We start from the raw sequence: 144179 nt of genomic DNA, 5'->3' as shown, positions 1-144179 counted from the left end.
GGTTTTAACTTCTGTTGTTATTCAAACCATTGTTTCTCATCACTTTTTTGGGGATTTCCATAACATTAGACTTAATATATTGGGAACCATAGGGACCTTCCATAGAGGGACCCTCCATAGAGGGTCCTATGGAGCCTCTTAGAGGCTCATCTTAATGAGAGTCATAGCATAAGAACTTCTAGTCCCATCAACTGTGAGTGCATGAATGTGAATCTAGCATTTCTAATGAGAAATTAGCTTAAAGTATACAGCCTGCCTGTGGTGAGTCAGCCACAGAGAACATAACCAGAGGGACCATTACAGGGGGAATGAAGGCTTTTTGAAGAAGTTACACCAAATCTTTCAGGGTTGCGGTAACTATCTTGCGTTCAGAATGTTGATCCCTGATGGTTTTAACAACCCCTTGGCCACCCCTGTCTCTTCTGGCTTAGCAGGTAGCTGACGCCTCGTGGAATCCTAGAAGTTGGTCCTGGCACAGATCTTAGAGAACATTAGAAAAGTGAAGCCCAGAAATGTTTGATTATAAGGTTTTACTATAGCTAATTGGAGTTAAATGTATATTGAGTCCAAGGGACAGTTTGCTCCACCATGTGTGAGGAATACAATATCAAAGCTATAGCTATATGAGGTTCACTTTGACAAAGCTTGCATTTGTGCAGCAAATCCATGGGGAAATCTAGAAACCCATAAGAAAAAAAACAGCTTCTAAAGAGCCCTTCTGCCTTCTAGGAGTACATTATATTCAGGGGATACCTGGGATCTCTAGTATAAAGGAGATCTGAACCCAGAATCAGACTCGAGAGCAGGTCAGGAAATGCGGCAGCATCACATGGTTCAAACTTTGATACATAGGGCCCAGAAGCCCAAATAGTTATGGACCATCCTGGGCTCTGCTCCAGAAGCCAGGGTCACAGCTGGACCCCTAGATCTTGGGGATCTGCCGGGGCCTGCAGGGTTATGGGTCTCAGTGCCTGGGCAGGGAAGCAGATGGGGCCATGACACTGTGTCACTGGTATGAGCAGTCACACTGACCAAGGTTCAAGACTGTAGTGGAAGGTGGCTTCCCTGCAAGCCTGGGCTCCTGCAGCCACCACTGCCTGGACCAGCCTGGAGCAAACTGGCGGAGTCTCCCAGGAGATCCCAACAGTGGACTGTGAAGAACATGAACAGGAATGTGAAGCAGATGGAGGCAGGCTTTGTGAAGAGTATTTATTAATGAGTTAATACCAGGATTTCTGATACCCGATGTGCTGTGAATTAATTCTGTAAACTGAAAATGTGTCATAATTGATAAGTTTAAGCCGTAGATTCTTTCATCCTAGAGCCAGTGTTTCACTTGGCTTTGGGATGAAAGGAATGGAGAACCACATAGGAGGGGGATGGTCTCTGCAGATACATGGGGAAAGAAACCTAATTTGAAAAGAAATCTGAGACGCAGTGGTTATTATACGTGTAACACCATCGTGACTTCTCTGACGAAGCGGTGACACCACCACTGCTTGTCCAGAGGAAAACTGCTTCTGGGAAACAGGCCCATATGAACTGAGATGCTTGAGAAAGTGTCACAGACTTAAGCATAAAATTTGATTTAAACACCCGTGGCTTTTCTTTTTTTTTTTCCTTTTGGTTTGTTTCATTTTTGTAAAAGCTGTTTTTCCTCAATATTCAGAAGTTTGCTAAAAATGTTTCTGTCATTATTTCCTTTTTTGATTCAAAAGTTTTAAGTCTCTCAAATTCTAGAGTCTGAAATCTATAACTTGAAGGTGTCATGACTTAGAAAGCTTTGCTTTTATCTTCCAAAGAAACATTTAGAAGTGATCTAAATAGCTGATTTAAATGTACCTAAGAAGCAACTGAAGCAATGTTCTCTTATTAGAAAAAAAATTTTTTTTCCACCAAGCTGCTGTGAAAAGAAATTGTGGCTGCAATGATTATCTAACTGTTGGACCTTGCCTTTCTGGATGGTTTCAGATAAATGACTGGTTTTTTTCAAAATATGTCGTATACTCCCAAAATACTTGCAATATTAATTAGCAGTTTTACTTTTGGGTAGAAGTGTGCTTCTTCTATATAAATTTACTGGAGAAAACAAAGGGATCAAAGGGTTACTTCTTGAGATGTAAAAATTGTCTAAAAAAATTAAAATTTTGTCTTTGGCTCAACATCTCTGTGTTACTCCCAATACCTTTACCCTGACTGCTTATCTAGTGCCCTGACACATGTGATCTCTTTATTTACTCTGTGAATTATTTACTTATTTACTCTGTGGATGGGGTATTGTGTCAGTTTGCTAGGGTTGCTGTAACAGAATAGCACAGAATGGGTACCTTAACAAGAAGGATTTATATTCTCCCAGTTCTAAAGGCTGAAAGTCCTAGATCAAGGTGCAGGCAAGGTGGGCTTCCTCTGAGGGCCATGGTGGCAGGGGCGGCTTCAGGCCTCTCTCCTGGGCTTGCAGGCAGCTCCCCTCCGGTGGATTTTTCCTCACAGGAGCATCTGTCTGTGCGTCAATGTCCTCTGTGTCTCTTCTTCTCTAAGGCCACCAGTCAGATTGGATGAGTGTCCTACCCTAAGGGCCCCATTTTAACAACCACTCAAGGTTATCTTCAAATTTGGTAACAGTCTGAGGTGCTGCAAGTTAAGTCCTCAACATCTGAATTTTGGGAAAATGCAATTCAGTCCCTAACAGCTATTATCTCCATTTTATAGAGGAAACTGAGGTCCAGGGAATTCAGTTGCCCAATGGGTCTTTTTTTTTTTTTCTGAACATTTCTTTATTTATTTGACTGTGCCCTGTCTTAGCTGGGGCATGTGGGATCTTTGTTGCAACATTTGAACTTATTTGCGAATCCCAGGGACAGAGGAGCCTGGTGGGCTGCCGTCTATGGGGTCACAGAGAGTCGGACACGACTGAAGTGACTTAGCAGTAGCAGCGCAGCGGCATGTGCAGTCTAGTTTCCCGATCGGGGTCGGAACCCAGGTCCCTTATATTGAGAGCGAGGAGTCAGCCACTGGACCCCCAGGGAAAGTGTGGAAGTGTTTCTCACTCACTTGTGTCTGACTCTATGCTGCCTCATGACTGTAGCCTGCAAGGTTCCTCTGTCCATGAAATTCTCCAGGCAAGAATACTGGAGTGGGTTGCCATTCCCTCCTCCAGAGGATCTTCCAGACCCAGTGATCAAACCCAGGTCTCTCTCATTGCAGACGGACTCTTTACCATTTGAGCCATCTGGGAAGTTAGCAGTTAAGTCTGAAAAAACTGGAAGTTCTGCTGGCATCAGTATCATTCACACTTGTTGAATTATGTCTAACTGGTGAAACAGCATTAATGAAACAAACAAATTTCCACTGAAAACATTTCAGAGCGTACCCTATAGTCAATAAGTAATATTATCAATACTTATACAGAAAGGAAACAGATATTGCATTCCAGAGATCAGACTCTTAAGTTGTATGGTAGTTTAAAATTTACCAGGAGTCCTGCCCAATTCTTTTATTATACCAATTTTACCTAACTATCTAGGAGATGTAAGAATTTGTGTGACTAAGGAAAATGATGTTAGATTTAGTCTCCTACATTAAATTCCACATGGAATCTACTTAAAACCAGTATCAGAACTCAGTTACAATGCTACCTTCCAATATTTATTGAGTTTGTAGGTTTAAAAATTATTTAGGATAAAAGAATCTGAGACTTTAAGTCTTCAAAGAGAACTTACCTTCAAACTACAAAATTAATCCAAAGCACATTTGGTATTAAAAATTCAAAGATCATACATTCTGAAATTCCAATATTCAGTTAACTTACTAATAAAGTTTTTATACAAACCTATATTTGTTTCTGATTGCTATTGTAACAGATTGCCACAACCATAGTCACTTGAAATAGCACACATTTATTATTGTCTTACAGTTCCAGAGGTGAGAGGACCCAAATTAACACCCCTGGGCTAAAAGCAAGATGGCGGCGGGGCTGCGTTCTTTTGCACAGGCACCAGGGAAGAATGGGCTCCCCAAGTGGCTCAGTGATAAAGAATCCACCTGCCAATGTGGGAGACGCAGGTTCTATCCCTGGGTCAGGAAGATCCCCTAGAGTAGGAAATGCCAACCTGCTGTAGTATTCTTGCCTGGGAAATCCCATTGACAGAGGAGCCTGGCAGGCTACAGTCCATGGGGTTGCAAAGAGTCAGACATGACTGAGCACACATACACACACAGAGGGAGAGAATCCTTTCTCTTGCCTTTTCCAGCTTTCAGAGGCTGTTGCCCACATTCCTTCTGGTCCCCTTCCACCTTTAGTCCAGCGATGTTAGGCTGGGTCTCTCCTGAGCTACTAGCTGTCTGGTTTTCTTTCTTCTGCTTCCTCTTCTACCCATGAGGACTCTAATGATTACAATGGGCCCACCTAGCTGGTCGAGTATGCTCTCCTCATCTCAAAGTAAACTGGTTAGCAGACAACTCCATCTGCTACCTTAATTCTCCTTTGCCAGGTTACCTCTTATTGTATTGTCTGAGGATTAATGCAACAGATCAGAACCATATGCCCTTCCCCTTCACTCCTGATCCCAGGCACAACTCAAAGGCCCTTTCCTGTCTTCTGCTTCTTGTTTATAGAAAAGTAGAAAAGCTGAAGTCTTTAAGGCCTGTCTGAGTCACAAAAGAGCAGCCTCAAGCAGCTAATGATTAGGACAATAGAGTCACAGACTCAGTATCTGATGCGCATTCCTGAGTTGTTTTCTAGATACTGTAACTGCCACCAGAGGGACAAAAGCTAACTGCATGATGACCAGACCGCAGCCATGACATAAGCTGCTCCATCTTGAGTGATACTGAATCTGTGGCTGGCACAATTCCAAGAACTGGCCTTAAGAGAATATTAACACTGTTGCTCATAATGATCTATATCTTTGTGGGCATCAAAATAAGTAGATTGTTTTGCCTGTGTATGTAAACAGGCAACTACAATCGTCAGCAAAGAGATGCTTGAGACCCATGTGGTTATCTTCCACTCTAAGAAAATGGCACCCTGTGTCAGCATGAAAAGTTACAGTAGGCCAACTTTTGCCCGTAATCCCATAGAAATGGAATGATGTTCTGACAAGTATGGATTTATAGGCAGCTTTTGGCAGAAAAGCACAGTCTGCAGGAGGCACCCCTTTGTCTCATCACTAACCTTAAACCAGGCACTCCAAGGCTCTATTCATCTTTGGCCCCAGCACACTTTTCCAATCTTTAAAAAATTTTAATTAACTAATTTTTTTGGCCATGCCACATGGCATGTGAGATCTTAGTTCCCTGATCAGGGATCGAATCCATGTCCCATGCAGTGGAAGCCCAGAGTCTTAACCACTGGACTACTGGGGAAGTCTGCCTTTCAAATCTTCTTATCATACCATACCTTTACTAATCTGTTGGTTCTTTTTGTAGATCATAAAAGTAGAAATGAAGGCTAAATAATTAGCAGATGACCAGTTTTCTTCCTTAGCTTCCCCTTTAGTAATCTCATGAGTAAACTGTATTAACATGAGTGTATCAGAAGAAAAACCACAAGTTAACAAGCCTGCAACAGTGCAGGATGGTGATGACTCTCACCCTCCATCTCAGTGATTAATTGAGATTACTTCCCTTTTTCCCCTTAAAAACTTTCATGGCCGAGCAGAATCTTTGGAGACAGTCTTGGGGGGTATTGGGGGAACAACAACACTGAGTCCACCATCTCCCCCAATTGCCCACATTCTGATTAAAAGCAACTTTCCTTTCTGTTAACATTTGTCTCTCTCTGGAGTATTGATTGTTGAGCAGCAAGCGGCCAGACCTGATTTGTAACATTAGGACATGGGCCATTTTGGAGGCCTGCTATTCTGTTACCACAGAGCATTTCCACTTATTTCATCTTCCTCGTTCAGTTCTTTTTTGTGTCTGCATTTCACTTTAGTGATCTCCTTGGAGCTTAGTCTTCAGTTGGCTTCCAATCCTGGCTATGTTAGGGAACCTATGGGAATGTTGCTTTTATGGAAAAGTAATATTTAATTAAGTTTTTAAGTGGACCATGCTGCCATTTTTCTAGAAATTAAGCATATATTAGGATAGAAATGCCAAGTAAAGTTATGTGGGACTTTTTTTTTTTTTTGATGTGAAAAAAGTTCAATATTTATTTGTAAATGGGAAAAACAGATTACAGGGCAGTTAGACACAGTATTGAGAAAAGTGAAATTATTTAGCTCTAGCTTGTAAACAGGGATCTTGCCTCATCATTTCTATGCTGCTGCTGCTGCCAAGTCACTCCAGTCGTGTCCGACTCTGTGTGACCCCATGGACTGCAGCCTACCAGGCTCCTCCGTCCATGGGATTTTCCGGCAACAGTACTGGAGTAGGGTGCCATTGCCTTCTCCCCATCATTTCTATAAGATTGGTTAAATGCCTACCTCCAGTTGAATTTTATTTTATTATTATAATTTATTATTGAAATATTATTATTTTCAATACTATTTTCAATATTATTATTATTGAAATTTCTTTTATTATTGTAACACAAATATTATTCCATTATGGTTATACAGGAGAAGTCACGTGAGCAAGCTGAAATAGCTCGCTTGGGAGAGCATTAGCTGAAGACCTAAAGGTCCCTGGTTCAGTCTTGGTTTCAGCAGTAGCTTTGGATATTCACACTCAATGTAGTTTCCTGGCAGTCTTAACCAAAATATAATAAGCATTAAGGGGAATATTTGGTTATTATGCTTCGGATGGGTCAATGACTTTTCAGGGAAGGGTGGTGTTAGCTGCCCTGGTGGGGCTTTCTATGTAGCCTGCCCCAGCACTTTAGTACTTCCTGACTGTAATAATAATAGATACCTTTGCTTGGAGTGCTGTGCAGTGTTCAGTCACATCTCACTCTTTGCGACCCCATGAACTGTAGTCTGCTGGGTTCTTCTGTCCATGGGATTTTTCAGGCAAGAATACTAGAGTGGGTTGCCATTTCCTCCTCTAGGGGATTTTCTTAACCCAGGGATTGAACCCACATCTCCTGCCTTGCAGGCAGACTCTTTACTATCGAACCACTGGGGAAGCCTAACTTACCTTGATACACTTCAAGCTATCCTCTAAGTTCTCTCTGTGTATTAACTTATGTAAGATGAATACTAAAATTCTCGATTACTAACTGTTAAATTCATGAACAGCTTGGTGCCAGAGACCTGACATGTGGTAGGTACACAACAATCTTTGACTATCATTATTATTTCTGTAGGCTAAGAACTTGGCCAGCTACAGCTATGAGATGTGAGTCATTCCTCAGAACCCTTTGCTCCTCCATCTACTAAGGCAGTACTGTATTAAAGGTCATGGTTCCCCTGTACCCCCTGCACCATCTGTATTAACATTTCTTTGTTTTATACAGTACAGGTGAAAGGATATTCTCCTACCAAGCTTTAAATTTCTGTGAAGGGGAAATTCTTTGGAATAGCTTCTATTCCAAAGGGTCTTACCTGGCATCCACAGGCCACAAGAGGTCTTTGAAGTCTCTGAAACTGAACATGAATTTGAGTGTTCATGTGAACATTTCCCTGGGGAGAATGTCAAGAGGCATCATCAAATTCTAGGTTTGTGACCTAGAAAAGGTTTAGAAGAGTTAAGTGCGAAAGATCTCCTTATCACAAATACTTGCTGGTACTTGTGGCCCAACCTTTGTATTTTTCCAGAATGTTGACTGATGGTGATTTTTCTTGACTATGTGTCTTTCCCTTTGCCCAATGCTGTATCTTCTGTTGGCAGACTTCAGGAGGGAGCCCAAGTTGTTAACAAACTTTCTTTCTGTCTGAATGGTGGCCCTTGTGGACAGATTTCCCATAGTAAAGAAAATTTGACCTATTTTTGGAGGTCCTCTCCTACTTAGGGCTTCCTTGGTGGCTCTCCTACTTTGGGGCACCCTCTCCATGACCTGTCCCCCATCATTTTGTTTAACCTGAAGAGGTAGGTCCTACTTATCTGATGGTCTCTTTTTGGTAAGATTAATGATGAAATCCCATATTATCTTTTATTCTATTCTTTTCCTTTAGTTTTCATTCTTGTGGATGGGATTTGTAGACAATCTGGATGTCCAAAAGCAATACCAGGCAGTGGCTAACTGTTTTTCCATCTTTTTATTATTTAATATATATCACCTAAAAGATGTTTCCATGCTTTCTGCTTTTCAATTTTCAATTCATTCATTTTCAATTCATGCCAGGCATTCACCAGGCTTTATGTATAAAACTCTGGGACCAATTCCACCTTGGGGGTAATTTTTCTACAGCACCCAGAAATTTCATGACACCAGCTGGGTGTCCTACAATTCAGCTCAATTTGGACACTATCTGCCTGGAGAAAGTGTCAGATTCCACAGGTTAAGGGCTCAGTCCTGCAAAATTGCTCGCTTTCCCTCTTCAGCTGCCAATCACAAGATGGGGTTGTCAGTTGTAGTTCTGACTCACTAGCTGTAGATTGGAGGTTCCAATGACTCCTCCTTAGGGTTCAGTTAATTGGCTAGTGTGACTCACAGAACTCAGGGAAACTTTCTACTTATTAGATCATCAGCTTATTATTAAAAAAAAATATAACTCAGAAACAGTCAGATGGAAGAGATGCATAGAGCAAGGTATAGGGAGGGCTCAGAGATTCTATGCCTTTTCTGAGTGTACCACTTTCCCTGAATTTCCATATTTCATCAACCTAGACACTCTCTGAATACTGTCCTTTTGGGGTTTTATGAAGGCTTCATTACACAGGCAAGATTAGGTAAACCTTGGCCATCAGTGATTGATTTAACCTCTAGCCTCTCCCTGTGCCACTTCCCAGAGGTCAGGAGGTTGGACTGAAAGTTCCAACCCTCTAATCATGTGGTTGGTTCTCTTGGCACCGAGCCCACATCCTTAGGTTCAGCTTGAAAGTTACCACCCTCTCATCACCTAGGAAATTCCAAGGGTTTCAGCAGCTCTGTGTCAGAAATGGGGACAAGGATCGAGTATAAACTTTTTATTATAAATCACATTATCACAAGGCAACATAAGGCACAAATGTAGCATGTTATCCTCTTTGGATTCCTCTCTTTCCCCTGAGAATTTACTCACAATTCCAGGTAAGACATTCCCTGCAAAATGGATGGTTCAGATATCAGCTTCCCACTATGAAGCTGGCACTAGGAAAGAGAGTTCCCATAGAAGTCTGAGAGCTAAAGAGAACCTCATGGTTGGCACACAGGGTCCCACCCAGTCTGACCTCACCCCTTCCACTCTCACTGCACTCCCTCTGGGGCAGGCACACTGACTGAAGTTCTAGGACATCATTCTTTCACCTCATTCAAATCTTTGCTTAAACCACCTTCTCGATGATGCCCACTCCATCCTCCCCATCTGAAATTTTAACTGTCGCTCGCCCTCATTCCAGGAGCTCTAGATCACTTTTACTATATTTTTTCCCTACTTGCCAAGAGCTATAAACTCCTATGATACTGCATCAATTCTTGATATAGTTGTGGAACTTAAGATGAATCACATTTCTACACTATTATTCATAATTCTGATTCTTTGGTTCAGTTTGAAGCCTGGCACTGGTATAGATGTTGGGCTGGGGCTGAGTGCTTTCATAGGAACATGGGCAAAGAGGTAGATGAAGCTCTGAAGATGAAGCAGGAAGCAACTGGGGAAAGATCAGGAGAAATTTCGGAAGAAGTAATCTCTCAGTTCTGGCAGAAGGATAGCAAAAGTTTGCAAATCAGATAAGGAGAGGGTATTGTTTCACATCGATGAGAATAAAGTGGAAAAGACACAGAGCTCTGGAAGCACACAGACTAGACCATGGAAATGAAGTATTGTTTGAGAAATGAGTGTAGGTGGGAGTGGCATCACAGTGGCAGGAGACAGGTTTGGCCTGGTGAGCCTGGCCAGATCATACAAGGCCTATATATATATTTTAAATTTATTTTTAATTAAAGTATAGTCGCTTTACCATGTTGTGTTGGTTTCTGCTGTACAACAATGTGAATCAGTTATATGTACATATACCTTCCTTCTCTTTGAGCCTCTTTCCCACCATTGCCCCTATCCCACCCCTCTAGGTTATCACAGAGCACTGAGCTGAGCTTCCTGTGCTACCCAGCAGGTCCCCCCAGCCACCTACTTTACACATGGTGGTGTGTGTATGTCAGAGCTACTCTCGCAATGCATCCTACCCTCTCCTTTCCCCGCTGTGTCCACAAGTGTGTTCTCTATGTTTGCATCTCTCTTCCTGCCCTGCAAATAGGCTCATCAGTACCACCGTTTTAAATTCCATATATAAGCATTCATATATGATATTTGTTTTTCTCTTTCTGACGTCTCATTCTGTGTAACAGGCTCTAGGTTCATCCACATCTCTATAGCTGACTCAAATTCATTCTTAAAAGGCCTTCAGACCTTTCTAGGGTGTCTGTACTTGGTCATACAAAGTCACTAACACAACTTAATTTAGAAGGTCTGCTAACTTGTTCAGTATTAGGGATTTAGCTTAACAATGACTTCTTTGATTAAGAAATGTTTAATTTTCTCTACCTGGGCTAAATCTAGCATCTCATGCACATGGGAAATTGAGGGTCTAGAGAACAGGGCTGCAGTGCTTGCTTTCAGCCAAGTAGGAAAGAATATTATGTATGTAAACATTCTTGAGTAAATCTGAAACAGAGCGGGACTCTATGATCCTTGCCCTCATCCCCCACCCCCCATGTCTTCTCCCTGCCTTTTGCCTGTGGAAAATTTTAGTCGAAGAATAAGTTTAATCAGAGAACTGACAAATGCTGAAACAAAGGGAAACAGTCAAAGGAGACTAAAGAATAATAATGTGGTCATAAGCATAGTCAAGGACTTTAGCTCTTTCTCAAGGGCTATCGATACTATTCTGAGCCATATCCTATGAGCTGTCTTATAGATACCAAAACACCAGGTGAAGAAGTTAAGTACATGACGATCAGACTGTATCCAGGACATGAGAGGCCACAATTCTGAGAACGGACTGCAAAGAAATGGGAACAAAGGGACCCTGGAACTGAAGATTAACCGCACCTAAAATGATCGAGATCATGCGGGTCAGACCACTGATGACCACTTTGGAGATGACTGTTAGAGATGGCTGTGCTGTTTCTGCATGTAGTCCCCCCACTGCCCCCCCTCTGTTTATAAAAGTTCTCGCCCCCTGCTTTGTCAGGGTGGGAGAGTAGGCCTTTGGACAGAAGTCCGCCACCACCTTCCCTCCTCCAGTTGCTGGAGTCTGAAATAAAGCAAACTTTCCTTTCCACCAACCTGGCCTGTTTCTGGCTTTTGAGCACAGAAACAGCCAGACCCCCCGCTCCCCACCCTGCCCCCAACACACACACACTTTCAGTAACAAATCTACACGCAGGTCAAATGGAAAGCCATTTTACTATATCACACTATTTTTAGATGTGTGCAAGGAACTTATAATTTAGCATATTCAGGAGATTTCTCCATGAGAATATTGACATACTTAGGTTTTCAATAACCCCTTTCTTAAATTACAGACATTCCTTTAGCCATTTTAATAAATCAAGATTCTCAAGAGAAAACAAAGCAAAAAAAAAATCAGTTTCTATAATCTTTCTTTATATCTCCTCATTTCTGCTCCCCAGGATCTAAAATTTAATCTGCCCCCTCTTCCTTTTGTGTAGCTTTTTTCTTCGCAATCTTCAGATATCTCTAGCCCTGACTCCAGTGTGTTTCAGTGGCTCATTTAGGCCACAAATGAATTCTCTGGTGGCCTGATTATGACAGAAAGCAAAATTATCCTTCCCAATGATTCTATTGATCCCTGGAATACCCTGGGAGTCATAAAAGATGTCAGCGCAGATTTGCCTGCTGTTTTCATCGAAGGTAATGCAGTCATAAATATTCAAAGAGATACAAAATAAACCATTTTGTTAACTATTGGGTTTAAAAGTTTTTCCTGTAAGTGCAGTAATCAAATGACATGAGGTCATTTTTTTTTTTTTTTTTTTTCAGGAATCTCATTACTTAGTAAAATAAGCTGTTTTGTCTAGACAGGTTTGACTGCAAGGCAAATGATGTGCCCCGTGATCACTGATCAATGATGTGTCCACTTAGTTCTTAGTGTAATAATTTCATGGGGGATGTTAGGATCCATTGACTGAAAATTCACTTTTGCTCCTGGGAAATTGCTGAAGTGTGTTTTAAAATAAATAATCCATTTTTAGTACTTGACAAGATATTCAAGTTTTACCCCCTTGCAAAATCAAAATCTGCTGCTTATTATGTTAATGTGGTATTTGCAAAGCTAATATCATGATTTCAAGTCCAAAGATTCCCCAAACCCTTGCAGATCAGTCAAAGAAAAGTCAGGTATTCAATGTGCGTGAGGGAGGGGCCCATATATTTATAGGTCACTGTCAAGACAGAGTAGACACAAAGCCTGATGAACTGGTTCTAGTTCTAGCTTCACCAACGATTGTATTTACAAGTCAATTAAACTATCTGTGTCTCTGTTTTTCTTTTCTATAGAAATAAACATATTTTAATTAAAATATAAGATCTTAACATTTTTACCAAACTGTAAATCATCGTTTTGTTCTTATTCTTGGTAGCTGATAATTTTTTGCTTGTAACTTTCAAGGAATAAACTCATAACCTAGGGACTTAAATTGTGTCATACTCTTAAGTCAAAGAATGAGATTAATTAAAAATGTTAATCTCTAAACTGACAAGTTTAGATATTTTACTATAGCTTTCACTTATTTGTACCACTTGATTAATAACAAACAGTAAGTATTTTTAGTAAGCATCAGACAGTTAAATGAGAAATCTGAGGAACTGATCTGGACATAGTATTTTTTAAATCTCCCCAAATACATTAATATGCAGCCACTGCTATGAATACTTACCATATAGGAATTCTCATCTTCCCTTTTCATATTTTAGGTGAAGCTCACTGTGTAAATATGTATCCAGATCAACAGAATGATTGAGTTGAACTAACTTATGCATGAGACAAAAATCTCTGAATATCTGCAAAAGTGGCTAGCTAAAATGTGAGATCTTTGAGAAAGAAAATTCCATTACATGTGCAATCTGTCCTCTATGTTCTCAATAAAACATAAAAGCACTGTAAGAATGAAGGCAGAGTAAATGGAAGAACATGGTTTTAGATTTATATTGTGAGTGTGTGTGTTTATAAAGTGTTTTCATCAGGTTCTTTTTTTGTGATCTTTAGAGGTGTTAACCATCCCAACACATAAGAAATTAATTACGGTGAAGAATCAGGTGCATTATTTAACTATGTATCTCTTGGTTGCCACAGAAATAAAATATAGATTTTGTTTGCTTAGCACAGGTTCCTTTGTGTGGCTCTGACCACAGAGGTAATTTAAGCAAGGTCTTCTACTCTTGGAGATGGACCATCCCTATTCCCATTTCTCTATTTTCCACTTTATTTTCAGGTCAGATAACAAAACTACTTACAAGCTTATCTAATTTGTTATATGCCCATATATACTCTAAGAAAAAATCATGGACAGTGAAAGAGAAGGATGTAACATTTTGTGTGTGCATGCTAAGTCGCTTCAATTGTATTCGACTCTGAACACAATGGACTGTAGCCTGCCAGGCTCCTCTGTCCATGGGATTCTCCAGGCAAGAATACTAGAGTGGTTGCCATGCCCTCCTCCAGGTGATATTCCCCACCCAGGGACTGAACCAGAGTCTCTTACATCTCCTGTGTTGGCAGGCAGGTTCTTTACCACTAGCGCCACCTGGGAAGTTCGGTTCAGTGCAGTCGCTCAGTCGTGTCTGACTCTTTGCGACCCCCATAGACTGCAGCATGCTAGGCCTCCCTATCCATCACCAGCTCCCAGAGTTTACTCAAGCTCATGTCCATTGAGTTGGTAATACTATCCAACCATCTCATCCTCTGTCATCCCCTTCTCTTCCCATCTTAAATCTTTCCCAGCATCAGGGTCTTCTCAAATGAGTCAGTTTTTCACATCAGGTAGCCAAAGTATTGGAGCTTCAGCTTCAGCATCAGTCCTTCCAATGAATACTCAAGACTGATTTCCTTTAGGATGGACTGGTTGAATCTCCTTGCAGTCCAAGGGACTCTAAAGAGTCTTCTCCAACACCACAGTTCAAAAGCATCAATTCTTCAGTGCTCAGCTTTCTTTATAGTCCAACTCTCACATCCATACATGACCACTGGAAAAACCATAGCCTTGACTAGATAGACCTTTGTTGGCAAAGTAATGTCTCTGCTTTTCAATATGCTGTCTAGGTTGGTCATAACTTTCCTTCCAAGGAGTAAGTGTCTTTTAACTTCATGGCTGCAATCACCATCTGCAGTGATTTTGGAGGCCCCCAAAATAAAATCTTTCACTGTTTCCATTGTTTCCCCATCTATTTGCCATGAAGTGATGGGACCAGATGCATGATCTTAGTTTTCTGAATGTTGAGTTTTAAGCCAACTTTTTCACTCTCCTTTTTCACTTTCATCAAGAGGCTCTTTAGTTCTTCTTCACTTTCTGCCATAAGGGTGGTGTCATCTGCATATCTGAGGTTATTGATATTTCTCTGGGAAATCTTGATTTCAACTTGTACTTCATCCAGCCCAGCTTTTCTCATGATGTACTCTGCATAGAAGTTAAATAAGCAGGGTGACAACATACAGCCTTGACATACTCCTTTCCCAATCTGGAACCAGTCTATTGTTCCATATCCAGTTCTAACTGTTGCTTCCTGACCTGCATACAGATTTCTCAAGAGGCAGGTCTGGTAGTCTGGTATTCCCATCTCTTGAAGAATTGTCCACAGTTTGTTGTGATCCACATAGTCAAAGGCTTTGACATAGTCAATAAAGCAAAAGTAGATGTTTTTCTGGAACTCTCTTACTTTTTTGCTGATCCAACGGATGTTGCCAATTTGATCTCTGGTTCCTCTTCCTTTTCTAAAACCAGCTTGAACATCTGGAAGTTTACGGTTCACGTGCTGTTGAAACCTGGCTTGGAGAATTTTGAGCATTTCTTTACTAGTGTGTGAGATGAGTGCAATTGTGCAGTAGTAAGCATTCTTCGGCATTGCCTTTCTTTGGGATTGGAATGAAAACTGACCTTATCCAGTCCTGTGGCCACTGCTGAGTTTTCCAAATTTGTTGGCATATTGAGTGCAGCACTCTCATAGCATCATCTTTCAGGATTTGAAATAGCTCAACTGGAATTCCATCACCTCCACTAGCTTTGTTCTCAGTGATGCTTTCTAAGGCCCATTTGACTTCACATCCCAGGATGTCTGGCTGTACATGAGTGATCACACCATTGTGATTATCTGGGTTGTGAAGATCTTTTTTGTACAGTTCTTCTGTGTGTTCTTGCCATCTCTTCTTAATTCTTTGGAACTCTGCATTCAAATGGGTATATCTTTTCTTTTCTTCTTTGCCTTTAGTGTCTCTTCTTTTCACAGCTATTTGTAAGGCCTCCTCAGACAACCATTTTGCATTTTTGCATTTCTTTTTCTTGGGGATGATCTTGATTCCTGTCTCCTGTACAGTCTCACGAACCTCCGTCCATAGTTCTTCAGGCAATCTGTCAGTTCTAATCCCTTAAATCTATTTGTCACTTCCACTGTATAATCATAAGGGATTTGATTTAGGTCATACCTGAATGGTCTAGTGTTTTCCATACTTTCTTCAATTTAAGTATGAATTTTGCAATAAGGAGTTCATGATCTGAGCCACAGTCAGCTCCTGGTCTTGTTTTTTGCTGACCTGGGAAGCCAGGATGTAATTTATGTAAAATTATGTAAAGCCAATTGACTTTTTGGACCTTAGTTTTATTATTTCTGAAATGTAAGGATGGAATAAATATTCTATAAAATATGTTGAGCTCTAAATCCAAGGGATCTTCAAACATAGTTTAAGAACAAGGTTTTATAAAGGTTATGATTTAGTCACCTTGAGAGTTTTAAATTGCATTGTTTCTGAGAAGTGGAAACTTAAAAAATGTTAAATGTCTCTGCTACTACTAAGTCACTTCAGTTGTGTCCAACTCTGTGCAATCCCATAGACGGCAGCCCACCAGGCTCCCCCATCCCTGGGATTCTCCAGGCAAGAACACTGGAGTGGGTTGCCATGCCAGTTTTTGTCTCACTCTTTTTTCAAATTGATCCATGGAGAAGTTTGGTAAAATAAATGAGCATAGTTGTACTCTAACTTTTAAAAAAGCGTATATAAGCTTCTGAATCTTCCCTGGCAGTCCAGTGGTTAAGAATCCACCTGCCAATGCAAGAGACACAGAGTTGATACCTGTTCCAGGAAGATCCCACATGGTGCGAAGCAACAAATTCCGTGCGTCCCAACTACTGAGCCCATGCACCTAGAGCCTGTGCTCCACAGCAAGAAAAGCCACTGCAGTGAGAAGCTGCTGTATGGCAGCAAAGAGCAACCCCCACTCACCGCAACTAAAAAAAGTCTATGCGCAGCAACAAAGGCTCAGTGCAACCAAAAATAAAATAAATAAATAAATTTTTGAAAAAGAAAAAGAATCTGCTTTGCAATGCCAGGGATGTGGGTTCAGTCCCCAGTCAGGGAACTAAAATCCCTTGTGCCAAAGAGCAACTAAGCCCACATCCTGCCTACTTTGGAGTCCACGTGACACACCTAGAGAGTCCTCTTGGGGCAATGAAAGATTCCACATGGTGCAGTGAGGATCCCGAGTTCTGCAACTAAGACCTGAGGCAGCCAAGTAAATAAATAAATGTTTAAAGATGTAAGTGTAAGAGAAAATTGGTATTTTTTAAAAAAAATTTAGTTGCACTACCCTAGATTTCAAGACCAGAAATTTTTTTTTTTTTCCTAAAAAGCATACATATGCTTCTAAACTAAAGAGGACTTTGGGAAAATGGTACACAAGATTCTGAGTTTTTTAGTATCTATAAGATCTTTTTTTCAGCCTGATATCAACTGGTTCTTTGATATACCCAGATTCTTGGTTCAGCTCGAAGAAAGTGTCAGTCACTCAGTCATGTCTGACTCTTTGGGACCCCATGGACTGTAACCAGCCAGGTGCTCCTCTGTCCATGGAATTCTCCAGGCAAGGATACTGGAGTGGGTAGCCATTCCTTTCTCCAGGGGATCTTTCCAATCTGGGGATTGAACCAGGGTCTCCTGCACTGCAGGCAGATTCTTCACTGGCTGAGCCACCAGGGAAGACCTCAGTTCACAGAACCTCCCTCTATTAAACCTTAGATAAAAAGGATTCTACCCCAGCTAGGCTCCCAAAGCAGACACAGAGGTTGCATCTCTTGAAGTATTCATCAGATTCTCAAGGTTAAGTGCCCTTTGCCCATTGCTAGATTCCCAAGAACATGAAGGTTTTATTCCCTAGTGTTTCTCTTAGAGAGCCTTTGAACATTAAAGAGGTACTTAAGCAAGATTTGTTGAATGAACACATTTATTCTAAATAGTATTTTAGGGAAGGCTGGAGGTAGCAAAGAGGCACTTAATCTCAACTCACGGTAGTAAATAGAGGTCACGGCTAATGTTCAATAGCTCATCCGTGTTCTCCAGTGGACAAAGTGAATGATGATACCATTAGGGTTGGTCAAGCCTATAATTTAGTAGATTAAATGGTTCCCCCTTTAAGGTCAGAGAGAGGTAACCTTTCTTCAGTGAAATATCCCAGAAAATTACTTCTGCACCCACATCACTGTTAAGCCACTGTTAGTTAAGTTTTTTCCCCCGCCTTGAGGTTTTGTTTCTTCTGTTTGGAGTCTTCCTCCTCCAGATCTTTCAGGATGGCTTCAAATCAGACGCCACTTTGCATTCAGATCAAATATCACTTTTTACAGAGATGCTCACGACCCATGTAAAGCAATTCCAGGGTCCAGACTAGTATGGGGCATGTGGTAACTGCTTTTTAATATATTGTTTAATTAATGCCCACAGTCAAGGGTGGGACAAAGAAAAGGCTTCCATACTCTGGATGCCAAAGGCAGGCCAAGAACCTTTTTCATAAGGGTTTGGAGGCTGGAGCTCCATCTGCCTTCCATGTCACGCTATCTCCTCCTGATGCTGCTACACACACACACACACACACACACACACACACACGCTCATACAGAGCTGTGCTTTCTCTTGCTCTCCTATAAGCTCTGTAGAGAGCTGGAAGCGCAATTTGCCTGTCCTGGTGCAAAGTAAAGATGTTGGGCTCCTGGTTCAAAAACCAGGAAAACAGCATTTTTCTTCCTCTGGGGTTCTTTCTCCACCAGTCAGGATGTTTTTATTTGCTATTTAGTGATCTCTTGGCACTGGGGTCCTCACTGTGGGGTCAGTGTGGACATCTGATGAGCTGGTGCTTGAGGCCAGTCCCATCACGTTGGTGTCCAAGCTCGGGTCCCTGCGGAACAAAGGCACAGGGAGAGGGACCCAGCACCCATCCAGAGGGGGAAGGATGCTCCTGAGAGGATGCTCCCCAGCCCTTGTGGATGCTCCCAGAGGACACCACACGAACGTAAGTTTACTAAGTGTTTCAAGACAGCTACTGCGCAGCAGTATTCCACTCTATCCATTTGTTGCTTCCAGGTTTTGCTGTTGCTAATAGAGCTACTGTGAACATCCATGTCACAGTCTTTGTGTATATATAATGCTTTCATGTCTTGGGAAAATGCCTAAGATGTGGGATAGCTGGATCAAATGGTCGATATATGTTTAACTTTTTAAGAAATTGCCAAACTGGGCTTCCCTGGTGGCTCTGTGGTAAAGAATCTGCCTGTCAATGGCAGGAGACATGGGTTCCTGTACCTGATCCAGAAAGACCCCACATTCCACAAGCAACTAACCTCCTGCATCACAACGATTGAGCATGCGCTCTAGAGCTGGGGAGCTGCAACTACTGATCCCACTACAACTGGAGAGTGCCCCTGCTTGTGGTGGCTAGACAAAAGTCCAAGCGGACGTGAAGACCCAGCATAGCCGAAAATAAGTAAATAAAATTATTAAAAAAAAAAAACTGCTAAACTGTTTTCCAACATGGTTGAACCACTTTCTCACCAGCAGTGAATGGGTATTCAAGTTGCTCCATATCTTTGCCAACACTTGATCTGGTCAGTCTATTTTGAAAGGAGTGGTATGTCTAATTTGTATGTAGTAGTGTCTCACTGGAGAAGGCAATGGCACCCCACTCCAGTACTCTTGCTTGGAAAATCCCATGGATGGAGGAGCCTGGTGGGCTGCAGTCCATGGGGTCGCTAAGAGTCAGACACGACTGAGTGACTTCACTTTCACTTTTCACTTTCATGCATTGGAGAAGGAAATGGCAACCCACTCCAGTGTTCTTGCCTGGAGAATCCCAGGGACGGGGGAGCCCGGTGGACTGCCGTCTATGGGGTCGCACAGAGTCGGACACGACTGAAGCGACTTAGCAGCAGCAGCAGCAGCAGTGTCTCACTGAGGTTCTAATTTGCATATCCTTTAATGACTGGAGATGCCAAGCACATTTTAATGTGTCCATTTGCATCCTTACATCTTCTTTCATAAATACCTGTTCAAATCTTATAGCCATTTGTTTTATTGGGTTTGTTCCTTGTTGGAGTTTATTACAGTGTTTGACATATTCTGCATTCAAGTCCTTTTTCAGGTAGGAGAGTTGCAAACATCTTCTTCTGGACTGTGGCTTATGCTCTCATTTTATTAACAATGCCTTTCAAAGAGCAGTTATTTTGATGAAGTCCAATTTTTTTCTTTTATGGACTGTTGTTTAGATCATATCTAAGAAATTTTTACCTAACCTCACATCATAAAGATTTTCTCCTATGTTTCTTCTGGAGGTTTCATAATGTTAGGTTTTGCACTGAAGTTTGTGATCTATTTTTAACTTAAGGCTTCCCAGGTGGCGCTAGTGGTAAAGAACCCACCTGCCAATGCAGGAGATGCAAGAGACTTGGGTTCAATCCAGGGGTTGGGAAGATACCCTGGAGGAGGGCATGGCAACCCACTCTAGTATTCTTGCCTGGAGAATCCCATGGTCAGAGGTATCTGGTGGGCTATGGTCCATAAGATCGCAAAGAGTGGGACACAACTGAAGCGACTTAACACGAACACAGTGTAAGACATGGGTTGATGTTCTACACAGGAACTAAAGAGCTATGGAAATAGTAACTATGTGAGTAAAAAGACTGTTTTCTCACTTAAATGTTTTGTTTAAAGCAAAGACAGTAGCAAAGTAGTATAGTGTTTAAAATATAAGCAGAAAAAAGTTGATAACAATAGCATAAAGACTGGGAGGAGAGAAATGTAAGTATGTTTTCTTAAAGTTCTTATAGGATACGTGAAGGTTACTTGCAGGTAGAGTGTGACAAGTTAAAGAGGACACTCTGAACCCTAGAGAAACCACTAAATAACAATACAGAGAGTTATAGCTAAAAACCCAGCAAGAGATCCAAATGCAGGCAGAAAAAGAGAACAAAGAACAGATGGAACAAATGGAAAACAGATTAATATGTAGCTCTAATTGCAACTAATCAGGAATCACATTAAATATAAGCAACAATGTCTTTTATAACTTGATTTTGAATATCCATCATTAACAGAGGAATGGGGTAGAGATGGTCTGTGAGAGTGGGTAGAGGTTTCCTATCAATTCTTTAAATTTTATCAATAAAGTTGGATGTGGGATTATTAGCTGAGAAACCATTGTTTAGCTCTTTACCCTCAAGCTGAGCGTCATCCTGAATTTATTTTTATTTTCTTAATTTGGTCCTGAACAGGTGAGGCATAGAAAAGAAATTCCAGCTCAACGTTAAACCAATTCTAATTAAACAGAAAAATAGGGTGCAAAAATTTGTTTTCAATTGCCTTAAATCTAAAAGGCAAAAAAAAAAAAAAAATTGTAATAATTAACACAGCCAGGAGTCTGAACCCAATGTGTCTCCCTCATTCATTTAGAATGCTTACTGGGAATTAATATTAATTGGGTGGTTTCTACTGAGACTTTTGCAGCTGCATAGACAATGACATCAGAGCAGAACTTCCCCTGGCAGCTTTTAGGCTTGTGTGTATCTATCCATATTCCAGCGTATCATTCCCAACCACCTCATCAACAAGTACTTCTTGAGCTCCAATCGTGCAAGCTGCACAGAGCTAGACACTGTTAATAATCTTCTATTTTAAGATCAAGCACTGTTCAATTAATTGCTGCAGTTTTTTTCTAACAGAAAATCTCTCATAAGTGAAGAAGAAAGAGATATATATATATATATATTGGAGAATTCTGTTTCAATTGCTCTACATAATATCAGGCCAAAACAACAGAGCTTTAAAAGGGCCTAAGGACACGATGGAAATATCCCCTGACTGCAACAACATGAGTATTTTTCTGTAGACCTGCCTTGACAAGTCCTAACTAACACAACAATCTTACAGAATGCAAAACAGCCTGGAAAGGAAGAGTGTACAATTAGTGATGAAATCACCATCTTGAGTTGATTCTTATCACTCACAATGGGCCAGACTTGGTTTCTAGTTACACCAGAGGAGGCCTCGTGCGTTTGGAGTGAAAGTGATGGAACACATAGTTTCAGTCAGTTCAGTTCAGTCGCTCAGTCATGTCCGACTCTTTTAGACCCCATGAACTGCAGCACATCAGGCCTCCCTGTCCATCACCAACTCCTGGAGTCCACCCAAACCCATGTCCATCGAGTCGGTGATGCCATCCAACCACCTCATCCTCTGTCATCCTCTTCTCCTCCTGCCCTCAATCTTTCCCAGCATCAGGGTCTTTTCCAATGATTCAGCTCTTCCCATCAGGTGGCCAAAATATTGGAGTTTAAGCTTCAACATCAGTCCTTCCAATGAACACCCACGACTGATCTCCTTGAGGAGGGACTGGTTGGATCTCCTTGCAGTCCAAGGGACTCTCAAGAGTCTTCTCCAACACCACAGTTCAAAAGCATCAATTCTTCGGCCCTCAACTTTCTTTATAGTCAGACTCTCACATCCATACATGATTACTGGAAAAACCATAGCCTTGACTAGATGGACCTTTGCTGACAAACTAATGTCTCTGCTTTTTAACATGCTGTCTAGGTTGATCATAACTTTCCTTCAAAGGAGCAAGCATCTTTTAATTTCATGGCTGCAATCACCATCTGCAGTGATTTTGGAGCCCAGAAAAATAAAGTCAGCCTGGGCTGAAGGAAGCACAAGCTGGAATCAAGATTGCCGGGAGAAATATCAATAACCTCAGATATGCAGATGACACATAGTTTAGCTCTATGAATATTTGTAGTTTACACACGGAAAGGAGACACTCCAATGTGGGAGATGGATACTTCTTGAGATAAAATTTCTGTTTTGGACCCATAATTTAGAAAGAAAAAAAATAGAGATGTCTCCTAACTTCTCTATTAATCTTAGAAATGCTCTTTTCACCTTTTGATCTATCACTTTATGCATCTATCACCTTTTGATCTAAATAAGGAGGACACAACTTGGTTATCCTATAAACTGCATAGTCAAGCCCACTGTGCACTAAAATGAAGACCATAAATATCTTAGATTTTAGGCAGTGATTGTGTCTGTGTGTCTCTATCTGTGTTTCTGTGCCTGTGCATGATTTTTCTTATGGAACAAGAAGACATATTTAATAAATGAATGTTGCTTCTCGATTGCCACATGTGATTGGGGTAATAAATTCACTGCTATCCATGGAGACTGTAAAGGGAAGGGAGAGTTATATAAAGCATTAAGAAATATGTGCAGGGACTTCCTTGGCAGTTCAGTGGCTAAGATTCCATGCTTCCACTGCAGAGGGTATGGGTTCATTCCCTGGTTAAGGAACTAAGATTCCCCAAGCCTCAAGCAGCATGCCTCCAGAAAAAGGAAAAAAAAAAAAAAAGAAACCTGTGTACCCTCTCAGTTTCTACCCAGCTGTTAACATGACCCAGCTTCTGCTTAGTTATGGTTATGAGAAGGTCCAGCAAGGTCAGCTGTCTCAGGATGAATGACTGTGAGGCTGGCAGTAGTGCTGTTTGTTTCATTTCTCCCTGATGGGAAAGAGACAATGAGAAGATGCACTGGGTCTCTGGCTTGGCGATTCTCTTTGGTGGAAAGGGGCTGCACAGAGGAAGGAGGGGCGACTGGCCCCATGATCTTTTCTCTGGAAGAACAGTTGTGGACTAAAGAAGCACCTAGCCAGAGCTTCTCTTAAACTGTCGATGACCGCAGTAGCTCTCTCCTGCTCATGCAGAAAGCAGTCAACCAATATACCCTGAAGCTCAGTGGACATGTTGCCTGATATCTTAGACAACTATAGGTGGTTCCTTCAGTTCAGTTCACTTCAGTCACTCAGTCGTGTCTGACTCTTTGCAACCCCGTGAATCACAGCACACCAGGCCTCCCTGTCCATCACCAACTCCTGGAGTTCACACAAATTCATGTCCATTGAGTCGGTGATGCCATCCAGTCATCTCATCCTCTGTCGTCCCCTTCTCCTCCTGCCCCCAATCCCTCCCAGCATCAGGGTCTTTTCCAATGAGTCAGCTCTTCGCATCAGGTGGCCAAAGTATTGCAGTTTCAGCTTCAGCATCAGTCCTTCCAAAGAACACCCAGGACTGATTTCCTTTAGGATGGACTGATTGGATCTCCTTGCAGTCCAAGGGACTCTCAAGAGTCTTCTCCAACACCACAGTTCAAAAGTATCAATTCTTTGGTGCTCAGCTTTCTTTATAGTCCAACTCTCACATCCATACATGACCACAGGAAAAACCATAGCCTTGAGTAGATGGACCTTTGTTAGGCAAAGTAATGTCTCTGCTTTTCAATATACTATCTAGGTTGGTCATAGCTTTCCTTCCAAAGAGTAAGTGTCTTTTAATTTCATGGCTGCAGTCACCATCTGCAGTGATTTTGGAGCCCCAAAAAATGAAGTCTGACACTGTTTCCGCTGTTTCCCCATCTATTTCCCATGAAGTGATGGGACCGGATGCCATGATCTTCATTTTCTGAATGTTGAGCTTTAAGCCAACTTTTTCACTCTCCACTTTCACTTTCATCAAGAGCCTTTTGAGTTCCTCTTCACTTTCTGCCATAAGGGTGGTGTCATCTGCATATCTGAGGTTATTGATATTTCTCCAGGCAATCTTGATTCCAGCTTGTGTTTCTTCCAGCCCAGCATTTCTCATGATGTAACTCTGTATAGAAGTTAAATAAGCAGTGTGACAATATACAGCCTTGACATACTCCTTTTCCTATTTGGAACCAGTCTGTTGTTCCATGTCCAGTTCTAACTGTTGCTTCCTGACCTGCATATAGGTTTCTCAGGAGGCAGTTCAGGTGGTCTGGTATTCCCATCTCTTTCAGAATTTTCCACAGTTTATTGTGATCCACACAGTCAAAGGCTTAGGGGTGTGCAAATTTCCAGTGGTGTGACAGTGATCGCTAAGGCTTATTGTGCTTACTATGTGCTAGGTTGTGTTCTGGGCCTTATATGATTTCATTAGTTTCATCTTCAAAAACAACAACTCTAGGAGGTGGGTATCAATAGCTCCCCTTTTACATACAGATATGAAACTGAGGCCCAGAGAGGTTGAATCCCTTGCCTGAGATCAGGCAGCTGCTAAGGAGCAAAGCCAAGATCTGAACACAGGATTAAAGGACATACAAAACAGACGGCGCTCATGTAAGGAATAGAGCTGATGATAATGTAGGCTGCATTTTACACATTTGGGACTCTGCTTAAGGCATTACAGATTTTTTTTCATTGTATTTTCAATTTTACCAGTGTTTTAACGAGTATTGTTACTTTGACTCAATTATTCATATTAATAAGGCTAATAAAAATGTTTTTTAAATACACTCAAATAGATTTTATTTGATTATTAAATTAAAATATATGGTAATTACAATTTTAAGAATAGTTTAATGTGAGTAATAACATTATTGCAAATATTATTTGCCTTATTTATCTCTCATTTAGCCATTTTTAATTAGAATCCTTCCACATGGAATTCTTGTAGCATAATTTTTTTGTACCCTTAAAATATAGAAGTATATGTACTATCTGTAGTTTGTTCTTATCTTTGGTTTTCTTCCTTGGTGTAAATTTATTCGCGGCGAGGATGATTAGGGGAAAAAAAGCAGATTTAACAACAATAATACATCTTGGTAACAAAGAGACTAGTCTCTCCCTTTAAACATCAGAATGTAGGCTCAGTGAAATGATGTCATAGGGATGACTTTGAACATCACCTGTGCTGTGCTTAGTCACTCAGTCGTGTCTGACTCTTTGCAACCCCATGGACTGTAGACCACCAGGCTCCTCTGTCCATGTAATTTTCTAGGCAAGAATACTAGAGTGGGCTGCCATGCCTTCCTCCAGGGGATCTTCCCAATCCAGGGATCAAACCCAAGTCTCCTGCATTGCAGACAGATTCTTTACCATCTGAGCCATCAGGGAAGCAAACATCATCTAATTAGTAGAAAATATGAATTATTCACAAGGTTCTGTTCTGTGTTACTAATCACAAAGTATAATCCTAGTACAAATTATTTTTTACACTAGATAATATCTTCTGAAATATTTTTAAGTTGTATATTATGGGAACTTAGAATATAATTAATCTTTGTAAACCAACTTTCATATCAGGCTAAATTCTATCAGTATCCTTGTTATCATTTTAGAAACTAAGTCATATCTGACTTTGAGACCCCATGGACTGTAGCCCACCAGGCTCCTCTGTTCACGGGATTTCCCAGGCAAGAAAACTGGACTGGATTGCCATTTCCTTCTTCAGGGGATCTTCCCAACCAGGGATTGAACCGGCATCTCCTACATTGGCAGGCAGATTCTTGATCATTGAGCCACCAGGGAAGCCCCTTCCTATCAATAGCTTTGGGTTTTCTATGCACACAATTGTGTCATCTATTGATCCTGACAGTCTCTCCTTTTCTAACTCCTATGCTCTATGAGTGCAAATAGAGGTTTCTCTTGGTACTTTCTCAGGTTCTGAAGAGGAAGCACTGTTCCTGCATCTGGGGGAGCTTGCATTCCAGCTAGTGAAACAAGAGAGAAACACATGAGAAAGTATCAGATGGGCTGAACAGAAAACTCACCAGAGTGCTGTGGTAGAGAGTAGCTACCTCCAACTGAGCCTCAGGGAAGACTGGCCAGAGGAGATGACTTTGAGGAGCAGTCTATTCTCCATCAACTGTGGACCATGCAGAATTCAGGAGGAAGGGCATTTGTGGCAGAGAGAACAGCCTGTATAAAGGGTCTAAATATTGAGACTCAATTCTGTATGTTCTGTGGACAGAAAGAACTGGCTGGAGTTTAGCTGGCAAGCTGCAGGTGGGATATGGTGAGGTCAGAGAGTTGGCCAGCCAGGACGAGAAGCTGGTTTTTACTCAAGGTCTTGATGGAGGACCAACTGGTTGGTATTTTGCAAAGAAGTGAGACAATCTGATATATAATAAACAGCCAAATAGCTAAATAAAATACTTTCAGACCGTGACACACACTCTTTAATAAATAAAATGAACAAGATATTTACAGAGAATGATACAGATCTTCTAGTGAGTAAAATATGTAAATGAACAAGGTGCTTTTGAAGTATCACCCACAGCCAGTGAGTTAATAGACTACTCCCATAACCATCCTGAGTGAGTCTTTCTCTCCCTCTTTTGTTCCTTAAACTCAGCTTTCTTTCTCAGAGCTCTGCTTTGTTTATAGATGGAACGTCCCAACACAGCATGCTACCCTTCTGCCCTTCCTCTAGGATGACATTCTGTGCAAGGTATACACTTTAAATATAAGGACTCTTGGGTAGGGGGAAGGAAGCTGCAGAGGGAGGGGTACTGGCATACTTATACCTGATTCATGTTGTTGTACAGCAGAAACCAACACAATGCGGTAAAGCAATTATCCTCCAATTAAAATAAATATACTATTGCATATCCAAAAAATATGCCAAGTGACCATCATTCTGTTTGACAAATACAATAAATTTCTTTGATTAGAAACAATAAAAAAGGACTCTAGCCATGACTCTTACTCATCAAATCTTTATTTTACCTGTGAAATTTTGTTTATTTATTATACCATGGAGAAAATTTTGATTTCTCTTGCTTTACTAGCTATATCCTATTCAGTTAATAAAAGTATTCCGGGAGAGCAAAGAGCTTGGTTTGGAAGTTTGGTTTGGTGCCTTTAGAGAAAGGGGAAAGCGGGGAGCTGGATGGGCAAGCAAAGTAGCCTAAAAAGGGATTGGAGAGGCGAGTAGGCACCGGAACCTGAAGGACCTAGCAGGTCATGGAAAGAGTTTGGGTTTTATTCCAAGAGAAAATGGATTTGTTGAGAAGGTAGGTATGGCTGGTGACTGCAGCCATGAAATTAAAAGACGCTTGCTCCTTGGAAGAAAAGTTTTGATAAACCTAGGCACTGTATTAAAAAGCAGAGATATTGCTTTGCCGACAAAGGTCCATCTAGTCAAAGCTTTGGTTTTTCCTGTAGTCATGTATGGATGTGAGAGTTGGACCATAAGGAAGGGTGAGCCCCTCAAAATTGATGCTTTCGAACTGTGGTGCTGGAGAAGATTCTTAAGAGTACTTTGGACAGCAAGGGGATCAAACCAGTCAATCCTAAAGGAAATCAATGCTGAATATTCGTTGGAAGGACTGATGCTGAAGCTGAAGCTCTGATACTTTGGCCACCTAATGGGAAGAGCGGACTTATTGGAAAAGACCCTGATACTGGGAAAGATTGAGAGCAGGAGAAGGGGAGGACAGAGGATGAGATGATTGGAAGTCCATCATCGACTCAATGGACATGAGCCAATTCTGGGAGACAGTGAAGGACAGGGAAGCCTGGAGTGCTGCAGTTTATAGGGGTTGCAGTCAGCTATGACTTAGCGACTGAACAACAATAACAGGTGTAAAAAAGATTACATATTCTTATTTGTGGAGGGGAAAATGAAATAGTATATTTAATCAAAGGAAAAAACATGTAGCCCCAAATTTTCCTCTAGAGAAAAAGGATATTTTTTTTTTCCTATCCTGGTACCTATTCAATTGGTCTCCAATGAATTACTTTACTTTAGAACCATTATTTAAGGGAAAATAGTGTTAAGGCTTGGATTCTGCTGAAGTTTGCTATGCTATTCTCTCAGCCAAAGAACATGCTGAAAGAAAGAAAAAAAAAATGTTGTGAGCAAGCTGAGGAAGAAACTGGAGGACATTAAGACATATACAGAGCTGCAACCCAGAAAGATGCTATGGGGGTAAGGGGCTGGCAACCCCAATCCAAATTTCTAAACAGATGCAGTCAATATCCCATGGGTCTGAGGGAAGAGTCCCTGAAAATTACAACTCAGTGCTTACAGGGTGGGTAGGTCAGCTGAGCCTCAGCCAGGGTGAGAGAGATGAAGCAGGAGCCAGTCCCTTAGGACAGCATTGTCCAATGCAACTATAACACAGGGCATATGTGTAATCAAAATTTTTCTTATAGCATATTAAGCAATTAAAAGGAGAAATAGGAAATTAAATTTACTCACGTATTTAAAATAGCCCACTATATCCAAAATAGGATCATCTCAATATATAATACATACAATGAGACTTTTTAAAAAGTTGTTTATTTATGGGCTGTGCTGGGTCTTTGTTGCTGTCTGTGGACTTTTGCTTGTTGCAGTAAGTTGGGGGCTACTCTGAAGTTGCCAGGCGCGGCTTCTCATTGTGGTGGCTTCTCCTGTGGCGAACCACAGGCTCTAGGGCACTTGAGCTTTAGTAGCTGCGGCTCGAGGGCTCAGTCATTGTGATGCAAAGGTTTAGTTGCTCCTAGGCATGTGGGATTTTCCTGGACCAGGGATAGAACCCTCGTTCCCTATATTGGCGGGCGATTCTTAACTAGACCACCAGGGAAACCCCAATGAGATATTTTATACTCTTTTTTTTCCCCTACAATGTCTTCCAAAGCCAGCACATTTATGGCACTTTTCAATTTGCACTAGCCATATTTCAAGCGCTCAATAACCTGACAGAGCCTGAGGAATTAGAGGCTGTATTTAACCAGCTAGTTGGGGTCTGAGGTCAGACTCCTCTCTGGAGAATGCCAGAGCAGAGACTTTCCCCACCACACTGTGGTTTGCAACAGAAGTAGCTTTCAAGAAACAGTAGCTTGTTAGTTGTGAAAAAAAAGCCACTTCTAGACTATATTCATCAGAAAAAAATCCCCAGATCATGCTTACCGTGGCGCTATAGGCCACTTCAGTCATTAAAACATCCCAGGTGTGATGCCTTTTGCAGATCTCACCTTGTCCTAGAAGCCACAATCTGGTGTCAGCCAAGTCCAGGCAAATATGAAAAGGCTACACCAAACCAAGCATCCCTGAGTCTTCCTTCCTAGACTTCTAATCAAAATTCATTCCACTCATTTGATTACACTGAAAGAAATGTGAGCTTCGGTAAGAAAAGGTTGTCATACAGTTACAAGAATTTATTCCCATCATAATGCACACACTCAATTCATTTTTGTAGTGTCTAACCTTTGCAAATTGCCTTTGAAATGAGTTCATCCATATTATGGGAAAACCACACCATCATGAACTGGGGCAAGGTCATTAGTAACAGCTGCCAAATGCAGAGCATCTCTTGCCTTAGCTCTCTTTTTTCTTCATTTTTCTGTTTTAGTTCCTTTTAAGAATTTGCAAACCTTTAGATGAAGAATTCAAGGACCTTAATTCCCTTCAGGGTCAAACAGTAAGACAAAAAACCTTGAATGATGGGCCAGACATTTAGAGAAAATAGAGTTCATGGTGTATCTGTCCAACCCATGTCTCTCAATAGGCTGCCTCTCATCTGATATCTTCAGGACAAACAGCCGAGCCCTCAAGTTATTATAATAAATCTCATTTTAAAATTTATTGACAAGTGAATATTTCAAGTTTCCATGTGGGATAACACTAGAATTCTATTTTCAGTTTTCTTCTTTCTCCTGAGCAAGTATAACAGAGAAGAACAAACCTAGATCCATATTGGTTCTATTCCTTTAGCTCTAGCCTTTGGGCTCTGTTGCCTGTGCTTAGTCCTGCTGACTCTGTACCTTTTGTAAGAAAACTGTTGCCTATAGCCTGGAACATACATGCTGGCCATTCTAAGGCTCTAGCCTTTAAAGCTATAACACTTTTCCATTCAAATAGAGATAAAAAGTTACAGCACAGACAATAACATTTGTTTTTTTGGAAGTTTATAGGAACATTGCCACCAGACCAAGGTGGACAGCTGCAAGAACAAAGGATTCCAGTACTAAGAAGTTTCCAACAAGCCACACCCCCTCCCCTTTTAGCATAAAAGAAACCTGAATTCTAACTCAGGTAAGATGGTTCTTTGAGACACTAGTCCACCATCGTCTGGCTTTCTAAATAAACTCACCATTCCTGCCCCAGCAACTTGTCTCTCGATTTATTGGCCTGTCATACAGCAAGCCATAAGAACTTGGACTCGGTAAACACAAGGAAACCAAAGAACTCACGGTATCAGTTTTTTGTGGGAGAGGTTTATGCCAAGGCTCAGCTATTCCTTGGAAATGCTCATCAGAAGTCTACATTCCTCATCAACTGGAAGTGAAACAAATGTGCAAATATTCATCACAGGAATAATAAACATCAAATTAATCCTAAAAGTAATATCTTTCTCTGCTGGGAGGGCTTGACATCTGGATATATATTTTAGGAGGTATAGATTCAGTGCCAAGAGAACATGTCTGAACCTTCTAGCATAAGCACTGTTCTTCCATTTAATTGTTAATAAAATAGTAGCTGACACTTACAGAAGGCTTACCATGTGTGCCAAGCACTGTTCTAAACTTCTGTATATATTAAGTCATTTAATTTTCAAACATCTCTATGGGTAGTGTGAAAAAACAAGAAATATATATATTGTCTCTTCCCCAAGTTTCTGGTACAGAGCTCCCCAAATCCTTGAAATTTCCCAAGTGGTAAGGGCACTGGGATTATCCTTTGTTCTAATGAGGCAGGTCTAGGTGAGCTCCTAGATGACTCTTGGATGGGGACCGGACACCAGAAAGGCCAAACCATGAATAGCAGCTTGAATTTATCAACCCTCTTCCCACCCACTTCTCCAGGAAGATAGACAATAACTGATGATGCCTATGAGAGGAAGCCTTCCCAATTGGAAAATGCATCCATGTACCAGGAGGGTGATACACTCCAACTCCAGAGGGACTAAGCTGCTGTGCTCAGCACTCCCCCCACCCCAGGCCTCACCCTATGTATCTCCTCACCTGTTTATCTGTATCCTTTATCATATCCTTTCATAAATCAGTAAATGTAAGTGTTTTGAATCTGAGGTGAAGGAGATCATGGGAAACTGATTTGTAGCCAAATTGGACAGAAGTTGTGGGTAACCTGGGACTTACTACTTGTGACTGACTTTTGAAGTGGGATGGGTGCAATCTCAAGGCACTGAGTGCTTAAACTGTGGGATCTGACACTATCTTCAGGTAGATGGTGTCTGAATTGAGTTAAATTGTAGGTCACCGATGACCAGTCCAAGTCTGATGCATGAAACAGGGCACTCAAAGCCAGTGCACTGGGATGACCCAGAGGGATGGGATGGGGAGGGAGGCGGGGGGTGGGGTTTGGGATGGGGGACACATGTACACCTGTGGCTGATTCATGTCAACGTATGGCAAAAACTACCACAATATTATAAAGTAATTAGCCTCCAATTAAAATAAATTAATTTAAAAAATTAAAAAAAATTGTTGGTCACCAAACTGGAGTCACTGCTTGGTGTGGGGAAAAAAAAAAACAAAAACCTGTGCATTTGGTGACAAGAAGTGTCAGAATTCACAAGAAGTAAATGTGATTGAAGTACGAGACTTAAAGAGAAACATAGAGGAAAGACTAAGTTTTTGCAACATAGGTAGATGTTATTGTTTTCATTTTACTGATGAATAAACCAAGGTCCAAAGAGATCAAATGACTTGGTCAAAGTAATACAGAGATTTAGTTACACAGCAGGTCTTCCCACCCAGGCAAGTCTGGTAGCCAAACCACTGGTGTTAATCAGTTTTGGGCTCTAGGCACTTGAAAAAAGGCTTCCAACTGAGCACTCAAGGCACTACTTTTCACTCTACACCTGTATAGGAATGCTTGTACTATTTAAAACCCTCCAGTTCCACACTGATATTGAACCTGAAGAGTAAATGAGTTAATATAGCCCTCCAAGACAAGAAACTACTCTCTCTCTCCTTCTCTTCTTTCCTGTGTGTTCTTTATTATAAGACATTCCAGAAGCAGAGATCCTCAGTCAGTTCAGTTCAGTCTCTCAGTTGTGTCCGACTCTTTGTGACCCCATGAACTGCAGCATGCCAGGCCTCCCTGTCCATCAGCAACTCCCAGAGCTTGCTCACATTTAAATCCATTGAGTTGGTGATGCCACTCAGCCATCTCATCTTCTCTTGTCCTCCTTTCCTCCTGCCTTCAATCTCTTTCTCTCCAGGAGGCCAGTAGGGTTTAAGGATCTCATAATTTGTCTGTGGTAGGTAGTGACATTGACCAGAGATGATGGTGGTGGTGGTAGTGAAGACTGGGATGAGAGAATAATAGCAACACCAATTTAGCCATGAGAGAAATCAGTTCCAACACTTGAGCTCTTGTACAGAAAGGTAGCACCAACTGGAATCTGGGTTAATAACACCTTCATTTGTGTCCTGTTTTCCTGTGATAGTGGTCTTGGAGTCCAACAAGAAGACCACAGAGGCGAGGAAACAAAGACAAAGGAATTGTTCAGTAGAGGGTGAGAGGGGAGTTTCTCAGCATTCCCCCCATCTAATTTCAGCCTCCCACCCTTGAGGTCTTCTGCCCCAGGGACCACAAGCCCAGTGTCTCCAGCAGAGGCAGTACATGGCACTAACAGACATCTTTCCCCCTTTTAACCCATGGCAACCCACTCCAGTGTCCTTGCCTGGAAAATCTCATGGATAGAAGAGCCTGGTGGGCTGCAGTCCATGGGGTCGCAGAGTCGGGCACAACTGGGCGACTAACACTTACACTTACTTAAATTTTCTACCAGAATGTCCCCATTCTAGTTGGTGGGGGAGGGGTATTGGTGATTAGGTTTCTTGCTAAAAGGTGCCGTCAGGTAGCCCCAGGGACTCTGGGTCAAAGATCCCTGCCTGGGGGGACCTTGCTTCTGGTGAGTCAACTACGCTTGCGCTCTGGTGTGGCTGCTGCTGTCCTTGGTGCTGCTGTTGTATTCTGGGGCCTAGAGCTTCCTCTGTTGACAGATTCAGTTATTATAGTTCTATCACCCTCAGAGAAACACCCTACTTCTGGGTGGTTCCAGCCAGTGCTTGACTATTTTAGAAATAACAGGCATGTCTGGTCACAGGGAAACACATAGGATAGCACAGGGACTATACTCAATATTTTGTAATAACCTATAATTGAAGAAAATGTAAGAAAAGTATATATTTATATATACGTATAACTGAATCACTCTACCAAAAATCTGAAACACATACTGTAAATCAACTATATTTCAATAAATTTTTCTTAAATGGCAAAAAATAGTGACCAGGACAGATGGTGACCGGTGAAGGATGGCATAAACCTGAGATGTTATGGAAGGTGCTGAGGGAGTCTGGGGGATATAGAAGGGATGTGGAATGTTTTCTGAATTCCCAGTTTGTGCCAGACATTTTGTACCATATTGAACTTTTAAAAACTTTGCGTTTTTATTTGATTATGAAATATTTAACACATATTGACATATAGAGACAACCATGTGTGTGCTTCTTGGATTTAACTGTTGGATCCATTTTGTTTTTGCTTCCATCTCTTCTGTGGTCTTTCCAGTATCTGTACCTTAGATTCTTGAGGATACTTCTTGGAGCGTCTGATGAAAGTCCAAATGTTATTGTTTAAAAATCAGATGAGCATAGCCCATTTTATAGCAGCATTATTCACAATAACCAGAGTGAAAGCAACCCAAGGGTGTGTTGACAGATACATGAGTAAATGAAAAATGGAAAAAACAAACACTGGAACATGATTCAGCCTTAAAAAGGAAGGAAATTCTGACACATGCTCCAAGATGCATGAAACTTAGGCCATTATGCTGAATGAAATAAAAGTTGACCACAAAAGGATAAACCTTGCATGATTCCACTTAAAGGAAGTCCCTAGAATAGTCAGATTCATAGAGATAGAAAGTAGATGGTGTTTAATGGGGGCTGGGAAGTAAAAATGGGGAGTTACTGTTCAATGGGCTTAGAGTTTCCATTCTATAAAACGAAATGTTTTGGAGATGGAGTGTGTTTGCACAGTAGTGTGAATGTACTTAATGACACTGAATGGCATATGTAAAAACGGGTAAGGTGGCAAATTTCATGTTATGTGTATTTTGCCACAATTGGAAAAAAACAATCACATGAGCAAGCAAACTGAAACTCAGAGATGGTTGCGACAAAAATTTTGATGTATTTATTGGGTTATTTTTAATTCATATTTCTTGTTTTTATTCATTCTCACATTTGTGTTATTAGTTTAAAAAATTTGTTATTAAATGTAATTTCATCCATAATCCCACAATTATCCATTAAGCTCATGAGTTTTAAATTTTTCTGTGGGTTGTGTTTTGTTTTTTGGTGCATTTTATTGTTTGTTTAACATTGAAACATGATACTTTGCATTCTGTCCCCAAAACAAGTTCTCAATATGTTAATTTAACTTTTAGTTATGCTTTATAACCTTAATTTTAATTTTAAGGGGCCTAAGGACAATTCCAATACTTTGGCCACCTCATGCGAAGAGTTAACTCATTGGAAAAGACTCTGATGCTGGGAGGGATTGGGGGCAGGAGGAGAAGGGGACGACAGAGGATGAGATGGCTGGATGGCATCATCAACTCGATGGACATGAGTTTGGGTGGACTCCGGGAGTTGGTGATGGACAGGGAGGCCTGGTGTGCTGCGATTCATGGGGTCGCAAAGAGTCAGACACGACTGAGTGACTGAACTGAACTGAACTGAACTGAAGGACAATTTATTGAACTAATATGCCATCCTTTGTTGATATATTTATTTTCAGAGGAATATTTTGGTTGTTTCTTGTTTTATTTGCTTTTGTAACTCAAAATCATGACCATTATCATTTTATACATTTCAGTTAAATTTAAAAAATGAAGCGGGCTTTAAAACCTAAAGACTATTCATTTTTTACCTCATTTGAGTAGAATCAAGGTGGTTATGCACCTCCGTTTATGACATATCATCAGTCTGAATATTTAAATTTTTAAAATTTTATTTTTTTTTATCATTTATGATACCCAGTCTAATTTTCTCCTCCCTCTTCTCATGTATTTAATATACACACTTTCATCATTTTATTCAATTGTATACATCAGCCTCAACTGTATACTCTTCCAAGTTTTGAAAAAATCTGCTTAAGTAGCATTGTGCTTTTAACCCCATTTGGTTTTCATTCAACCTTGTATTTTTAAGATCTATCCACATGGCTAAACACAAAGCCAGTTAATCTTCTAACCACTGCATAGAATTCTATTATATTTACAGTTCATATGTAGATGGATGCCGATGTATCTAATTCCTGGCTACTGAAGCTATAATTTCCCTAGCTCACAGGTTTACATCTCCCTTCGCACTTGTGAGGCAGTCTTTGTGTCATTTACTTGCACAAAGTACAATATTGCTGGGAATTCTGAGTCCCAGGGCATCTGCAGCCTCAGTGTCAAGAATATTGGAGGTGTCCTCCAATGGCTCTGCATGCAGGTAGTCCCACGAGCTGTGTCCGAGGGCACTTATTCTCCAACACTGTCTTCAGAGCTTAGCGTTCCCAAGTTTCCTATTATTGACAACCCAAGATGTGGAAAGTCATATCTGGCTTTGTTTTAATTTGCTTTCCCCTGATGATTAGAGAAGAGAGGCATCACTCTGATTAGTTCTTGTGTGAATCACTTATTAATATCCTTCATCCTTTGAAAAAAAATTTAGGCTTCCTATCTCTTGGGCTTCCTAGCTGGGGCTAGTGGTAAAGAATCCACCTGCCGATGCAGGAGATGCAGGTGACACAGATTTGATCCCTAGGTCAGGAAGATGCCCCAGAGGAGGCAATGACAACCCATCCAGTATTCTTGCCTGGAGAATTCCATGGACAGAGAAGCCTGGTGGGCTACAGTCCATAGTATCACAAAAAGTCGTATGTGATTGAAGCAACTTAGCACACACGCATCCTTCATCCTTTCAAAAAAAAAAAAAAAAAAGGTTTCTTATCTCTTACTGACTTACAGGAATTTCTTACACATACCAGAAGTGCTGAATTCGGCTTAATTCCATTCTAGTTTTCTTAGAAATGGGCTAATTAGACCACAGATATGTTGACCCAGAGGTTAGATATAATTTCCTGAATGCCAATTTGCTTTGACAACTCTAGATTGTGCGTAACTCTCAAGGCTTGGTCTGTCTCTGTAGTCACATTTCAAAGGTCCTACTAACAATGCTTGAGACAAGGAAAGCCTCTTAGTAATTCCAGCCAAAATCTAGGGCCAAGCTCTCATTAACTTACACTGCACTTTAAACCTTTTCTGACCCGGGAGTGGAATGTTCTGATTGACCAGGTTGTGAAAGAGACTTCCATTTGGCAAATCACTAAGTGGCAAAAAGACACTTCCTTCTGGTACAGAGTACAATTCTGTAGCAATACGTAAATAAGTACTTATACATCATGAAGATGTATGCATGCTTATTCTAACATTAAGAAATTCCCCATCTATACTCATCCCATTAAATATTATAAATAAATATTGAATTTGATCCAAGGCCTTTTGGCTTCTATAAGGATAACTTGATTTCTATTCCCACCTTGATTTGTTCAAATGTGAAAATATATTCTTTTATTTCCAAAGATGAAACTAACAGGTTTGCTGCTCTGACTTCCACTTGCTTATCAGGCATTGTTATTTTAATGTGATGCTGACATGAATTCCAAAGTTAGTTTCACTGAGCCAATATCAAGGTTTTTGCAGGGCCTGCTCCATCTAGAGATTCTCAGGTAGAATCCACTTCTTTCCTTGCCTTTTCCAGTCTCCTGAGTACATTGCATTCCTTGATTCAGGTCCTACTCCTCCATCTTCAGAGTCAGAAGCATAGCATGTACTTCTCTCCACTTCCATCCTAGGGTGTCTTCTCCTTTGTCTGAATTCAAATCTCCTTCTGCTTCCCTCTTCTAAGGATATTTGTGATTTTACAATAAGGTTTGATTGGATAATCCAGGATAGCCACTGCATCTCAAGATCCTTAATTAAATCACATCTGAAAAGACTCCTTTCTCATACAAAGAAACATTTATGGCTTCCATAGATTAAGGGGCTTCCCTGGTGGCTCAGACAGTAAAGAATCTGCCTGCAGTGCAAGAGACCTGAGTTTGATCCATGGGTCAGGAAGATCCCCTGGAGGAGGGCATGGCAACCCACTCCAGTATTCTTGCCTGGAAGAATTCCAAAGACAGAGGAGCCTGGCGGGCTACGATCCATGTGGTTGCAAAGAGTTGGACATGACTGAATAACTCACATGGCTTCTATGGATTAAGGAGCTTGGTGTCTTTGGGGCCTATGAATCAGCCTGACAGACAGGGTGGTGTTCACATGGGCGTTTGTTATCCTATTGTGCAGTACAGGTTGGCAAAATCTCAAAAAAAAAAAAAAAAAAAATTGTCCAGTGAGTAGGCACAGAGGCTTGTACAATATCTCTGATTTAGATGGGATCTCAGGACCCACAACCCAAATCTTTATTCTGACAAATTGTGCTGCCACTCAACTTATCAGAAACCACAAATAAATTACAGGATTTGGGGAGGTAATGGCCTAAAAGAATGTTTTCTTTATACGGAGCTATTTCATTCATGGTAACTTCTATAAACCTGGAGCCCAGTGTTTCTAGTGATGGAAGAGGAGACAGCTGTTAGTGTAGACTGACGTTATGGATTGTTACCTGGGAGACCGGAGGCCCTCTGCTTACTCCTGGAAAACAGCCAACCAAGGGAGTAAATTTTAGGGTTTCCTTTTTGTGACTGTTCTTGTTGCTGAAATTTTTCTCTTTCTCTCTCTCTCAGTTTAAACTCTGAATACTTGAAAATTCGAACTATAGAAAAGAAAAACCATAGGTAGAGGATGGAGATGGGGTGGTTTTCTTGATAAGAAGTCTCACATGAAGTTTCTTCTGAATAAAATGGACCCTCTGTGTAATATAATCATTTATTGAAATTTTAGATTTTCCTGAATATAGGGCTTCCCAGGTTCCCTGTTGGCTCCAAGAATACTGCAGTGCAGGAGACCCGGCTTTAATCCTTGGTTTGGGAAGATCCCCTGGAGAAGGGAATGGCAATCTACTCTAATAATCTTGCCTAGAACTCCATGGACAGGCCATGGAGTTGCAAAGAGTTCGACATGACTGAGCAACTAACACAACAGGTGGCGTTAGTGGTAAAGAACCAGTCTGCCAACGCACGAGATGTAAGAGACACGGGTTTGATCTCTGGGTTGGGAAGATCCCCTGGCAGAGGGCATGACAACCCACTCCAGTATTCTTGCCTGGAGAATGCCATGGACAGAGGAGCCTGGTGGGCTACAGTCCATAGGGTCGCACAGAGTTGGACACAACAGAAGAGATTTAACATGCATGTAAAAACATTTAAGCAAAATGATACACCTGTTAATTTCTGCTCCACTCCAGTGGAATTTTAAACCATGGAATTTATTATTTGTATGGAAGCAAGACTGACTCTTTTGTTAAAACAGCTTAGTAGACCTGACGACCCACTGAGATTCAGCCTGCAGTGGCAGAGTAAGAAGCCAGAATATGAGGCCTATTTTTACTCTCTGAGTTTTTTATTTTGTCAGTTGAAAGATATATCTTTAGCTTACTTGCTTATAATTACAAATTGTTCATTGCACAAAGTCAAGCAAATAGAATGGAGTTTAAAAAGTGCCTCCGCAGGTAATGAAAAAATCTAATGTAGTGTCAAGGTCTTTTATTCTCCTTTAAATAACAAGTAAGGATTGCTTTTTACTACCCTGAGAATGTGATTAGTGTCAGTGAAGTGATACCTTTATTATATGAGGAATAATTTTGGAGACCATTTATCATGACAGACCAGTAATTACTTAAGGTTCCACCAACCTCTTTCTAGCTGTGACTCAACAAAAGTGATATTGGGATTCTAAGTCATTTATCCTTTGGTGCTGAGGAAACATTCCATGTAGGAGAGGAAAATATTCTTTTTACTTCTACCCTCTTGGGTTCTCCAGCTGGGTCCTGTAATATCAGACTGACAAAAGATAGATTAGTAACAGAACAATAAAAAGTTTATTAATGTATGTTGGAGAAGGAAATGGCAACCCACTTCAGTATTCTTGCCTGGAAAATCCCATGGGCAGAGGATGGGGTCGCAGAAGAGTCAGAAACAACTTGGCAACTAAGCCACCCACCACCATTAGGATGTATACTGTGTGTACATGGGCGTACCCAAAGCAATGATTAGAACCTAGTTTATATAGCCTCTTACCAAAAAACAAGAAATTCCTAGAGGTGTAACAAGACAAGAAAAAAAAAATAAAACCAAGGACTTTGAGTTTCTGGAGTGACACAGTAACACCACAGTTGTCTGGGACCCAGGCCACTTCCAGTTTTCTGATCTGATCAATCAGATGAGGACCTCATTTCATGGTCTGGGATAGAGCTCCGCCATCCATTTTCCAAGCAGCACAATAGGAGAGAGAATAGACTTATATCAACCGCCTTTAAAAACATTTACTTATTTTTGATTGCACCGGGTCTTTGTTGAGGTGTGCAGGCTTCTCGTTGCAGTGGCTTCTTTGGTTGCAGAGCACAGACTCTAGGGTGCCTGGCTCAGTGGCTGTGGCACACTGGCTTAGCTGCCCAGTGGCATGTGGAATGCTCCCGGACCAGCGATTAAACCCATGCATCTTGCACTGGCAAGCTGACTCTTACCCACTGTACCACCAGGGAAGTCCTCAACCGCCTTTTAAAGACATATCTCGGAAGCCTGCACGCAGTATTTCTCTTAGCCTGAACTTAATTAGTAAGTCCATGTTTGGCTACATCGGTCACTAACATATGGAATGTTTATTCTGGACAGCTGTGTCCCCAGCTTACATTTAGGGGTTTTATTACCCAGGATGACAGAGAGAGAATGGATATTAGGGGGAAATTAACAAGTTCTTTGACGACTTCTCAGCAGTGAAATTCCTGAGCCAAGCTATATTTTTTGCCCTTTAAAGCCCTTGTTATATGAGGACAAATTGCTTCCGGAAAGGTTCTACCATTCAGTCCCTCCACAGATGGCACAAGCGAAAGCCTGCCTTGTCATATCCATGCCAACAGTGAGTGGCATCATCCAAAATAAAAACCTTTTCCAACTTGATGGGAGGAAAAAAACCTCATTTTTATTAGCATTGTTCTGATAATAAAAAGAGCTAAATGTTTTCATATACTTGCTGATCATTTATATTTCTTTTTGTGAATACTTCAAGTCTTTGTCTACTTTTAAGTTCTTATTCAATTATATTTTGTTTTGTAAATCATCATGTGGTTTGAATTGAGTATCTCGGGGAGGTACTTTTTCCTCCTAGTAGCTGGGATTAAAAAAAAAAAAAAAAAAAGATCCTAGACTTACGTAAGAAACATCATTGAAAAGGAATCAAGGAACACATTTTTATTTAGTTTTCTTTTGACTGAAGAAACTTGGATTCTAATAGTTTTGTCTGATGAAGCAGGCAAATTGGAAAGAATAAAAAATAGCATCCAGTACCATTAATTTCAAGTTCTTAATTCCTCAGAAAGAGTAAAATCACTGATAATTTAGCCCTTTCAAAAACGGGCTATTCTCTGAGTCAGGGTGGTAATTTGATGGCTATGGTTCAGTTCAGTGTATGAGAAAATGTCACCATATGGTTGAGACAGTCACTTGAAATCCTTCACAACAGTGACAAGAGGAAATGACATAGTGAAAATGAGACTTCAGAAATGATAGTGATTATTGCTAGTTCCTGCATATATGTCTCCTTTTCAAGCAGATTATCCTAATTAAATTTTCAAGTTGGGGCTGGTATCAGCATGCTTTGAAAAATACACATTTTTATTTTAGAATCAAGCTGATGTTAGGCAGATTATTGGTCTGTTTTGTTTTCATAAACAGAGTGTGTTTGTGCTTTATTTGTAGAAATCTGAGCACTTCTAGCCTTTACTGCCTCAGAGGAAGGCAGACGATAGCCAACATTGTCAATATCCGAATGGCAGTAGCAGAGGACGGGAAACTCACCAACAGTACGTGGGTGGGATTTGGCAGTTCTCACCAGGTTCTCTTGCAGTTGAAAAGAGAACATCCCAACCTGTTTGCTGCAGCCTTGGGCAGCAGCACAGGGCTCCAAGCACAAGTTAATTTTTACAGTGGGTGTCCACTTAGTAATAAAGTTTCTGGAAATGAACAAATTACCTTCACAAGTGGGTGGATAACACAGGGTCACCACAACTTGAGCTGGGTTTGTATCCATCCCCACATGATGCTTTCCACAAGAGAATCCTGACCTAGTTGCTATCTGTATTTGCAAATATAATTAGTTATAGCTTCTTGATGGGGGGAAATGGTAAGAAGAGTCTCAGTTGTTGTTTTAATAGTGAAACGATCCAAGATTTAGCTATTTCCAGAAGAAGTAAAGGAAATGCTCTTATTTTTGGAGGAACAAAATGTCCTTTTCCAAAGTTGCCTCTCAACTCTTTCAGCCATCTGACTTGGAGATAATCAGTTTATAATTAATGTCCTTAGGATTCTCCCACGTGGATAAATACTCTTGATTGACGATTTGGGCCTGAGCCTACATGTTCCTGTTAAAATGAGTAAGGTAGAGAAATTCTACTCAATGAAGTTTATCTTGCCAAACAAAACAAAATGGACCAGCAAAGACCAAACACAGAGATATGTTCTAGGTAAAATTTGTTCTAATGTGTGAACTTTTTAAAGGTAAGCATTTAGTCACCATTCCAGCTTAAACTTCTGTGACTCTCATATAATCTTGTCTGGTCCAATAACTCTGAGCGCTGAGACATTCCTCTCCCTGCCTCTTTCAGAGAGTAAAGCTGTGTTCCAGGTTATTAGTAGATCAGGATTTTCAGAAGATGGTCAGTAAGTCTGTTTGCCAGTGATTTCTTGGCATCCTGGCAAAATCATTTAGTTTACAATTTTTTAGGCTTGCCATATTATAAAAAAGAGAAAATTCCAAGCTTAAAAGAATTACATTGTATAAATGAATTAATGAAACCATATTAAAACACTGGTTTATATTATTGTTATTATCATTATTTTACACTTTTAGAGTACATTGAAAAAGTTCAGAGGTCTATGGCCGTGAATACCCAAAAGTAAAGAGACTGTAGATATCACGGTGGAGATGGTGAAATATCTGAAAAACTTTACAAAGCTTATAGTCAATTTCATGTGAGTGGACCAGTTAGTTTGTGAGAGGATCTGTGCTAAAATAGTCTAGTTCTTATTTGAATTTCATACCATTAATGTCCTTTCCTTAAGTCTACTTATCTGGGGAGAAAGGAAGATTTTGAACAGTTTGATTCCTTTGGGATATTATGTGACACATTTTAATATAAGAAAGGGTACTGGCACCACTGTGGATAATTGTAAATCTAGTGGGAGTGGTTATTAGAGGAACAAACAGCGTGCACAACAGATACGGACTCACAAAGGAGAGTGTCTTCACTGGGGTCCTTATGCAGCCCAGGGATACTTCAAAACACTTACCCTAGAGAAGGAGGATCAGCCAAAGAGGATATCACCCTGAGAACAAAGCTGGCCTTTGCTGTGAAGCAAACAATGGTGAGGTTGTCCATAGGATTTGAATAAATAGGACAAGATGTGGTATTGGAGCCGTTCAAGAATGGAATAAAAGTGAATTTTTATTTGGATTCCCCTCATTGAATAAGGAAGTCTTTGTTGGTCTAGATCTAGATTAGAGATTTCCATGGGAGTGGTGGCAATTCTTTTTTGTAAATGGGAGTGGTGGTGGTGGTTTAGTCGCTCAGTTGTGTCTGACTCTTTGAGACCTCATGGACTGTAGCCCTCCAGGCTCCTCTGTCCATGGGATTTCCCAGGCAAGAATACTGGAGTGGGTTGCCATTTCCTTCTCCAGGAGATCTTACCCAACCTGGGATCAAACCTGGATCTCCTGGAAGAATGAAAGAAATGATGTAGTGGGAGGCTGGCATCCAAAGGCATCACATGGCTTTATTCTTACTCTGAGTTCTGTTTTCTCTTTTCACCTACTCTAAGTACAGACTTCCCTTGTGGCTCAGCTGGTAAAGAATCTGCCTGCAATGCAAGAGACCCGGGTTTGATCCCTGGGTTGGGAAGATCCCTGGAGAAGGGAAAGGCTACCCACTCCGGTATTCTGGCCTGGAGAATTCCATGGACTGTATAGTCCATGGGGTTGCAAAGAGTCGGACAAGACTAAGCGACTTTCACTTTCACTTTCAAGCACTCTAACTCTAAGCCTTCTTGGTCCTTGGGTTAGAGAAAACAAAGGGGGTGGTAAGCACCCAAAGACGGACAATTACCCAGGCCATTTATTACAGAAGAGTGAGGTGACGCTCTGCAACTGTCAGAGGACTTGCTGGAAGAGTCGCAATCCTGTGTGAAGTTCTCATTATTAACCATAACCTCATTTACAAGACCCTCTTATATTACCCATTGCTTTGGTTCTCAAATATCAAATTCTAGTGATGATAACATTGACCAGCAGGGGGTGCCATACCCTCAAATTTCCTTTCCTGGACATTAAAGGTCACCTCAAAGGCTTCCCTGCCTCTTCAGAGAAGCGTAGACTAATTCTAAGTTCATCAAATAATTGAATTCTCGTGAGTAGGGCATTGCCTAGATTGGGTATTATCCTCACGAGATGGAGGCACTAACTTTCATCCACCCTTGCTCTGTTTTCCACTGTGAGGATCTACCCCAGGCAACTGCTCTCAAGTGTCCACCTTTGGCCACAAGGGGACGAGATGATCATGCGAATGGGTTAATAGGAACCTTTCATGGAAACCATCTCAACATATGTCATCTGCCAATGGAAAGTCAACATTAGTCTTCCATGGTGGTTCAGACAGTAAAGAATCCACCTGCCATGCAGGAGACCTGGGTTCGATTCCTGGATGGGGAAGATCCCCTGGGGAAGGGCATGGCAACCCACTCCAGTATTCTTGCCTGGAAAATCCTGTGGACAAAGGAGCCTGGTGAGCTACAGTCCAAGGGGTCCCTCAGTCCCATGGCTGAGGGAGTGATGCTTTCACTTTTCTTTTTTCAAATCAAAATCACTTAGATTTTTCTCATGCTTATCGGTTTTAAATGCCATTTAAGGAAAACAGTCTTCAACTTTAACTCATCAACCGCATTTTACCTTCAGACTGCAGAATTAAGGCAAGCAGAATTGTTATCACATTTTCTAATATTCAGTTAACTTATTAGCAGATGAATTTTTCAACCCTTTTCAGTTTACCTTACATTCCTTTTTATGTTCTTTGAATTCCTCAGTCTACTCTTAGGATCTCCTGGGAGACTCGGTGTGTTTGCTCCAGGCTGGTCCAGGCACCGGTGGCTGCATAAGCCCAGCCTTTCAGAGGAGCCACCACGCACTGCAGCCTTGAGCCTTGGTCAGTGTGACTGCACACACCAGCAACACAGTTGCCATGGCCCCATCTGCTTCCCTGCCCAGGCACTGAGACCCACAACCCCACAGGATCAGCAGATCCTCCTGACCTAGTGGTCCAGCTGTGACCTAACTTGGGAGCTTGAGCCCAAGCTCCCAAGTTAGGACCAACTGCCTCTCAATCCCTCCCTCTCCTGACCCCCATAGGAACTGGAATCTGCTTCAAACTTGCTTTATCCTTCAAAGCCCTCAAGGTAAAGACACAGTGGATCAGGGTTCAGCAGAGTTGGGTTCTGGACCTGACAATGCTTGTGCGGCTTAAACAAGGCACCCGCCCTAGTTTCAGGAGGACATGGCAACCCGTTCCAGTATTATTGCCCAGAGAATCCCGTGGACAGAGGAACCTGGTGGGTGCCTGTCGATAGGGTCACACAGAGTCAGACACGACTGAAATGACTTAGCATGCATGCATGCATTGGAAAAGGAAATGGCAACCCGCTCCAGTGTTCTTGCCTGGAGAATCCCAGGGACAGAGGAGCCTGGTGGGCTGCCGTCTGTGGGGTCGCACAGAGTTGGACATGACTGAAGCGACTTAGCAGCAGCAGCATACCTGGTTTCACTCATGCCTAAGCCCCTTATGTATCTGAATCTCTCCAGGGGTTTAAATGAAACCTTATTAGCTCTTCTTCTCCCTGTTTGTTATTTCTCTCCAATGGCATTTCTGCTCTCTCCTTCTACTGCTTTCTATCCTGCCAGCCTTTTCTCCATTTTGGCTACTACATATTCAAGAGACTCTTGGTATAACATAACAGTTCATTCCCAGTCCCAAGTGAAGTTAAACTCTAGGATACTTTAAAGGACACAGAGCTCTACCCTGTTCTCCCAACACAGATCTGCTGGATTAGACATCAGTATTTCTAGAAAGCTCATCAGGCCATTTTTTGGTGCACAGCTGGAGTTGAGAACCACCAAAGGGAGGAAGTAGATTTCTAGAGGAATGTGGTCCTTGGAAAAGGGAGACTTCAATATTAAGTGAACATAATAAGGGTAAGGTTACTCCCCCAAGGAAGGAAAAGCTGGTAACAAGGAGAATTAAACTTCTTCTCCATACTGATAAAAACTGGCAGAGATATATCTTTTTCTTTGATATAGTTCTTTCTTTGATGTTTTACCTTCCCTTCTCCTAGGAAGAGAGGAGGGGCAGAATAAACATCGGGCTGAAGAAGGCGAGCTGGGAGGGCAAGGGAGACTCAGCTGAGATGGGAATCGGAGGATCACACACAAGTCATGAGATCTCAGCTTGGCTCCTGGCAACCAAGCTGGCAACACAGGGGAGATTTTTGGGAGCCCAGCATCTGTTTCAGACCCTGGGAAGTATCACCAAGTCACAGAAGTTCTCAGAAACTCTCACTCCTTCTGGTATTGTAAAGCTCTTTCCCCTAGAATCCTGCCCTTCCCTAAAGTCCCCTTCTTCCAAAATGATCCCTTCCTTCTTCTACTGCCAAAGAAAAATTAGTTCGTGAGACCCAATTACTGCCGTGACGTATGAATCTTGATTTGAGAGTTGGTGATTAGTTTTCTTTGCCGTCTAGGAGGTACCATGGGTGTTGGTATATATAAACTCCCCCAAACTTTAGCATCTTACTGTGTGTGTCAGCTGTGTCCAACTCTTTGCAACCCCATAGACTTGTCAGGCTCCTCTGTCCATGGAATTCTCCAGGGAAGAATACTGGAGTGGGTTGCCATTCCCTTCTCCAGGGGATCTTCCCAACCCATAAATCGAACCCAGATCTCCTGTGTTGCAGGCGGATTCTTTATTGTCTGAGCCACCAGGGAAGCCCTAGCATTTTGCAAGATGTAAATAAATTAAACTATTTTAAAACCTTGATTATATATTTATCATAGGTTAATGTGATAAAAAATAGATGCATATACATACACATATGTTTATTATTAAAGTTAGTGAGCTTCCTTGAAGGCAGGGGAGTTAAACTTCCTTAGGACATGATTTTGAAATGCCCTCTGGAAAATGGGATCTATATAAAGATAAGAACAGGCAGGCAGTAAACATTCCAGAGAAAGCAGCAAGAACAAAAACCATGTAATGAGAGGAAATGGATGAAAGAAGCTGGTGGAGGTGGAGAGCAGAGAGCAAGGGGCAGGAATACATGTAATGAGGCCAGAAGGTTGGCCTGGGCTGAATACAGGGCAGGAAGACATTGGCTGGTTTTAAGCAATGAGGTTGAGGTATCATAATTAATACTTTCACACTGAGAAGAAAACTGACTGCAAAGCAGAGACAGATTGGAGAGAATTTGGAATGGAAGAGGCAGAGCAATGGTAGCTTGGACTAGAGTCTGCTCTAGAGATGATGAGATGAAAATAGATTTTCGAAAGATTTAGGAGTAAATATTCTTCCTGACCCTCGTGGCTCAGACAGTAAAGAATCTGCCTGCAACGCAGGAGAATTGGGTTCGATTCCTGGGTTGGAAGATCCTCTGGAGAAGGGAATTACCCACTCCAGTATTCTTGCCTGGAGAATCCCATGGACAGAGGAGCCTAGTGGGCTATACAGTCCAAGAGGTCACAAAGAGCTGGACATGACTGAGTGACTAACAACACAACACACTATGATGCATTGATTCTAAGGCATGAGAAATTATTATATGTCAAGAATAACCCCCGGGTTTCTGGCTTATATATCTGGAATGAATTTGTCCAATTTTAGAGAAGAGTGCAACTTAAAGAAACTTAAATCAACCTTTGCTACTCCAAAGCACCATCGAGATTATAAAGATCTATAGACTATGATGCCAGTCTAGTAAGGTCACCATATGCTAAAAAAAGACAGCATTTGGGATACTCTAGTAAGTATTCCCCTGGGAAGTGCATATTTTCTAAATTAAGCAGTTAATAAGACATTCCAATTTTAAGTAGCTATAAAACAAACAAGAGTAGAGACAGGGCTAAGTTTTAGGACCTGTGTAAGACCCTGGCATTTGTAATCAAATTCTGACTTTGGAGGAATAAATGTTCCAAGTGAAATCACAGACCAAATACAAATGCCCAAAGCAAATTTGACTTATGGGCTGGACTGTTTAGTATTATGAGAGTTTGTTTTTACTTAGATGTATGGAATTGAAGTCTCTTCTTGTGCTGTTGGGAAAGCTAAATTTAGGGTTTTTTTCTTAATTTATTTATTTTTAATTGAAGGATAATTACAATATTGTGCTGGTTTCAGCCATACGTCAACATGGATCAGCCATAGATACACATATATTCTCTCTCTCATGAGCCTCCCTCCTACCTCCCACCCCATCCCACCCCTCTAGGTTGTCACAGAACCTCAGTTTGAGTTTCCTGAGTCATAGAGCAAATTCCCACTGGTATTTATTTTGCATAAATTTAGGTCTAGTTATGTCTGGTAAATAAGATCCTGTCCAATTCCAACTTAATCTGGGGTGGGGTTGGTGAAGTCACATACTTTCTCACGGTGAGCTGAGGTTGCAGATTTTGGTGCATCTCAAGGTGCCTGGAAGGCCACATTTTTGTCCACCAAGGCCCAGATGTTTTTATACACCTTTGATTGAGTCCAGGAGAAATCAATTTCTGCTTGCTTTAATAGATTTCAAGACCTTGCCTCCGCACCTGCAGACGAGCCACTTTTTTAGCAAATCTGCAGGCTCGTGGTCTTTCTTACTATTGTTTAGCCTACTTCCTTCCCAGACTGAACAATAATGTAGTCCTTAAACTGCTTATACAAAGTGAAAAACTAGGCTTTTCCTCACCAAGTTCCTTGATATTATAGCTACTATATTGTGACCATGCTAACAGGCCACGGATTCCTTTGGGTCTCTGTTTTCTCATCTGTAAAATGAAGGGGTGTTTACCTAATGTCGCTGCCAACAATTCTTGGATTCTATCTGTGCTTTCCAAACTCTGTGTCTAGAATATGCAACCTAGAGTTATTGGAAAAAAATTTTACTTATCATCTATCTATGTTAAAAGGTATTTTCATGGAATGCCAGAATAGTCAGAGTATTCTGAAAACTAGGTATTACATCAGTTTATTGGCATAGTGTACCCCCAAATTGATCAAAATTCTCAGATGTAATATGTTTTCACACAGAGAGAGATTCCTGATCTCTCCATAGATCTACTGAATCAGAATCTCTAGGGAAACAGGAATAGGAATCCATATTCTTCCTGTGATTAAATACATAAAATAGTCATTTTATAAGTCTGTATTTTCTTAGTGCAAGTTGGTATAAGGCTTGATAATTTCAATAACGTTTATCTCTAAACTGCATCATCATTTCTGCTTCTGGGTTTGTTCTCATGTCCTTCCTCCCTGTTCTGGAACTTCTTTTCCTTCTTGATAAGATCTAACCCACCAGTCAAAATCTTGACAGAGTCTTACCGCTGGAGTAAGTAATAGCTCTGTGCAAGTATTTGGGCCAGGCACTGTGCTAAGTACCACTTCTGGCAATGGTCATGATAACTCATAAAGAAGCTACTAATCTTACCCCCTTTGTACAACTGAGAACCTGGAAGCTTAGAAAAGTGAGACAGCCTAACCATCAATCTGCAAGTAAGTGGCAGACACGGGTCTGAACATGTTGTCACATTTATCTGTCACCCACTCCATAGACCACTCTCTTTGCTCACTGAACAATACAGCTCCCAAGCATCTTAATTCCCCTGAAACATGCAGTCTGAACACCACAAATGAACACTTATTTATAGGTTTTACTATTCTTTCTCAGGGGCTTCCTGAGTGGCTCAGTGCATAAAGAATTTGCCTGCAATGCAGGAGACGCATGTTCGATCCCTGGGTCAGGAAGATCCACTTGAGGACAGCATGGCAACCCACTCCAGCATTCTTGCCTGGAGAATCCTTGGGACAGAGGAGCTCAGAGGATGACAGTCCATGGGGTCGCGAAAGAGTCGGATACGATTGCGCATGTATGCATGTGTTCTTTCCCAGAGGTCTCCTATCTACCCGACTAGACTTCAAATCCAGCAAAAACAGGGGTCCTTTTCTATAAATCCACATGGGAAACTCAGCTACTTGTCAATCTATTAGACGTGAAGAAAACACGAAAATTCTGCAAGATCGTTTTAATGTTTAACTATAAAATAATATCAAGCAACAAAAGGAAGTATCACATTCAGCTTTAACCTTTGTTCTAGAATTTCCTATATGAGTTTAGGGGTAGGGAAGAGTTGGAATGGTGGAACTCTCCAGCGAAAGAGAACCATTTCCAAAAACCACATTTAGGTTCTTAGAGAACTTGGCCCATGCCCCTGGGACCACTATATTCTCTCTATGGGATTGTGCTGACCCAGAAAATATGAACAGTTTGGTCTTGTAAAATCTTTTTTGGCTCAAATCAATTCCATTTGAACAGAGCATTATGACTTCTTTTATAGAAATTATACCCTCAGATGACAGACTCATAATCTTCTAGCAGAGATTTTTGGTGAATAAATTGGGTGACATGATGCAATCAGGGTTTTGAATTAGGTCATTTTATCTAATGGATGAAGTAGAATGTGTTTTCCTCTGTCTAAGGAATAAAAACTTTTTTTCCCCACTTTTGGTACTTAACATACTGGCTTCAACATTAGTAGCTAAAGATAAATTTAGAGAAACATTTTAAAATGACTTTTGACCTAAAAGGAATGCTATTTGAGGGCATTTAAATTCTCTTAAGTGAAAATTAAAGATATTTTCCAGAGTAAACGTGTACACTGCATTATTGGGAGACTTCTGCGAATGGTGAAGTGTGAGTCTCTTGTCTGTTCTTTTCTTACTATATCTTATAATTTCTCTCAGCATACACTATGAGATTTCTAAAAAAAGTTGTATGTTACCAATTTTTCCACCCAAAAGTTTTGAGAATTTAAAGTCACCCAGGAAACTCTGGGTTCACATAGTCCTTTTGAGTATTGCCTAAGTAAGTTGGGGAAAGCTAGGATGCTAAAATAGATGATGATGATTATGGATTTAAAAATTAAAGACTGGTAAATTTCTCTGAATCTCTACAGTGACTTAAATTGAAAAAGTATCTTTTTTCTCAAGGGTAAAAATAGATTTGAATATTATTGATTTCATTGTCAACAGTTACAACTATTGGCAGTAAACATGTAGAAAAGACAATAATCCAGATTTCTTAAGTTCTTACAGAACTTTGCTTTGCGAAGTTAGAGCTCCTATAAAGTGGAAGATCTGTTCAAAGGGGTTACTCCAAATATAATTTAGGAAGCTTGTCTTGTCTCTTGAGCATGAAATACATAGATTTAGTTAGATCTCATTAATTTTTCAAAATGTCGGTTAGAAATTGCATTTAATTTCCCCAAAGCCCCATCATTATAGTCTTGAATTTTCATGCTGTTATTGCTGTCAATTGCCAGATGCTCTCTGGGGTCCTACTGTAGGAATTTAAACTCAAGGATTGGCTCCAGTACTTATTTGCTTCTGCCCAGCTTTAAGATTCTAGATTGCACTTATTCTCCAAGTGCCTATTATGTACAGGGCATGGTTCGTGATAAAGACTCCAAAATATTTTGGAACAATGAACTCAGACAATTATTAGAGGGGTGCCCATTTTAATTTTATGTATATTCGATTTGGTATAATAAGTGATTTAAAAATTACCTATATTCTGTCAACCCAGAGTATGTACTTGAGTAGTCACCCTAGCAGGAGACACTGTTATTCTCAAGATATTGTCACTGCTAAAAAAATTTTTTTAAGATCTTATGTGAAATTGACCTACAGTCGGTTTGAGCTCAGAGGGATAAAACTCTCTGCTTTATGTCTTAGATCAAAGTGGATCTCTACAGCTTGATTATCCACTTTATTCTTCTGGCTTGGAGCTAAGTACCTTTTCATTGTTTTCAAAAATCATCCTAAGGAAAGATTGTATCACTCTTAAGGGTAGTACAAAGAACAAGCAATGTGTCCATAGGCAATTCAAAGATGTAGTTTCTTAAAGTTTGCCTGGTGTGTGGCTAAGCACAGGTCTAGGATCAGGGATTCATCTCCCAAGAGAATTCTTTGAAAGACTTCGTGTCCACTTGGTATTTTTTTTTTTCTTTTGAAGCCAGACACAGTATTTTATACTCATTGTCATGCATGTAATTTACTTTTGCTATCATTTCTCAATCCAGATTCATTTCTAAGAATAGTTTTGAGAGCTCTGTTTGATTCTTAAGAGCATCACACTTTGCCTATATCCTATGCTCTACGATGTGAAAGAAGGGGAATGACAGAGGATGAGGTGGTTGGATAGCATCACCAACTCAAGGGACATGAGTTTGAGCAAACTCCTGCAGATTGTGAAAGATAGGGAAGCCTGGTGTCCATGGGGTCACAAAGAGTCGGACATGAACAACCACAGTGGTTTTTTGTTCATTGTGGACTGAACAACCACAGTGACGTGAAACATGGGTTATAGCTTCTATCTTTCTTTTAAAGTCAAGTTCTTGAGGTAGGTTGCAATCCTACAAGCAAAGAATAATTAATACAAAGGCCCTGCTGAAATATGAACTCAGGAATGTGACCCTTGGTAGATGTCTGAATCATGCTTTAACATGTCAGAATTAACCTTTGAAGCACTGGGTTGGAGACCCATCATAGAATTTGATTAGTGCAAAATTTCTTAGAGACCTTTAATTAGCTCTCTGTATTCTTTAAGCTGAAAAAAAAATGAGGTCTTAAATTTGCATGACTTTTCTAAGATCACAGAAGTAATTTTCAGTCCTCAGAACTCCTAACGCCTCAACCCTTCAACCTAATAGTGTTAGTCTCTCAGTCGTGTCTGACTCTTGGCAACCCCATGGACTGCAGCCTGCCGAGCTCCTCTGTCCATGGAATTTTCCAGACTTCAGCATAATACAGTTGCTCTATCTAAACTGCCCCAATACTTTGTTTTCCCAGAGTGAATGATCTTCAGCACCATGTATTCATAATTCCTTGTACACTTCCTTAGCAGTCTCCTTGTGTATAATTTCTCATTTTTTTATATATATATATAAATATATAAATGGATATATCTCACATATTTTAATCTATAAATAGCTTGATTTCTACATAATGTGTATCCTTGACTTTGCATTTCTTTTTAAAAATTTTTTTATTGGAGTATAGTCACTTTATTATACAATGCTGTGTTCCTTTCTGCTGTACTGCAAAATGTATTAGTTACATGTATATGTATATCCCTCTTCCTTGAATTTCCTTCCCATTTAGGTCACCACACAGCATTGAGTAGAATTCCCTGTGCTATACAGTCAGTTTTCACTAGTTATGTATTTTATACATAGTAGTGTATATTTTTGTCTTTGCCTTTCTGATATTATCTGCCCTATTAGTCAAAGTTTCCTTCTATATCATATATGGAGTAAAAATTTTGTTCAAGGATTTGGCATATATACAAGAATTTTTTCTCTTCAATGTAATCTGTTTAAATCAGGTGAACTCCTTTTCATCCTTCATATCTTAGAATAAGTGTCTCATCACTGGGGAATTCTTCTCCAATCTCTCAGGCCAGGTGAGGTGCACCTATTATTAAACTCTGTTATTGGACACCTGCACTCCTTCTTTATAACTCTCAATGCATCAGAATGAATTATTCATACCAGACTTCCTCAGTAGACTCCAGGCTCCATGAAGATGGAGCCCTCTTCTAGCTTAGACTCTGACATTTCTCCAGCACATATGGTGTACATGTAAGCACTTATTCTGGCCAGTACTCTGGGTTGTAAGCTATAGAAATGCAATTCACACCAACCTATTCAAGAAAAAGGCATCAGTGGATCATGTAACTGGTGAATCTAGAACTAGAAATGGGTGGTTTCATCCTAGCCATGTCTCTGGACTCAAACTTTGTCCTTCAGCTTCTCTTTTGGTTGCTTTTACTCTTAGTCATGTTCTGCCTTTGTAGGGGCCAAGATGACTCTGATTGTTTCAGGCTTATCTGATTCTCAGTACTCCATGTCTTAGAAAGAGATCATTTCAGCAAATATCACAGCTAGGGTTTTCATGGGTCTGCTTGGGTCAAGTGCCATTCATGGGTTCACAACCATAACTGAGGATTGAGGCAGTCTGCCTTACTTGGAGTCAGGAGACCTTTCAGAACCTAGGAGCAGAAGTCAACCCCATTCAACTCATAAAGATTCAGAGTAGGGTGAGGATGGTTCACAAAGAGAGAAAAGAGATTCTTGAATCACAAAAGGGTGAATGGTTGCTAAGCAAGCAGAAACATTGATAACAATAATAATGTGCTGTGTGCTCAGTCACTTCAGTCATTTCTGACTCTTTGCAACCATATGAACAGTAGCCCACCAGGCTCCTCTGTCTATGGGATTCTCCAGGCAAGAATACTAGAGTGGGTTGCCATGCCCTCCTCCAGGGGAACTTCCCGACCCAGCCAGGCTGGTTCTTTACTACTAGCACCACTTGGGAAACCAATAGTAATACCAGTACTAATAGTTATATTAAGTGCTTTATGTGGATTTACTAATTTAAGATCTCCACTAATATGATCTGAAAATTATTGTTGAGGGAGTAAATGAATGGAAACAAGATTTCATATCTGGAACTTATGTTTCATACCTATGACACACTGGTGATTTTATGATTATTACTATTCTTAACATTACTATTACTGTTACTATTGACTTCTAAAAACTTTGCAAACTAAATTCCTGTACAGTTGTAAGTTGTTAAGAGATTAAAAAATCTTTTAAAGAAGTCATTTGAAGACCAACATCCTTGTAATTGTCTCCTGCGCTTTATGTTTAAAACACTTTGTACATGTCTTTGTTTGCATCTTGCAATTTGCATCTCATTTCTGTCTTTTATTTTCTGATTTTAGCCCAATTACCTGCTATCTCTTTGTGCTCTCTTGGGTAAGCTGGCCAAGTTTCTTTTTGTGATTTTAATTTGTAATGTGAGTGTTTGCATAGTCAACTCGGCTTCTTCTTGCTCCTTCTCTATTTATTTCAACCCTTGTGGTTTTTCTATTGTTCCTTTGAGGAAACATTCAGCTTTACTAGATGACTTTTCTGTTTAAAGTCTGGTCCAAAGAGATTTTGCTATTTTACAAAGCCTATTCATCTTGGCTTTCATTTTGTTATTAGTTTTCCTATTTTCATTTCCTCCATATTTTGCTTAAGTATTCTAAATTCCACACTAAGAACTTCCTGTTTTTCCATTGAGTTTTAACCTTTTACAAGGAAATTTAGCTTTTAAAAAGTTCTTAAGCTGGGGTTGTGAACTCCCTGAGACTGTGCAAACTTCTGTGTAAGTGAACTTAAGACACATTCTTCAGCTGAAAAGGTCTAATGCTCATCAGAGTTCAAAGTTATCACCCATAAAGCTTTCAGAACTGTGGTCCCCTCACCACAATACTGCTGATAATTTGTGAACTGCTCCTTCCTTCTCCCACAAAAGGTAAGGGCTATGGCTTTTCTTCATGATTGTGTCTTGACTTTTGGCTCAATTCTGTATGTAGGCTGGGAAGGTGATCAGTAGAAGGGAGCTCAGACTGTCTTGAGTCAGTGGTCCCCAAAGAACCAACTTCTCGGCAGGACACAGTCTTTAAAGACTCCCCTGATACTTGTGGGCCCCCATCAGGATGCAATCCCTCTCTTCCACCATGCTTTAATCTGAGAAGTAGCACCCACTCTGTGTCCGTACTTCCTCCTCTCCCCTTTGGGATGTCAGTGACGTATTGTGTATGTTGTCTTCCCCTGTCCTTTGCTCATGCAGAACTCTAGCTCTCTCTTAATTCTTTTACTTAAATATGTACATTTGTATTGAACTTAGATGTACAAAAGCCACATCAGCAGTGACCTCTTGTTTTTTCTTCTTTATGTTGCAATTTTTTTTTTTACACAAATGATGTCATTATGTTTGGGTGATGCTCTATGCAAAAGCAAGCATTTTCAGTCCCTCCTGTGTGTGTGTCAGGCTGCCAGCACTGAGACCCCCTCTTCCTTCCTCACTATTTACCCACCCTAATAGGCATCTTTTACCCCAGCCATCACTGGCAGAATAGATGGGCTGAGATGTGGGCTGAGGCATGCAATCTTTTCCAAGGCTGGATCCAGGTGGAGAGCATTGCCACAAACTTTCCATGAAGGAGTAAACCATGCTAAGTTTCAAACACAACAGACCACTCATAAGCACCAAGTTTTAGGATCAGAGGTGAGATGGAAGTCAATATTACAACCCTAAGTGTTCAGAAGCAGACAGAGAAGGAATCAAAGCATTAGGAACAGAGTATAATGGACCAGAACTGTTGAGATGTATGGCTAGAATAGGCTGGATTAAAAAGTAAGAGGCAAGAATGAAAAGGCCTGTGATTCTTCCATATAATCTAAGGTTTCCTCTGCATCATTCCTGAGGGTGAGTGATTTGCTAATATATACTCTGTGTGAGTGCATGTGCCCATGTGTAGTGACGTAGCTAGGAATGAGATTAATATATGCATCTTGCTGGCCAATATCATTGGGCCAACAAATCAAACATAAACTGATCTTTACTGATTAAATATTATGGAAACACATTCCTTAAAAATGCACCTTTTTGTAACCTCAGTCCTTCAGAGATAACCACTGTTAACAGATTGGAGTCTATTTGTCCAGATTCTTTCTGTGCATATGTTAAAATAAATGTAATGTGCCTGTACCCACGCACATGCATTTCATACAGAAATGAGCCTATCCATAATCCTGTTCTGTAGCTTGTTTACTCAGTTACCAAGCATCTCAAGTACCATCATTTTAAAAATAAATCTTGAAAATAGAATATATGAATATTGCCTGAAAACTGTACTAAAGAGACCCGGATCTGATTAGAGCTCAAAAGAAATACCAGGGAGAAATTAAAAAGACACTAATGATAAGTCTTGGATCACTTATTAGAATCAATTATTTCATTTTTCAAAAAGTAAAACTAAGGCTGGTACAGGATTAGAGATAATCCGAACTTGATAACTGCAATGATAGCCAGCTGCCAACTGGTGACTCACGATGTTGCTTTGAAGTCCACTTGTGTTACAGTCCAGAGGGGTTCCATTTGTGTGTTATTTTTAAGTGTTTAACAGAGTTCAATTAGAGCAGAAAGTATGAGAGAGGGTGGAATAAATACTAGACTAAAAGCTGAAGTTCTACTAAGTTCAATGGTACATGCTTAAAATTTTGCTATTGTTGCCCTTGAAATCTAATCTTTAAAACTAGTTGTGATTATGAAAATATTCACATTTTATGAGATTAGTTTAACAGATTATACTGGGGCCATCGAGGTTGAGACCATGTGGGTAAAAATTAAAGAATTGAAATCTCTATCTCCTATCTGCCAGCCAGGTACTCTTTTTGGTTAAACATTTATTGTTTTGAAATAATTACAAATTTACCCCCCAAAAGTTGCAGAAATAGTACAAATGTGTACCCATTAACCAGTCTTCTCTGATGGTAACTAGCATCTTACATAGCAACCATATATTATCAAGGGACTTCCCTGGAGGTCCAGTCACTAGGATTTTGCCTTCCAATGCAGGAGGTGCAGGTTTGATCACTGGTTATGGAGTTAAGATCGTACATGGCTTGTGGTCAAAAAACCAAAACATAAAATAAAAACAATATTGTAACAAATTCAGTAAAGACTTTAAAAAATTATCCACATACAAAACTTTAATAAAAAAATGAAAACACACAATACATTAGCAAAACCAGGAAACTGACATTAGAACAATACAACTAACTAGACTACAGATGTTACTGATATTTCACCAACCTTGGAATGTAATCATTATTTTCTTGGGGAGGTGTACGTATATGACATTTTATTCCATATACAGATTTGTATAACCAAATACGTTGCATAACGTATATGACATTTTATTCCATGTACAGATTTGTATAACCAAGTACGTTGCATAACGTATATGACATTTTATTCCATGTACAGATTTGTATAACCATGTACGTTGCATAACGTATATGACATTTTATTCCATATACAGATTTGTATAACCAAATACGTTGCATAACGTATATGACATTTTATTCCATGTACAGATTTGTATAACCAAGTACGTTGCATAACGTATATGACATTTTATTCCATGTACAGATTTGTATAACCATGTACGTTGCATAACGTATATGACATTTTATTCCATGTACAGATTTGTATAACCATGTACGTTGCATAACGTATATGACATTTTATTCCATGTACAGATTTGTATAACCATGTACGTTGCATAACGTATATGACATTTTATTCCATGTACAGATTTGTATAACCATGTATGTTGCATAACGTATATGACATTTTATTCCATGTACAGATTTGTATAACCATGTACGTTGCATAACGTATATGACATTTTATTCCATGTACAGATTTGTATAACCATATACGTTGCATAACGTATATGACATTTTATTCCATATACAGATTTGTATAACCATATACGTTGCATAACGTATATGACATTTTATTCCATATACAGATTTGTATAACCACCACAGCAATCAAGGTACAGTATTGCTTTGTTATGCTAGGGAACTCCTAGTGTTACCTCTGTCTAGTCATACCTTTCCTTCCTTCTAGAAATGCTGGCAACCCTGATCGATTCTCCATTTCTATAATATTCCCTTTCCACCATCCCTTACTCCCTTGCAGTCAGTATCTTTGGGGGCAGACTTTCTCTGAAATGCCCATCTGGTCCTTTTCAGTCTTCCCCCTTTGAGGCATATAGTTCTTTGATCCAATCAACAGAAAGGTCCCCGGTTATCAGTGACTGATACTGAAAGGAGTAAAGTAAGCTGTGTTTAATCTAATGCCAATGAGAACCCGACTTAACTCATTTCATCCATTTATTTCTGAGGATGCTGCAATTAATTACCACTAAAGTAATGCTCAAAATTCTCCAAGCCAGGCTTCAGCAATACATGAACCGTGAACTTCCAGATGTTCATGCTGGTTTTAGAAAAGGCAGAGGAATCAGAGATCAAATTGCCAATATCCACTGGATCATGGAAAAAGCAAGAGAGTTCCAGAAAATCATATATTTCTGCTTTATTGACTATGCCAAAGCCTTTGACTGTGCGGATCACAATAAACTGTGGAAAATTCTGAAAGAGGTGGGAATACCAGACCACCTGACCTGCCTCTTGAGAAATCTGTATGCAGGTCAGGAAGCAACAGTTAGAACTAGACATGGAACAACAGACTGGTTCCAAATAGGAAAAGGAGTACGTCAAGGCTGTATACTGTCACACTGCTTATTTAACTTCTATGCAGAGTACATCATGAGAAATGCTGGGCTGGAAGAAGCACAAGTTGGAATCAAGATTGCCGGGAGAAATATCAATAACCTCAGATACGCAGATGACACCACCCTTATGGCAGAAAGGGAAGAGGAACTAAAAAGCCTCTTGATGAAGGGGAAAGAGGAGAGTGAAAAAGTTGGCTTAAAGCTCAACATTCAGAAAACGAAGATCATGGCATCTGGTCCCATCACTTCATGGGAAATAGATGGGGAAACAGTGGAAACAGTGTCAGACTTCATTTTGGGGGGCTCCAAAAATCACTGCAGATGGTGATTGTAGCCATGAAATTAAAAGATGCTTACTCCTTGGAAGGAAAATTATGACCAACCTAGATAGCATATTCAAAAGCAGAGATATTACTTTGCCAACAAAGGTCCATCTAGTCAAAGCTATGGTTTTTGCAGTGGTCATGTATGGATGTGAGAGTTGGACTGTGAAGAAAGCTGAGCAATTAAGAATTGATGCTTTTGAACTGTGGTGTTGGAGAAGACTCTTGAGAGTCCCTTGGACTGCAAGGAGATCCAATCAGTCCATTCTAAAGGAGATCAGCCCTGGGTGTTCTTTGGAAGGACTGATGCTGAAGCTGAAACTCCAATACTTTGGCCACCTCATGTGAAGAGTTGACTCATTGGAAAAGACTCTGATGCTGGGAGGGATTGGGGGCAGAAGGAGAAGGGGACAACAGAGGATGAGATGGCTGGATGGCACCACTGACTCGTTAGACATGAGTTTGGGTGAACTCCGGGAGTTGGTGATGGACAGGGAGGCCTAGCGTGCTGCAATTCACGGGGTTGCAGAGAGTCGGACATGACTGAGCGACTGAACTGAACTGAACTGAACTGAGGTGGCTTAAACAACAGAAAACAATAGAAAGTTACTGTCTCCTTGCCTAACTTCTGGTAATTCCTTAGCTTATGCATCATAACTCTGATCTTCACCTGATGTTCTCCCTATGGGTGTCTTCATGTCATTTTTCCTTTGTATGTATTTCTCTGTGTCTAAAACTCCCCTTTTTATAAGGACACCAATCATTTTGAATTAGGGTCCTCTCTAATCCAATTTCCACCACTGGAGGAAGCTAGCTGATGGTCATATAAGCTCTCTCTGCAATATTTTTGTGAATTTATAATTATTTCAAAATAATACATGTTTAACCTAAAAGAGAGCTTGACTGGGAGAAAGGAAATAGAGATTTCAATTATTTAATTTCTACTAACAAGGTCTCAATTTTTTACCTAAATGGCCCCAGTATAGTCATCTGTTAAACTAATCCCATAAAATGTGGATATTTTCATAACCACTGCTAGTTTTAACTTGACCTCATTTTAACTTGATTACCTCTGTAAAAATTTTATCTCCAAATAAGGTTGAATTCTCAGATATTAAAGGTTAAGACTTTTTTTTGTGGGACCACAATTCGGCCCATAACAATCAGCATTCAAGAATCATGACCAGGATATTCTGGCAAACAGAGTACAAGGAAAATAAATTAGACACGATAGTAGAAAAGTGGGGGACTGTGGAAGAGAATGCTTCCTGATTTATTAAATTAATAAATTCGGAATCTTCAGAATCTGATCTGAAAAGAGATGCTCCAAAAGGCAGACATAGCAGTCTTGACTTGGACCCTTAATTATCACCTTCTGCCTAGTAGTGACTCTACATGATAACTCCAGGAAGCCAGTGCTCTATTGGTCAGATCTCTGTCCCAAATCTGAATGTAGTTAAAGAACACTCAGAGCAGCCTTTATATATACCAAAGGGAAAAGGAAAGAAATAAATCCAGAAGTTTACCAAAGAAAAAAGAAAGTGAAAGCTGCTTAGTTGTGTCTGACTCTTTGTGATCCCATGGATAGTCCATGGGATTCTCCAGGCCAGAATACTGGTATGGGTAGCCGTTCCCTTCTCCAGGGGATCTTCCCAACCCAGGAATCGAAGCAGGGTCTCCTGCATTGCAGGCAGATTCTTTACCAGCTGAGCTACCAGAGAAGTTTACAGATAACGGTTAAATGCTGCATGTTTTTAAAAGAACAACTTTCAGATCCTATGCATCTGTGTCTTTTGCAACAGAAACAAGTATGCTAAGAGGACTGCAGAGAGGTGATCCTTCTTACTTGTATATGACCATGAAGGTGTCATGATGTCTAGGTGATGGCTTCCAGATGATCTGCTCTGCAGTCTGTCTTAAGATGTTTTTATGAACTGAATGTTTGTGCTGCTCCTTCCCAAAATTCATATGTTGAAGCTCTAACTCCCAATATGGCTGTATTTGGAGTGCTAAGTCACTTCAGTTGTGTCCGACTCTCTGAGACTCAGTGGACTATAGCCTGCCAGACTCCATGGAATCCTCCAGGCAAGAATACCAGAGTGATCGCCATGCTCTCCTCCAGGGGATCTTCTCAACCCTAGTATTGAACCTGCATCTCTTATGTCTCCTGCATCAGCAGACAGGTTCTTTACCACTAGAGCCACATGGGAAGGCTGTGTATTTGGAGACCAGGTCTCAAAGGCAGTAATTAAGGTTAAACAAGGTGTTCCCAACATAGTTTAGTCATGTCTGATTCTTTGTGACCCATGGACTGTATAGTCCACCAGCCTCCTTTATCCATGGCAGGATTGGCACAGTTTCTCTGGTGCTCATCTCCTAGCCTCTCTCTATCTGGAGGTGCCATCCTCACAGCCTTTACCTGGGAACTCCCACCCATATGTTGATACCTGCATGGAGAAATCCAGGAAAGGTCCCCTCCCTACAGTTCACTTCGATTCTATCTAAGTTCTTGTTTCTGTTAGGAGAGAGACACCTCTTTCCAATTAACTTTGAGACTGATCTCACCCTTCCAGTGAGTGGTCCCCTCCCTAGAAGAGGTCCAAGAAAATGAGAGTTCTTGATGTTTAGTTGGTCAGTCGTGTCCGACTCTGCGGCCTCATGGAGAATACTGGAGTGAGTAGCCTATCCCTTCTCCAGGGGTTCTTCCTGACCCAGGAATTGAGCCAGGGTCTCCTGCATTCCAGGAGGATGCTTTACCAGCTGAGCTACCTTTACCTCTACAGTAAATGTAAACCCTACCCAGAAAAGCTTGAATGCCTGAAATAAAAATGGAAGGCCTGGTTTTCCAATAGGATGACCCAACTTTCTGTTTCTTTGTTTAAGCTAATGCGTTCTAAGTTAGAATAATTGCTGGACTATAGACCAATAGATCATAGATTTCTAAGAGATGCCACATCATTTGGGACGTTATCTAGAGGCAATAGTCAATGAAGATTGGAGAACTTTTAAAATAATTTTTTTAAAACAAGTTTTGAATATGGGAGATTGCTTTTGTAGTTTCTGTTTCCCGGTGTTTTCTAACTTTGCATGTTTCCCTTTTGCTAGATTTAAAATAAAACAAAATATTAAATAATACCAAAAATAAAAACTAGAAGTATAAGCTAAAGAGTTTTTTTTTTTAAAAATCACACTTCTAAAAGGCATTAAGTGGAAGAAGGGGATGGCAAATAAAACTTACTGATCATATCATCTAAAATTTACCAACTTCTCATTTTGACACAAGCACTGTTCTAAGCATTTTGTGTGATATGCTTGTTTCATCATATAATCAGGAAATCTTAAAAATAGGAGGTAGTATGAAAAAATGTATAACATTTTAAGAGTTTTACAGAAAAGTGGGTTTTGTGTGCAAAGTAGGTGGCTGAGAGTATCACATAGATATAAAATTGGGGAAGAATAAAGACTTATAGAACATTTAGAGGATAATGTAAATTCATTTGAACAACCCTCAGATGCAGGAAATTTAATAGAAAATGTGAACATAAAGATAACATTTTTAGCTCTTTTGATGCACTGGGTCTCAGAATAGGGAAGGTTATGAAATGGAAAACTTGTGAACCTTGATACAATCAGAAAAAATAACAGCTCTTTTAGGAGATTAGAGAAATAAAGGCTTTTTGAGGAATGCCAGAGATTCAGGGGTATGTCCCTGAGACTGGGATCCCTAACTGAGGTTGTCTCACCCTGCAGGTCACGCTGTTCTAATTCAGCCTGGTGAGCTGCCAGAGATATCATGTGCAAGGACAGCTGTCTGTTAGGTGAGGGGATGGGTGTGTTTTATAACTTCTATCAATTTTTTAGAAAGCTTTTTAATGTGAACTGATATAGACTTATAGGGAGATGTCAAAAAATGTAGAGAAGTCCCATGTTTCCTTCATCCAGTTTTCTCCAATGTTAGCATCTTTAGGGTGGTATGGTATCAAAAACTGACATTAGCAGAATATAGTGAGCTAGACAACAGATTGCATTTAGATTTAACCAGTTTTACATGCACTTTTTTGGGGGGTTGACATTTGCAAATTGAAAATACTCAATACTGAGTTCCTCAAATCTTCATGTGCAATGTCTCCAATACTTGCCTGCTCTCCAGCCCTCTGCCCTCCTTCCCTCATTCTCTATTTCCCTCCTTGGCTTCCATCCCTCCACATGAGAACCAATTTAGTACCAGGCACTGTGCTCTGTGTTAAAAAGATTGGTGAAGGCAGACAGTCCTGGCAGGTCCTTCCTTCTTTGCCCCCATCCCCCATTACTCTGTCCCCACTAGCCCCCTCCCCCATCCTCATTCAGAATTTTACTAGGATTTCTGATGGGTTTTCCATCCTTTTGTCTCCTGCAACCTGGTCATTCTTACATACAGATCCAGATGAATCCTCCTAAAACAATTCTTATCTATTGCTTCTTTTTCTAAAGTACTACAACTCTTCATCACCAACAGAATTAGTATACTGCAAATTTGAAAGTCACTAAGAGTAAATCTTAAAAGTTATCATCACAAGAAAAAGAAAATTTTGTAACTATGTGTGGTGACAGATGTTAACCAGACTAATTTTAGTGATCATTTCCCTATATACATAATATATATATCAAATCATTATGTTGTACACCTGAAGTTGAAACATATAATGTATAAGTCAACTTCACCTCAATAAAAATGCTAAAAAATAAAAATAAATCTAAGAATCTTGAAATCATTTAGACTATATTCTCTGACAACTAATTAAGAAATATATATAAAAAAAAATTTTTTTTTTAAAGTGAAAGCCATTCAGTCATGTCTGGCTTTTTGTGACCCCATGGCCTATACAGTCCATGGAATTCTCCAGGTCAGAATACTGGAGTGGGTAGTTTTTCCCTTCTCCAAGGAGTCTTCCCAACTGAGGGATCACCCAGGTCTCCTGCATTGCAGGCAGATTCTTTACCAGCTGAACCACAAGGAAAGCCCATTAAAAAAAAAAAAAACAGAATTAGCTAGTACAGTATGTGTTCAGTCGTCATTATGGAACTTACCTTCTAGGCTAACTCTACAAAATGCTATTTTTGATCCTCCCTGCATGTTTTTCCCTCCTGTAACTGTAGACAGTATATTAAAAGACAGAGATGTCACTTTGTCAACAAAGGTCTGTCTAGTCAAAGCTATGGCTTTTCCAGTATTCACAAATGAATGTGAGAGTTGGAACATAAAGAAGGCTGAGAACTGAAGAATTGATGCTTTTGAACTGTGGTGTTGGAGAACACTCTTGAGAGTCCTTTGGACTGCAAGGAGATCAAACCAGTCAATCCTAAAGGAAATCAACCCTGAATATTCATTGGAAGGACTGATGCTGAAGCTGAAGCTCCAATATTTTGGCCACCTGATGGGAAGAACCAACTCATTGGAGAAGACCCTGATGCTGGGAAAAGTTAAGGGGAAGTGGACAACGAGGCAACAGAGGATAAGATGGTTGGATGGCATCACTAACTCAATGGACATGAGTTTGAGCAAACTCTGGGAGATAGTAAAGGATAGGGGAGGCTGGCGTACTGCAGTGTATGGAGTTGCAAAGAGTTGGACACAACTTAGTGACTGAAAAACAGCAATAACAAATTGTAACCCTCTTGAATGACACCTCTTCCATGAAATTTCTCCAAGCAGATGCAACTTTTCCTTTCTTTCAGTGCTCCCCCGCCAAGTATTCTGTTTATTTTCTCTAACTTGTTTGGTGTCACATGGTTATACTCTCCTCCTTCAGGATGGAGCTTCAACATCAAACTTTTTTCAGTTTTTCATTAATCTCTAGAGAAGAAACATAGATTTGTGGGGCTTCCCTGGTAGCTCAGATGGTGAAGAATCTGCCCGCAGTTTGAGAGACCCAGGTTCCATCCCTGGGTCAGGAAGATCCCCTGGTGAAGGAAATGGCAATCCACTCCAGTATTCGGAACCTGACAGGCTACAGTCCATGGGGTTGCAGAGTTGAACATGACTGAGTGACTTCACTCTTTCTAGAGAAGAAACATAGTTTTGTGGTCAACATGTTACTGAGTCCAACCTCGTACTTCTCATCCCATGACAGGCCAGTAAACCGAGAGAGACAAGTTGTTGGGGTAAGGAATAGTGAGTGATTTTATTCGGAAAGCCAGAAGACCAAGAAGGTGGTCTAATGACTCAAGGAACCATACTTGAGTCATTGAGTTTCAGTACTAGTTTCTTTTATAGAACATGATATGGGGGAAGTAGGGAGGCAAAGTAAAAAAGGTGATACATTCGGAGGGGGTATGTTAATTTCTTTCTTCCTGCAGGCATTCCTAAGTGAGCCTGGTCAGGGTCTTTCCTATTAGCTGAACAAAGGCATTTTAGCTTAACTAATTCAGAGATAGGAGGCAGGGTTCCCAGTGATGGGCCATTATAGGCAACATTTCTTTAGTGATTAACTTCTAGCAAAAGCAATAGAATATAAAGGTTAGATTAAAAAGTAAAGACACCGATCCAATATGGAGTTAGATTTGTTGTTCCCTATTATTAATAGAAAGACAGATCTTCACAACTCCCCCTCTTCTCAGCCTCTGCCACTTGTTATCTTTGTGACCTATAGCCCTACAAGGAGGCTGCTGTGAGCTCCAAGTCTTTTGGAGCTGATATGCCTATGTCCTGGGGCCTGGCACAGGAAATATTTGTAAAAGTAAATCTTCAAGGGTGGATAAAACTTTCTAAACACAGAAGAAATAGGTTTTATAAATATGACTGTCTTTCAATGAATTAGAGATGCTCAGTTAATGATCTTTCTTAACACCCTAAAACCAGTCTGAACCAGTCAAGTTCAGAATCCTCTGAGATTAGAGTCATTTTGAGAATGTTGTTACCACTAACTCTTGACAACACATGCTGCGAGTCACAAGGTCAGGGTATGGGGCAGAAACTCCCAATTCCTTCTCACCGCACACTTTGTTTCTAAGGGTCTGAAATAGCTGCACTGCTCAGATTCCCTTCCTGCCTCCTCTCCCCTCTATTGTTGTTGTTCAGTCCCTAAGTCGTGTCCAATTCTTTGCAACCCCTTGGACTGCAGCATGCCAAATATCTCCTGGAGTTTGCTCAAATTCACGTTCACTGAGGCGGTGATGGCACCCAACAACCTCATCCTCTGGCACCCCCTTCTCCTCCTGCCCTCCATCTTTCCCAGCATCAGGGTCTTTTCTCTCCTCCATACGTCTGGATATTTTAGTTGTGTGGAATCAGATGAGGGCTACGCTTCCACTCCTTTCTTGTTTGGAAGTAACTGGTGGAGCCAATTCTTTATTGTTTCTAATTCAAGAAAGACTTGGCTTATGATTTGCATAGCTGTCACCTGATTTGCATATTGCACACAAATCTTTCTTTTATTACCCTGAAAAACTGAGTTGAATCTATACATATTTTGATCTCTTTAAGGGTATACCAGGCCCCCCTTTTCTCAGGATTGAATGGTTATTGAGGACACAAGCACTTCTCTGTATTTTAAACCAAATGAGTTAACTGCATGTCCACCTTCTTACTCCAAGGGTTTGCTTATTTCGTAAGGAGTGTGCCAGGTCTCCAATTCGGCTGGCTGGAGCCCTCTGCAAAGATGGCAATCATTCCAGGACTTGGAAGCCAAATATTATGTGGCTAGCCTCCAGCAATCTGGAAAACAGTTTAGAGGTTACTTTCGAGGCTGATAAAGGCATTCTGCAAGAAGGCCAAGATCATGCAATCTGACCTTTTGCAAACTTATGGGCCTTGTGTCAGAAAAGTCTGCCTAAAAGTGAATGTTCAAGTGCCCTGATATTTTCTGAGGAATCTTTCTAATGAGTAATAATGATAATAATGAGATAGGAATAACAACTACTGCAAACCAAGGGCTCATCTTGCCCCAGACCTTATACTAACAACTTCATATTGTTTCTCCTGGAAATGCTCACAGTATCTCTATGTTAGTCCTATTTTTATAAATGAGGAGCCCATGCCTAAAAACTTTAAATCACAAGAGTCCTGAGGGGATGAGTTAGGATTTAAATCTAAGTTTCTCTAAAAGCCATGTCTTAATTGTCCTGATGGTAAGTATTACAATTTCTCAAATACTTAAAATAGGACTCCAAATTAATTAAATTATTTCATTTTTATTTGCTTTTCTTTCTTAGTCATGCTATTATGGGGAAAATATCAAATTTATTGAGCATCTACTATGAGTCAGGTTCTGTGATAAACACTGCCATTCATTTTATCTCATTTACTCTGAACAGTCACACTTGTAGATGGGTGTTGTTATATCCAGGCTTAAAGAAATGAAAACAGATGATCAGAGAGGCCAAGTAACCTGCCGGTGGTTATAAAGCCAGTATGACATGGAGCTAAGATGGGGGCTCTTTCTGCAAACAACACAGTAGTGACTTCCTGGGAGAATCTTTAAAGGGAATGCATGTGTCCATTAAAATTCAAACCTTACTCGGGGCTTCCCTGTCAGTCCAGTGGTTAAGACTTTACCTTCTGATCTGGGAACTAAAATCCCACATGCCTTGTGGCCAAAAAACCAAAACATAAAACAGCAGCAATACTGTGACAAATTTAAAGACTTTAAAAATGGTCCACATGAAAAAAAAAAACTAAAAACAAACAAACAGAAACTCAAAACTCTATGGACACTGAATTTTAAAAATTCACACTCCAGCTTCTTTTCCTCAGCATTGATTGGCTTGGTGGTTTTAATATATTATCCCCAATAATTTCTTGGGGTATGCTTTGGAGCTAGGAAGCATGGTCAAGGACAGACATTTTTCACTGATGCCTGATTTATTTTTTTAAGTTACCAGATTATTGTTATTTATAAGACGATGTATTATACCTTTTGCTTCGTGACTAAAACTTCATAACATTCTTAGAAATATGTGGGTTGGTAACTACAAATTTAAAATCTGTACAGCATGAAATTTTTGTAGGTTAAAAAAAAATATCTAACTTTTATTCTGAAAAGAGACAAAAAATAGATTGGGGGGATTTTTAAGCACCCTAAGGAATGATGAGAAGTTTGGAATCTGTGTGGCTTTATCTTGAACTAATGTGTAGCTTCTATGTAAAACTTAACATGTCCTTTGAAGAGCCTGGTAGAAGAAGTGAGGATATTTGTTAATTCCCTGATACCTAGTGAGATGTCGTGTACACATCTGACACTCGGCAAACGATGGACTCTTAGGCTTTTTCCCTTACTCAAGCCAACACTGCTAATCCACTGTTGCTTTTCAGTCACTCAGTCGCATCCCACTCTTTGCGACCCCATGGACTGCAGCACACCAGTCTTCTCTGTCCTTCACTATCTCCCAGAGTTTGCCCAATCTCATGTCTGTTGAGTTGGTGATGCCATCCAACCATCTCATCCTTGGTAGCCCCTTCTCCACTGCCCCTCAACTTTCCCCAGCACCAGGGTCTTTTCCACTGAGTCAGCTCTTCGCATCAGATAGCCAAAGTTTTGGAGCTTCAGGTTCAGCATCAATCCTTCCAATGAATATTCAGGGTTGATTTCCTTAAAGATTGACTGGTTTGATCTTGCTAATCCATGCATTATAATAATGGCTTTGACTCTGTGGATCACAACAAAATTGTGGAAAATTCTTAAAGAGATGGAAATACCAGACTACCTTACCTGCCTCCTGAGAAGTCTGTATGCAGGTCAGGAAGCAACAGTTAGAACTGAACATGGAACAGCAGACTGGTTCCAAATCGGGAAAGGAGTACATCAAGGCTGTGTATTGTCACCCTGCTTATTTAACTTATATGCAGAGTACATCATGAGAAATGCTGGGCTGGATGAAGCACAGGCTGGAATCAAGATTGCTGGGAGAAATATCAATAACCTTAGATATGCAGATGACACCACCCTTATGGCAGAAAGCCAAGAAGAACTGAAGAGCCTCTTGATGAAAGTGAAAGAGGGGAGTGAAAAAGTTGGCTTAAAACTCAACATTCAGAAAACAAAGGTCATGGCATCCAGTCCCATCATTTCATGGCAAATAGATGGGGAAACAATGGAAACAGTGACAGACTTTATTTTCTTGGGTTCCAAAGTCACTGCAAGTGGTGACTGCAGCCATGAAATTAAAAGACGCTTGCTCCTTGGAAGAAAAGCTATGACCTACCTAGACAGCATATATTAAAAAGCAGAGATGTTGCTTTGCCAACAAAGGTCCATCTAGTCAAGGCTATGGTTTTTCCAGTAGTCATGTATGGATGTGAGAGTTGGACCGAAAAGAAAGCTGAATGCCAAAGAATTGATGCTTTTGAACTGTGGTGTTGGAGAGGACTCTTCAGGATCCCTTGAACAGCAAGGAGATCAAACCAGTCAATCCTAAAGGAAATCAGCCCTGAATATACTCAGTGGAAGCTGAAGCTCCAATACTTTAACCACCTGACACGAAGAGCTGACTCATTTGAAAAGACCCTGATACTGGGAAAGATTGAAGGTGGGAAGAGAAGGGGATGACAGAGGATGAGATGATTGGATGGCATTACCGACTCAATGGACATGACTTTGATTAAACTCCGGGAGTTGGTGATGGACAGGGAGGCCTGGTGTGCTGCAGTCCATGGGGTTGCAAAGAGTCAGACACGACTGAGCAACTGAACTGAACTGAACTGATAGTAATGGTTATATTCAGCTATAGCAATGAAATGAAATTTCAGCTATAGCAAATGAACCCAAATTCCCCAAGATACTACATGGTGAGAGATGGTTCCTCCTTTCAATATTGCAGCTAAAGTTAAAGGGGTTCCACTCTAGGAGAATTTCTTGAAGTATGGCTCAGGAATGTGTGTTAAAAATGCAGACTCCTCGACCCCACATAAGTCTCTGCTGTGGGAGGGTCCCTCAGGTGATTTTTATGCATTATGGTATTTAAGACCTTATCTTCCAGTCTTCCACACTAACTACTCATGTCTATCTTCATTCCTCACCTTAATCCCACAAAAAGGAAAGCCTTAATTGCATGAACTGAACTGAACCTATCTTTTCATCATGTTCAGTTTCATTGTAATCCTTTATGTGTTAATAGTCAGCTTCTGATTTTCTCTGCAAAGGTGGCATTCTCTGTCCATGGAATTCTCCAGGCAACAATACTGGAATTCCATTCTCCAGGGGATCTTCCCAGGCCAGGGATCCAACCGTAGTATCCTGCATTGCATATAGATTCTTTACCATCTGAGCCACCAGGGAAGCCCAAAGATGGTTTAAGGATGCCTAAATGCACAGACAATTCAACAAATATAATTCAGTTAACACATTTGATCTTCACACACACTAAAGCTTTTATAATTTCTAATACAGTAGGTAACAAATTTGAAATAGTGATTTATCTTTTTTTTTTTTTTTACTTTTTGGCCATGCCCTGTGGCATGCTGAATCATAGTTCCCTGACCAGGGATTGAACACACGATCACTGCAGCAGAAGCATGGAGTCTTAACCATTGGGTTGCTGGGGAAGTCCCCGGATTTATCATCCTTTTAAAGACATTCTTCTGATGCTGATGATCAACAACAGAGGAAAATGTAGGCGTTCAAATGAGAGGAAAAATAGGATGCTTTGTGTGTGTGTGTGTGTGTGTGTGTGTGTGTGTGTGTCCTGCCACAGTGGTGTTAGTTAGGAATACTGCATTGGATGTAATTGGGCAGGAACCCAGTCTGCATTCCTCTGTCCACAGTAATTTTTTTTTCCCCCCTGTGTGAAAGAAAATACAGGAGATTGCTTTGGGCGCACTTTATAATTTCTGAGACTCTTTCCCCTGGAGATAATAGGTGTTGACCTGAGCACTTTCCTGCTGGATGAATCAAAATGATGTGCATAAAAAGAGAATTATTAAGCCTGAAAGTGATACAGAGCCTTTCCCAGCCTCTGTGGGAGTGTAGCTGGCTCTCTTTTTTCTGCATTTGCTGGTAGAAATAGGGTGGGGCGTGATTGGAAGGCCAAGCTGTACTCTGCAGTTAAGCCCACAGTTAATATGAGCATGAACGGTCAACTTCTCCCCAATGTAGGAAAGCTGAACTTCAGTTGTTAAAGTCAGCCAGACCCACAGAACGCTGATTTACTGCTCAGCTGAACAGACACTACACTGCTTCCTAATTAAAGCCCAGGGATCTGTTTCTGTCATGAAGCAGTGTTTTACTGTCCAGTCACTTCCTCTCTTTCCCTCCTCAAAAACCCCAAGCCAAACCAAACCCAAACAACCCCTGCCCCCAACCCAGAACTCCCGAAATAGATACCTCAGCATGTTATAATAATAGAATACCCTTGCTAATAGGGGTGTTCAGAAGAAACAGTCCCATTTCCTAAATGCTATATGGTTGCCAAAATATATTTTTCTTTCTAAGAATAACTGAGAAGGCGCTTTCATGACTTAACAAGTGAGGTGAGAAAAGTCACACGTTTCTGCCCAAATCTTGTTTCAAGTGGGTGACAACATTTCAGATGGCTATTCTTTCATGAAAGAGTGTCTATAAGTCAATAAGTTGGTCAGTCATGGAGTGTTAGAATGCCTCTCAGTCGCCCATAAAAACACCCAACCCACCTCCTGGGCCTCCCTTAACTGTCTTTGTTTTATATTTGGGTTTTTTTCTGTTTTGCTTTTTACTGAATTATTTTATTTCTACAATGCTTATCATAGTAGAAGCTCACCGACCTGAGCTTGATTCAACCAAAGAAACAGTTGTATATTCCAACACTAGAGAATTGTCTTGATAGACAGTGGCATTTTTCTAAGGGATGTTCAGGGGTGATTCTACCTATATATTGTTTTTGATTTATATCTAAATCAAAACTATTCTAAAACTATATTCTAAAACTTAACTCATTTGTCAGATGTTGCAGTCATTTGGTTTTCAAACCCTCTTGTTATAGTTGACAAGGATCTTTCGCCCTTGTAGTTCTTGGCACATACTTTGTATTAAATGATTTGAAACATGGAGCTGCTTGAGGTTTCATGTTAATTGCTTTCACTCAAGTTCTGCCTGCACTCCTGAGTCCTAACAATCCAATAGTGTTAGTGTTACTCACTCAGCCGTGTGCGAGTCTTTGCGACCCCATGGACTGTAGTCCACCAGGCTCCTCAGTCCATGGAATTCTCTATGCAAGAATACTGGAGTGGGTAGCCATCCCCTTCTCCAGGGGATCTTCCCAACCCAAGGATTGAACTCAAGTCTCCTACACTGCAGGCAGATTCTTTACCATCTGAGCCACCAGGGAAGCCCAGAATCACCTAGACATTAAAAAAAATTTTTTTTTTAATTAAAAAAACAATGCCTGAAGTCACTCTCAGATCAATTGATGGACTGTCTGGGATTAGGGTCCAGTAATCTGTATATTCATGATTCTGCTGCCTAGTGAATATGGAGAACATTTTCTGTATAATTATAAGAATTTGATGCTTTGGGGGCCATACTTAAGGCTTTTTCCTTGCTAACTTCTGACATGTGTCACCAGGCGCCACTTTGAGGACTTGGGATTAAGCCCACTTCTACTGGAAAAGCTCATATAGCTTTTGGATAGTGATAATCTTAAAAAGGGTTTCATGCTACTAAGTTCTTGAAATATTTTAATCAAAGGCACATTCAGAGGGTGTGAGAATGAAGTATACCATAAAAGGGGTCCAGGATTTCAGGTCAGGAGTTTGGAAGTGACGATTGGTGCCAGGAGAAGAGATCAGATTTAATGTAGATACATGGTTTAAGTTTTAAAAGGCTTTTAAGGAGAGATGAATTTACAGCCCTGGTTTCTATTTGTCTCCCTTCTATAAAGTTGATGAGGGTAGTATTAATTTGTCTTAAAATCTCCTGCACTTACAGCAATGCCTGGTGCAGAACAGGCAGTAGATAAATATTGGGTGAAGTGTTTCACTCCTGGGAAAAGACTGAGGTTCAGTCCTGGACTACAGACTTCTTTGATTCGACACTCCAATATAGCACATGTTTTCTTCATATTCAAGGGTAATGTGACAATTCTCAAAGCAATAGACCCCTGTTATAATTTATACTTTCACACAATAGGAACTAGTGCCAGGTGTGCAGCAGAAATGAAAATGAAAGAATTCAAGTTGTTCATCTGTTTTAAGTTTTAGATTTGTCAAGATTTGCTGGCTATATGAAGCAGGGCAGACAACTTCAGTCAACTTTATTCTCATCTGGTTCATAATTCTTTATTCATGTTTGCTTGGTTGATGGAGCAAGATATGGTTCCTGACCTCAAGGGCTGTCTCCTGTAAACAAAAGTCAATAAACACGAAGGATTTTAAAGATAGTTTTCTATTCAAAATTAGGAGAGGGGGATTGTTTGTGTATAAATAAAGGTTTTTATATAAAAAGATTTCAAGATCTTATAACACATAAAAATACCTTGGAGAGTAAAATATCATGACAAATTTAGCTTGAAACCTGTAGTTTCTCTTATTAAAGTGCCTAAATTCTCACATTCCCTGTGAAGAATGTGGCTATGACTCAGTGAAAGTCAAGAATATTAATTGGGCCATATAGTTTTTTTTAATGTGGTATCTATTGGGGCAAACACTAGCCCCACACTTCTTTCTGTGTCTCTTTCATCTCTCACCCTTTGTTTCCTTTGAGTATATTTTTCTTCCTAGGATATGGAAAGGCAAATCTCACTTTTTCTTTGGCTCCCTTCTTCAGTCTGTCTTTGGTCTCTCAGATCCTCAGGCACTAGTAGAGTTGAGTAGCCTTTCCCTGGGTTGGAGGCTGTGTCTCTCACTTGTTCCTGTACTTACTTCCTCCTGGAAGTCACCAGCATGCTCTGCCCTGAGCTTTCTTCCCATCACAGCATCAATAGTCAAGATGCAAGCACCGGCTCTACACAAAGACAAAAAATAGGCTTTTCTGCTTTCCTTATTTTGAGGTGGATTGTGGGCAACAGCAACTCATGGCATCCGTAGCCTTCCTTATGAATATTCTATATATGGGTTAGGGGCCAAGCATCCAGCTAGGAAAGTACTTTTGCTGGCCATGTTCCTTGATGCTTAACTACTCACCAGAGGCTCTCATAGGAAGAGTGGCTGAGCTAGGATAGAATGTGGGTATTATTGGGAACTCTGACTGAATCTCATTGTAATATGTCTTTAACATTCTCCAGTCTATGAGAAAATCTAAGTTTTAAAACAGATGAATACATTTTATTGAAGCCCAATACAGTGAGACATTATAGGAAATACTGTGGACATGAATACATTAATATGATACATATTTATAAACCAAATCAAAATTTCCATTTTCCTTTCATGTAAAACTTATGTTAAAGTTTAAGGTAAAAGTAAAGCTTCTTATTTCACCTTTCATACATTTGGTATTTTGCTTCTCTTTAATAACACAATTCCATCCAAGTAGTGGGATCAAGGAAAATGAAATTTCTGTTAATATTGAGAGGTATTCTCAAGTAGACTGAAATTTGTGTTAATATCAAGTAAACAGAAATTTATATTAATATTGAGAGGTAGTCTGGGAACAAATATTAGACTTGTTTTAATTCATTAATCAGTTTCAGAACAAGGATGGAAAAATAAGAAACGATGTGGAAAGATGCCAGGGTTGTTAAGGCAACTCAAGTGAGGTTGTAGTAGGATACTTACTGAGTGTTGATGAGTCACAGCATTTAGAAATGGATATTTTTGATTCAGAGAGAGATTTTTTTTCTTCTCTGTACTCACTCCTCATTCAAGATCTTGGTTGTCGTCATTGGAAACTGCTTCCAGAGAACAGGCATGAAGCTGGATTAAGAAGTGTATTATGTGCATAAACTAAATGAAGACGTTCTTTTGCCATACCAACCAAAGTTGTCAATGTCAAGGAAATAACATCAGCAAATAGGAGAGATTTGCATGATGATTTCTTAGACAAAGCTTAGTTAAAGAGTAACTTTTCAGTGATTCTATTTTTAAACTGAAGAGATTCTTTCAACTGTTTTAAGTAATACTGCTTCTTGGGGGTGGGGAAAAAAGAAAACAAAACAACCACAATCTCTAAGTATCTTTCTTAAACTCTACAACCTTGCTTTCCAGAACCTACAATTTTTTCACTTTATTATTATTATTTAGAAAACTTTTGGATTTACAGTAAAATTGAGAGAGCGGTATAGAGATTTTCCACATAACGCCTGCTCCCAACTTGCATAGCTTCCCACATTACCAATATCATTCACCAAAATGGTACATTTTTTTTTTTTTTTAACCAAGGATGAACCTACATTGCCACATCATGCTGCTGCTAAGTCTCTTCAGTCATGTCTGACTCTGTGCGACCCCATAGACGGTAGCCCACGAGGCTCCCCCGTTCCTGGGATTCTCCAGGCAAGAACACTGGAGTGGGTTGCCATTTCCTTCTCCACATCATAATCACCCAAAATCCATAGTTTACCTTTGGTTCACACTTGGTGTTGTATATACTATGGTTTGGACATATATATGATAATGTAATCAACCTGTCATTATAATGTTAATTCATGATAATAATGTTGTCACTGCCCTAAAAATTCTCTGTGCTCTGCCTGTTCATCTTTACTACTCCCACCCCTACAGACCACTGATCCTTTTACTCTCTCCATAGTTTCATCTTTCCCAGGATGTCACATAGTTTGAATTACGAAGCCTTTTCACATTGGCTTCTTTCACTACTAATATACCTGAGTTTCTGCCATGATCTTTCATAATTTGATAGTTCATTTCTTTTCAGTGCTGAATAATAATCTTCTGTCTGGGTGTGCCACAGTTTATTTATTCACCCACTGAAGGACATCTCACTTGCTTTTAAGTTGTGACAATTATGAATAAAGTTAAGATAAACATCCGTACAGGTTCTGTGTGGGTATAAGTGTTCAGCTCCTTTGGATAAAAACCAGGGAGTATGTTAGCTAGATTGTATAGTAAGGGTATGTATCGTTTTGAGAAACTGCCAAACTGTTTTCCAAATTGTACCATTAAGCATTCCTGCCAGCAATGTCAAAATTTCCTATTGCCAGGACTTGGTGTTGTCAATACTTTGAATTTTGGCTATTCTAATAGGTGTGCAGCAAGATCTCATTGTTTTAATTTGCATTTCCCATATTGGCCACCTGATGCAAAGAGCTGACTTATTTGAAAAGACCTTGATGTTGGGAAAGACTGAGAGCGGGAGGAGAAGGGGACGACAGAGGATGAGATGGTTAGATGGCATCACCTACTCAATGGACATGAGTTTGGGTAAACTCTGGGAGTTGGTGATGGACAGGGAAGCCTGGCATGCTGTGGTTCATGGGGTCGCAAAGAGTCGGACACGACTGAGTGACTGAACTGACTTACTGATGGCATAAGATATGGAGCATCTTTCATGTGCTTAGTTGCCATGTGTATATACTCTTTGATGGAGTATCTTTTAAGGACTTTGACCTACTTTTTGATCAGGTTGTTTGTTTTCTCATTCTTGAGTTTTAAGAGTTCTTTGTATACTTTAGATAATAGTCTTTTATCAGATGAAGCTTTTACAAATATTTTCTCCAAGTCTGTGCTTATTTCTAATCCTCTTGATACTAGCTTTTGAAGAGCAGAAGTTTTTAATTTTAATGAAGCATGATTTATCAATTATTTATTTCATGGATCATGTCTTTGGTGGTGTATCTAAAAAGGGATCACTATATATCGCTCTCCTTGAGAATGGAGGAACTATACCCAAGTTCCTCTAGGTTTTCTCCTATGTTATTTTCTAAGAATTTTATAGTTTTGTGTTTTACATTTAAGTTTACGATCCATTTGGAGCTAATTTTTGTGAAGGGTGAAAGGACTGTGTCTAGATTCTTTTTTTTGGTATGTATATGCCCAGTAATTCCAGCATCATTTGTACAAAAGGCTATCTTTGCTCCACTGCTTTCCCTTTTCTTCTTTGTCAAAGATCAGTTGACTATATTTGTATGGGTCTGTTTCTTGGTTCTCTACTCTCTTCTGTTTTCTTTTACCAACCACTCTTCTACCAATACCAACCCTTCTTGGTTGCTTTAGCTTTATAGTGAGTCTTGACATTGGGTAGGTCAGTCCTCCAAATTTTTTCTTGTCCTTCAATCTTGGGTTGACTATTCTGGGTCTTTTGCTTCTCCATATAAACTTTAGAATCAGTTTGTCAATATTCACAAAATAGCTTTCTGGGATTTTTATTGGTATTGCATTGAATATACAGATAAATTTCAGAAAACTGATACCTTGATGCTATTGAATTTTCCTATCTATGAACATGGACTATTTCTTCATTCATTCTATTTAATTTTCCACTGATTTTATTCATTAAAGTTTTGCATTTCATGCATTAATGATTTCATGCATTAAAGTTTTCTTACATATTGTGTTAGATTGAGATACTTAAGTATTTTATTTATATTTAAGTATTGTGTTTTTTATTTCTAATTCTACTGGTTCATTAGAATATAAGAAAGCAATTGACTTTTGTATATCAGCCTTGTATCCTGTTGCTGTTCAGTTGCTAAATAGTGTCTGACTCTTTGCGATCCCATGAACTGCAGCATGAGTTTCCCTGCAGCTCAGTGGTAAAAAATCTGCCTGCTGTCCAGGAGCTGCAGGAGATGTGGCTTTGATCCCTGGGTTGGGAAGATCCCCTGGAGAAGGGAATGGCTACCCACTCTAGTATTCTTGACTGGTGTATTCCATGGACAGAGGGGAGCCTGGGGGGCTACAGTTCATAGGTTCTGAAGCGACTTAGCATACTCAAGCACACAGGAACTGCAGCATGCCAGGTTTCCCTATCCTTCACCATCTCCCAGAGTTTGCTCAAACTCATGTCCATTGTGTTAGTGATGCCATCCAACCATCTCATCCTCTGTAGTCCCCTTCTGTAGCCTTGCTTTATTCACTTATTAGTTCCAGAAATTTTTGTCAGTTCTTTCAGATTGTTTACAAAAACGATTATATCATCTGTGATAAAAGACAGTTTTATGTCTTCCTTCTCCCATCTGCATACCTTTTTTTTGTTGTTGTTCCTTAATTGTATTAGCAAGGACTTCCAATACAGTGCTGAAAAGGAGTGTTAAGTGAGAATATCCATTCTTTGTACTTGATCTTAGTGTGAAAGCTTCAAGTTTCTCAATATTAAATGTGACATTAGCTCTAGGGTTTTTGTGGATAGTCTTTATCAAGTTGAGAAAGTTCCCTTCTGTTCCTAGTTAACTGAAAGTTTTTATTATGAATGGGTGTTGGATTTTTCAAACATTTTTCTGCTTATTTTGAAATGTCATTTAAAAAAAATATATTGATGTGATGGATTACTTTAATTGATTTTTGAATATTGAGCCAACCTTGCATACCTGGGATATATCCTTCTTGGTTTTGGTATATTATTTACTCATCTATTTGTTATTTGACAGCTTCTACAATTTTGTCTCCTTTTTTTGCAATTTTTTTTAAAGACATGTTCAGATATATCTTGCCCTAATTTCAGTGATGTTTCAGTGGCTCAGGCTATAAAAACCACCAAAAGTTATCGGTGAAGATTTGCCTACTATATTCGTTGAAGGTAGCACAGTTGTGACTACTAAAAACCCACAAAAAAGATGAAAAACATTAAGTTGTATTAATAAATTGTGTTTGATATTATTGAGGACAAGAAACAAAAAGTACTTCTAAACAGATGATCACTAGGCAATTTAGTTTTTTATCATCATACTTGCATCTGACACAGAATATCTTAAGAAGACATTCTTCAGCACAGAAAAGAATGGTGCATATAAAATGAACCATTTGTGTACTATTGTTACATTGCTTTTCTTCCAAGAAGTTTATGTAGTTTCAGTGATATGAGGTTATTTTCTTTTGTGAATCTTATTACTCTTTAAAAGAAGTTATTTTGTCTAAGAGGTCTGAAAGCTAGATAAATGATGTGTCCACAAAACACCTACTTACTTCTCAGAGGAATGAATTCCCTTGAAGCATAAGATTTTTCTCATATGATCCATTTTGTGTGTGAGAATTACTAAAGTTGATTTCAAGATAATCTCAATAATCTATTTTTAGTCCTGGATAAAATGTGTATTCCCATTGCAAAATCAAGATCTGCTGCTTATTATGTTAATGTGATATTTACAAAAGCCATTACCATGGTTACCTGCCCAAAGTCCCTCAAAGCCTTAAGACTTGGTCAATGAAACATTAAACTCAAACACATGCAACTTTTAATTTTTTAAGAAGTTTTCTTAAATAATAAATAAAGGGCTCAAGGAGAAAAATTTTGGCCATATACATGTAGCAAATGTATTAATTGCAGGAAGAGATTCAAATAACTATAATTGACTTCTAGATATTTAGTAACTAGATGTCTAGATGTTTGGTGACTGACAGTCTTTAATCCAGACATTTCCTTCATAATTCTTTTATAACTAACACTAGTTGAGCAAAAACTTCCACTTTCTATCCAGAAATTCTTTCCTTTGTGGTAATATTGGTATTATATTCTGAAGCCTGAGTTTTGTTCAGTATCCTAGGTTGTCAAACTTTGCAGTAATTTGGGGATCTTACATAGAACAATTAGCTTCCCAGGTGGCTCAGTGGTAAAAAATCCACCTGCCAAAGATGGAGGTGCAAGAGACGTGGGTTCAATCCCTGGATCAGGAAGATCTCTTGGAGTAGGCAATGGCAACCCCCTCCAGCATTCTTGCCTGGAAAATTCCATGGACAGAGAAGCCTGGAGGGCTACAGTCCGTGGGGTCACAAAGAGTCAGACACAACTGAGTGACTAACACTTTGACTTTCACCCATTAAACAGGTACTTATGAGGCAACTGCTATGTGCTATGTATAGACATTCAGCAGTAAAAAACACACAATTTTTTTCTCTGTCATGAAGAGGAGAAATGAGCATTAAATACTAATTTTACAGTTAGTATTTTAATTACAGTTCTTATAAGCTAAGATCAATGAGTAAAGACTCAAGTGCATTATATGAAAGAGCATATATTATAGAGAACTGGTCTTGTTGGGAGATAAGAATTTACTTCATGAAAAAAATTTCAGCTGAGATATAGAGGATACACAGGCATAAGGAGAGGGATGAGAAGACAGAGGAAATAAAATGCATGAGAATTCTGAGTATAAATGAGCCTGGCTTTGCAAAGGAACCAGGAAAAGGGTGTGGTTGGAGAGAGAGGACCTAGGATATGATGAGCAGAATGAGGCTGGTGGACAGTGGGCTAGATAATGCAGGAGTCTGTGAGCTGTTTTAATGATTTGGGGAAATACTAAAAAATTTTAGAGTTTTAAGTCACAAAGTAAGTAATGTGATGGGAATGTTGAGATAGAGCCATTCTTTTTTAAACCAAAGTATAGCTGACTTACACTATTATATTAGTTTCAGTTATACCACATAGTAATTAAATGTTTATATAGATTATGTTCTATATGAAGTTATGATAAAATATTGACTATATATTCTGTGCTTTACAGTTTATGCTTGCAACTTATTTAGTTTTGTTTTTCAAAAATGTTTATTGAAATATAGTTGATTTACAGTGTTGTGTTAGTTTCAGTTGTAAAGCAAAGTGATTCAATTATACATTATACATACATACATATATATATATATATTCTTTTTTACATTATCTTCCAGTATAGGTCATTATAAGATATTGAGTATATGCTCAATATCTTGTAACTTATTTATTTTATACTATAATTTATACCTCTTAATCCCCTTTATTTTGGGGGGCTCCAAAATCACTGCAGATTGTGACTGCAGCCATGAAATTAAAAGATGCTTACTCCTTGGAAGGAAAGTTATGACCAACCTAGACAGCATATTAAAAAGCAGAGACATTACTTTGCCAACAAAGGTCCGTCTAGTCAAGGCTATGGTTTTTGCAGTGGTCATGTATGGATGTGAGAGTTGGACTATAAAGAAAGCTGAGCAATTAAGAATTGATGCTTTTGAACTGTGGTGTTGGAGAAGACTCTTGAGAATCCCTTGGACTGCAAGGAGATCCAACCAGTCCATCCTAAAGGAGATCAGTCCTGGGTGTTCACTGGAAGGACTGATGTTGAAGCTGAAACTCCAGTACTTTGGCCACCTGATGCGAAGAGCTGACTCATTGGAAAAGACCCTGATGTTGGGAAAGACTGAGGGCAGGAGGAGAAGGGGATGACAGAGGATGAGATGGTTGGATGGCCTCACTGACTCAATGGATATGAGTTTGGGTAAACTCCAGGAGTTGGTGACGGACAGGGAGTCCTGGCGTGCTGTGGTTCATGTGGTCGCAAAGAGTTGGACACGACTGAGCAACTGAACTGAACTGAACTGAACTGAATCCCCTTCATGTATTTTGTCCCTACCCCTACCCCATGCATTCTGAGAGTACTGTGGAATTTTAGCTGGAGGAATGTGGATGTGGGACACCCACTTGTTAAAAGTCTTTTGTGTGAGCCCAGTTGGATCATTGTAACAGAGATAAAATGTTATTTAGAAACTGGAGATTGATTAGATATAAGAAGTGAGGAAGAAAGATATATAAGAGGCCTGGAGTCCTACTTGCACAGTTAGATGAATCATGGAACCATCTCCTAGATAGTATATACAGGGGGAGAACCAGTATATGGTGTCTCAGAAATGTCAGGACTTGGGGTGACCTGGGAAGAAGGGCATGGAGAGAGATTAGGAACCCAGTTCTGAATATGCTGAGTTTGAAGAGTCTATGAGATATTTAAGTGGAAAAGCTGAGTAGGAAATTGAAGATACCACTCATCTGGACTTAAAAGAGACATCTGTGCTGGAGACAAAATTTATAGTGTATAGTTGGACAACTGGATGAATGAGATAACCTGGGAAAAGGATATCAAGTTTGAAGACAGTCTAACCTATTAACAAACCTTGTGCTATTCCAACATGAAAAATTCACCAAAAAAGACTGAGGTGGGTAAGGAGGTGACTGGAAAGCCAAGAGTGCTATATCACCAGGGAAGAGGATATTTCAAGATGGGAGAAGTCAGTTGGGTGAAATGTTACTGGAATTCCCAGTAATATGAGACTAGCACAGCACCCATTGGATACGGTGACCTGCCTCTCTCACTGAGAACTATTCAGGCAGTATCAGTGGGAGTGAGATTCAAGTGCACAGAGACTGGGACTTCCCTGCTGGCCCAGTGGTTAAGACTTCACCTTCTAATACAGGGGTTGTGGGTTTGATCCCTGGTACAGGAGCTAGGATCCCACCTGCCTTAGGGCCCAACACCAAAACAAAAAAGAGAAGCAATATTGTGTTAACAACAAGTTCAATGAAGATTTTCTGAAAAAAATAAAGTACACAGAGACAGAGCGAGTGAGGAAATGGAAACAGGGAGCACAGACAATTCAACCATGAAAGACGCGAAAAAGGAAGAACAGCTGGAGAAGGAAGGAGTGGTGAGGAGGGAAGCCACACTGTGCTCTAAAGGACAGTCCAGAGGAGAGGGCAATGACACCCCACTCCAGTACTCTTGCCTGGAAAATCCCAGGGACGGAGGGGCCTGGTGGGCTTCAGTCCATGGGGTCGCTAAGAGTCGGACACGACTGAGCAACTTCACTTTCACTTTTCACTTTCATGCATTGGAGAAGAAAATGGCAACCCACTCCAGTGTTCTTGCCTGGAGAATCCCAGGGACGGGGGAGCCTGGTGGGCTGCCGTCTATGGGGTCGCACAGAGTCAGACACGACTGAAGCGACTTAGCAGCAGCAGCAGCAGCAGCAGAGGAGAACAAGGTCAGTCTAAACATGGACTGAACTTGAGAGGTGCAGGGGTGTCTCTCTGTTCTACAGAAGAGAAGAAATTAAGGATGAGGAAAAATGCAGCAAGTCTATAGGCTAGGCCACAGGAATTTGACAAAGTTCCTGGGTAAATATTTTCCTTCTTACAAACATCCACCCCAAACCAGGAACACTTTCAAATTCCCGTTACGTAGTCCTTAAACTTCTCTGAAACTTCTTCCAGGACAAGGCAAAAGGCATCTAACCAGTATTCCTCATTCCTTTCACTCCAGCTGACCCGGCAAGATCTCACTTTCACTCTCTCTTATCGTAAGTTAGAAAAGGTCATTTTGGCGCCTAATGAAAACAGAAAGGGGAAATATCATTCTAGTATCTTCCAGAGATAAAGCCCTAATACAAGTTCTCGGTGGGGAAGGTTATCACCTTATCCAAAGCTCACAGTGGATTTGCTTGTTTTGGCTCAGGATTATAAATTTGGTACCAAGAAAATCTCATGCCTCTTTTTGCTTCTACAAGGAGTACAGGGTGACCAGAACAGACGAAATGGACACTTTAGACTTTACTTTTTCTTGCCTCTGCAGAGAAGCCAAGGTTTAGATCACCTTTTAATGGGAAATTACAATTCCTTTATGGATTAATTCAGCTGAAATGTCAAAGAGCTGGGTGGGGAGGATTTTTTCAGCACCTAGACTCAAAAGAGAGGAAACATTATTTAAGTAGGTTCATATTGCATGTCTGGAGGTTAGGGAGCTTTAAGGTTTAAAGAGTTAGTGATGCTTCCAGGAAATGCCAGACTTTAAAAGATTTTCTAATTTTCTGCTCTCTCTCCAGAAGGGATTCTTGCCCTTTTCCCACCAAGATGAATCAGATAATGTCTGGATCTGAACCACATTCCCAGGGACATCCCCCTGGCTGTGACACAGACACATTTGCTATGACAGCCATTTCTTTCATACTCCAGAGAGACTGTCATCATTCAAGAGAGAGTAATGTATTAATATATTAACTTAATAGAAGCCTTAATGTGGACTCTAAATAGCATATTTTATGTTTTATGTTATATATGTGTTTTGTATATATATTTAAATTATACATATTTTTTGTTTTATTCTTATATAAGTTTCAGGCATACAGCATTATAATTCAACATCTGTACACACTCCAGAGTGATCAACACCTCAATTCTAGTTACCATCCATCAGCATACAGTTGACGCCCTTCACCCGTCACCCACTCCAACCCCTCCCACATGGGTGACCACTAACCTAATCACGGTTTTATTTTGTTCATTTGTTTTGTTGGTTTTTTTTCCCAGTTTAATTTTTTGAATTCTATAGTGCTTTACAATTTGCAAAAGTTTCACACACATGATTTCATTTAATCCCGTAGTCATCTTTTTTAAAAATCCCCTATTGGGGCTTCCCTGGTGGCTCAGCAGTAAAGAATCTGCCTGCAATGCAGGAGATGCTGTTTCAATCCCTGGGTCGGGAAGATCCCCTGGAGAAGGAAATGGCAACCCACTTCCAGTAGTCTTGCCTGGGAAATCCCATGATCAGAGGAGCCTGGCAGGCTATCGTCCATTGGGTTGCAAAAGAGTCAGACAAGACTTAGGGACTAAACAACAACAACTCCTATTATATATTGCCCCTCCCTACCTCCATGTCTCCAGTGCTAACTGTAGGACCATATTATTCAATAAGATGGTGAGTGCAGAATACTTAATATGGAGCCTGGCAGACAGCAAATCCTTGCTAAATGGTTTAATTCTGAAGAATAGACAAATGTCTTGGGAAAGGCATCTATAACAGGCCAATAACATAGCAGAATTTTTCTTACACATAGAATTATTTCATTGCCCTCACAGCAACATTTTATATCTTATTTCTAAATCAGTATCCAACAGTAAATTTTGCAGTAATTCTACGTATTTTTAAATGGAAGTAATTTTGTGTCCAAGCACATTTATATTCCAGGGCTAACCAATAAAAATATGATGTGAGCTTCACATTTGAATCACATATGTACTTTTAAATTTAATAGTAGCTGAGAATTCCTTGGTGGTCCAGTGGTTATGACTTGGCGCTTTCACTGCTCAGTCCCTGGTTGGGGAACTAAGATACTGCAAGCCCCGTGGCATGGCCTCACACACTCACACATACACATGTTCACACAACCAGTGAAGTTAACTTTAATAATATATTTAAATATTCTCATTTCAACATGCATTTAATATGAAAGGAGTACCGACGAGGTATTTACATTCTTTCCTTCATACCAATAATTCAAAATCTGGTGTGAATTTCATTTATAGAATTTCTCAATTTGGAGGAGCCAGTTTTCTAGAGTTCAACAGCCACAGGTGGCTCATGGCTATATTTTTCAATTATGCAGATTTACAATTCACTTAAATTCTCATTAAAATTTCTTTACAATCAAGGGTATTACTTTCCTCATTTTACAGATGTGGAAGCTGAGTATATCTAGGTTAACTCAACTGGCCTAAGTAACATTCACGGTGGAATAAGTCATAGCACCAGGTGTCAAACTTGGGGAATCTGACTTGAAACCCTGTTCCTTTAATCACTGTGCCATATGCCTTGCAAGTGCTTGGAGACTTAAGTTCTTATGCTTTCAAAAAGATCTTGAAACATGATGCTAAATGAAAGAAGCCAATTGTAAGAGGCCACATATTGTATGATTGTATAAATACATTACATGTATTTATGTGAAATGTCCAGGATGGGCAAATCCATAGAGACAGAAAGTAGACCAGTGGGTGTCAGAGACTATGGTGAGAAGGGAATGGGGGTGACTGCTAATGGGTATTGAATTTCTCTATGGGGAGATGAAAATGTCTTAGAATTAGATGGTAATAATGGCTATACAACTTTGTTAATATATTAAAAATTAATGAATTGAACACTTCATAAGGATAAATTTTATGGCACGTGAATTATATCTCTATAAAACTGTTACCAAAAAGAAAAAAAAAAAGATCTTGAAAATCTGAGAAAGTCATTATGAATTCTTCCCTTTCCTTCTTTTCCTTGCCTCTTCCTAACTTCAGGCTCTTTTGGACATCCTTGGCTTTCTGCGGCTCACAGCTACATCACTCCAGTCTCTGCCTCTGTTGTCACATGTTCCTCCTCCCTCTATGTGTGTGCCTCTGTCTATTGTCTCCTCTTCTTAAAGGGAGGCCAGTAGAGTGGATTTCAGGCTCATCTAATTCAGTATGATCTCATCTTACATCTGCAAAGGCTCTATTTCCAAATGATGTCACATTCTGAGATTCTGGGTGGACATGAACTTTGAGGGGACACTGCTCAACCCAGTATGAGTCTACTTGTATCAGATGCTTTGCTGGGTACTAGGAACGTAATGGTGAGTAAGATGCACATCGTCCCTGCTCTCTAAAAGCCACAAGTGATGCATGGAGACAGAAGACAAACATCTGTCAAATAACTACAGAGAAGCTTTCCTGGGTGATACATGTTTAAACAGAAGTGAGAGGCAGGAGGAGGAATTTAGGCTCATGTTTTAGGAAGCAAACTCTCTGATAGCTGAAACCAGTTCGATTCAACTCTGAAGACGTCGTGCCTAGTACATGGTTGATGTTCAGAGACTGGATGCTAAATGAAAAATAGGACTCACCTCATTACAGAAGTGAAGTCAAAATAGTCTGACAAGAAGGTCAAAGACTTGTTGTGAGGTTACTAATAGTGACTGAAGAAAAGACCACTTATCTCTAACCGGAGAAAATGTCACATGTATGTGTTAGTCACTCAGTCATGTTTGACTCTTTTTGACCCCATGGACTGTAGCCTGCCAGGCTCCTCTGTCCATGGGATTCTCCAGGCAAGAATACTGGAGTGGGTAGCCATTCCCTTCTCCAGGGAATCTTCCCGACTCAGGGATTGAACCCGGGTCTCCTGCACTGCAGACAGATTCTTTACTGTTTGAGCCACCAAGGAAGAGAAAATGTCATGATTTGAACTAAATTTTGTAGACAAATATATCTTTTTCACTTTACCTCCATTTCAGCTTCACTTTCTTGTACCATTTCTGATGGTCTTGAATTTCTTACTGATTATTGAGAATAGTTATATGACTCATTATATTGCTAATAATAAAATCAAGTTGTATAATAATCTGCTTTCCTCTTTTATGAATTTTTTATGTACTCTTATATATTCACAATTTCAGTATGTTTCAGAATTACCATCATTTTGAATGTTCAAATTTAACTATTGGCTGTTAGGTGCTGGTAAGCAATGAGGAAAATTCAACAATTGAGAACCTTAACTCTTATCTAAAGGCAAGCAGAACAAAGTGTAGCTAGAGTTGCCATAGTAGGGAAAGAACAGCTACCCTTGTTAGCAAGGAGAGAAGGACATTTTGTTGCTTTTGTGGTTCACGGTGTCCTTGTTTTTGTCTGTCTTCACACAGGATTCCAGAATGGTCTTACCCCGGCCTCATTCCATCATGGTCATGGTGTGACCTCATCTGTTGTTGAAATTCTGTGAAATTGTTTATGTTTATAGGGAACACTGTGGGTTGTTACCAGCTGTTATTTGTCAGAGCCTTCATTTGGTTTTCATTGCAGAGACATTTTGCCCCCGTTGCTCTGCTTCCCTCCCACCCTATTAGGAAGACATTTTTATTAAGTCCTTGTTTATTCTTCTAGTATTTCTTTTTTCTTTTACAAGTATAATCATGCATATTAGCATGACTTAGCAAAAACCAGTGGTACATTAACATACTGTTCTACACCTGGCTTGCTTCTTGTATCAATACAGAGAGAAAATCTTCCCAGAAGTCTCTTTCATGTGTTTTTATGGGTGTATAGTACTCCATTGTCTAACTGGACCATAGTAATTAAAGAATTTTGGCATCTTAACAACAAATGCTTTGTGCTTCTGAAATAATATGGTGTGAATGACTATTTATTTGTGAAATGCTGAGCTTACATTTCAAAGCATTTGCTGTATTAACCAGAATCAGGACAGATGTGATAAACACTGGTGTAACTGGCTTTTATTCTTGGGTCCACCTGCAATTTTCTTGGCAGGTCGATTAATCTCTCTGAGCCTCAGTTCTCCTATCTGTTAAAACAAGGAATTGACAGATATCTGAAGCCCAGTCAATTTCCACCCTTTGATCCTATTCTCATAGCTGAAGATCAGTGGTTTGAAGGTAGATGTTTAACAACTCACTTTCCAGAAGAAGTAAAGCCCTGATTTGTAGCATTTGCTGATTACCGTGGGTTAAATGCCCCCACTAGGACCAATTTCAAGATACTAATGATTTAACAACCAGTGGGCAAAATTTCTGAAAATTTTCAATCAACTCTTGGAGCTGGTGAGAGTCTGATTTCAGAGGACAGCAGGGAAAACTTCCTAAAATAAGGCACACTGAGATATAAGTATCACACAGAGACAGTATAATCTTCTCAGATAGAAGGTATATCCTAAAAGTTTAAGTTATGTCACACTTAGATTGAAAAAAGAAAACTAAAGAACAGTATTTTCTAAATCTATTACCTTTAGCATTTCCTAAAGCTGTCAGACTCTATTTTTTTGGGCTCCAAAATCACTGCAGATGGTAACTGCAGCCATGAAATTAAAAGATGCTTACTCCTTGGAAGGAAAGTTATGATCAACCTAGACAGCATATTCAAAAGCAGAGACATTACTTTGCCAACAAAGGTCCGTCTAGTCAAGGCTATGGTTTTTGCAGTGGTCATGTATGGATGTGAGAGTTGGACTGTCAAGAAAGCTGAGCACCGAAGAATTGATGTTTTTGAACTGTGGTGTTGGAGAAGACTCTTGAGAGTCCCTTGGACTGCAAGGAGATCCAACCAGTCCATTCTGAAGGAGATCAGCCCTGGGATTTCTTTGGAAGGAATGATGCTAAAGCTGAAACTCCAGTACTTTGGCCACCTCATGTGAAGAGTTGACTCATTGGAAAAGACTCTGATGCTGGGAGGGATTGGGGGCAGGAGGAGAAGGGGATGACAGAGGATGAGATGGTTGGATGGCATCACCGGCTCGATGGATGTGAGTTTGAGTGAACTCCGGGAGTTGGTGATGGACAGGGACGCCTGGCGTGCTGCGATTCATGGGGTCGCAAAGAGTTGGACACGACTGAGCGACTGAACTGAACTGAACTGAAAGCTGTTATTAGTTTGCAGTACAGAAGGAATGTTAAGGAACAAACAGAAACTCACTTTAATAAATATGATGTATTTACCCAATGTTTTAAGAAAGCTTACTTCACTGGGTCAACGTTTACTAAGTATACTATCTAATTCTGATTCTTAACTATGGTTGTACCTTCTAATCAGAATTTCTGAAATTACTGGCCCCACCCAAAACTAAGTGAAAGTGAAAGTTGCTCAGTAGCGTCCGACTCTTTGTGACCCCATGGACTACAGACCATGGAATTTTCCCTGCCAGAATACTGGAGTAAGTAGCCTTTCCCTTCTCCAGTGGAGCTTCCCAACCCAAGGATTGAACCAAGGTCTCCCGCAGATTCTTTACCTGCTGAGCCACAAGGGAAGCACAAGAATGCTTGTGCTTCTGGGTAGCCTATCCCTTCTCCAGTGGATCTTCCAGTATTCTTGGGCTTCCCTGTGGCTCAGCTGGTAAAGAATCCACCTGCAATGAGGGATACCTGGGTTTGGTCCCTGGGTCGGGAAGTCCCCTGGAGAAGGGAAAGGCCACCCACTCCAGTATTCTAGCCTGGAGAATCCCATGGACTGTATAGTCCACGGGGTCGCAAAGAGTTGGACACAATGGAGCAAACTTCACTTTCACTTTCAAAAGTCCTATTTCTCTATGTGAGATTTGCATTTGTTTTGTTTTAAAGAAAGGTCATCTTCTTTTTTGCTGGCCCGGAGAAGCAGCAGACTATCCCAGCACACAAGAAATTAATTACCTTGGAGGACCAACCAGTTAATTGGTTGCCACAGAGACAAAAGCTATATATCCCAAATTTTCCAGAATGGTTGTCAAATCTTATTTTCTTCAATAATGATCAGCCATAAAAATGCAAATATAAGTGTGACTTTATTACTTTTCTGTATGCATTAATATATACCCAGAAAAAAACCAATGCTGAATAGTGAAACCTTGTCTTTATTAAGAAAATTTAAGGATTGGTATAATTTGAGAAATTAGTTTAAAAAAAAAAGTTAAATCCAAGGCGCTTTGAAATCCTATTGGAAAAACTGGAAAACCAACTTTATTAGAATCCCACTGGCACTTGAAGAACGGTGCTGCCGTGTCTAGTGTAAGTTAAAGTTAAGTCCAACATGAGAGGCACAACGGCACGTATCCAAGGTTTCAGTACAAGTTCTGTCCTATTTGGCTTACCTTCAGTCTTCTAAAGAAGACCAACATAGAGCTACAGTTCAGTTCAGTTCAGTTGCTCAGTTCAGTTCAGTTCAGTCGTTCAGTCATGTCCAACTCTTTGTGACCCCGTGAATCACAGTACGCCAGGCCTCCCTGTCCATCACCATCTCCCGGAGTTCACTCAGACTCACGTCCTTCGAGTCAGTGATGCCATCCAGCCATCTCATCCTCTGTCGTCCCCTTCTCCTCCTGCCCCCAATCCCTCCCAGCATCAGAGTCTTTTCCAATGAGTCAACTCTTCGCATGAGGTGGCCAAAGTACTGGAGTTTCAGCTTTAGCATCATTCCTTCCAAAGAAATCCCAGGGCTGATCTTCAGAATTCATGTACAACTCTTTGCGACCACATGGACCACAGCACGCCAGGCCTCCCTGTCCATCACGAACTCCCGGAGTTTACCCAAACTCATGTCCATTAAGTCGGTGCTGCCATCCAACCATCAAATCCTGTCATCCCCTTCTCCTCCTGCCCTCAATCTTTCCCAACATCAGGGTATTTTCAAATGGGTCAGCTTTTTGCATCAGGTGGCCGAAGTATTGGAGTTTCAACTTCAGCATCAGTCCTTCCAGTGAACACCCAGGACTGATCTCCTTTAGGATGGACTGGTTGGATCTCCTTGCAGTCCAAGGGACTCTCAAGAGTTTCCTCCAACACCACAGTTCAAAAGCATCAATTCTTCAGCACTCAGCTTTCTTTATAGTCCAACTCTCACATCCATACATGACCACTGGAAAAACCATAGCCTTGACTAGATGGACCTTTGTTGGCAAAGTAATGTCTCTGCTTTTTAATATGCTGTCTAGGTTGGTCATAACTTTCCTTCCAAGGAGTAAGCGTCTTTTAATTTCATGGCTGCAGTCATCAACTGCAGTGATTTTGGAGTCCCCAAAAAATAAAGTCAGCCACTGTTTCCCCATCTATTTGCCATGAAGTGATGGGACTGGATGCCATGATCTTAGTTTTCTGAATGTTGAGCTTTAAGCCAACTTTTTCACTCTCCTCTTTCACTTTCATTGCTGGAGCAGTGAGTGGCCAAGAGGAGATATCTCTCCTCCACGTCCAAGTTAAGAGAAACCCCAGTAAGACGGTAGGTGCTGAGAGAGGGTATCAGAGGGCAGACAGACTGAAACCACAATCACAGAAAACCAACCAATCAAATGACATGGACCACAGCCTTGTCTAACTCAATGAAACTAAGCCATGCCATGTAGGGCCACCCAAGATGGACAGGTCATAGTAGAGAGTTCTGACAAAATGTGGTCCACTGGAGAAGAGAATGGCAAACCACTTCAGTATTCTTGCCTTGAGAACTCCATGAACAGTATGATAGAGCTACAACACATCTCTAAAACTTGAGTATTATTGATTAGCAAAAATGATATATTTTTTTTCCTTAAAAAAAGACATGTTTACCCTCATTATTTGAAGAGATTTTCAGTTATTCACACAATTTAGTTTAATAGCAATGTGCCAGTGTTGGTTTTTCAGTTTTGACAGTGTTCCATAGTCATTCAAGTAAAATTCTACCATTAAGAGAAACTATTGTGTATATGTAGGGGTGGGGAGAGTGCATAAGAACTCTCTGTATTATCTTTGCATTTTTCTTTTAATCCTACAATTAGTCTAAAATAAAGAGCTTATTAATAAATAATGTATTATTAGTTGTAATGGATTAATTAGTTAGCTATAATGGATACTGTTATGCGGCTATCCTGATTGTGTTAGGTTGACAATGGACGTCATCTGGTTAAATGTAGGGCATCTGCCTTTATTTTGGGATTTCATACTGACTCTTAAGTGTTTTCTAATGAATAATCCAAATGTGCTGTTTTAGGACAGTCTTAAATCCTATGTTACATCATCTGTAATATTGGAAATGTCATAACTTTCACTTTTGAACAATTTATTGTGGATATTTGTGTCAGCATTAGCTATCTTTGAAGTACTGAATTTCTTAGATAATTTTTTATTGAAGAATAGTTGCTGTACAATATTATATCGATGACAGGTGTACAATATGGTGATTCACAATTGTTAAAGGTTATACCCTATTTATAGTTATTATAAAATACTGGCTCTATTTCCCATGTTGTATAATATATGCTTGTAGCTTAATTTTTCCTCTTCATGGGTCACAGACATTGCTTCTCCCCTTCCCTCTCTCTGTATCTGTGAGAATTACTGTTTCTTTACTCAAATATCTGATACACTAATATTGTATATAATTTACTAGAGGTCTAATATTTCCCTATTATTCTTTTATTAAGCCAATTCCTATTGCTATTTGGGTGACAAAATTGCAATAAACTCTCATTTGATCTCATTAAAAAATCTGTTCATGTTTCTCTTCAACTTTTCAGGGCAAACAGCACTTAAAAATCAACCTGGAATTGTGCCATTTGTGGCAACATGGGTGGGCTTGGAGGGTAGTGTGTTAAGTGAAATAAGTCAGAAAGAGAAAGGCGGATACTGTATGATATCACCTGTGTGTGGAATCTAAAAAATAGAACAAACTATTGAACATAATGCAAAAGAAGCAGATTCACAGATACAGTGGTCAAACTCATGGTTACCAGTGGGGAGAGGCAAGAGGGGCAACATAGAGGTGGGGAATTAAGAGGTTTGAACAATTAAGCACAAAAAAACTACAAAGATATATCATGCAACATGGGAAACTATTTCTTATAATAACTGTAAATGGAGCATAACCCTTAAACACTGTAAATCAGTATATTGCTGCTAAGTCGCTACAGTCGTGTCCGACTCTGTGCAACCCCACTGACAGTAGCTCACCAGGCTCCGCCATCCCTGGGATTCTCCAGGCAAGAACACTGGAGTGGGTTGCCATTTCCTTCTCCAATGCATGAAAATGTAAAGTGAAAGCGAGGTCGCTCAGTTGTGTCCGACTCTTAGCGACCCCATGGACTGCAGCCCACCAGGCTCCTCCGTCTATGGGATTTTCCAGGCAAGAGTACTGGAGTGGGTTGCCATTACCTTCTCCGTCAGTATATTATACACCTGCAATTATATAATATTATACTTTATACTTCCATTAAAAAACAAATGTTGTTTCACTTTAAAAAACATCTGTGCTTCAGAAGGTTGAAATATCTCCTGGTACTTACAACCTCCTAACTGGTAGGGAAATTTAGGATGTGTTAGGGATTTAGTCGCTCAGTTGTGTCCGACTCTTAGTGACCCCATGGACTGCAGCCCACCAGGCTCCTCCGTCTATGGGATTTTCCAGGCAAGAGTACTAGAGTGGGTTGCCATTGCCTTCTCCGTCAGTATATTATACACCTGCAATTATATGATATTATACTTTATACTTCCATTAAAAAACAAATGTTGTTTCACTTTAAAAAACATCTGTGCTTCAGAAGGTTGAAATATCTCCTGGTACTTACAACCTCCTAAGTGGTAGGGAAATTTAGGATGTGTTAGTGATTTACCTTAATTTCTGCAAGTGTTAACTAAAGTTTATTTTATAATTCATATTTAGCATAAACAGTATTTAGCATAAAATGATATTAATTATGTCTAGAAAAGCCCTAGGCACATAGTAAGTGCTTAACATACATTTGTTAGATAAAGAAATAAGTTAAATAGTTAAAACAAATATTCTTCCTATTTAGCTGTTTTTATTTTGTTTTCACTTTGCTTGAACATATAGATCTGGTCCTTTTCCAGGAGAGTTTATCTCTAGGGGTACATCTATCAAAGTCTCCTTTACAGGGCAATCCAGTTGAGCATGCGACATATCACTATTATACAACTTCCCAAGCAGAGAACCAATTTGGCTTATGTCTAGCTCAGAATTTAGACCTGTATGAGTTTTATGCTTTCTTGGTTTTCTTTCTTTTGACCTGGGCTTCAGGACTAAGTCTGCAAAGATTGAGTTAAATATAACTTCCACTTCGCAATATATGAGAGATAAAATGTTGAGAATCTTAATACATAAGGAAATCAATAAAAATCAATAAAAAGGGTATTCCCAGGCAAAATGGAGGGACAGGAACTGGATTTACACTCCAACCTGGAACAACTAAAATACTGGAAGAAGTACACGAAACCAAGCTTTTTAAGACTTTAGACATCAGATAATAAAATAGATGTCACACTATTGGTGATGGAATTCCAGTGGAGCTATTCCAAATCCTGAAAGATGATGCTGTGAAAGTGCTGCACTCAATATGCCAGCAAATTTGGAAAACTCAGCAGTGGCCACAGGACTGGAAAAGGTCAGTTTTCATTCCAATCCCAAAGAAAGGCAATGCAAAGAATGCTCAAACTACTGTGCGATTGCACTCATCTCACATGCTAGTGAAGTAATGCTCAAAATTCTCCAAGCCAGGCTTCAGCAATATGTAAACCGTGAACTTCCTGATGTTTAAGCTGGTTTTAGAAAAGGCAGAGGAACCAGAGATCAAATTGCCAACATCCGCTGGATCATGGAACAAGCAAGAGAGTTCCAGAAAAACATCTATTTCTGCTTTATTGACTATGCCAAAGCCTTTGACTGTGCGGATCACAATAAACTGTGGAAAATTCTGAAAGAGATGGGAATACCAGACCACCTGACCTGCATCTTGAGAAACCTATATGCAGGTCAGGAAGCAACAGTTAGAACTGGACATGGAACAACAGACTGGTTCCAAATAGGAAAAGGAGTGTGTCAAGGCTGTATATTGTCACCCTGCTTAATTAACTTCTATGCAGAGTACATTATGAGAAACGCTGGGCTGGAAGCACAAGCTGGAATCAAGATTGCCCGGAGAAATATCAATAACCTCAGATATGCAGATGACACCACCCTTATGGCAGAAAGTGAAGAGGAACTAAAAAGCCTCTTGATGAAAGTGAAAGTGGAGAGTGAAAAAGTTGGCTTAAAGCTCAATATTCAGAAAATGAAGATCATGGCATCCGGTCCCATCACTTCATGGAAAATAGATGGGGAAACAGTGGAAACAGTGTCAGACTTTATTTTTTGGGGCTCCAAAATCACTGCAGATGGTGACTGCAGCCATGAAATTAAAAGATGCTTACTCCGTGGAAGGAAAGTTATGACCAACCTAGATAGCATATTCAAAAGCAGAGACATTACTTTACCAACAAAGGTCCATCTAGTCAAGGCTATGGTTTTTCCTGTGGTCATGTATGGATGTGAGAGTTGGACTGCGAAGAAGGCTGAGTGCCGAAGAATTGATGCTTTTGAACTGTGATGTTGGAGAAGACTCTTGAGAGTCCCTTGGACTGCAAGGAGATCCAACCAGTCCATTCTGAAGGAGATCTGCCAAGTCTGCCAAGTCGCTTCAGTCGTGTCTGACTCTGTGCGACCCCATGGACTGCAGCCTCCCAGGCTTCTCTGTCCATGGGATTCTCCAGGCAAGAACACTGGAGTGGGTTGCCATTTCCTTCTCCAATGCATGAAAGTGGAAAGTGAAAGTGAAGTCACTCAGTTGTGTCTGACTCTTAGTGACCCCATGGACTGCAGCTCACCAGGCTTCTCCATCCATGGGATTTTCCGGGCAACAGTACTGGAGTGGGGTGCCATTGCCTTCTCCTGAAGGAGAATCAGCCCTGGGATTTCTTTGGAAGGAATGATGCTAAAGCTGAAACTCCAGTTCTTTGGCTACCTCATGAGAAGAGTTGACTCATGCTGGGAGGGATTGGGGGCAAGAGGAGAAGGGGACGACAGAGGATGAGATGGCTGGATGGCATCACTGACTCGATGGATGTGAGTCTGAGTGAATTCTGGGAGTTGGTGATGAATAGGTAGGCCTGGCGTGCTGTGATTCATGGGGTCGCAAAGAGTTGGACGTGGCTGAGCGACTGATCTGATCTGAATGAAATAGAGTGACCCTAGGAAATGGGAAATAAAAGAGGTAAGGCCTGTGATAACCTCAGGTTACTGTATGGATAGAGGTTTCAGGAAGCAGGACAGGAAGGGAAACTAAGGCAGATGTCAACGATCTACTGGAATTGAGAAACCAGAGATAGGAGTCTGAGGAGGCCAACATGGCCAGAGTTTGCAGAACAGAGTCCTAGAAATGAGAGAACAGCAGAGGGAGAGCTCTAGAGATCTACTGAGGGGGGCCCTTGAGTCTTCAGCTGAGTCAGGCGGTTCATGAGAGGAGATTACCTGAGCCCAGGCAAAGAACTGCCAACAAGCGAGAGAGGAAACACTGGCTTGCTCTCATGTTCCCCCTAGCAATGGTGGAAAACCTCATATCATTCACGGACAGTTAGATAGATTGCTTGGAAGGCTGTGCCTCAGTGAAAGGATTGGGTAAGATGAGCCCTCAATGGTAAGGGAAAGCGATAGGTGGACTGACCATTGCTCAGGACCTACCTGATGAAATTTAAAAACAAGATCTGAAAGGACTAGAAACTGTTTTTAATTAATTTATTTGGATGCACTCGGTCTCAGTTGTGGCATGTGGGATCTTCAGTTATGGTTTGTGGGATCTAGTGCCCAGACTAGGGATAGAACCTGGGACCCTCATGTTGAGAGTGCTGAGTCCCAGCCTCTGGGTCACCAGAGAAGTCTAAAAACTGCTTTCAAGTACAGTAACTATGTTTCAGACCAATGTTCAAAAATATTTATAGGAAGATAAAAACATCCAGCACCCCAAAAGTTAAAAATCACAATTTTAATTCATTAATTAAGGAATGTTAAGTAGCAAGAAAATAGAACCTTAATGATAAAAAATTAAAAATTTTATCTCAACCTGGAAGCAACCAGATGGCAGGGTTATTATGACTGTATTCTGCATGTTCAAGAAACTAGAGAAAAGATTGCACCTGGAAGATATAAAGACATAAGACATTTAAAAAGGTACAAATCAAACTTTTGGAAATAAAAACTACAGTGTCTGGGATGAGAAAGATACTGATGAGATTCATAGAAGATTAGTTATTGCCCTCTCCCAGAAAATTTAGTGTCATGGACTGAATTGTGTACCCCAAAATTCATGGGTTGAAAGCCCAAACCCTCAATGTGATGGTATTTGGAGATGGAGCATTTGGCAGGTAATTAGGGTCAAGTGAGGTCATGAGGTTGGGGCTCTCCTTATGTTCTTTATAAAAAGAGAGAGATCACTCTGTTTCTATTATATAAAGACACAGCAAGAAGGGACCTTCTCAAGCCAGGAAGAGGGCTCTCTTACAACTCAATATCAAAAATCCAAACAACCCAACAATAAAAAAATGAACAGAACATCTAAATAGACATCTCTGCAAAGAAGACATACAGATGACCAAAAGGCACATGAAGAGATGTTAAATATCGCTAATTACAAGAGAAATGCAAATCTAAACCACAATGATTGATCACCTCACACCAGTCAGAATGGCCATCATTAAAAAGTATATAAGTAACAGGACTTCCCTTAGCGGTCCAGTGGTTAAGAATCTGCCTGCCAATGCAGGGGACGTGGGTTTGATTCCCTGGTCTGGGAAGATTCCACATGTTGCGAGGCAACCAAGCCTGTGCCCCTCAACTACTGAACCCACAGTCTAGAGCCCATGAGCCATAACTACCGAAGCCTGTGTGCTCTAGGGCCTGCACTCTGCAACGAGAGAAGCACTGCAAGGGGAAGATGGTGCACTAAAACTAGAAAGTAGCCCCTGCTTGCTGCAACTGGAGAAAGCCTGATCACAGCATCAAAGACCCAGTACAGCACAAATAAATAAATAAACACATTTGCAAAAGGCACATAACTAACAAATCCTGGAGAGAGTGTGGAGAAAATGGAACCATCCCACACTCTTGGTAGGAATGTACATTGGTGCAATACCATGGAATCCTGCAATCCCATTCCTAGACATATACCCAGAGAAAACTTTAATTCGAAGAGATACATGCACCCCAATATTCATAGTAGCACCATTCACAATAGCCAAGACACAGAAGCAAGCTAAATATCCACCAACAGATGAATGCATAAAGATATTGTATATGGATACAATGGAATATTACACAGCTATGAAATAGAATGAAATAATGCCATTTGCAGCAAACTGGATGGAATACTGGAAACTCCAGAATACTGCAGTGGGTAGTCTATCCCTTCTCCAGCCGATCTTCCTCACCCAGGAATCGAACTGGGGTCTCCCACATTGCAGGCAGATTCTTTACCAACTGAGCTATCAGAGAAGCCCATTTTATATTAATAATCAAGTCTATTTGGAGATCATGTCAACATCTCTGAAGTGTTGTTTTGTTGTTTTTAATGTTCAGTCAGCAGTGCTGGTGCAGGCTGATAATTGTAACAATAGGTTTTGATTTTTTTAAGAAATAATTATTGTAATGGAGCTTTATTTTCCAGAAGGAGAAGCAAAAGAATAGAAGCAGCAATATTAGAGGAAAAAGTGATTTTGTTTTTAAGTCAGCGAAGGGTCAGTATATGTAAGAAGCAGTTCCAGAATGGAACCAAACACATTATCTGAATAATGTTTGGAATTTATTTATGAGACATGTTTAATCCCAAACATCTGATTTAATTATTCCACTATGATAGAGATGATATGGGTATATCAATTATAAATTACTTATTGTTTTAAAGGAACTCACAGTGGAGCTTTCTAATGGGCCAAAGTGACTTCTCCACTTTGTAGGTGGGTGATCTCTAACATAATGCCCGAAACTTAAAAGACAAAATAAAAGTTATCATAGAAACTTTTCTGTAGAAGATCTTTAAATACAGAAGTGCTGTTGCTGCTGCTGCTAAGTCGCTTCAGTCGTGTCCGACTCTGTGCGACCCCATAGACGGAAGCCCACCAGGTCCCCCGTCCCTGGGATTCTCCAGGCAAGGACACTGGAGTGGGTTGCCATTTCCTTCTCCAATGCATGAAAGTGAAAAGTGAAAGTGAAGTTGCTTAGTTGCGTCCAACCCTCAGTGACCCCATGGATTGCAGCCCACCAGGCTCCTCCGTCCATGGGATTTTCCAGGCAAGAGTACTGGAGTGTGGTGCCATTGCCTTCTCCACAGAAGTGCTAGTGGTCCCTATTATGTAGTTATTTGAATTCAAAATACTGAAACATATTTCAATACATATGCTTATATATAATTATAAAATGTTTCTTTTGGCAATTTATTTTTTTAAATTAATCCTTAGAGCAATTAGTGGTGTCAAAGAATAGTTTATGTTAAGGAGCTGATATTAGTGAATATTATAGGCAGTAGATTAAAAGCAAAACAGGATAAGGAGTCAATTCCTTTTAGTCCTTATAAAGGATTAAGCACTCTTACAATTGCTTTGTATATATTAATACACTTAATTCATGTGAAATGTGATGAAAGCTAAGGCATAGGAATACTGAAAAATCATCATCATGATCACACAGCTAGGAAGAAAGATTTAAGATTAAACTCAGAAATATTGTTCCTTTGACTGATTTTAAACACTTCATTATGGCATCCAGGAATAAATAAATGTATTTATTATTTTTCAAAAAGAAAAACAACAAAACAAAGCACTCCTACCTAAAGCCCATGCTTAGATATTACAATATTAAAGTGCTGTAACTTTTCTTAGTGTTTAGTCTTAGTGTCTATATTAAGGCTGGTTTCAGTCTTCTTGCCTGGAAAATTCCATGGACAGAGGAACCTGGCAGGGTATGGTCTATGGGGTTGCAAAGAGTTGGACATGATTGAGTGACTGAGCGTGCGCACGCGCACACACACACACACACAGCAAAAGGTTTACTGATCACAACCTAATGTAGCACCCTGGTAAACCAGCATCACTGCACAGCACATCATTCACTTAGGCTAATAACTTAGTCCTAACCAATGTAGTGATCACTCAGCACTAAATTCAATGCAAGCTGAGTTGGTAGAGGTGAGTAAGTGACAGCAAGCTTTAAAAAGTCATAATGTAGAAACTGGAATTGGGACAAATTTGGGTCCATAGGAATTAGGATCGCATTCTTAAGCCTCAGATGGTTGCATATGCACCAGCCTGAAACCTTACACCATCACACAATGACTCCACATTTCTGCCATTTTCACTTTTGGCTTATATATTTTTGTGTTATTGTGAATAACACAACTAATTTAATTTACTTTAAATGTATCCTATAGCAAAGACATGTTACATTCTCAGGTTCAATTTTTATTTCCTTTTGAAAGTCATTTCTGTTTTGAAGCTGTAAACTATATTCATTCCATTCTGAGAAGAAAGTCAGTGGGGAAAATTCTGCTCTATAAAACCTTTCATCACAGTTAACTTCCATATCTGTTCCAAATACTGAAGATTTTAAAAATATATTCTCCTTTCAAGCCCTTCATATAGATTTGTACAATGTTGAAGGTAGAAGAGAAGGAATGTGCATTCTCTCTGGTGAAGCAATTTAATGGTTCTGTTTTCAATTATTTTCATGGGATTTCCATAAAATAGTTGAATAAGAAGTGTTCTTGCCAGTTCTGGTGTCCAATCTTACTGAGTAATATCAACATAGCTGGGCTCAATCTTATTTTTCCAGGATATGTAACTAATTCTCATTGCTGTTTCTATTGGCTGATATTTCTCTTCCTTAATCTGACTGTACATTTTATCTTCAAAAAATAGACCATTTTTCTATGAGACAGAAAAGTGGGTTTCTTTTTTAAAATTTCCTTTCTGTATAGTCAAAACTAGACCTTTCAGACTGCCAAAATAGTTTGTTTCTTTCTTAAATCAGTTTTGTTAGAGAGTTATACACTGGACTTGGAGTTGTTCTTAAAAGTTTGAATAGCTAATTCCGCATTCATAAATCAATCAAATATTAAGTGCTAAGAGTGTTAGTAGATAGCTAAGGTGGAGCCTATTCTTGTGGCTGAAAGTGAGGTTGAAGGAAAGATGCTGAAACTGCTTATTGGGAAACAAGGTATTTCTGAACTTTTGCAAAGGCACCCCCCACCAATTTCATCTCAGAAAAACATATTACAAAGCCAAGGTCGGTTTCTGAGGTTCAGACTGACAATCCTGGCAGGCTTTGCTATAGTGGATTACTGTAAAGATATAAATTACCTAGTTAGATCAAGGATACACATGTATCTCTACTGTATCCTGGCACTGATTTAGGTCGTCGGAGCCCCTTGTAGTTTTCTGGTGCAGGACCTGATTCCTAAAACTTTTGCAATTTGTGTTTCATTACAAATTACACATTTTCCTTTCATCACAAAATATTTTATAAATTATGTGTGTAAACATTTTCCTCCTTATCTTTTTCTTTTCTGCTTTCCCCAATCCTAGACTGAAACTGCCTTAAACATGTTCTCTTTGTATGCTTTCTATTTATTAATATTTTTCTCTGGTAAGATTCCTTCCACTGGCTTGTCATGGAGTTGCTGACTAAAGCCATTTTTACAAATAGTTTTTAGTGGTATTTGAATATGGTTTGGATGTGGAGAGCAATTATAAGAACTGGAATTTTCACTAACATTGATTTCCTTGTATATGCACTCCTGATATTTGAAAATGGAAAAAATATTAAGTGTCAGGAGATGAGGACCTGGAGGAGGACAGGGAATGGAAAAGTGGTAGAAGCCTTCTTTCATGACTGTGTCCATGAGTTACAAACACATTTCCTAACCCTATCCACCTCCATATACCTTAGCAAGTGAGGCTGAAAGATATATAGTTAATTAGTCCCCCTTTCCTCACACTCAGAGGCACTGTTAAATTCGGGCTCTCAGCATTCTCACCTGAATTCCTGCAACAGCCTGCTGACTGGTGTCCCTGCCCTGCAGCAAACCATCTCCTTCCTGTCACCAGGAAGATTTTGTGTTCAGTCACTCAGTTGTGTCTGACTCTTTGTGATCCCATGGATTGCAGCACAGCTGATTTCTCTGACCTTCACTATCTCCTGGAGATTTCTCACACTCATGTCCATTGAGTTGGTGATGCCATCCAACCATCTCATCCTCTGCTGCCCTCTTCTCCTTTGGCTTCAGTTTTTCCCAGCATGAAGATCTTTTCCAATGAGTCAGCTCTTTGTATCAGGAGCCCAAAGTATTGGAGCTTCAGCCTCAGCATCAGTCCTTCCAATGAATATTCAGGGTTGATTTCTTTTAAGATTGATTGGTTTGATCTCCTTGTCCAAGGGACTCTCAAGACCCTTCTCCAAAACCACAGTTCAAAAGCAGCAATTCTTTGGTGCTCAGACTTCTTTATGGTTCAACTCTCACATCCATACATGACTACTGGAAAAACCATAGCTTTAACTGTATGGATTTTTGTTGGGAAAGTGATGTCTCTGGTTTTTAATATGCTTTGTAGGTTTGTCATAGTTTTTCTTCCAAGGAGCAAGTGTCTTTTAATTTCATGGCTGCAGTCACCGTCCACAGTGATTTTGGAGCCCAAGTAAATAAAATCTGTCCCTGTTTACACTTTTCCCCCATCTATTTGCCATGAATCTATGGGACTAGATGCCATGATCTTCATTTTTTAAGTGCTGAGTTTTACTTGTAGCCAATTGGATCATTTCCACGCTCTTGTATAAAAATTCTTCAAGGATGGGTCTTACCTCGGAAGAGTGAAAATGACCTCACTCATTTTAGTCAGTTCAGTTCAATTGCTTGGTCATGTCCACTCTTTCTGACCCCATGGACTGCAGCATGCCAGGTTTCCCTGTCCATCACCAACTCCTGGAGCTTGCTCAAACTCATGTCCATTGAATCATTTATAGCATGTAAAATAAAGACCAAGCTACTTTATAGGCTGTGATAACCAAAAAATTAGGCATGTGAAAGATATAGCCACTTACTTAAAATCCTTAGCTGAGAAGCAACTCTGATCATAGCAACTGATAACTTCCGATCACATGCCACTGGCTAGAACTTAATCACATGGTCACATTTGCAAAGGAGACTAGGAACTATAGTCTATTAATGGTATCTGGGCAAAGAAAATGAGAATGTATTTCAGGAGAGAGCTAGCCATCTTTGTCACAGTACATTATTTTTTTAAACTGTTAGTAATCACAATAAATATTCATTAATTCAGAATTTCTCTCACTAGAAGGAAAAAAAGAACTGACATTTATTGAAAGTTGACCATGTTTACCATGATTATTCTAGGAGAGAGACTTGATGTTACCCATGAATTCTTTCTCCTGAGTTTAGCAAACTGTCTAGCATACAGCAAAACCTGTTGAATTGAATTTTACAAAAATATGGAAATCAAAAAATATGTAAATGATAATATCAAGCTTTCATAATCTCACTCTTTTTTTCCTGCTTCCCCCCTCCCATACCTGTACTGTTTCTTTTATTCCGTTTTTTTTTCCTGCTGTTATCCCTGATACTCTTCTGTTCTAACATTAACTAAAACAAGCTTTTCAAGTTTACTTGAAGGTGAGGGTTACTATCTTTCAATGGTTGCCTGTCACTGACTTCTGGTTGGTTCTGTTCTTACCAGCAAGGCAATTCAGACAAGTTTATGATTTTCACACATTTCTTTGTGGATGACTAAGGATGGTTCTTCTGGGTTATTCCTTAAGGAGAGTATTCAGAACGAAAGGGGGAACTGAAACCCAAGTTATCAGCCCTCTAGGTAAGAAAGTTTTCTTTCAAATTTTAGAAAAGCACGTAGCAACTCATTCCTCCTCCTTATTATGGAAATAAATCATAGCCATTCAGAGTGAAAATGTGGCTCAAAGACCCTGGTTGATCTCAGTAACATTTGTATAGAAGTGAGAGTGGGAAGAGAAAGAATAGCCTCATATCCTGGCAGGGTTAGACAAGACTGTGTCTGGGTAAGGACCGGGGCATTACATAATCGAAAAGTCTGGTTAGGGTTGGATCACCAGCCAGGTGAGCCAGATCAACCCTGATGATCAATAAAAAGACAGGCGATGAAGCTAAATCAACCTCATATCCAGAAAGGAAGTGAGATTCTTTTGACTTAGACAATTAACAGTCACTTGGCAGCTAAGGGTTGGCTTCAATTTGACCTTAAAGATTGCCAAGATCTCATGCCTTGTCCTGTTCACCTCCTCTTGCATCAGTGAAACAGCAATGCATTTGTAATCTTGCCCTGGGTTTATTAGGTTAGGTCAGGAGGGGTCTGATTTCCAGGTCTACCAGGCTGCTAAGGATCTCAAAGCCTGGTAAACATGATACTTTTTTTTTTTTTTTTTGTGGCTGAACCATGTAGCCTGTGAAATCTTATTTCCTGACCAGGGATTGAACCTCTGCCCCCTGCAGTAGAAGCATGGAGTCTCAACCTCTGGACCACCAGGGAAATCTCCCATAAGCCATCTCTTGACCATCCCTAGATAGTATAGCTTGCCCTCCTCATCCTCATGCTGGTAGGGTTGTGAGTGGCACCTCCATGGACTGCTGAGGGCTCTTGAGTCCTGTTCATGGGTGGGGCCAGCCAGGATTTGCTTTTGACAAAAGTGGCATTCTAGAACTTAGGATACGTACACCAATAACTAGCCACTATAGCCAGAGGTGCTGAACTCTACCTCATCTTTTTTAGAAAGTAGCAGCCATATTTCATGAGACTGAAACAATTCTCATGATAGGAGTCTCCGCTGTATTAAGTAGACTTTATCTATAGTGAATGTCATTTTCACAATAAGTCCTGGAAGAATAACTTTGAACTTCAATTTTTGTTGTTTAGTTGCTAAGTTCTGTCCGATTCTTGTGACCCCATGGACTGTAGCTCGCCAGGCTCCTCTGTCCATGGGATCTCTCAACCAAGAATACTGGAGTGAGTTGCCATTTTCTTCTCCAGGGGATCGTCCCAACCCAGGGATCGAACCCTAGTCTCCTGCATTGGCAGGAGGATTCTTTACCACCAAGCCACCAAGGTAGCTTTCAATATTGAATGTTTATTTCCTTATCCTTTTCTAGGAATGAGTCACCATCGTCTCAAGCGATTTATCAGCAAAATGCTAACATTTCTTTCTCATTTTTAAGGCAAGAATCTTATAGAAAAGCAGATCTGTATAAAGCTGGGTTCAACTTTTTCTCTGTCTATACCCTCTCTGGGAAGCCTAGAGAGGGGTTGGAGTGCTTCCTCTGGTTGAGAATCAACTAGAAAAGCCAGACCAAAAAAATGGAAAGGGCTAAACTCTGAACTCTACTCAGGGAACCAAGAGAGAATTTTGGAGGTGTCAACTTTTGCAGCAATTATGAACAATTTTCTCTAAAGAGCTCAGAGTAAGAATGAGCTGTCCGTTCATTATTTCCCTTCACATTTCCAGTCACATATTTTCTTATAAATATTTAGATATTCCTTCACCATATAAATATTCTTCATAACTCCACAACCAATTATTTCTGTCTCCAAGCTTTGTGGTATATGTTCATTAGATAGACAGGTCACGCATTTCTCCAACTGTAGAATCTGGCCATGAAGTTGAAACGTTCCTGTCCTCGCTATTTCTGAAAGTCCCATGGTGACCCTAACCACCTAGTAAAGCTGAGTAAATTGTCCAGATTTGAAGTGGTTGGCGATAAAATCAGTCAAGGAATAATTAAGATGATATCACATCCGGGAAACCTCTTGCAAAAGAAAGTGCTTTTTAAAGGAAACACAAAAAGGGAATTTTCAAATACTACTTGACCAGTACCATTAAAATTTTTAAAGCTAACAGGAAATGCATCTGAAAATTGTTTACCCTAACTGTCTGAGAATGTATGTGGGATGAATGAGTCCTGATGTTCCCTAGAATTACCTCACCATGCTGGCAGGGGGCTCCTCTGGCAACAGAGCCCTAGGCCTACGTCTAGTGGGTGACTGTCACTCCTCTCTGACCTGGAGCAAAGATCTTTCTCAAATTTGTAAACTCTGGGGGGACTGCATTGTTTGTGTTTATCATTACTGCCGACTCTTCCCCTGAGAATCAGTCTCTTTGCCTTCAGTTTTCAAAGATCACTCCAGGGAAGACCCTGAACAAAACAACAGGTATTAAATAGGCTTTCTTGCTCTTTGAGGAAAAAAATTCCCAAAGAACAAAAACCAGCTTTGCATCTTTGAGGGTGTGTGCTCAGTTGAGTCCAACTCTTTGCAACCCCATGGACTACAGTCTACCAGGCTTCTCTGTCCATGGAATTTTCCAGGCAAGAATACTGGAGTGAGTTGCCATTCCCTTCTCCAGGGGATCTTCCTAACCCAAGGATCAAACCTGGGTCTCCTGTGTCTCCTAAATTGGCAGGTGGATTCTTTACCACTGAGTCACGTGGGAAGCAAAGAAAACCACCTTGGTACTTTTTAAATTTTCAAATTGCAAAGGTGAGGTCCTTCAAGATGGAAGTTATACTGGGAAAATCAACGAGAAAAAAAAAAAGAAAAAGAAATCCAGAGATGAGGGTTCAATTCTTGGCTTTTGTTCTCACTAGTGTGAATCTGGGCAAGTTGTGAGTCTTTTCTGAACCTCAGCTTCCTCATCTATAAAATTGCATGCGTGTGTGTCCAACTCTTTGTGACCCCATGGCCTGCTACCCGCCAGACTCCTCTGTCCATGGGATCTCCAGGCAAGCACACTGGAGTGGGTTGTCATTCCCTTCTCCAGGGGAACTTCCCAACCTAGGGTTCGAACCCAAGTCTACTGCACTGGAGGCAGGTTCTTCACCACAGAGCCACCTGGGAAGATTGCTTCTATAAAATCAGGGGCTGTTAATGCTTATCCCACAATATTATAGTGGAGATGAAATGAGGTAGTCAGCCTATCACAGTGCCCAATCTGTATAACTCCCATGTCTCTTCATGCTAGACTCTAAAGTTCACCTTGCACGGCTCTTCCTGAAACTATGTGAGTCCTCTTTCTTCCCCCACATTCATCTTGAGTCACAGAAAAAGAGAGTATCTGAGAGTTAGACCGTAAAGAAGGCTGAGCACCAAAAAACGAATGTTTTCAAATTGTGGTGTTGGAGAAGAGTCTTGAGAGTCCCTTGGACAGCAATGAGATCAAACCAGTCAATTCCAAAGGAAATCAACCCTGAATATTCTCTGGAAGGACTAATGGTAAAGCTGAAGTTCCAATACTTTGGCCACCTGATGTGAAGAGTCGACTCTTTGGAAAAGACACTGATGCTGGGAAAGATTAAGGGCAAGAGGAGAAGGGGGAGACAGAGGATGAGATGGTTAGATAGCATCACTGACTCAATGGACATGAGTTTGAGCAAACTCCAGGAGATAGTGAAGGACAGGGAAGCCACGTGTGCTGCAGTTCATGGGGTTGCAAAGAGTTGGACACGACTTAATGACTGAACAACAAATATCTGAGCAGGAAAATGATATACACTTTAAAATTGAAAGGCTAAGCTTCTGTTATATATTCTCTTTTGACTGTGAGATGTGACTCTGTGGAAAAACTACAATTTATGGGCTATAAATCTGGCTCATAATTACTGAAGTTTCTTGAACTGGCTTCAAAAATAGAATTTATTTTTCCTCTATACATTTAAGCAATACCAACTTACATATTTTTTCTCCTCCACATTTTTGACTATCTTCTTTCTCTGCATGATTGAAATTTTTGCTCAAACAGATGCCAGATTGTTACAAATCTAATAAATTGATCATGAATCTATCTCACTTCTATCAAGGATTGAGCAAGCTCATCACCAATCAACCACAAGACCTCAGAAAAGTCATTATTAGGGAAGATATACACTTCCCCACCTTCTCCCAACAAAAAGTATGTGTAAGTGGCTAAAACTGATGTTGAAGTAGGACTTAAAATCTTTTCATATCAATATTCCATTTCAGGTTTCAGTAAGATTCCCTGGACTCTGTAAGTAAGCAGTATGGGAAAAGAGTACTTGAATACAGAGTTTTGCTTATAAAAAAAAAAGATGACTCAGGATGCTTCCTTGTGGGGACTTCCCTGGTGTGTGGCTGGGACCCCACTCTCCTAACGGAGGGGGCCCAGGTTTGATCCCAGGTCAGGAAACTGGATCCCACATGCAGCAACTAAGACTGGGGCAGACAAATAAATAAATTTTAAAAAAGAAAAGAATGCCTCCTTGTGGTAAACTGATAGATAAAATGTCTCAATTCTCCCACCTTCCATGAATCTCTCTAGCCCTTTACCATGTGACTTTGTCATTTCTCCCATCAAATGTATAATCTATCCTCCCATCCCTTGAATCTGAGCTGCCCTTTTGTCTTACTCTGGCCAATAGAATGAGGCCTCACCTCCATACTGGGGCCTTCTGGAGCCTTTCATACTCTTTCTTGCATGAACCATGAGAACAAGCCTGGGCTAGCTTATTGGAGGATGAAAGACTCTGTGAAGCAAAGCCAGTCACCCTAGCCAAAACCTCCTTGCATTAACTAAAAATTTTAGTTGATTGCCACATATGTAAGTGACCCCCAGCCAAGATAAGAACTGCCTAGCCAAGCCTAGCCAAAATCAAGAGAACTGCTCAGCCAACTCAGAGTCAGGAGTGAAAATAAATGTTTAATTTCTTGCTGCTGAGATTTTGTGGGGTCTTATGTAGCATAATTGTAGAAATAGATAACTGTTACATTCCAACTAAAAACTGGCACTTACCATCCACCTTTCCAAGGATTAAATCATGAGCCGCTGCAGCCGCTGAACTTTAACACTTCCTGAAAGGCATTCACACGCTAGTAAAGTAATGCTCAAAATTCTCCAAGCCAGGCTTCAGCAATATGTGAACTGTGAACTTCCAGATATTCAAGATGGTTTTAGAAAAGGCAGAGGAACCAGAGATCAAATTGCCAACATCTGCTGGATCATCGAAAAAGCAAGAGAATTCCAGAAAAACATCTATTTCTGCTTTATTGACTATGTCAAAGCCTTTGACTGTGTGGATCACAATAAACTGTGGGAAATTCTGAAAGAGATGGGAATACCAGACTACCTGACCTGCATCTTGAGAAACCTATATGCAGGTCAGGAAGCAACAGTTAGAACTGGACATGGAACAACAGACTGGTTCCAAATAGGAAAAGGAGTATGTCGCGGCTGTATATTGTCACCCTGCTTATTTAACTTCTATGCAGAGTACATCATGAGAAACACTGGGCTGGAAGAAGCACAAGCTGGAATCAAGATTGCCGGGAGAAATATCAATAACCTCAGATATGCAGATGACACCACCCTTATGGCAGAAAGTGAAGAGGAACTCAAAAGGCTCTTGATGAAAGTGAAAGAGGAGAGTGAAAAAGTTGGCTTAAAGCTCAACATTCAGAAAACGAACATCATGGCATCCGGTCCCATCACTTCATGAGAAATAGATGGGGCAACAGTGGAAACAGTGTCAGACTTCATTTTGGGGGGCTCCAAAATCACTGCAGATGGTGACTGCAGCCATGAAATTAAAAGATGCTTACTCCTTGGAAGGAAACTTATGACCAACCTAGATAGCATATTCAAAAGCAGAGACATTACTTTGCCAACAAAGGTCTGTCTAGTCAAGGCTATGATTTTTCCAGTGGTCATGTATGGATGTGAGAGTTGGACTGTGAAGAAAGCTGAGTGCCAAAGAACTGATGCTTTTGAACTGTGGTGTTGGAGAAGACTCTTGAGAGTCCCTTGGACTGCAAGGAGACCCAACCAGTCCATTCTAAAGGAGATCAGTCCTGAGTGTTCAGTGGAAGGACTGATGCTAAAGCTGAAACTTCAATACTTTGGCCACCTCATGTGAAGGGTTGACTCACTGGAAAAGACTCTGATGCTGGGAGGGATTGGGGGCAGGAGGAGAAGGGGACGACAGAAGATGAGATGGCTGGAAGGCATCACTGACTCGATGGACATGAGTTTGGGTGAACTCTGGGAGTTGGTGATGGACAGGGAGGCCTGGCATGCTGTGGTTCATGGGGTCGCAAAGAGTCGGACATGACTGAGCGACTGAACTGAACTGAACTGAACTGAAAGGAGTTCAGGGTGGAGATCAGGAAGGAGGCACTGTGCTCTGGGAAAACTGGCAAAATAGGTCTTCAGATATTTATATATTTTCAAGAGAAGATTTTATGAATTCAATTCTTGCATCTTCTCATATCTAGAAAAGCACTGACCTCATTCATGGTAATATCTGCCTCTCAGGACTACCAGTAAACTTCATAAGAATAATATCAACCTTCTGAAAAAATGTATGCTTGATAGCAAGTACTCCCCCTTCACCAAAATCTCATATGTATCAACCTTTCCCCCTACCTCTTTGGAGTGATCTCTCAAAACTGTCTGAAATGATGCCTTGCAGGCTATAGTCTTCATTCTGCCCCAAATAAAACTTAACTTGAACTCTCACATTGTGCAGTTTTTCCATTCAACATATATTAATTACAAAAAATATATATGTATACTGGGAGCTCTTGGAGTAATCAGGGAGATTTGCAGAGAGGCTGCCTTAAGATGAGAAAGGAGAGATTCTGTTTTTTGTCTGTCCTGTTCACTTTTCACTTTCACGCATTGGAGAAGGAAATGGCAACCCACTCCAGTGTTCTTGCCTGGAGAATCCCAGGGACGGGGGAGCCTGGTGGGCTTCTGTCTATGGGGTCGCACACAGAGTCGGACACGAATGAAGCGACCTAGCAGCAGCAGCAGCAGGACACTAAACTTTACTCAAAGTATGCCTGGAGCAAGTCTGGTGATCAAAATTTAGTGAAGACGTATGTCAAACCTTTTGTCCAGAGGGCTACTTTGTGCTATGAGAGGGCAATTAAGACCCTACGGTCTGGGTTCTCAAACTAGGGCACAAATAATTCAAGTATGGAACAGTAAGGGGTCAGGCAAAGCTACACAACAAAAGTGATGTATCTTGTTGGGACATGAATTATCTTGAAGAGTTGGGGAGACAAGAGTAGCATTGTTTTCAATAAGAACGATGGAAGAGAATATAAAGTTTCAACACATTTTAGTGATAAAACACAGTTATCCATTTCCTTCTCCTCTTCCAGCCAGGGGTTCACTCTCCTAGATGTAAGACTTACATTTTTTAAAAACTTTTTGTTTCAGGTGATCACTGAAGGGACTCAGCCATACATGTACATGTGTCCATTCTCCTCCAAACTCCCCTCCCATCCAGGCTGCCACATAACATTGAGCAGAGTTCCCTCTGCTTACAATAGTTTCCTGTTGGTTATCCATTTAAATATAGCAGTGTGTGCATGTCCATCCTAAGCTCCTTACCTAGCCCTTCCCCCCATACCTCCCCCTGGCAACCATAAGTTCATTCTCTAAGTCTGTGAAGGGATTTTATTTTTTAAACAGTTTAAAAAGCATTACTCTGGGCACTGTGTTCTAAATTTCTTTGTCATTTTTATTCTCCCATCATCAAAAGTTTTACTCTGCCCCTTGCCATGTTTAAAACGATTGTATACCTTTTAAATGTAATCTGTGCTTTATGATTATCAAACTTTACAGATGGAAGTTGTTTTGAATTCAATTTCTAATAAAGTGTTACACATGCTTTTGTAATCTTTCTACATTCCGTATGGCCTAGTTTACTCCCAATCAAAAAAAAAAAAAAAAAGATGATCACTCATCTAATGAAAAATTGATGTTTCCTTTTTGACATTGGAGGGAAGTTGGACCCAGTTAATTGTCCAATGCTTCATTCTGTTTGGTTCCCACCCTGGCCTCCAGCAGAGCTCTGATGACTTCAACTGCCGTTAAAAATGCCTTCTCATCTGTTATGGACTGAATGTATCCCTCCAAACTTTGTACATAGAAGCCCTAATCCCCAGTAATCAGAATGTAGTTATATTTGGAAATGGAAACTTGAAAGAGGAAAATTAAAATGAGGTCTTTAGAGTGGTAACCAATCCAATCTGACTGGTGAGTGAAAGTCACTCCATTGTGTCCAACTCTTTGTGACCCCATGGACAATACAGTCCATGGAATTCTCCAGGCCAGAATACTGGAGTGTGTAGCCTTTCCCTTCTCCAGGGGATCTTCCCAACCCAGGAATCAAACCCAGGTTTCCCATTTTGCAGGTGGATTCTTTACCAGCTGAGCCACCAGGGAAGCCCAGGGTGACTGGTAAACAAAGGAAATCTGTGTACACAGAGAGATACCACGGTTGTGAGCACACCAAGGAAACACCATGTGAAAACATGGCAAGAAGGCAACTGTTGGTAAGTCAGGGAGGGAGGCCTCGAGAGAAACCACCCCTGCCAGCACCTTTATTTTGGACTTCCAGCCTCCAGAACTGTGAACTTCCGTTTAAGCCACACATCCTGTGATATTTCATCATATCACTACCAAACAAATATACTACTCTAAACAACTAACGTTACTTCTTCAAATGTCTATAATTTTGGGTTTCTTACATGCCAAGAAACAATAGTGTTTCCTCTGTTCCTCATTGATTAATTTCTCTTAGCTCTCCATCTCTTCTTTATAGTTTCCAGAATGGGCCACTGTTGGCAAGTATCTGTGATCGTCTCATTTATCAATACATATTGCTACTGAGTGGAGGATCATTTTGGTCTAGTGGTTAATAATGATGTGTGTTTGCATTTTTAAAAAACTATACCCTTGCTTGTTTCTTTGCCATGATAATTTGTTTCAACTCTATATTTCATAATATAATTTTCTTCAATATCTATAAATCAGAATAAAAATAAAAAAATATTTCTAATATTTCCACATAGATAGTTCAAAGTTTATTTTCCTCACCAGTCCAATTTTTCTGAGCTCAGGTACGTTTCAATGCACTTCTTTCTCCTCCCCCAGGCTGGGAAGACATTTCATTTTAACTTCAACCAGTTAGAAGAAATTCATAACAATCACTGAAAATTCCAATGGGATGTGAAAATATAAGAAACATCAAACTCTACAATTTGCAAAGTAATGGTAACTCTCATCTTTAGAGGAAAGGGGAAATTAAAAGGCCTAGTCAAAGCAAAGTTGAACAAGTCCTTCAGGCAGAAATTACAGGAGAGCCTAGGAAACCAAAAACAAGATGAACCTTCGTAATGCAGGAAGTCCGATCTAATCCATTCTGCATTCTTGACTTGGAGCAGTTGACTGTAACCTTCAAATTATAGTGAAAGAATTGCATCACAGAGGGTGTGGGAGTGGAGGGAGGTGGGAAGATTTAGGGGAAATGTCAGACTTGAGTGGGAGCTAAGAGCTTGTGATTGCAACCAAATGGACCTGAGATATACTGAAAGAAACAGGGAATTATATATTTTTCTTAATTAAATGCTTCTTGTGTTTTTCTTCCTGGTCTTGACTGGTATTTATTTTTCTTCACTTGTATCAAAGCAGTGTGACATTCTCAATTGGATGGAGGGTGGGAAGCAGAGTTTCTTATGGTTGTAATGGAAATATTTACTGGCAGCAGACAAGAATATGCTCCTCTAAGGGGAAGGTTGCATTTGTCAAAGATTTGCTTGGATCCTGCCTTGCTTGCTGGGAACAGTTATTTACTCTTAATTAGCCCTAAATACAGTTGAGCCCTGGAAGGGCCTTATTTTAAAATCATCATTGCTGTTTTAAATCTGACTGCAGTAGAAGAGAATGACTGACAGTGATTAAAAGGGCAGTTGATGGGCACATATTAGAAATCATGGTCAATAATAAAATCTGAAGACAGGAACAACATGTATTTTATGTTCCTATAAACACAGATTTAGTGCAAGTAAGCCCACATAATAGTACTTGTGGCATGCGCTGATTTGCTCCAAATTTAATTTAGAACAACATAAAAGTTCCAGTATCAGCTGCAGGGTACTAGCTTTGGTTTCAGCTGGCGGGTAGAATCTGTTTTGAGAGCTAGTGCAATTTCTGAAGTTGTACCTCGTCCTTTCTGTTTAGGAACAACCTCATAAATATCTGGGATTCTCTGAAGGTGATTTCACTTTTCCAGAGTGTTCGATACTGTAATCTTATCTTCTCAGCTGCTCTATGGGTCTCTCTTGATCATTCAGTCACATAGAGAGGGACACACACACATACACACACCCCCCCCCCCCAGCATGTTCATGGCTAATTGAAACTCTTTTTTATTATTTCCTGCCTGCCAACCTAATAGAAGTGGATTATCTTGAGCATTCTTTGCCTTTAGGCTACTTTGGGGAAAAGGAAAAGAGACACTTCTGGTGGGAGTGGGAGGAGCTCAGTGATGATCCTTCCATCTTTCCTCTCCTTTCTGAGTCCTTGGATCACTTGGCTGCAGCATCTCTGGGATATGGTGGCAGAGGAAGTCTCCCTCATCGCCACACTCGTGTACGCCTCCTTCTCACCACCTTGAGCTGTTGCCAACATTGTAGCATTTTACTCGAATACCTTTTACAAGCCTCCGTGGCCATTCACCGCCATTTTCCTCAAGGCACAACCCCCAAAGTTTGGGCGGTTTCTCTGATCACAGCCACAGGGCAAGACCATTCCCTCAGCCTACGACTTCTTTCTCTGGGCTAATGAGCGGAGGAGGTCCCTGGACCTTTCAGTCCCAAGGGATGCCCACACTTCCTATTGCAGGATGCATGGCTTCTTTTAGTGGAAGGAACCACCACCACCACCTCCCCCAGGTTTCTTATAAATGCAAACCTCAGCCTTACAGTTTCCGGCAGTCTCCATCTAGTGGGAGCAAATGAATCCCCTATTATTTAAATCCACCATTATTTAAATTAGATCTCTATTCAGGAAAGCTGATCTCATCCCTTCCCTCCCCCCATCCCCATCCTGCTTGCCTAGAGGAAGGCAGCTGAGTATTTCCAGGCTCTTCAACAATTTGCCTGCCTAAATTCTTCAGTCACAGCTACCTTGAGATGGCTCCCACAATAACCTTTCTGATCCCACCAGGGTGAAGACCAGCATTTAGCTAGGCTGAGTTTTTGTACTAGGACAAGGAGTGAAAATAAGGTCATTCTTTTTCTTTTAGGGGGGATTAAAACATAAAATTTCTTTTTCAGAGACATTTTCCAAATACTGGTAATTTGCAGATGTGACTTTTGGGGTTGACTTTTAAACCTTAGAGGAGAAAAAAGAAGAGAGAGCTGACCAACTGGGAGACACTAATGTATCCTAGTTAACCAGAATAACTGGAAAAAAAAAAACCCTCAAATCCCCAATGTGAAAGTTTTTATCATAATAATTGTTCGAGACCTGCTCTTTTTGCTTGTGGCAGGAAGTCCCTACCCACAAGAAGTATATGTGGAGATTTAAGTCAGATCTGCCACTCCATGCAAAAATAACCCCAGGCCATGCTTTCCCAAGAAAATACAGGAATGACAAACAAAATACAATTGCTATTTTGCAGGACGGCTTCCATAAGTCCTGGCCGTGGGGAAATGAGCAAGATGTTCCTTGTGAAGTTCATACTGATTAAACCAAATATGGCTACAGGAAATCTCAGTTCTGGCCCATCTTTCTGTGCCCGGTCTCCAGTGGGTAAGACAGGGCTGCAAATGGCCTCAAATATACAATCTCTATAATTTCAGGAAGTGAAATGTCTGAAATGACCCTTTGGAGAAATTTCAAGTCGAAATAATATGACTTAAATGAGAAGCCAAGTCAGTCAAGGAAAGTGTATTTGGCAGTTACTAATGGAAGGAATGTACAGAACTCAGCTACCTGAGTGGTCGGCACCGAGTGGTCGGCAGTGAGGTCCCAGTGGACTTCCCAGGGCTATAGTAGATATAGGGCTGGGTGCTTGTTCCTGATAGAGTAAACTGGCCTAACTTCTGGAACTTTCCAAATTTTCAGACTTGAAATCCAAGATGTTCAGTTCCTGAAAGTTCGCGACAGTAATGTAAAGGAACAATGCTCTATATTAGAAAGCTCAGTGCTCTGATTTCCAGCACAGAGGTATGTGATTTGGGGTCTTACCCATTCTTCTTCATGGCTAGACGAGCTCCCCTGAAATATTTTTTTCATTTATTTATTTATCAAAAGTTAATGGGATTTTACTAGGTACTGGGCAGTACTTTAAGCGTTAGAGACATTTTAATGAATTAAGAAAAGTGTCTGCCCTCATGGAGCTTACCTTTTAGTTTCTGGAGAAAGACAATGATGCAGAAGACATCTGGCATGTCATCGTTGATCACTCCAACGAAGGAAAAGTAAGGCAGAGAAAGGGGATACAGAGTGGGGGAGTCAGGTGAGCAGAGGTGTGAATCAAGCAAGAAAGACAGCAGTGGGAAAGAGGGGCTAGAAATACACATAAAATAATATTAACTGTGACTCTAGAATGCCTCTAATCTCCATGCTGTTCCAACAAACAGAGGGGCTTAGAAACTCCTTTATAATAATCAGCACTGTTTATTGAGCCCTTAATATGTGCCTGCATTCTTCTAAGCCTTTTACTTGCATTTTTTTCCACCAATCTCTCCATTAGCACAATAAAACCAGGTAAGAGAGGTCCAGGGGAGTTAAACGATTGGCTGGAAGTCACCCAGACAAGAGAATAAGTGCTGGACTTAGGACTTGAAGCTACTACCTTTCCAATTGACTCCAAACATGATAAAAACAGTAACAGCTATCATTTCCTGGGTACCTGCTATGTGCCGGCGTTGTGCGAAGTGCCTTGCATATGCTGCATAGATGTTGGGGTTGATGAGAGGGAACTCCATCACGCACACGCTCTCTACTGCAGAGCTTTGTTTCTGATAATATGCACTCTCTACCTTTGACATATGCTTCTAACAAGACCACTCCTTCTGCCAAAATTCTCTCAGGCCCGATATACAACCATTCAGTGTCATGCTCTACCTCTCTGGCTTCATCTGCTACCACCCTCCCTCTGCTGCCAGCACTCTAGCCTCAGTGGCCTTCTCTCAGCTCCTTGAGTATGCCAAACACATCTCAACCTCAAGGCCTTTGAATCTGCTGTTCCGTCCGCCTGGAACCCTTTTCCTCAGAGACATATACAGCTGCTTTTTCACATCATTTGGTTCTCCACTCAAACATCTCCTTATAGTGAAGCCCTCCTTGAACAATGGAAGGAAAACAGCACAGGGCTCTGCAACTAGTCCGCCACTTCCCATCTCCCTAATTCTGCTTCATTTTCGTTCACTCTTTTTTTTTTATCACCTCCTGACATATTTTATGATGATTTTTCATCGTCTGCCTTTGCTTTATTAGGAGCTCTGTTTTGTTTGCTTGTTTCCCCAGCAACTAGAACAATGCCTGGCATCTGATAGAAGGTCAATCCATATTTTTAATAAATTATTAAATCATGGGCACTTAGGTATGTTATTGGGTACGTTATTAATCATAGGTGTGTTATTGACAAGACCTGTGCATCTCGAAGACTCTTGTTAAGTTTAACAGATGATAAAGGTGCACCACTTTCTATATCAAACATATTTTTCTAGACCAGGTTAATGTTCTTGACTGATAATATAATACAATTTCTTTGAGACAAGTATTGGATTGGCCAAAAAGTTCATTCAGATTTTTCTTTAACAGTGTATGGGAAAATCCAAACAAAAGTTTTGGCCAACCTGATATAACAGAGAATCATTTATCTGGGGTGCTGTCATCAGAGTCCTTGATGGCTGGAAGCCAGTGGTGTATTCAGGCCAGGGGCTTTCACCTCACATAGTCCCAGGTGCTTTTTCAGTTGACATTTGAAGTAAGAGTGATTAAGTGGTAAAAGACTTCAATATCTGCAAGAGTAATTGTTCCCGATGCTGTCTACATCTTAGAAAGCTACACAGAAATCCAGCTAAAAGATATTAGTTTTTTAGATTAACTTGATTACAGAACAGATGAGGAGAAGCAGGTAACCTTAAGATGTATTTTGTACGTGGAACCAAAAAGACTTGCTAAGGGACTTGCAGGACTTCTCAATAAGAGAAGACTTGAGGGAAGTGAAAAATGGGATTTTGGTTTGATGGCAGCATTTATCTAAATGGGAAAGACTTGAGGAGGATATGGAAAATCAAGAGTTATGTTCTGAGCTTGGCATATTTGGAAAACTTATTAGACATCCAAGTGGCAATGTCAAAGCTTAGGGTAAAGGTTTGGGACTTGAGTCAGTTTTGGAGCCATCAACACAAATGTGATATTTAAACCTATGAAGAGATAAGCCTTGTATGAGAGTTTAACATGGGAGAGAAATCCCAAAATAAAGCTGTCCTGTATGGTCTTCCAGTGCTAGGTTGCTAGATGCTTTAGCTTGCCTTGGTCTCAGTTTCTCTCTCTGTCTCACTCTTCTTTTGGTAGGTTGACCCCTGGAACCCAACCATCATGTTTTGAGGAAGCCTGGTCTTCCCAATCTTCTGCAAGACGTGAATAAATGAACCTTCAGATGATTCCAGCTCCCAGCTGATAGCGAAAGGAGCAGAATAGAAATGCTGGGCAGTTTTGAGTCCCACTGGAAGCTGAACCACTCAGCCATTCAGTGGGCACTGTAGAAAAAGCTGATAAGGGGGAAAACCCAGATTGTTCAGGGTTTACCCCAGGAGGTACATCAGAGAGTGGGCATGGACTCTAAGGGTGTGTGATGTATGCATGCTCACTCGTATCTGACTCTTTGTGACCCCATGAACTGTAGCCCTCCAGGCTCCTCTGTCCATAGGACTTTCCAGGCAAGAATACTGGAGCAAGTTGCTATTTCCTCCTCCAGGGGATCTTCCCAACCCAGGGATCAAACCTAAGTCTCCTGTATCTCTATCTCTTGCGTTGGCAGGCGGATTCTTTACCACTGAGCCAGCTGGGAAGCCCCTAAGGGTGTATGCTGCTGCTGCTGCTGCTAAGCCGCTTCAGTCCTGTCCGACTCTGTGTATATAAGATAATAATTATAATAATGTATCTTGACACAGACACTAAGAAGGGAAGATCAAACAGTGAGAAAGTACCCGGGCCCCTCAGTCAGTGGTGTCAGTGAGGCTGAAAACATGTTATAGTAGAAGTTCTAGAAGTCTAGAGAAATCTGACCTTCATAGTTTGATGTAAGATTTAGGCATCATGGGTTGGAAGAGTAGACAGGGTTAGCTGCAGAGTTATGGATATTCTGTAGGGAGTTGCTGCAGATGGCTGGATCCAGAAATTGTTGTTAAAGAAGGAAGCCTGAGCACAAAGCCAACTAATTGGTATCAACAACCAGAAACAGAGGTTTTTTTTTTTTTCAATCTACATTGAGAATAGATTGTATTACTTCAAATATTAAACTTTCCTGTAAGAAAAATGGACCTGAAAAATCCTTTGAAAAGTTCCTCCTGAGAATTTTCTTTTCCAAGTACTGTGAAAAATGACTGCCGTGTTTCTTATATTAAGGTTGATAATGATGTTAAATGTAAAAATAAATGAAAACCTGTTGGAAGTCTCTGGAATGGAACTAATACACCTCTAGCTGGCTTTCTTAATGAATCCTGCTTTGTTTCTTTGTATTTGACCTCAGATAAATTGCTGATCTCAGCCTGTGTTCTGTGGCCTTCTGCTTGCTTTTGCTTTTGCTTCTGCTTGCTTCCTTTTGCTTTCCAGGACAGCTTGACAAATCTTGTGCAGATAAACACAATGCCTACGACTCCTGCTGAACTGGGGCTGGGCGTGCTAACATCAGCACTGAAGGCACCTTCTCCTTGAGTTTGTCTGTCATTCTTTTAATTTCTTTGTCTTGGAGGAGTTGGTCTTTACAAGTGGTCTTACTGATACATTTCCTGCTTTTGGGAGATTAACTGAAATATACTTGTTTTGTTAAGACACACTGGAAGAACTACATATTCATTTGCTGGTAAGTGTGATTGCTGTAGGAGAAGGCAATGGCACCCCACTCCAGTACTCTTGCCTGGAAAATCCCATGGACGGAGGAGCCTGGTAGGCTACAGTCCATGGGGTCGCTGGGAGTCGGACACGACTGAGCAACTTCACTTTCACTTTTCACTCTCATGCATTGGAGAAGGAAACGGCAACCCACTCCAGTGTTCTTGCCTGGAGAATCCCAGGGACGGGGGAGCCTGGTGGGCTGCCGTCTATGGGGTCACACAGAGTCAGACAGACTGAATCGACTTAGCAGCAGTAGCAGCAGCAGTGATTGCTGAACTGTATTCCTAAGAGTATTTTTAAAAGATCTGGCAGGGACTTCCCTGATGGTCCAGGGGGTTAAGAAACCACCTAACCAATGCAGGGGATGTGGGTTCAGTCCCTGGTTGGGGAACTAAGATCCCCACACCTCAGCAACTAAACCTGGCTAAGACCCAAAGCAGCCAAATAAATAGAAACCACTCTCTTTAAAAAAAAAAAAATAGGTAACATCTTCATGAAGGGTTAGGTAAGGATTCCTTAAAATTTTTTTTTAAACTCCTATAGCAAAAGATTGATAGATTAGATGAAATTGAACTATTAAAATTCTCTTCATAAAGATTCAGCACAATGAAAAGGACTAGCATACCAGGTGATGGCTTATAAATATTATTTATTTCCAAACCAGAGCTGAAAGGGGATTATAAAGTATATCTTTACTTCTGCTTCCTCTTCCCCTCTCTTTCCATTTTCTCATCCCAACACTCATATAATCAAACTGCAGAGAATTTTCTCCTCCTAACCTTTGAAATCAATAAATTACCCAATCTCCAAACTCCTGAGTTAGCCACCGGCCAGTAGAACTTTCTGTAATGATGGAAATGGTCTGTGACTGTGCTGTGCTATATGGTGACTGCTAGTCATACGTGCTTAATGAGAAATTGAAATTTTACCTTATTTAAATATAATTAAAATAACCACATGTAGTTCACAGCTACCTTATTGGCCAATGCAGCTAGATCATTGGTTTCATTTATTGAGGACCTACTCTTAGCAAGAAAGAGAGTGAGAAAAAATGCAAAAGAAATTGAATTTTTCTGCTGAGACAATGTCCTAGGTGATGATCCATGAGATATAATTCCTATAGTAGACACGCTCCCTACAAGAGTATTGTCCCCCTACCATCATACAAATGAGAAATCTGATCCTAATACTTTGATGTAAGATTTAGGAAAAATGGGGGGAAGTGTAACTAGGCCATAGCACTTTTTCTTGAAAAATAGGACACATATCAGAAATGCTGCTGAAAAGGTTGTTTTTTAAATGTCGGAGTCAAGTTTTTATGGCATAACAAAAAAACTCCAAATCAAAGGTCATGTCCACATTGCTATATTCAAAATGGATAGCCAACAAGGACCTATTGTATTGACCAGGGAACTCTTCTCAATGTTATGCCAGCCTGGATGGGAGAGGGGTTTGGCAGAGACTGGATACATGTATATGTATGGCTGAGTCCCTTCACTGTTCACATGAAACTACCACAATATTGTTAATCAGCTATGTTTTTGTGTTAGTTGCTCAGTCATGTCCAACTCTTTGTGACCCCATGGACTGTAGCCCGCCAAGCTTCTCTGTCCATGGAATTCTCCAGGCAAGAATACTGGAGTGGATTGCCATTCCCTTCTCCAGAGGAACTTCCCAAGCCAGGGACTGAACCCTGGTCTTCTGCCTCGCAGGCAGATTCTTTACCATTTGAGCTACAGAGAAGTCTATAACCCAATAGACTGGTAATCAATAGCTGGGGAATCAGCTATACCCCAATACAAAATAAAAAGCTTAAAGTTTGAAAAAAAAAAAAAAAACAACACACCAAATCTGTGTGATTTATAATAACATACATTTATTATTCTCAGCCACAAGTTTGCAGATAAGCTGGGGTTGTTCTGCTTCTGCCTGCAGGTTTGGGGTCAAGTCAATTGCATGTGTCTGCCGTTCTGGGTTCAGTGGCTTCTTGGAGGAAGCTGTTCTCCTGGCTGATGATACAAGTGATGCCACGCAAGCACATTTAAAGACCCTGCTTATGTTACAGGCACTAACGTTCCATGGCCAAAGCAAATAAAATGGTCAGCCTCAAAGTTGGTGAGGCAAGAATTTGTACTCCACCTACCTTACTGGAAGGCACTGTAAGTCACTTGGCCAAAAAAATACGGATGTGTAATTTGTTACTGGGAGAGAGGGAAGAGTTTGGAACAGTAATAAAATCTATCACAAATACTTAGAACTCCATGGATTCAGTAAGGGTCATATTTTCTAGGGGACTGAGTTAGTTCTTTTCTTCAATTGGTAGGTTCTCTCTCCTCCTCCTGCCTATCCTAATTTCCTCAGATGGAACCAACTCTCTTTAGTAATAGCAAAGAGCAGACAGAGCACCCAAGGCGTCAAGTTGCCCCAGTCTCCATTAACACGAGCCAAATGACAAAGGCACCAGACAAGGAGAGCAAGCCTGGGGAAACCTGGGATCTACTTTCATGCACTGATGAGCATTACAGACAGCAGGGGAGTCACTGTGGATCTGCCAAAATTCACTTTAGTGATACTCACTATGACTATACAAGGAGACACAACAGGTCTGTTGGATACAAAGTGCTGATAAGCTTTCAGGCTCAACGCAGTGCTTAAGATTTCAAATCCAAGTTCAACCCTTTATCATATAATTGTCAACTCTCCAGCCCCCACTTAGACCTTCTCCCAAGACAGAACTAGTAGCTCGTGAGTTGCTCCTTTTCGAATTGCTGTTTTCTTTGTTTGCATGAGTGTTTTAAAATCATTCATTTGACCAACAAATACTGAAAAAGCATGGACTCCGCCTGGCAATGTTTTAAGATCTGTGGATATTTCAGTGAACAAAACAGAAAAATGTATTTGTTCTTACAGAGGTTACATCCTGGTGTAAAAAAAACAACAACATAGATAACTGAACAAATAAATACATATTACTGTTGCAGGGAAGAAACCAATTCTGACTCCATGTTGGAACTGTTTCTTTGACTTGCTTTTTGTTGCTTCTGTTATTACAATCATACTTATTTGCCTCGGAGGACCCTGCCCCTCTGCTTGACTGTAAACTAAAGTGCCTTTGTTCAACTCATAGAAAGGTAATTTGTCCCTACCTACCTGTGAATAGAAGAGAGTAACACACCCCTTCCAAAGTCTGGCCATTCCCTTGGAGATATTTTACAAGACTGAAGACACTTTCACTTTACTTCCCCACTGCCTCTCTCTATTCTGCCTTTTGACTTTAATTCCTCATTACTTCTTTCTCTCTCATCTGTAAAAGAACCTGGCATCCAGACCCCATAGGATGGTTATTTTGAGGCGCTAGCCTGCCATCTTCTTGGTCAGCTACTTGCTGAATAAAGTCGTTTTCATTGTCTTAACACCTCGTCTCTCGGATTCATTGGCCTGTCATGTGGCAAGTCTAGTGAACTTGGACTCGGTAACAATACAGTGTATTAAAAAGATGCGTGTGTGTGTGTGTGTGTGTGTGTGTGAGTCACTCAGTAGTGTCCCACTCTGCGACTCTATGTACTGCAGCCTGCCAGTTTCCTCTGTCCATGGAATTCTTGCCTCTGTCCAGGCAAGAATACTGGAGTGGGTAGCCTTTCCCTCCTCCAGGGGATCTTCCCAACCCAAGGATCAAACCCCAGTCTCCCACACTGCAAGCATATTCTTTACCATCTGAGTCATCAGTGTTAGTGTTTCAGTTGTACCTGACTCTGCAACCCCATGAACATAGCCTGAAATGCTCCTCTGTCCATGGGATTCTCCAGGAAATAATACTGGAGTGGGTTGCCATTCCCTTCTCCAGGGGATCTTCATCCAGGGATTGAACCTGGGTTTCCTGCATGGCAGGCAGATTCTTTACTGTCTGAGCCACCAGGGAAGCCCTTAAAAAAGATAAAGGAACATAAAAGGCTTGAGAATGACCAGAATGCCATCTCTCATTCATATGGTGATGGGGAGGCTTGCTCTGAGCATATAACCTTTGAGAAAAGATATGAAGGAAGTGAGGAATGAAGCAAATGATAGAAAAATGTCCCAGTTAAAGAGAACATCAATAAGACAGAGAATCAAGGGACAGCTTGAAAAGCAATGTGAGTGGAACAGAGCAAGGTGGGGAGTGTAGGAAGTAATTAAGCTGGAGAGAGGCTGAGAGCCAGATTAGGTAGGACTTTGTAGGCTGGAAAGTTGCTGGAACATTTTGCACAGAGGAATGACATGAATGTAAGTGTGGAGTGAGAAGCCTTTGGAATATGACTCTGAATGAAAATGACCCTGGAGCACTGGGCGTGGTGTCGGCCTGCCTCCACATCACACCAACCTCTGGGCCCTCAACACCAGCTGCGTACTTGTTTCATCTCCACTCATCAGTTCTTGTGCTTCCACAAAGGTAAACATTCTGTGGTCTCCCCTTCTTAATCTCACATATTTTCAATATGGGCTTCCCTGGTGGCTCAGACGGTAAAGAATCCACCTGCAGTGCAGGAGACCTGGGTTTGATCCCTTGGTTGGTAAGATCCTCTGGAGAAGGGAATGACAACCCACTCCAGTATTCTTGCCTGAAGAATCCCCATGGACAGAGGAGCCTGAGGGTTACAGTCCATGGGATCTCAAAGAGTTGGACATGACTGAGTGATTAAGCACATCTTCTAGTATCTCTCTTGAGTTAAAAACTTCTCCTTTTTATTTGTTAGCTCAGTCTAATGCATGTACTACCTTCAATTCATTAAGATGGAAATCTGATCAAACCAGCAAACTAATGCTATTCACAGGACATGTGTTTATTGTACACTTGCTGTGGGCAAGCTTCTGAACCAGAAACAAAGGAGGCTCAAATATGAATTGAAATGGACCTCAAAGGCCAGGAATTTACAGCCTGAAATGGAGTTTCCCAATTGTTTCAAGTATGCAGACCTCTATTACCATAAAAATTCTCAATCTCCTGCCTAATAATACCTTAGTATATTTAATAGCATTCATTGAGAAACTATGTAATGACAAGCAGCTATTAAACATTCAATAACACCTTTTATGTATTTCTTTTTTATTAATTTTTTGACTTCTACATAATACCACTACCTAATAGAAAATGCATGTCTGAAACACATCATGCCTTCAGTGCAATATGAGAAGTAAGTACACATTTGCCATCCCTTGAGATAATTCCAACTCTATCTCACACCTCTGAAATCTAGGAGAAGCACAGACCTGGAATAGTATCCAGCTGACCCGCAATTCCTTTCCTCTGATCATATAGATAAAGCTTCAGGCACAGAAATGTGCTTATAACGTCTGTTACAAAAACTCAGACTTTAAGGATGTCCCAATGTAAATGGGCTTTGCTGGTGGCTCAGACAGTAAAGAATCCTCCTGTAATACAGGAGACCTGGGTTCAATCCCCGGATTGGGAAGAGCCACTGGAGAAGGAAACAGCTACCCACTCCAGTATTCTAACCTGGAGAATCCCCACGAACAAAGGAGCCTGGAGGTCTACAGTCCACGGGGTCACAAAGAGTCAGACATGACTGAACAACTTTCACTTTCAATGTAAATGCAAACCACCCACATGAACACCCATGACAGTGGCCCACGGGGCCTGAGCTCCTGAATTAATACCAAAAAAGTGGGGACAGGACCAGCTACCTAACTTGTAGGGCCCAGCGCAGAATAAAATGCAGGGCCCCTTGTTCAATAATGTACTAAGCATTTCATAATTGTGACAGCAGAGAATTAAACCAAGTGAGGGGAGCTTCTGGGCAGGGAGGCCTATCTGACCTGTGAAGCCAGCCTTGCATGGGGGCCTGATGTACACCACGGTGTCTGCTGCACACAGACATCGTGTGCAGTGTCTCACATGGTGCTCGTCCAATAAAATCTATCATCACCATTTAGCAGTAGCAAAAGTAATAGTGGCACCTACTGTATGCAGGCTTCCTCTAAGTGCCTGTGTGTTATGTTGCATTCCATTGACAAAATAGGTATTATCGTTATCCCCACTTTGCAGCTACCAAGGCCCAGATTGGTTTAGTAACTTAACAAGCTTGTGTAACCAACAGAAGGAAGAACCAGGATTCAGTCGACTCCACGTAGTCTGATTTCGGAACGTAAGTCCTTCAATCCTAAGGTGGTTTCATTTCCCTAATGCTGGTTAGCTTGTTTTGAGAATTCAGTAAGAAAATGTAGGCAAAATGCTTGTTAACTTCAGAGTCTACATACTGAGTACCTACTGTGTGTCACACATTGTTCTAAGCCTATGCTAGCTCCTTTCATCTTCAAAACTGTCATCTGGATATGCACTGTTGTAAACTAGCATTTTAACATCGAGGAAGTAAAGGAACAGTGACATTAGGTAACTAGCCTAAGGATGCAGCAAATGAGAGACTGAGCCAGGATTTCAACTGAAGGAGGGAGTAGAAAGTAAGAAACAAAAAGAGGCATTGGTTATTTTATTTATATACGTATATAATTTAGTTATTACATGGTCATAAGAATATTTTGTGGCTCCTTGTAGATTCTGATGGCATTATCTTTAAAACACTTCTTTTATCATAGAAAAGAAATGAAAGATGATAGTTAGAGTCAGAAAACATAATACAAGAAGGCTCTTGCTTAAGCGGTATCCACATTTTATGGAAAAACAAGAAGGCCTTATCTTCCCTGGGTCTGCAATTTATGTCTCTCTTTTTTATGATCTTGAAACTGATTCTCCACTAAGATGTAAATAAGGAAGCCTCTGTTTTTTCCCCAGTGTTCCTCCATTTTCATACTAATTAAATTGTCATAAGAGTAACCATTAATCTTCCTCGGCCACCAGTCACCCTCCTCCTGTTGGTGTTGTGTGGAATTCCCACACTGTGCCCACACTACCTTGCAAAGCCAAACTCAGGGCCAAGAGTGGTTTGTGTGCAAAGTGATCAAGGCTAGTTCCTTGAGAAAACACAAATTCTTCCCACCTCCTGCCACAAAGTGTGAGTTAATTTACCAAGACGTGAGTTGGAAACCGAAGCCTTAATGGATGTTTTCACTTTTATTGCCTGTTAGAGAGCATCAGTGAACTGTTGAACATCAGCTGTTAGAGATAATGGAATTACCTTCCTCTAATACCAGAGGTGGGCATCACCCTACACCACTTCCAGCTTTCCCTAAAATCACATCAGAGTGTTCGTGTTCATGCACCAAACAGTGATAGAGAATGTCTTCATGCTTTGTGGGAGAAATAGGAATCAAACCTTCAGGTTATTTAGAGTTTAATGACAGAGCAAAGACACACATCCCCAGGCATGTGATGAATTCGCCAGAGGTACAAAGACAGTGCCATGGGCAACTAGATGGGAGAGAAATCTCTTTTATCAGAGGTTTCAAAATGGAGGGATCACAAACTGATTCATGCAGCAGCTAAGAAACTGAAATCTTCCATGCCTTCTGTACTTTTAAAAACATTTCCCAGACCTTTCTCAGTCCAATTGAAGCCTATTTAGGCCCTTTCAAATCTGATTTCATCCCTACTCAAGAATGACTCATAATATGAAGGTATTTTACCTAACTTCTCCATGAGTCAGCTTATAAGAAGAGGAGGAGAAATTAAAGATCATAGAGAGCGTTTCCCTGGTGGCTCAGTGGTAAGGAATTTGGATGCCAATGGGGGAGACATGGGTTCAACTCCTGGCCCGGGAAGATCCTACATGCTGTGGAGCAACTAAGTCTGTGTGCCACAACTACTGAGCCTGTGCTATAGAACCTGGGATCTGCAACTACCAAGCTCATGCGCCACAGCTACTGAGCCTGCACACTTTAGAGCCTGTGTTCTGCAAAAACAGAAGCCGCCTCAATGAGAAGTCTGTGCAACGCAACAAGAAAGTAGCCCCCACTTGCCACAGCTAGAGAAAAGCCCATGTAGCAATGAAGACACAGCACAGCCGAAAAAAAAAAAAAAAGACTGCAGAGAGATTTGGCATTTTAAAATTTCTGGGTCTCATGGTGATGAAGGTAGCTGGCCTCCAAGATGGCTGCCACTGATGACTTTCCTCCTGGTGGTTCATGCAGTTTCCCCAAGAGACTGAGACTATATTTCCCCTCTGCATTGAATCTGGGCTTTCATACGTTGAACAGAAGTGGTATTCTGGGACTTTTAAGGCTAGTTCTAAAGAAGCCTGGTATCTCCTGCCCAAGTCTCCTGAAACACTCTGGGAGTACGGAGATGCCGTGTCGGAAGTCCTACTATAGGAGATCAAAATGCTGGAAAGGTCACTGCTGGGCTCTTCAATGATTGTTCCAGCCAAGTCCAGCTTCCTAGGCCTTTCAACCAAGACACCAGGCATGGGATCTCTGTCTGGGTGCTTCCAGACTAACCCAACTGCCAGTTGAATACAACTGAGCAACCTCAGTCAACACCACGTGGAGAAAATGTACCTCAGAGAGCATTGTTTGAATTCCTGATTGCCAAACCTGTGAGATAATAATAATAAAGTGGTTGTTCTAAGTCACCATGTTTTGAGGTAAGTATCACAAGACAGGAAAACCTGGAACAGTGATAAATCAGATCTCTTGAATATTTTGGTTTCATTTTATGCTGATAAAACAGAATCGACTTTATGAAACATGTAATCGATCCCCATATTTTACAGATGAGAAAACTGAAGTCTGAAGCGTCAAACAGCCATCCAGGTTTCCCTTTCATGATTTTTTCTTTCATTACTCTCTTCTTTCATTAATCTTGGCTATTCTCAGAATAAATTAGAAAAGTTCTTCATTTTATTTTCAAACCCATCAATAATGTTAACAAATCTGAAATGTTTGGGATGAGCAAACGTAATTTATCTTGTAGCCCCAGTGCCTGGCATAGTACTCCACACAGTTTTAGGCACTCAGTGAATTAGTGTTGAATAGGAATGGATGAACGAATGAAACTGCCTCTTTCTGTGCCAATGGAGAGTTCTGCAACAAGGCAGCTCAATGTGTGTCTCACTTCATCTGCTTTATTTTTCATAATGAATTCATCTGACCCGTTGCCTTTTGACAGATTGACCCTCAGTGTGCCAACTAGAAAACTGGTGTTTATGTCAGAATCTGTGACTCCATGGTGTGACTTTCTGGAAGCCAGAAGGTCTGTTCCTGCAGGATTCCAGATCCTGCAGAGAAAACGGCATTTCTTGGAGGTTACATCTCTCTGTATCATGTGCCACTTTGGCTTGCTGTGATACCTCTTGTTTGGAAGCCTGCTGGTAGTGATTCAGACAGCAGTCACCCATTTATTTTCCTGTGATTGAATTCATTCTTCATGATTGTCCTGGACCATCTTGGAATCCAGTTAGTTCAGCTTAAGAGCTGAAGGTGACCCCATGAAGAATGGGGTCCTGCATAGCAGTCCTGTAAGTGAGTGGTAGTTGTTGGTGTCATATTTGTGTGTGTGACTCAGTACAGAAGCCTGCTCAGGGGGAACTTAGGGAGAGGAACACACTAATTTTGGATTCTGTTTCTCCAGGACAATCAGTCCTTTGGTGACTGAACAGCATGTACTGAAAGAAGCACAAAATTGACTGATCCCTAAGCTTAGAAGGCTCTCTTTCCTAAGTCACCCTCAGAGACAAGAGAGCGCAAAGCTCACTCCATTTATACCACAAATCACACCACAGTGAAACCTCGGAAACAGCCGTGCCCACAGCCTAGGGCAGGAAGTTGGGGTTAGGGGTTGGGCAGGAGACAGTTCTTTGGCTAGACTTCATTGATTGGAGTCTCTTTTCACCAAAAGAGACCTTTGACCTTTTGACCTTTGGCATCCTGTGAGCACCGAGTCGCAGCTGTTGCATCTCCTGGGCTCTCCCCCAAGAGCTGGCACTCTGAAGGCCCCTTGTGAGCAGACAATGTGCTCTTATCCGAGAAGATGGGGTTGCCTCTTCACAGGGCAACAGTCCAGGGCCTTGGTCTTTCAGGGAAGTTACTGAACCACAGCCAAACCACAAAAATCAGCTGCTAAAATAGCCTCAGATTTTTTTTTAGAGGAAAAAGTAAATAAATTAAAGGGCCTTGGCCAGCTGCAATCCCCCTCCCCCAATGCCAACCAGTGAAGCCCATTCCTCCATTAGGCAAGTATTTACTGAAATCAGAACTAAATGCTAAACACGGGGGCTATGCTGTGGGAGATATGGTTTGCATTAAGAACCAAAGTGGTTGCTTCGTGGAATTTAATAGTTTCTTAGAGGAAAGAGATATTAACCAAGCAATCCCATGAACAGTATAAAATAGTAACTGTGATAAGTGATAGACAGAGACTCAATGGTTATCTACAGAAAGGGGGTTGGCCCAGTTAGGGAAGTCAGGGAAGTCTGCTTGGAATAAAATAAATTTGAGCTGAACTTTCAGAAAATCTGAATAGGAGTTAACCTAGATGATAAACGAAAGAGTGGTATTTCAGCCAGAAAAAGCAGTACATGCAAAGGTCCTGTGACAGATTACAGAATTTGGTGAGTTTGAGGGATGAAAGATGACCAGAGAGGTTGGACTGGAGCGATAGGCAGAGGAATGACCATGTAGAACCCTGTAAAGCACATTAACACATTCTGTCTTCATTTGAATCTGGGGAAAGGAGCATACGTGATATAATCAGTTTATGGTTTGAAAAGACCAGGTGACCTCCTTTGGCTGCCACTGTGCCCAGTGGAGTAGTTCATGTCAGTTGACCATGAGATTTGACCATGGACTTCATTTCCTGGCCACACTGAGCCTTGTTAGTCCCAAGTAACCGCTGTGCCTCCCCTATCTCCCTTCACCTCCTGACCCTTCACTCCCTTCTGCCCTCCCAAAGCCTCTCATCTGAACAAACGTGCTGGTCAGCCAACTCCCTTCTAACCCAAACCTCTTCCTCAGTGCGTCCGTCAGCTCCTGGCCTGTAAGTGAAGCCCTGATGTCCTTGGAGGACACAGCTTCCAATATGGCTGCCTCAAACGGATGTTTGTTAATCTCCGGTCCAGGAAGTAGGGTGGAAATCTCCCGCTACCCAAACTCTACAGCCAGGCAAGTGGTCTTGCTCTAGCACTCTCTCACTTTCCAACTCTCAGGTCCCTCTTTCTCCCTCATAAGGGTTTAGTGTCCATTATTCCTCTTTCGTCCCACATCTTCTTGAAAGAACCACCTAACACACTTGTCGTCATCCACATCACTACTCTACCTCAGCCTCTCACTCTGGGAAGGGCCGTATCCTTCTATTCAACTGCCTCCTTTATACTCTGTGGACTGGATCACCAGCGTTCCCTGCTCCTGTTTTCAAAGTGGATCCTCTCATCTTCCCAGAAGCTGTTCCTGCTCCAGTGCTTCTCATTTCAGTAAACGACACCCCTGATTAATCCTTACAGTTACTCTCAGCAAAGCTGTACTGCCAAGTGGATGCTATCAGCGATACATCACAGCTTCCTCTCTTATCCCGCATATCCAAGAAGACACAAAGTCCTGTTTATTTGATGTCTAAACGTAACACAAGTCCATCCACTTCTCTCTGTCTCTGTTGCCTCCAGCCTCATTCCCAAACCACCATTATTTTTCACGTGACCCATTGAATGGCAGCCAGAGCTCCTTTTAAAGGCACAGAATGTATGATGAGATATTTTCCTTTGTCTTACCTTGGGGTGGGGACAGGAGGGGAGACAATGTCTCCAGCTATCCTTTGGGAAGAAGAGACATTTGAGGTGCAAACTCATGGTTCTTCCAGCCAGATACTATCTATAGGTAGACCCGTGGAGCATAATATAGCTCATGACAAAAGTGTCTCTTATTCTCGCTCTATTTCCTTTTCTCTCGTGGATAAAATCTTGATTTCTATTCCAGAGGCAAATATACACAGGATCCCTGGAAAAGCCAGTCATTCTTCAAGGACTTTAGCAATAAATCCAGATATAGTTGATGCTAGGAAAGGAAGTGTGTTGTGAATCCTTACCCTCCAAACTCAGGCACCTCACCACCAATGCCCAAGCAAAGAGCTAGGTCATGCCCTCCCACCCGGACCTTCAGGGTGTTGCTCTGGGTACATGTTCCAACACTGCTCCTGTTCCTCTCGGTCTGTCTCTCTGCTCTTACCCTTTCCTCTTCCTGAAGTCTCTGCCTCCTGATTTTCCTGGGTACACTGCCCTCCCACAAAAACCAGCAAGCCCCACATCCTTCCTGGGGTCTATTTTTAAAGATTTCCAGGGTCTGTGGTGAGTGAATGTCATTGTCTTCTCCGCTCGTGGGTAGAGGGAAGGGTCAGCCTCAGATCCTCAGAGCTGGGGAGGAAAAACATCTGGATTGCATTTTGTAACTTTATGAATTTACAAAGCAGACAAGATAAAAACAAGCAAAACAAAAATAACCCCCATTTTCCCAGTGAAGATTAATATCCTCCCCAAAGCCTTATTGACTCTTCCATACTTATACCTCTCCTCTTGGCTCAAATTTGAACTTATTCTGCTCCAGAACTTTTGCTCTTATTCTGATCCCAGGACACAAACCAAAGCTTCTTTCCTTAACGACCAGACACATTCCCCAGACTCATCCTGCAGGTAGAGGTGGTCCTTCCATATGTCCACGCCCCTCTCCTGCGGTCACACCATTAATGTTTTCTCTTACATACCCCAAATTCTTCCTTAAGGGTACATCCTTCTCCTTAGGGGAACTCCTCCCACACTTTCATCAAGCCTAAGCATGAGGTCTCTTCACTGGGGCTTCCCTGGTGGTTCAGTGATAACAAATCCACCTGCCAATGCAGGAGACACAGGTTTGATCCCTGATCTGGGAAGGTCCCACATGCTGCTGGGCTTAGTGCCACAACTATTGAGCCCACACGGCCTAGAGACTGTGCTCCACAACAAGATAAGCCACTGCAATAAGAAGCCTGCTCATCATAACTAGAGAGTAGCTTCTGCTTGCCGCAACTAAAAAAAGTCCATGCAGCAACAAAGACCCAATGCAGCCATACAAACACACACACAAAAAAACACAAAAAACAACTGTCTTCCCTAGGGCCATCTTCCCTGGGCACCTAGGATTCCCTCACTGACCATGTTCAGGCACTCTGTAAGGTATTCTTTTTCCACAGCAAGAAGGAAAAATTTAAGGCAATAATAACTGAGGGACTGCTTACCATATGTCTCCTCTGTAAACTCCTTGAGGGCAGAGCATCTATATTCCTTTCCACCATATTCCCACATTAGGGTATAATAATTCTGTTTAACTGTATGTTAGTCACTCAGTCGTGTCTGACTCTTTGCGACCCCATGAACTGTAGTTCTCCAAACCCCTCTGTCCATGCCAGGCAAGAATAATGGAGTGGATTGCCATTCCCTTCTCCAGAGGATCTCCCCAACCCGGGGATCAAACCTGAGTCTCCTGCATTGCAGGCAGATTCTTTACTATCTGAGCCACCAGGGAAGCCACTTTTACTTCCTGTTAACTACAGAACCCTTATTAAGTATTAGGTATTTCTACAAACTAACTCATGTATTCCTCACAACACATCTATATAGTCACTGCCTTATAGAGGAAGTAAAGTGACCTACAGAAAAATCAACTTGTCCAGAATCCTACAGTTGTTATAGTGGAACCAGGGCTGAAACTCAAGAAGCCTGGCCAAAAGGATATAGATTATGTGGCAAAATGCACATATATCTCACTTTTAAAACTTCCATTTCTTTATGTCAAAATAAAATCGATACTGGGAGACATGAGAGTTATGGAGTTCAATTATAGAGTTTTTAAATGGATCACTGACCATGGAAATTTTCCCATTTATGTCTGATTTCTAGATGAATTGCTGTATTCTGAAACAGAAAACCTGTCTTCTCTTAAGGTGCTCTTTCTCTCCTTCTCTCAAACCTTTTGCTTTTTGCCAGTGTGTCCCATTGTTTTGTAAACAAGCTAAGTTGATAATTTGCTGAAGTAAAAACTTATCTCCATAAGGGATAAAGATGGGCTTTTCTCTGTGGTGATCTGGGCAATATTTAAACTCTTTTAATTGTGACCAACGTCTTCTTACAGTTCAGAGATGCTCCACAAAACACCTGTATATGTGATTTTCTGAGATAAGAAGGTGATATGAGTCAGGATATGCTACCAGGAACTTTGGAACTGAAGACTTGGCTGGGTCCCTGGCCTCTGAGACTCCCTTGCTCAGGTGAATTAGTCTCTAGCCGCTCCAAGGGCGTGGTGGGAACCCGCAGCCTCAGTCAGTTATTTTCACAATAAAGAAGAGATTCTTCAGCTCGCTCTGGTAGAAAAAGATGATAAGGACCTTGTGCTAGGTCAGATTGACAAGGGGATTCCATGTCTGCCATTTCATAAGGGGCTCCAGGTCCCTTGGCCCTTTAAAACTAAGAAATGTACTTAAATCATAAGAAGACAATTGATTATAGAAGCTCAATGCCGTTTCACCACATATCGCTTCCTTCTTTCAGTGCAGTAAGCCAAAAGGGATTGTTAAATCCATCCTTGGTGAATTTAAATCTCACAGGGAAATTCAGAACATCCTTTGATGTCAAGAGGACATTGTTCGGAATAATTTTGTAAGAAGGCAGTGCTGGTTAGTTTTGTGAAAATGACAACTCCTGGGAGGAGACACGTGAGCTGTGGCAGCCAGCCCTTACTTGAAGTGAAATGACACATGTTAAAGAGGAGACAGGAAAGTTAGTGCTTTGAAGCAAGAACACATTGGGTTCTCAGGGTAGAATAGGAAAATGAATCAGGTCGATCAAGGGCAGAGTTTTGTGGAGAGATTTTTTTAGGAGCAAGATTTGTGGAGAGAGGGTTTCCATGGGCTTCAGCATTAGAAAGAGAAATAGAAAAAATATATCTATTTTGGAAAATCAAGCGATCAGCTGCAGGCCAGAGCCCCTGAAGGTTTTTAAGGTCAAGAATACAGTTTTTGGGGACCTGTCACCGTTTCTCTCCTTCACACCAGCTTTTCTTTCCACTCTGTCGTCCTCTGATCATATATGTCAAGGGTGAATTGTTAGAATGGCCATAAATATGAAATAATCCATTTTTATGTGAATAATATGGATGTCAGCCCGATTGTGGAACCTTTACGAAAAAATTAAATGTCTCTTAAAGTGAGGCCTCAGAACCCCAGTCTCATTACCTATAACAGGTGTGGGGTGCAGATACCTATTTTTAATACAGATTACCTGAAGCCACCTGAAAAGCCCTGGATTAGAATTCCTAGGGGATGGAACCTGGGAATCTGTATGTTAATCATTTAAATTCTTCAGGTGATGTTTGTGTGATTTTCTGATCACTTTTGAGATCAAGACAGCAATGATAGGTACCTCCTTAGTTAATAAAATTAGCAACTTGAATCTTCATCTTGAATTAAACCATGAGTTACCCATTGTTTTTCACAATAAACATTGGGTTTGCATTATCTCTAGTGGTTTGCATTTGCTGGGTATGGAAAACAGCTCCCACCCACATATCCTTGAGCCTTTCATCCTCTCTCCTAAACAATGTATCTTACATTATTTGATGTCTGAATCCCATCAATGATTAGCGTGAAATCATTAAAATCACCCTACACATTGAATCTTATTATAACTCTCTGGTAGTTTCAGTCTCATAACATAATTCTATTCACTTTAAAATTATGACACTTATACATTCTTTTTTAATCTCTCTTCAGCATGTTGCAAATGCTTGGAGATTAAAATATGTGACCTGCATAAAAGATAAGATCAAAAATAAATTTTAAACCACAACATAAATGATCATGAGCCTCCAGGAAATGAATTTAGATTAAAAAAAAAAAAAGCAGCAGTCTGGGCATTTATAACATTTATCACAGATATGGATTTGGTCCTTTAAAAAAAAATTTTTTTCCCATTCATTTCTAGCTCCCTCTAGCCTTTTTTCTCACACTTTTGTATGAGATATGTACAAGTTTTCTTTCTTTGAACAATCAAAGCGACCTCTGCCATTTTAAAGCAACCTCTCAGCTGGAAATTCACACAGGTTTCCAGGAAGACACTGTTAATTAGTTGACACAAATTACTAGGAGTAAAACCAGGCACGTGTAAGTTTGTATCTGGCTTTCTTTTTTAAAAATATTTTTATTAATTTATTTTTTACTGTGCTGGGTCTTCGTTGCTGTGCAGGCTTTTCTCTAGTCGCAGAGAGCAGGGGCTACTTTTCATTGAGGCATGCAGGCTACTCATTGCCATGGCTTCTCTTGTTGCAGAGCACGGGCTGTGGGGCTCTCGAGCTTCAATGGCTGCAGCTCTAGAGCACAGCCTCAATAGTTACGGTGCACAGGCCTCAGTGATCCGTAGCGTATGGGATCTTCCCAGATCAGGGGAAGAGAACCTGTGTCTCCTGCATTGACAGGCTAATTCTTTACTGCTGAGCCACCAGGGAAGCCCCTGTATCTGATTTTCCTGATTAGAGAGAGGCAGTATTTAAAACAAGGCTGACATATAGTTTTAAAATATATCTGATATACTCTATTACAACATTATGCAGATGTAGGCTGGGAAATTGCTAATAACGATGACAGATGAAGAACAGTGAATTCAAATACTTACTGCAATCAATCAGGATAGGAGGAGGTAAATGTGTCATCTGGCTTCTTCTGGGCTCATTTTGGCACCCAAAAGATCATTGATAAGCAGATAACATGATCACCTCTTTAAAGAAATCTCTCAACAAGACACCAGGGAAAATTCCACCCAGTACACCTGGCAAAACGCATGAAAAGCACCTCCATGCTTTTCTCACATCAGAGCAGCTGCCCAAATCTCCAAGTTTTTCTCTCAAAATGCCCCAACCAGTCACTCAAAAACCAAACCATCTTGCCTTTTGTTTCTCGCCCCTTCCTCTCACCATTCCAATTTCTTTCCTCTCATAAATAACTCTCTGGGGACTTCCCTGGTCGTCCAGAGGTTAAGAATCTGCCTTGTAAGGCAAGGGGAACATGGGTTTGAACCCTGGTCGAGGAACTAAGATCCCATATGCCATGGAGCAAGTTAGCCCACCTGCAAGCCTCAGCTAGACAGAAGCCCGCACAAAGACTGCAACAGAGACCCAACACAGCCAAAAAAAAAAAAGTAATAATAATAATAAAATATTTTTAAAAAACTACAAGCACATACAAAAACTCTCTACCTTTTCTGGTAGAACTCAAGGTATGAACATAATGGTGCAACTACTTTAGTAGAATTTCTATGTATGTTGAACTTTTTGAGTGGGATTATATTTTTCTTAAAAACATCATATAAACAAATGTATGGGTGATTGTAAAAATAAATCCTTGCTTATGAAAACCTGACCTCTTGCATTAAGAGATAAGAAGCTTTTTTTATTTTCCCTGGCAAAAGTCAGTGGAAGAGAGCGAGTCACTAACTGTCACAGGTAATATTTCAGTTTTAGTACCAAAACTAGGAACTCTTCAATTCCAGCAACCAGGACAGGTAAACACCTGAAAAGGAGGCTTAATGCCTCTCTCTGGGACAGCCTGATGTAATGAGGCCTGAAAGGGTAACCCAAAGATGAAATTAGTACCTCATCTTTCACTGAAAGCTCTTCCCCTGGTGGCTCAGTGGTAAAGAATCCACTTGCCAATGCAGAAGATACAGGCTTAATCCCTAGATCAGGAAGATCCCCTGGAGATGGACATGGCAACCCACTTCAGTATTTTCGCCTGAGAAATCCCATGGACAAAGGAGCTTGGTGGGCTACATTAGGAACTGTGCACACTTTTCTTGAAAAAAGGAAATTCATTACTCCTAGGAGACCACAGATTGCCCAGCTGATTCCTTTTGCTCTTCCCACCTGCATTTTTATTTCAGTTGTTAATGTCACCTGCCTAGGAGAGTGATTAGGCCAGGGACGCTCGCCTTCCTCCCGGACAGGGTCTTAGGCAACTCTGAAAGTAATAAGACTCCAGTTTGCTTGACTTGCTGCTGCTGCTGCTGCTAAGTCGCTTCAGTCGTGTCCAACTCTGTGCGACCCCATAGACGGCAGCACACCAGGCTCCCCCGTCCCTGGGATTCTCCAGGCAAGAACACTGGAGTGGGCTGCCATTTCCTTCTCCAGGCCATGAAAGTGAAAAGTGAAAGTGAATTTGCTCAGTCGTGTCCGACTCCTAGCAACCCCATGGACTGCAGCCCACCAGGCTCCTCCATCCATGGGATTTTCCAGGCAAGAGTATTGGAGTGGGTTGCCATTGCCTGACAAATCTTACCCTAGTTTCAACAACTTAGCCTTGTTTTCCACCTAGTACTTGAAAATGAGCTGCTAACAAGATTAAAACCGCCATCAATACATGGCTGCTTCCCTGCATAGATGAAATTAATCATTTTAGCCCTGAAGTAATTTATTCTGAAGTAAATTAATTATGCCCATCCTTATGAGAGGGCTTCCCTGGTAGCTCAGCTGGTAAAGAATCTGCCTGCAATGCTGGAGACCCCGGTTTGATTCCTGGGTCAGGAAGATTCCCTGGAGAAGGGATGGGCTACCCTCTCCAGTATTCTTGGGCTTCCCTGGTGGCTCAAATGGTAAAGAATCTGCCTGCAGTGTGGGACACCTGGGTTCAATCTCTGGATTGGGAAGGTCCACTGGAGGAGGGCCTGGCAACCCACTCCAGTGTTGTTGCATGGAGAAGCCCCATGGACTGTAAGCCACCAGGCTCCTCTGTCCATAGGATTTTTCAGGCAGGAATACTGGAGCTGGTTGCCATTTCCTTCTCCAGGGGATCTTCCAAACCAGGGATCGAACTCGCGTCTCCCACATTGCAGACAAATTCTTAACTCTCTGAGCCACCAGGAAAGGATTGCCAGACTAATTTCTATTTCATCTTGTCCAACTGAGTCAGGTAGATGTGCTTTAGGGGTGGTCTGGCTCAGATTCTACACACCTCTCCCTCCCCTCCAATGATGGGTTTCATTCTACAGCCTCTCTTTCTCCAAGAGTGCATGACTTTAGGGAATTTCCCACTTTGGTAACTTGGAAATATTAATTAGGCCTCCTGAGGGCTGAGATCATTTGTCATTTTGGTGGCCAGAGTTTCCTGATTTAAGGGAGATTGGGCAAAGAAGAGATGTTAAAATCTTACAAAAGCAAATCTTGTTGCTATTGTAAATGCATTTCTTAGCTTCAAAAGACAAAAATCATATGAAGATAACAAGAGGCATCAATTTAAACTACATCTTTAATAGTTTACTTTAAGAAAGTATAATGGATAGCATTAGATTTCTTAATAATTATTCTAATGTATTCTGCATAATACATTTGATATACAGTATGAACCACATAAATCAGGATTTAACTGAAATAGAAACATAGGGGTTATGAGATCATAGTTCTCTTTTCAATTCATTTGGAAAATTCATCATAACCATAACCAGTTCAAGTCTTCAGACCAAGTGGTCCAAAGACCACATGGCAATCGAGATGGACTTCTTAGGATAGAAATTCCAAATTCAGGATAAAAATGGCCTCTATCGCCCTAAAAAGCTAAAGTACAACAGCTGTAGGAGAATTTTATGGAAAGGTAGCCATCAATCTAGACCTCTTGGTTTCCTTGGTGATTAGCCCAGGAGATCTTGGATGTTTCACTCTCAGTTACATAGCATCACCTTCCTGGCCCATTTCTAAGCAAGGTCAAGCTGTCTGGGTCAAGGTCATCTCTCTTGGATCCTTTCTTTGCCCCTTTGCATCAGTGAAGACTCTTCAAGTCTGACTCCCACCCAGTTCATTGCAAGATGTAGATAGAATTCTAGATGTAAAGAATTGCTGAGAATCTACAGAATACTGGGGGAACTTAGGATCTGGATTCAATGCACACTGTTTTATTCTGCATATTCCAAAGTCTTCATTTGTTCTGAAGGCTTCATCCTCTGCAGTCACAGACAGGTTTTCTCCATGTGGAAGGGACATGGCAGTTCTGCACCCCAGGGATGCACTGGTCCGAGTCCCAGAGGAGAGCTCAGCAGCAATAGGAAAACCCAGATAAGGTCTCTGAGCAGTTTGTGTCATAGATCCCTCCTGAACCAGTTATCAAGGTCAGAGGGATAGAAGTGGTACCACAGATAATCCTGTGGTCCCGTCCATTGCCCTTCACAGTCTATAGCCAAGAAAGGGGGTGGGAGAGGGTGATGTGTAGACAAATGGTAGTGGCTAATATGTACTATGTCCTTAAGCATGTTCTAGGCATTAGTATATTTGTTTTCAGTATATGACTTTGTTAGTTCTATGGTAAGGCTAAGCTGAAGGTTTGATTATTGTCACTATTATAAAGAAAAGGAGAGAATGAGAACAACATTTAAGTAGCTTGTCTGAGATCACATAACTGGTGAATAGGAGGATTTAAAACCAGACTGGCTGACCCCAGATCTATCCACCCAATTACCATCATTCCTGTCAAATTCTCCCTTCTCCCTTTTCTCTTCCTCTCTCCTCTGTAGGGTGACTGACAGATGGAAGGTCTTGGAAAGGGTTGGGTACTGAAACTTTTTTGCCCTGACTATAGCCTCAAACACTTGCTCTGGTCTTTCTCTACCTCCCTCCAAGTTTCTAGTGCTATTTCTATTCTATTTAACTATCAGCCCCAACTGGAACCAATAACTAGATTCCAATTTCTTAATTTAGACAGAAGCTGTGCACAATATTCTTCACTAAGGCAGAGAACAAATGCCCAAGGAACGCCAGAAAACAATTTTACACAAAAACACATCTCAGAGGAAGTAAAGAAAGAAAAAGCAGTAAGATACAGAAATCTATTCAAAATGATGAATCACTCATGTTTTATCAGATTACGGTCACACCTCAGGGCTAAATAACCACTAAGATATAATTTAACACTTGATTTTCAACTGTCTTCTCCACTTCTCCCTTGACTTCATAAAAGAGTACTTTTTTTTTTTTTAATTGATCCAGAACACAAGGTATGCAGGATTTTAATTCTCCCACCAGGGATCGAACCTGCACCCCTTGCAGTGGAAGAAGTGCAGAGTCTTAACCAATAGACCATGTGGGAAGTCCTGATAAAAGAGTCCTGAAGACCCTATTCAACCATCATCCCTTCCATGTGGCTCCCTCTTCCTACTCCCCCACAGAGGCAGATTAGCCGAGTTGCTCCCTTCCCTGTGTTTACCAAGTCTTGGTACGTATCTATCCAAGGATCTCATCACTACTTTTGCCCTTATGTTTTCTTCCCATGAAGAACTGTTATTTTCTTAGGAATAGTAACTATAGCTTGTGGATCTGTATTTTTCCATCCTCCCTAAAAATGCCCAGAAAAAAAGTAGTTCAATAAATATTAATTCACCCATCCCACCCGTCTGCCTTCAGCTTTTCTAGTACATTCTGCATTTTCCTGCCTGGAGGCTGGTGGGCTTGTTCTAACTGGCTGAATGAATACGTCAGACTCCGTAGGGCGCTTTCTCCTGAAAGCAATTCTACTCTCCCTCTGTTGCCTCTTCCGACCCACTGATCAGAGCCATTCTGAGCAACACCAAGATGCAATCTCAGGCAAGTTTCACCATTTTTCTGTTTACTCTCAGGAAATAGAAGAATTGCGTCTTTCAGAGGCAGGAGAAAGTGAAATCACTTGGTCAGAATCACAGGGCTAGTAAGTGATGGAGCCAGAACCAACATCCACTGTCCAAGCTCCAGGCTATTTCTTTTACCTTCCACATTTATTTGTTTAAAAAAGTCCATGTCTTGGGAGTGACCTGAGAGGTCAGTGCTTTCAGCTCTAGTCAATCAAGCATCCGTCCTGGAGAGCCCTCTGGGGCACATGTGTTCTTGGTCAGTTTCCATGTCATCCTAGCAGGAAGTGAAATGTCAACTGAGTTTGCTTCTGTCTGATCCTCAGTTGCCCCTCAAACATACCGTGCTCTTCCATGCTTTTGTATTTGTGTATGTGTTACTCCTTCTGTTGCAGAGGTCCTTGGTGCAAGTTAGTGCAACATCTCTCCCTCTCTGAAGCTTTGCAGTAAACTTTGGGAATTTTTTCCATTGTGCTTTCATTGCACCTCTGTGCCTTTACCGCACTGTATGTGAGTCCTCACTAGACTCTGAGTTCCTAAAGAGCAAGGATCTGCCTTCTTATCTGTATAGCCCTAGCATCTAATTCAGCACTTGCTATTCTAAATATAAATTTTATTGAGCACCTACTGCATACCAGGTTCTGTGCTGGTATAAAGTAATAGCCTCCGCCTTCAAAAACATTCAACAGTGATGAAAACTGTTGCACGTTCCCCCAAACCATTCATCATATCTAAGTTCTTGGGGTTCTATGTTGTGCTGAGATAGGGTTGCTGGTTGCAACCCTAAGTGCAGACAAGTTTAATAAAGCAGAGAGTAATTCATTTCTGAAATTAGATATCGGGCTGAAATCCTAGAATCCCAGAAAATTCAGGGCTCCCAGATCTGCAGTCTTGAGTCAGCCTGACAAAACTCCTCTGGCAGGGAAATCACACCAGCTGAAGCCTCAGAGGAGCTCAGACCTGGGACATCGGTCTTGAAGATTCAATGACTATTTCTTTGAAAAGGTGCCACCTAAGACAATGTAGCTATGTTTGGGGCAGGGGTTGAAAGACACACAGGAAAACTTTCTAGAGACTACAGGTCACCGAACTGCTCTGAGGCTCTGTATTTACCTTAAAGTGAGGGAACACCCCTCCAAAGGCTGTTATGAGAAGGACCCATGAGGTAAACCCCAAGCACCATGCAGGGCACACAGTAGGTGCTCAGAACATGGCAGTCTCTGCAGTTACCCTGTTTCCTCAATAACCTGTTAGCTGTTCTCGGAAGTAGCTCCCATCTCTGAACAAAGATGCCCTCTGGTTAGGGGCCACACTTCTAGGCAGGTGGGCTGGAAGGTGAGCAGGAGGGTCCTGCAGAGGGACCGCCCCCCGCCCCCCACCCCAGACCTCTGCTGTCTTCCCAGGAGAAATGAGCAGGGCTTGGTGGCAAAGGGAGCTGTGCCTGTCTGCTGGATCTCAAAGGCATTGTATTCAGGACCCCAAAGAAATATCAGCAGTTGTGGACTTCCCCAGTATTTCAGTAATGAGGGCTCTACGCTTCCAATGCAGGGGACACAGGTTCGATCCCTGGTTGGGGAACTAAGATCCTACAAGTGGTGTGACTTGGCTAAAATACATATATGGCGGGGCTTCCCTGGTAGCTCAGTGGTAAAGAACCCACTTGCCAATGCAGGAGATGCAGGAGATGGGGGTTCCATCCCTAGATTGGGAAGATGCCTTGGAGGAGGAAATGGCAACCCACTCCAGTATTCTTGCCTAGCAAATCCCATGGATAGAGGAGCCTGGTGGGCTACAGTCCATGGGGTCACAAAGAGTCAGACATGACTGAGTGACTTAACAACAACAGCAAGGATTGCTGGGCTGGGGTGGAAAGGGTGTCTCATCTTTGAATATTATCCATGCAGGACTCCAGCATATTGCTTCCAGGAGTCTTGCCTGGAAAGCCCCTTGGAGTCAGACTTCGTGCATCTTTAAAGCTAATGCTTCACACAAAGATGCTTTCTTCTTTCCCCACCTAACCTGTCTGCACTGACCATAGGGAGCTCTGAGAGACTGACCCAGACCTTGTCTATGTCCGGTCTCTTTAGTGTACATAGTATCTGCTTCTGTGCGTGTGTGCATGATAAGTCACTTCAGTAGAGTCTGACTCCGAGACTCAGTGGACTGTAGCTTGCCAGGCTCCATAGAATTCTCCAGGCAAGAATACTGGAGTGGGTTGCCATGCCCTCTTCCAGAGGATCTTTCCAACCCAGGATCGAACCTGCGTCTCCTGCATTGCAGGAGGAGTCTTCACTGCTGAGCTACCAGGGAAGTCCCAGTATCTGCTCTTAAGTCTCCATAAATCTTTTGCAAGTTCACATCATGCACCAGACCCCTGGATTGTTCCTCCATCCAGCCCAAGGAACG

The 144179-nt window shown here is 40.8% G+C and overlaps 1 long non-coding RNA gene across 1 annotated transcript; it reads left to right on the top strand.

Moving 5' to 3' along the window:
* The first annotated feature begins 55085 nt into the window (after positions 1–55085).
* LOC139177550 (uncharacterized) lies at positions 55086–132637 on the top strand. The gene is made up of 5 exons (XR_011562001.1): positions 55086–55243; positions 112515–112655; positions 115787–115917; positions 116233–116334; positions 118696–132637. It is a non-coding gene; the product is annotated as an uncharacterized lncRNA (long non-coding RNA).
* The last annotated feature ends 11542 nt before the right edge of the window (positions 132638–144179 follow it).

This window comes from Bos indicus, chromosome 2 (assembly GCF_029378745.1).
Source record: "Bos indicus isolate NIAB-ARS_2022 breed Sahiwal x Tharparkar chromosome 2, NIAB-ARS_B.indTharparkar_mat_pri_1.0, whole genome shotgun sequence".
NCBI classification, from domain to species: domain Eukaryota; kingdom Metazoa; phylum Chordata; class Mammalia; order Artiodactyla; family Bovidae; genus Bos; species Bos indicus.
This window is presented reverse-complemented; position numbering and strand designations above follow the sequence as displayed.